Source organism: Papaver somniferum, chromosome 3 (genome assembly GCF_003573695.1).
Source record: "Papaver somniferum cultivar HN1 chromosome 3, ASM357369v1, whole genome shotgun sequence".
NCBI classification, from domain to species: domain Eukaryota; kingdom Viridiplantae; phylum Streptophyta; class Magnoliopsida; order Ranunculales; family Papaveraceae; genus Papaver; species Papaver somniferum.
In genome coordinates this window covers 162,870,781-163,014,959 of record NC_039360.1, presented here as the reverse complement: position 1 = coordinate 163,014,959, position 144,179 = coordinate 162,870,781, and the positions used below count along the sequence as shown (strand labels likewise).

Genomic DNA, 144,179 nt, shown 5'->3' with positions numbered 1-144,179 from the left:
AAAGATGCAGGAAGCAGGAAAATCCAAAGCCTCGTCAAGGGAAGCACCAAGGACAACCTCGGTCATCACCCGAAGCAAGCAGAAAGGGGACAAAGCCAAAATGACTAGTCAGAGGCAGGATACCGCGGAAATCACTTCGCCGATTAACGCTAACTCTGTTGCATCCGCGGCTCTCAGAGCAGCGGCGACAAAGTACAGTACGTCTACGGAAACCCTGAAGGCAATTCAAAGGCACCAGAACCTAATCGAGACCGAAGAGTCATCGTAGCAGCTAATGGAGACGCGGCTAGGGGAAGTAGCGCATCCGACCCGGATTATAATGACGCAGAGTCAGAATATCACGAGCAGAAGAGCGTAGGGCACCACCGCGCGATGGAAGAGCTGCGTGATGAAATGATGTCTGAGATCAGGCAGTTAAAAACTAGACAAGGAGGGGGAAGGTTAGAGGAGGTCATGAGAGAGGCTAACTCCACGCCCCTAACTCATCGCCTGGCCAACACCCATATTCCGCTGAAGTGCCCTGTCCCGAACTTTGAATGCTCTGACGGATCCAGTGATCCCGCCGCACATATTTGGTATTATAACCGCGTCTTAGCCAGATGGAGTCAGAACGACGCCGTACTCTGTAGATACTTCCCCTCAAGCCTGAAGGGATCGGCATTGTCTTGGTTTGATAATTTGCCGCCGGACTCCATCCACTCCTACGATCAACTCGCAGAAAAGTTCTTAAGAACTTACATGTACAACAAGGATGTTAACACCGGAATGGATAAGCTCTTTTCGCTGGCAATTGGCTACAAGGAAAACACGAGGGAATACACCAACAGATGGCACAAGATCTGCCAAGCCATAGGAAGTGTGGACCCAGTGGTAAGTATCAACTGCTACAAGTGGGGACTATACCGAATGAGTCCACTATTTGTTGAGATTCATGGAAGCGTGCCTAAGACAGAAGGAGATCTTTGAATAATTATTGAAAAGCACGCTCGTCTTGAAGAAATCCAGCGTGAAAACCCGAGGGCGTACCCGCAGAGGTCTCACCGTACCAATTCCGCAGAACAAAACAATGGGGTCAAAAGGAATAGCTCAGTAGAACGGCCTCACAAAGATAGGAAGGAACGAAGGGATGAACGACGAAAAGACGATCGAAAATTCGAAGATCAAGTTTACACGAAGCTCAATGCTAGCTATGCCCGGATCTTGCGAGAGATCAAAGGAAGAAAAAATTTGGAGTAGCCATGGTCTAAGGGAAAACATCCCCCTATATCCGAGAAGTCTAAAGATTACTGTGAATATCACTGCTTCAACGGACACCAGACCGAGAAATGTAAAAACCTCAAAATAATGATCCAAAAACTGATTGATGCTGGCGAACTCCAACATTACATACGAAAAGAAGTCGCCGAGGATAGATCCAAACAGACCAAGCCAGTCCAACTTCCATAGGGGAACCGCACAATCAATACCATCTCGTGTTCTGAAGCCGCAGGGCCCTCACTTACAGCACAAATAGGAAAGAGGCTACGAAAACAGTTCGAGGACCACTGCGAATTGTATAAGATTGATGGTGTAGAAGTGGAAGAGCACGAGGAGTGGATGGACTCACCTATTATCTTCGACGCTGAAGATATCGAAGAAGATATGGAAGACCATAACGACCCCCTGGTCCTAACACTACCAGTGGCTGGATGTAACCTCAAAAAGATCCTCATAGACGGGGGAAGCTCAGTAAACGTTCTATTCTACGACGCATTCAAACGAATGAAACTCCATGAAGAACATCTAATGACCTCTTATTACACCATCTACGGATTCAACGGAGCACCCACGAAGCCATTGGGAGACATCGTGTTGCAGGTTAACGCCGGGAGTGATTATCGGATGAAAGTGATTACATAAACTCAAGGTAGTGGCGGCAACTTACTACCAATATCTCAGATTCCCTACACCTGAGGGAGTGATGGAAATCAAGGGAGATCGGGTTTCTGCAAGAGAGTGCCAAGCCACTCAGGATCGTATCAATAACGAACAAGAAGAGCAGCAAAAAACCCGAAGAATTAAAAATAAAGAAGCCGCGAAAGAAAAGGCCATAGACATGTTCCTCAAGGAAACCACAGGGAGGGGTTTGACAAAGGATGATAATGTTCTAAACACAGAAACAGGTACTTCAGCAGCCAACAAAGGACATAAACATACCAAATAGCAATCAAAGAACGTCCCAGTCCTCGGAGATCCGAAGCCGGTGTTCACACCAGTAGAGCCCGTGAAAGAAATCAACATAGGAACGGAAGAAAACCCGAAGATGATCAAAATAGGGACCATAATGGACGAAAGAAGAGAAGATTCCTTAACCCAATTACTTAAATAATACGCGGATGTATTCGCCTGGAAGCTAGGAGATATGCCGGGGATTGACCCGAAAATAATCCAACACGAGCTGCGCATCAAACCAGGCACGCCACCTTTCAGGCAGAAAATAAGAAAAGTTGCACCGGAGTATCATAAGGCAGTGGAAAGAGAACTTCGGAAACTACTAGAAGCGAGGTTCATCAAAGAAGTCAAGTACCCTACATGGATCTCCAACATGGTCGTCGTTCCTAAGAAAAATGGAGGGGTTAGGATATGCATCGATTTTACTAACCTCAACAAGGCATGTCCAAAGGACAGCTATCCCCTGCCAAGCATAGATCAGCTGGTTGAAGCAGTAGAAAAAATATGAAGAGTTTTCTTTCATGGATGTATATTCTGGTTACAACCAAGTAGCCCTGGCAGAATAAGATCAACTACACACATCATTCTACACCCCACATGACCTTTATTTCTACACTAGAATGCCCTTCAGACTTCGAAACGCAGGGGCAACATACCAAAGAATGGTCGATGCTATCTTCAGGTCATGGATTGGTAGTACCTTAGAAGTCTACGTTTATGACATGCTCGTCAAAAGTAAGCTGCGCAAAGATCACCATCAGGATCTGAGAGATATCTTCGAAGCAATGAGGAAGCATCACATGAAAGTAAACCAAGAGAAATGCACCTTCGGTGTCACTTCAGGGAAATTCCTCGGATATCTGGTAACAAAAATGGGCATTGAGGTAGACCCAGCGAAGATTCAATCCATAGTAGAAATGCCATCCCCGAAGAATTTAAAAGAGGTGCAGAAGCTCAATGGGTCCATAGCATCCTTAGGCAGATTTATTGCCCGATCCTCGGACAAATGCAAACATTTTTTCAATATTATCAAAAAAGAGAGCAAGTTTGAATGGACCGCAGAATGCGAAGAAGCCTTCCAGAAAATCAAAGAACACCTGGCTTCAATTCCAATCCTGCAGAAGCCTGATCCTGATGAGGTTTTGGCATTGTACATAGCAGTGACAGAAGACGCAGTTAGCGCAGTGTTGGTCAAAACCAATACGAAGATAGAACAACATATCTATTATGTCAGTAAGACCCTCAATTCTGCGGAAAGGAACTACACGAAGATCGAACAACTTATCCTAGCATTGGTATGGGCTACGCAAAAGCTGAGAACCTACTTCCTAACTCACTTCATCCGGGTCCCATGCAAAGCACCACTGGAAGCAATCCTTAAAAGCGCAGGAAAAGTGGGCAGAATAGCCAAGTGGAACACCCACCTGGACCAATTCAACATCATTCATGAAATTCAACATTCCCGAAAATCCCAAGTTTTGGCGGATTTCTTAGCAGACCTCCCCCTGGACAACGACGAGGAGATTAAGGGAATACCAGAAGCCGAGGAAGAAAGCAAGGATCCAATGGATATCCTCGAACCCGCGAGTCAAAGACAATGGGAAGTCTTCGTCGATGGTTCCAAAAATAAGGAAGGAGCAGGAATAGGAATCGTCATCACCACCCCAACCGGAGAAAGGATCGTACAAGCAGTCAGGTTAGAATTCAAAGAGCATACTAACAACATCATTGAATACGAGGCAGTCGTACATGCCCTCCGTTTAATAATAGAGATGGGGGTAACCGATGTAAGACTGACAAGTGATTCGCAGCTTGTCATACGACAAATAGGGCTCGAGTACAATGTGTACGACGATACCCTCTCAGCTGACATGGCCTTGGTCCAAACATTGGCATCACAAATTCCGAACATCAAGTTCCGACACTTATGCAGAAGGGATCTCAGGCACGCGGATGCCCTAGCATATATATCATCCATGCTGAAGGACAAAAGCATCGAAGCTATTAAAATAACAAGGGTATACGAGCCTTCGATTGCATCACAATTCTCCTTCGCTACCAATCAAGATACAGTAGAAGAAAATATCGAAGACCAGGTAGGAGAAGACATCCATAACGATTTTGACGAAGAAGATATCCTGTCAAGAGCAAATCAAGACGAAGATTTCAGCAACGAAGATGATTGGAGAATGGTGATCCATGCGTTTCTTGAAGAAGGAACCTTACCCGGGGATCATAAACAAGCCAGGAAAATACTCTCCAAAGTAGGAAGATATGACTTTCGGGATGGAATCCTGTACAAGAAATCCTTCCTCGGACCATTACTACGCTGCTTGTCCAGGAAAGAGGGGCGTCGAATTCTAAACGACATCCATTATGGTGACGCAGGGAATCATAGCGGCATGAGATCACTAGCCGACAAAGCAAAAATGCAAGGATATTACTGGCCCATAATGATACAGGATGCCGCAAGAATGTCCCGACGATGTGAAGAATGTCAGCGTTTCTCCAAAAAGATACACGCTCCAGCAACAACGTTAAATTCTGTAGGTAGCCCGTGGCCATTTGCAAAATGGGGCATAGATATCGTCGGGCCTTTCATCGAATGATCAGGGAAAAGACGATTCTTGATAGTAGCCACGAACTACTTCAGTAAATGGGTGGAAGCTAAAGCCTTAGCCAGGATCAGAGACGTGGATGTGTTTACGTTCATATTCCAAGACATCATTTGCAGGTTCGGCATACCAGCAGAAATCGTGTCCGATAATGGTAAGCAGTTACAAGGGAAAAATATAGACATGCTCTTCGATACTTTCAAAATAAGGAAGAACAAATCCACCCCTATATACCCTCAAAGCAACGGACAAGCGGAAGCCACTAACAAGACCCTCGCCCTTATCCTCAAAAAGCAATTAGACGAACATAAGGGGCGATGGTGTGAACAGTTGCACAATGTGTTATGGGCATACAGAACAACACGAAGATCTGCCACTGGGGAATCCCCATTTCTCCTCACTTATGGAGCTGAAGCAGTCATCCCAACAGAGATCCTCATGCCAACCACAAAGACCGAAGCATGGGAGAAAAATCTCACAACAGACATGATGTTAGAGAGATTGGACGACCTGGAAGGAAGAAGGGAAGCAGCATTGCAGAAGATGGAAAATTATCAACGAAGACTAGCAAGGGAGTACAACAAAAAGGTAAACTTCGAAATTTTGTAGAGGGGCAGTATGTGCTAAGAACAATCCCACAGTATCAACGAGAAAAGAAATGGGGAAAGCTAGCACCTGGGGAGGACCTTTTATAATACACGACATTGCGGGAAACGGTTCCTACTATCTTCGCAATCTGAAAGGCGAGGTTCTCCGGCATCCTTGGAATGCTAAGTGGCAAACCGTACTACCCATAGGAGCAACGCAGCTTTGCATCTGCGTGAAGAATACCAGAAGAAGAAGGCAGCGTAACCGCTCTACATGTTTCTATCTCTGGACGAGGAGTAGCAGGCCTCAACCTATCAATCAAACAAGCTTTCTGAAATTCAAGTAAACAAAACTTATCAACAATATTGGGGAAAGTAGTTAATCTACAATCTCTCAGGGCTCCCCCATCAGTGTCCATAAGTGTAAGACCGGGGGAAGGCACCCACAGAAAGAGATACCCAACCAATCTTAAGGCAACGGGTCGACGGAATGGGTGTATGTAAATATTTTAACCCCATATCCTAGAACGTTGCCTCGGCCCCCACCGTCTGGGAATCCTCTGGCCAAGGGTTCGCCAGCGGGGTGACAGGTCTCAAGACGATCACGAAGGTACCTCCCTTCGGTATCGCACCCAAACACTTAAAACACTCTTCTTTTGTTTTTAGTGTCCTTCCTCACAATGCTTAAAATAAACAACAAACTGATATTGCAGGTATATCAAAAGAAGTCCATTTCATAAAGGTTGGTTACAAAAAGCGGCAAGGCCAATCAAGGAAAACACATCAAAAATATTCTTTTACAAAATACTAGCAAAATCTAACGGAAGGCTAATCGTGGTCTCTACTTAGATGATCGCCCCATCAGGGTTGTTCCGAAGAGTTGAAGGGACGCTCCCACCAGAGAGGGTCCCGAGGAGCCAGGCAAGGAGGCAGGTACAGGACGACGCGGATAGCTCTTGACGAGGCCATGCTCGGTCTTAAGGCCAAGCTCAATCTTCTCCAGCATCTTGTTTGTCTCCTCAGCCAATTGACACCGAGCCTTATGCATAATAACTGTCGTCCGCTGGTGGGCTTGAGATAACAACGAGATAGACGATTCACTTCTTTAGAAGCAGCACCAACGGCCTCCTCGCGGGATGCCGCCAAACTCTTAAAATGATTAGTCTGTTCTTCCTGCTGCGCTAAGGAAGATTGAGCCTTTTCAAATTTTTCATTTGCAGCGCGGAGTTGTCCCTCGAGCTCTGAAAAAGACAACACAAGGGAGTTAGCACAGAAAAACACAATCACACTCGACGAAATAGGTTATACCTTCGACACAAGCCGAAGCCTCTTCATACTCATTAACAACCGCATCTCGCGCTTCATCAAGATAGTCATATTCCTCGGATAATTTCTTATAATCTAGTTGAAGGTTGGTGAGAGTAAATTGACTGGCATCTAATTCTACCTGCTTCATCGAATCCATGTGACGAAGGTGGTTGACTTCGTTGTTTATCTCTGTTACCCCTTTGCTAAGTCTGTACATACATACTTCGAGATTCCTCTCAGACTCAGCCTGGCGGGCTATTTCAGCGCGAGACGCAGCAAGGGCTTTGCTGAGAGCCCCAACTTCGGCTCTGGCATCGTCCCTTTCTCTGGTAAGACACAGCATACTCTCCTTAATTCCCGGAAAAGGAAGGGAGCGAGTCTTTTGTAATTCCTCTTCCAGAAGATGTATTCTAGACTCCAACAACGAAGTACGCTCACAGGTTTCCCGCAGATTCTCACGTGTCCATAGCAGCGTACCATTGAACAAAGTACGGTCATGATTATACAGATTCTGCATATCAACCATCTGAACATGCCTTGCGCGCCATCCCTCAGCTCGAGCGTCCCACTGTTTGGCTTCGGTCTTAATTTTTTTGACTAGCTCTTTGATACGAGATTTTTGTCGTGCCCTTTCGTTTCGAATCCATATCAGCTCGGGGACGCCACCCACTGAAGATAGGGTGGGGAGACTCAGACAGAACAACTAAGTAGTAGAGAGGAATTACGAGGGATAAAAGATGAAGAAGAACCAAACCTGTGAAAGCTGAAACTTGGCCGCGAGTTTGCTCTAACTCAGCACAAACGGCGGCAAGCTTTAAACGAAGACCAGCCTCCGCTTCACCCAACCTTTCTTTCTCTTTAAGGCTTTCCTTCAGTTCTTCAATCTCCACCTCAGCCGCAGATAATGCGTTTTCTCTGTGACAGAGCTTACCCTCCAGCTTCAAAGATTTCACTTTAAAGAATTGATACATCACATGGTTACAATGCTCACTCCTCATCATCTACACATCAAACAGCAAACAATTATTACACCGAAGGATTCAATTGTACCGAAGAGATACGCACGAGGACTTACCTCCAAGACACGCTGCTGGGGAAAACCATATTGGTACCCATCGGCTATGGCCATCATGTCAGCAACAGAAGAGGGAGGGTCCGATACGAGGGTAGCCTCTGGAACACTCAAGCTTTTCGCCCACATCTCAGCAACACGCGCCTCGGAAGATAGTTCCATCATCCGACGGGTATAAGCATCGGAATCTTTCTCACCAGTAACCACCGGGGCAGGATGAGGAACAAATAACAGACTCTTTTTCTTGAGACAATCCATTATGGCATCCTCACCCTCAAACATCAGTGAATGAGGGAAATCCTCGGACGGCGAGTCAACCACAGACTTCCCCTATGCTGACATTGCCCCATCGGCACAAGTTTCGGCATCACCACGCGCATTGTGATCATCCGTTCCCTTATTCTGAACAGCAACATCTTCCTTACCAGAACCCCCGAGCACATCCCAATCATCATTGGGGGAAACAAAAGAAAAGTTTTCGGGAAAATCGAGGGCATCGTCAAAGAGTTCCCCTGCGGAATATATCCTGTCAAAAGAGAACTCTTGAGAAATGGTGGGGAGAGTTTCCGCAGCCTCACCAGCAGGAGAAGACATGTCCGCGATAACACTTCCGAAAGCCACCGCGGTATTATTTCTCCCTTCAACACCATCACACCCCGCACCAACCTCTTCCTAGACATCAGGAGGGGAAGTATCAGTGCGTTCTTCCCCATCAGACATGTACTCATCCTCGGCAAACTCTTCGTTCACTGGACTGGTAACTTCTTCATGAACCTCGGCCTAACCCGTCACAATGGTAGAAGACTGCTTGGGCCCAATATTTTTATTTTTCGACACCTACAAACCAATGCACGTTCCAAAAAAAGAGTTAGTTCCTCATACACATCCCGATTTTCAAAGAAAAAAGGGAAGGGGCGCGGCCAGAATCTGCAATAACCATACCTTGGCAGTTGTTGTAGTTTTGAAAGTGGTAGTAAAAGTTCTTTGCTCGGATTTGTAAAGATAATGGATTTTTAGATTTAAAAATATATATACAAAAATATTAACAATGGGTGCGAGAGGTAACCAAGACACTAGATTCCACTATTACGCAAAATTGATTGATAAATATTTCAAAACTCTATTTTTATTCTTAAGTCCTCTTTTATCTTTAATTCACTATCAATCATACAAATTCTCAAATTTTATTTGTAAACTTTAAGCATATATTATCAAGAGATTTAACCAAGTATAACCTATCAAACTGAATAACAAATAATTAAGACAATCATTCAAATAATTTAAAACTCTGCAAAAGCAGCGATTAGGTGAATTATATAATTAAATGAAATAGTTACCCATTTATGTTGCGTGAATAGCTTCCTCCATTGCCTTGGTTACGAGGGAATTATTCGCTCATCATATTGGAAAACCTCTCAAAGAATTTCATTGATGCTCAAAAGTGTTTTAAAATGAAGAGAAAGATAAGTAAATAGTATAAAACAGGATTATGCGACCCACAGAAGGCGTCCAGAATCAACGACACAGATATAGTGTTGTTGGTACAACGACTCAGTCGCGGAAAGGAGTGGAAAAGTGTCGCAATAAAGCGACAGTTTTTAACTACTTTCCTGCCTCGTCCAATGTTCTTCGTGTTCTTCAGTTCCAGCAGCAGCAGGAACTTCTTCACAGCGTCTGGTTCTTTGATTTTTACGTCTCTAACTCTCTCCCAACTCTTGACAGCCTCTTCCCAATGACCGATACTTGTATTTATAGTGTTTTGGAGCAAGAAATCCGACCATTGATTGCGTATATTTTCTCTTTAATTCGATAATTTTTTTGCTGCCCAAAAATGAGAATACTTACCATTTATAGAATTTCCACACGTTAACTCGTTCCCAAAACGCTCCAAATTAATTTCTTCATGCCTCAGAAGCTTTCCCGCACCTGCACATCACTCCATGCACAGCAGAAACACACTTGAGCTCGCTTACAGTGCGTGTTGCTCTGTTTTGGTTTGGTGAATCGAACCAGGAATTTTAGCCAAAATTGACCGATTCCGTCACCCATACTGTGTTCCTCAACCTATATCACATCTCTATACCAAAATTCAGACATTGAATCGACGTAACACTACTTCATTTGTTCGATCGAAAATTCTCCTATGCTGTGAACATTTTCCCCGCCAAAATCGATATTCAAATGAAGAAGAGGGGTGTCCCCTATCCTGTCTTGGTGTCCCCTTAGTAATTTGGGCTGAAATAGTAATTCTTGGGTTGAAATAGTAATTTTTCTGGTTTCCTCCGGGACGTTTCCGGGACATTTCTGGGATGCCTTTAGTACTTTTCTCCGGGGTGTAAATCATCACTTTTTGAGCAACTCTTTCCATACAAGGGTATTTTCTCCAAAAACACCTAAACAAACATAAAAACACCATAATGAGAACAAATGGGTACTAATAAAATACATAAAAGAGATCAAAATAGACACATAAATGCGTCTATCAAATACCCCCAAACTTATTATTTGCTAGTCCTCGAGCAAATTTTATTCTTGAAAAGAGACCGAGTTAATCTCGGGTGGGTTTATCAGAGGTGTACCCACAAAAACCAATACTCCAGACCCTGGCTATCTACGAAAAATCTTGGAAAGCACTAAAGAACCTCCTTGGTTGGCATACTTATTAATTACAGGAGGAAGTACCCTGACGCGAAATTCTAATTGTTGTATACGAGTTTGCACTCAAGCATACTAAAATTCATATAAGTGACAGAGCTCTACTAAGATAGTTTCACGATGGACATCATACTCGGAGTCAGACTAATCACATGAAAAGATTAAGAAGATGGAAAAAGAAAAATGTATATGGTTGAAAAGCGAACGGTGTTTCCCATATCTGTCTGAAGGCCTCTGCCAAGATGAACCTAACCTAAATGACTGAGATACCGGTCTGACTAATATTAACACACTGGCATATACAAGGGAACCAGTGGTCAATAACTTAAATCTAGATCCAAGCGCATGCTTCTTAGGCGACGGAAACAGGGAGAACACACGCATATTGCTATCCAAGTGTTAATACTTATTCCGATTGGTCTAACTGGTCCGGTCTTTTTTTTTTTTGATAACTCAGTCACTCTATTTCACCCTAGCAAAGGTAACAACTTGAATCGTGTGCCCCACCAAATCACTTGAAATAAAAGAAAACTAAAAATAGAAAGTGAAAAGGACTCGACGAGATATGTCGAAACTATCATGTTATTTCTAACACCTGAGCTCTGTGCTTTTATGAATAGACTCTATAGATGTTTCCATCTAGTCAAATTGGTTCCTCAGCTCCTAAAACAAAAATGTTTCCATCCACTTAGATTGGTTAGTGCTATCCTTAATAGGCGTAAATTTCTAGGCTCTGGAGTTTATTTATTGCAACTTAAAACTAACAAAAAGTTTCTTCCCCACCCCCAAACTTAAATCTAACATTGTCCTCAATGTTCTAAAGATAAAATTAAAAGCATAAACAAGGAGAAACTGTTACCACTTGAAGAAAAAGAGTTAAGGAAAGATATTACCATGTTGCATGAGATTGGGTTACCTCCCAAGAAGTCCTAAGTTTAAAGTCTTCAGCCAGACTTAGAAAAGTATTGGTCAACTCGAACCATAAAGTAACAGTCGAAATAACCGTGGGTCTTCAAAACCAAAAAGAGCTGACCATAGGAAACTGCAGTGAACCAAGAAAATGGACAAGAAAAGCATTCCCTTACCTAGTTTCCTGAAAACTATCGCTAATTGCGGTTCAGGTTCTATGAAAGGGTATAAATAGAATATTTTCATTGGTTGCGTTTCTTCATAGGTTGGATCCAAATTATTAGGTCCTAGAGTCTGGAAAAACTCAAATAAGAACTTGGAATCACAAAGTAATAACCTAAATAATTGCGGATCCTCTAAGTCAATCAGATATGACTTACAAAATTGACCACAATGAGAATAGTGGTCATTCTTAAGCAAATGTGTCGATTCTAATTTCCTAAGGCATTTAGGTTTAGTCTCACAACTTAATATTCGACACATTTGGAATATAAACGTTCCCACAGTTGGAAGAAAACTATTTGGTGGGAAAACAAAGTCAATCTGGGGATCATATCCTGGGCAAACCACATCAACCAGAGGATGGGTTTCTAACGACTGAACTTCTTCCTGGATATCATTAGGTTCGGGAAAACGAGTATGAAGGTAATCTTGTAAAATTGTCGAGGCAGAGATATCAAGTCCTAAGTGAAGGGACTTTCTGAGAGTTAAAGGTAAGGAACTATGAAGGTGATAATCACCCCCAAACTTAGAGTTTTTAGTGTCTCTAGATAGACTAGTAACAATCTCCCTAATTTCTGGATCATTAGTTTCTTGAAAATGGTCAATTGATTCTTCTAATTTATTATCAGGTAGTGCATCTTACTCATCTCTAGGGTCTATCTTCTTCTTCCAAGACTTTGTTTCTAAGTCGCTAGACTCTAAAACAGTATTTTCGAAATGAAAACCCGTTCCTCTAAACCACTATCGGCTCCGTAATCAAAGGAAAAACTACATCGTCTAAAACGGTGGTATCCCTAATCAAATCCTCGTCCTTTTGAATAGGTGAATCATAAAAATTATTTGGATTTGAACTAGAAATAATATAATCATTATAAAGCTCAATTGGATTAATAGATTCCTGATCACTATGCCTACATATTTCAGATTCTTCATTACTACTATCATCATCATAATAGTACAAAGATGATTGAACCTTATCTAAATAAGTAGTGTCTTTTATTCTAACCTCGTCCTCTAGATTGGGAAAATATTCACTATTGATATCAAGGGTAGAATTGGAAACACTATTTTGGAAATTTAGATTATTTCGAGCAGCATTAGCTAACTGTTCATTTTCTGCCTCTAAACGTGCTTGAATTTCACTGAGCGTAACACTTATACGTTCACAAGTCTCATTGAATATCTTAGACCGTTGTGTACTCTCTTCTCTTGAACTAACTGCACGTTCATACTCCCTTCGAATTTGTTGGTAGGTTTCTTCTAGAGATTGAACAGGTTTAGAAATGTCATAATCAGGACTAGTTTTTAAGTAATTTTCCAAAACGCATGACTAGTACTATAATATTCCTGATTTTCTTGCTCGTAAGACCAATTCGTGTGTGGATAGTAATTGGGCTCACTATGATATGAACCATAACCTTGAAAAGGTTGGCGTTCCCAACTACTATTCCCACCATGGTCATAAAACTGATGATGTCCATATTCAAATTCAGGTCGATACTCATTGTATTGGCTTCTATCATACCAGTTCGACATTCTTAATTGCAAGGGAATTCTACACAACACAAACAAGGCCGACTCGACTCCACCAAAACAAACCTAAATATTTCTAGCAAACAAAAAGCATGATGGCTCCACTTAGATTGTTTCTAGACCAGCTTCTATCTTTCGAAAGGGAATTCGTTGCAATTTGAGCAAACCCCTCTGGAATCAATCTGAGTCAAAGTAAGTTGAATTGAGGCGAGGGAAGCTCAGTGGAGCTTTGATACCCAAGGCCTCACCGCTATCACAAGGCGGCGCAGTCACGCATTCAACTCACAGAAACCATCATGAACTTTGAAGTGTGCTTAAAGAGCAACCAATATTTTTCGAACGAGTTTCCTATTAAGCTCGTTACCCTATCGGTCTCGTTCTATTCCAAATTTTAAAGCTTGGGTTCGCGTTAGGTTTCGTTTTCCTAAGGCGGGCAAGAAGGGAGCGGTGATGAAATCCGAACCCTTATCTTGTTTAGGCCAGGCCTTGCCCTTTACTAGGAAAATAAAGACATTCTGGTTCGTCCTCAAACAATTATCACCTTAAGGCAGACAGTAACCCGCTTGCAGGAGATTCACGGGTGTTTCGATTGGACTTACCTCCCATACCAGACGGGCGATGAACCGTTGTCGTCGACTCGGGCCACGACTCCTATGCCGTGTGCGAACCCGAGGGGCCGAGACGATATAGTAATCGTCGTCCTTCCCTGCACACAATTTATATAATAATTTTTTTTTTAATAATAATACCCTTCCGTAGGGTTAAAAAAAAACAAAGTCCAATTGTTTAAAGTCCAAAGTCCAAAAAAAATAAAAAAAAATAAAAAAAAAATTACAGTTTTCCTCACATACTCTAAAAAATTACAAATTAAAAATTAAATCCTAAAATTGTCCTTTTTTTTCTTCTCTTTTCGCTTTTCGTTTTAAGATTTTTCCTCTCCAAGTCCTTAGTTTTCACTTTGAACCTGCAAAATAAAGACAAAAAGAAACGTAAAAAGGAACAAACAATTCTAAAAAAAAAATAATAAACCTAAAAAAAAAAAATCAATCTATATACAAGTCCGCGTCGGCGGCGCCATTTTGTTGTAGTTTTTAAAGTGGTAGTAAAAGTTCGTTGCTCGGACTTGTAAAGATAATGGATTTTTAGATTTAAAAATATATATACAAAAATATTAACAATGGGTGCGATAGGTAACCAAGACACTAGATTCCACGATTACGCAAAATTGATTGATAAATATTTCAAAACTCTATTCTATTCTTAAGTCCTCTTTTATCTTTAATTCACTATCAATCATACAAATTCTCAAATTTTATTTGTAAACTTTAAGCATAGATTATCAAGAGATTTAACCAAGTATAACCTATCAAACTGAATAACAAATAATTAAGACAATCATTCAAATAATTTAAAACTCTGCAAAAGCAGCGATTAGGTGAATTATATAATTAAATGAAATAGTTACCCATTTATGTTGCGTGAATAGCTTCCTCCATTGCCTTGGTTACGAGGGAATTAGTCGCTCATCATATTGGAAAACCTCTCAAAGAATTTCATTGATGCTCAAAAGTGTTTTACAATGAAGAGAAAGATAAGTAAATAGTATAAAACAGGATTCTGCGACCCACAGAAGGCGTCCAGAATCAACGACACAGATATAGTGTTGTTGGTACAACGACTCAGTCGCGGTAAGGAGTGGAAAAGTGTCGCAATAAAGCGACAGTTTTTAACGACTTTCCTGCCTCGTCCAATGTTCTTCGTGTTCTTCAGTTCCAGCAGCACCAGGAACTTCTTCACAGCGTCTGGTTCTTTGATTTTTACGTCTCTAACTCTCTCCCAACTCTCGACAGCCTCTTCCCAATGACCGATACTTGTATTTATAGTGTTTTGGAGCAAGAAATCCGACCATTGATTGCGTATATTTTCTCTTTAATTCGATAATTTTTTTGCTGCCCAAAAATGAGAATACTTACCATTTATAGAATTTCCACACGTTAACTCGTTCCCAAAACGCTCCAAATTAGTTTCTTCATGCCTCAGAAGCTTTCCCGCATCTGCACATCACTCCATGCACAGCAGAAACACACTTGAGCTCGCTTACAGTGCGTGTTGCTCTGTTTTGGTTTGGTGAATCGAACCAGGAATTTTAGCCAAAATTGACCGATTCCGTCACCCATACTGTGTTCCTCAACCTATATCACATCTCTATACCAAAATTCAGACATTGAATCGATCTAACACTACTTCATTTGTTCGATCGAAAATTCTCCTATGCTGTGAACATTTTCCCCGCCAAAATCGATATTCAAATGAAGAAGAGGGGTGTCCCCCTATCCTGTCTTGGTGTCCCCTTAGTAATTTGGGCTGAAATAGTAATTCTTGGGTTGAAATAGTAATTTTTCTGGTTTCCTCCGGGACATTTCTGTGACGTTTCCGGGACATTTCTGGGATGCCTTTAGTACTTTTCTCCGGGGTGTAAATCATCACTTTTTGAGCAACTCTTTCCATACAAGGGTATTTTCTCCAAAAACTCCTAAACAAACATAAAAACATCATAATGAGAACAAATGGGTACTAATAAAATACATAAAAGAGATCAAAATAGACACATAAATGCGTCTATCAGCAGTAGCAGCACTCTTCGGCGGAAGCATAGCACCAGAACCTTCCTCCTCGTCTCCTTCAAAAACGTCGAGAGCATAAGGAAAGTTCATGCCTTCGAAATTTAAACGCCAGGGACAGAAATCTCCATAACGAGCAGGAGGAGATACACAAGGGCCTGCTACTCTCAGAAGGACGCCAACCGCTCGGACCGGGAATCCAACCATACGCCCAAGGGCCAACAATTTCAATAACAGTGGCGTGCCATTCATAATCATGGTCACGCTTGATCCTTTCGCGAGCGGGAAAAAGTTTTCGCTGACCCGACCCCTCGGTGCCTGGCGTCGCTCACCTCACTTAAGAGACGAATTTCGCCCCGAGGAGCAGCGAGGTTACGAAGGCTAACACTCCACGGTTTACGGTTCCTGCTATTAACATAATCCCCAAAGGAGTTGTTGAAGTTTTCAGGAGTATACCATCCCTCTCAGCGGGATTTGGAACGTAACATGTCATCGACGTCTCCCCCTTACTCCGCAGATAACATTCCCTCAGTGCACGGAGATAGTTCCCCGATAATTGCGACACGGAACGACTGTGAGTATTGGTGGAAGAGCCTTCACGACCAGCCAGCACATCATAATAAAAGGAATCACCAGACTTATACAACGGCAGCATAAGACCCGCCTCGAAGGCTCCAACCGTAGTCAACAGGTGAAACTCATCAAACTGATACTTCGAGATGAGCTCGTAAGTAATATCATCCTCAGGGTCATAGAAACGAACCTCGAAGGCTTGAAGCTCATGCTTTTCCTTGAAAACTTCAAGGTCAATATGTTTAAACGTGACTTTCTTCTTGCTGACCGAAACGCTGTGTATCACCGGGGCAGCCTCATCCTCTTCCGCGGGATCGGACGAACCAACAAAAGCTTCGGAAGCTTTTATTTTCAAAGGAGGATTCTTAGAAGATTCGGCTTTCGGCACAACACCTTTGGAGTTCTTCCTTTTGAAAGAAAGTACTGGAGGCGGCGGCAGAGGGTTCTGCACGGGCACTATAGAACGAAGAGGGGGAATATCGAAGGAGCCACCACGAGGAGGTGTCTGCGTACACCTAGAGTCATCACGAGGACGAGAAGCAGCACGGCCGGCAGCGTATCGAGACCCGGAAGGACCCTTCGATGGATCCCCTTTCCTAGGAGGAGAGGCCTTCGTCCCAGAAGAAGACGAAACTTTACTACCACGGGGATCCATTTGCGACAATTTAGAGAAGTCTCCCCCAGGTGGATATGTATCAGACTCTCTACGTGGAGGGTATATTGGTAGATTGGAAGCCGGAGTTTGATAAGGAAGCCGCGGACGGTCAGACATGGCTGCGAGGTGATACAACAAAAACATGTTAGAAGCAAACACGGGGGCATCACCAAAGATCAAAAAACCACAAAATTAGCAGTTCATCTCAACATAGCCCTAAAACCCTAAAATTAGCATACACACATGTATACCCTAAAAACCCTAAAACCCTAAACTTAAAAGTTCAATCAATACAATTGAAACAATGGCCTCCTCGACTTGAGAAGAAGAACAGGGGCAAAATAGCATACATGCATCAAAAGATGTTCTTCATCACAAACAAGGTACGACAGCAGCAGGAAATTTACAGTCAACACAATCAACACAAAACTTAAAACACCAGAAACGAAGAAAAGAAACCTTACCACCACAAACAAAATCCCAAAAGAAGACAACAAACCAGAAACAAAAAAGAAACGAGCATGATTAATACTAGGGCAGAGAATTAAATGGTTGAAGAACAAAGAATGAAGACTGACAGGGAGAATGAAATTAATTTTTCTCCTCTCCTTAATATACTCGAAAGAAAGAGAAGGAAGTTAATGGAGGAATGGGAAACGTGCCTATTAAATGAGAAGTTAATGCACGAGTAAGAAACGTACCCAAGTATCTACGAGAAGTTATTAGGAGAGAGGAAGAATATGTAACGTCTGTTTTCTTCAATGCTCCCACTAAACACTCAAGCCCGAAGAAAAGGGGCAAATTGTGTGTACGTATTTCATCATCAAACACGTGTATGTATGAAGACACGTGGAGAGCATGTGTACCAAGTCATCAAAACATGATGACACACGCCCACAGCCAAGAAGCCCATCCCGTCGACGTCAGATCTTTGCCCGAACAAATCCAAGGGCAGAAGTTAAAAGATGTACCAAAAACACGATGTACTGCGGAGCACTAAATAACTCCCGAAGAGTTACTTTATCTCATCCCCAAAAGAAGCCAAGATCAACGGTGAAGAGAAGGTTGACTGACATGGACGTGACAGGGGCAGAAGACACTTGTCTGACACGAGCATGCGTCTCAACTACCCGCATTAAACACTCTGAGCAGTATACGTGTCGATCAACCCGTGGAACGAACGAGGATGACTCTGCGTGATCAAGCAATGAACGAAGAGTTCCACGTGATGGACACAAAGCACAAGAAGATAAGGTTCCAACGGCCCACAGAAACGGGTCCCACACTCTAACCCTATAAATACCCCCTCTCCACCAAGAGAGAGGGGATCGAAAAAAAAGGAGAGAGAGGAGGAGAGAGAGGAGGATTGTGAGTGTAAGTTTATCTTTGTGCACTTCACAGACCTATGTAAACTCCAAAGTCATTCGACTACCTCTGTAATCATCTAATGCATAGTGAAACAACAACCCCGTGGATGTAGGCCTTAGTGCTGAACCACGTAAATCCCAGTCTTATTTACATTTCAGCACTTTACGTTCATTTGATACTCCACGAGTTTTACTTTTATACTACATTTTCTTTATCTTCCTCTATGTGAACGCCTCTAGTGATGATATTAGATGAGGCTATGATAAACCCGAAGGTTTTGAGCCAAGGAATCAGTACAATCATTTCATCAGTACGAGTGTGTATATAGAGTGCGAACATTGTTTGTGAACATATAGATGCCTTCGTGATTTACGTGTTCACAAACCCAATTTCCTATTTGCTATTTTTCACCGATTAAATGACGGTTACGATGTTGGGTTCAGCTCAAAATTGAGTTGCGTTTTTAGTCGAACATGATTTCAACACCCAGGTTCTATTGCAGCATTCATGTCTAATATAACAATAAATTTTGGAAGAAGAACAAAAGTAACAAATGGTCTTGAACTAATTTACTATGGTTACTCTCTTGTTCTATATCTCTTATTTTTGTTAGAGTCAGTTTTTTGCAATTTTATACATATTTTCTTGGACTAATTTACTTGGCTAAACAACCAAAAAGAACGCGTTAAATACAATGGCCGCAAGATAATGCAAGCCTAGTATGGTTTAATACAGTGGCTGCAAGATCGACAAGTCGAGCTCCTTTGCACAAGAAAGGGAAGCAAGTCACTCTAAGTTACCTTCTTAAGCATTCCATGGTCAGTGCAAGCTAATCCAAGCTGTCAATAAGTCACCCTGGTAACTCAGTTTTCCGCCGAAGGATTGTTGGATGTACTGATTTAAAAGAGATAAATCTAAACACAGCAAGCATTTGTAGCCCAACGGTTAGGATAATTGCCTTCCAAGCAATAGATCCGGATTCGACTCCCGGCAGACGCAATCAAAACTTTTTTTTCGGAAAAATGGTTATCAACATAGCTAACGAATTCTGAAGCTCCAATGTTTTAATGTAGCCGAACTCCACCATATCTTCACAATCTGCGAGACTTCTCCGAGTCCGGTCACTCTTATAAATTTCTGAAGCTAAACCCGCAGCAGCATCAAGTTCATTGACAGGTTTTGGACCGATTGGTGCACTTCATTTGCTTTCGTAGAATTAAGAAATTTGCAGTATCAAGAACCAGGATTTCATATAGAAGTGTTTCAATTTATCAGCTTCCGTGTTTTTGAAGCTCAATGACTCTTCATTGAATCACATTTTGGGACTAACCAGACTACAAAGCAGTTTGTGAAGGTTCAATAGCGTATTCCACTCAATTATCTTTACTGAAAGAGCAATATACATTAAGCTATTGCAAATGCTAAAAGCCAAAACCGCATCTACAGACAATGATATAATAGCAGAATAAAGCAAGGTGCTAGATAAACGAAACACAATATGTTATGTGTTGTTTAGTTTATGAAACAGGATATTTACTGAAAGTTGTTAGTTTTCACAATACATTCATTTAGCTGTCAGCCATATGCATTAAGAAATTGTACGAACTTAGATTGGTTCTTGACAACAACATAATGGAAGCATAAATCATGTTAGCTATCACAGATTCATAGAGAAACCAATACTAGAGTTTCCTATCCAACTACCAGTTTCTGTAGCACTAACATAGCAGTATCAAAACACAAGATGAAATTTGGATCACTACACTTATTTGTATACCGGAAAAACTCTAACTTTCATTGATTTTGCCTGTGTATATACTTATCTGACTCCCATTGCACAGTTAACAAAGAAAAATATCTTAACTCTAAATAAAAAATACAACTACAAAGTTGAACAGATTATGTTGGAAAAAGATTAAATAAAAAAAATAATTTTTTAAAGTTTTAATAAAAAATTATAATTTATTGTTTTATTTTGTGAATGAAACTTTTTAGTCCCACATCGTGGAGTTTCCAATTTTTAGTAGTTTTAAGAACTATATAAACCTTTTAGTCCCACATCGAGGAGTTTTTCTTCTTAAGTTGTATTTGTCAATTATATAAACAAATTCACTATTTTTGTAAAATCTAGGGGAAAGGGGTTACTCTATATTTTAGAGGGACCCCTAAGGGAAAATATTTTTATTGCGTTTCTTAAGAGTTCGCGATTTTCCTTAACGGTTTTTTCGGAATTGTCAAGCTCAAGTTGAGCATCTACTACATATGCTAGTAGTAGGTGTAGTAGGGTGTTTTATCCTGGAGATATCCGTCCTGTGAGGGCTATAGCATCACTCTTGAGTGTAGTCGGGCGCTAATGTCTTAAGGGCAACATGTTGAACACGTGACTCACTCTGTTTTTTCCAAAGTTTTGCCTTGTTGCTGTTGTGGAGATATGAGAAGCTCGTTTATTTCGTCAATCGATCAATTCCATTATAAAGGAGATAAGTATCAATAACTTTTGCTTATTTGATTTTTTCTTTATTTTAATTATTGCACCCAACAATCTTAAGACATTATAATTTGTAATAATCGAAAATGGTTGGTTGGTTTGTGAATCATGGATGTTAATTGTGGAGTGAAAAACAAAAACAATTTTTTGGTCAGCTGTAGAGTTTCGAGATTATCTCTTAACCTAGAAATAATTTCGATGAAGCCTTTTGACACAACGTAGTAGACATCCTGATAGTTACCCACGTAAAATTTCATAATTTTTGCAGTTGTAAAAGTATTTTTTGATATTTTACAAAACAGACAAATGTTCCTGAAAAATTCTGACGGGCAAACTTTTGTTGTTAACTAAAGTAGTTTTTTGATATGGTGGTTCAAATGAAGTTTGTAAATCTAGATATTATCTTCAAAACTCATACTTTATCTTCCGTTTCGGAACTAAGGTTTGTGAGATGTGGTGTATTAGGTGATTGAGAAATTATCGTGTCCGTGGTCAGAGTATAAACGAAGATTGTGACATGAAATTGAAAAGGAACATGGATACCAGGCGCATGTGGATGAACACAAGTCTTCCAAAGCTGACAAAGGCGGGAATATCAAACACAACTCTAACCGTAGTCTTCATAAGAAAGGTATGTTTCGTAAAACTGAATCCGACGTTACTTTAATTAAGGGTGATTGTTATGTTTGTAAAATTCCGGGCCATACGGTAGTAAAGTGTAGACAACATAAAACCTTAATAAGTAGAAAGTTAATGCTAATTTAGTTGAAACAAATTAGAACGAGTTCATTGACATGATGTCGGAAGTTATTTTAACAACCAATGTGAGAGACCAGAAGGTGGACTCTGGAGCCACCAAGAATGTTTGTTGAAACAGAGACCTGTTCACCTCCTATCAGGGGATAGGGGATGTCGAGAAACTCTTTTTGAGTAACTCATCTGCAATAGAGGTTGCATAAAAGGAAAAGGTCGGGCAGAAGCTCATATCTATAATACTCTCACATTGAATGAATTTTTCATGTTCCAAGCATATGCAAGAATCTTGTATCTTGTTCTATTGTAGATGGAAAAAGATTTAAGATATTAATTTTTCTGGAAAACTTGTTGTAACAAGGCAGTTATTTTTTAAGCAAGAGTTATAGGACTTTGGGTCTATATAAGCTTAACGGAAAAAACTGATGATGTGAACATAGTTGATTCTTGTGCTTTCTTTATGTGATTGATTGTTTTATGTGGTAAGCTTGTAACCGTAAACTTATAAGTCAATGCTTAACTGGATAGCATAGGCTGCGTACCCAAATTTAGTTTGGACTTTGAACACAAAAGTGAAATCTGTGAAGAATCAAATTTGCTTTAAAACCTTTTAGCACAAATGTTCAGAGTAATTCTAAGCCTTTAGAATTAATTCAGTTAGGCCTAGATGACATGAGTTCAACCTAAAATACTGTGGTAAAAGATGGTTTATAACTTCCGTAGATGATTGTACGAGGTACTGTCTTGTATACTTGCTTAGGGATAAGGATGATGCCTTAGAAGCCTTAAGATGTATAAACTTGAAGTTCAAAACCAATTAGAAGCCTTGAACATAACAATTGTATCCTTAAGAAGATGATAATTGTCATGTTGATTAGTTCAGGATTACCTGCGGCCTTGGGGGGAGGCAGTCTGTTAACTAGTATATCCTGAATAGAGTACCCTTAAGGATCAGATAAACTCCATATGATTTATGGAAGGTAGATGACCTTCTTATGAATGCGTCAAAGTGTGGGGGTGTTTGACTAAGTTTGCATTCTCTTCCTAAAAGAACTAGATAGAAACCAAAAATGTTGATTGTGTCTTCATATAAGGTATGCTGAGTATACTTCTACATATAGATTTTTGGTTGTGTGTTCTGATTTTTCATACTTTGGTGTGATTTTTCTGACTTTGTGTGAATACTATTACATAATCTAGGGATGCTGAGTTCTTTGAACATGTTTATTCTTAAACCTGTACCTCATTAGAGATGTGTTGTTGATCCCCTAGATTTATTTTCAAATAGTCAGAACTTATCTTAAAGGAAGATGAAGTTAAGGTTGAGCCTAAGAGAAAAAAAAATTAGACTTGAGACTTCTTATGAAGCCGACTTCATAACATGCCTAGCTTAGTCTAAGCCCTGGACTTGTAAAGAAGCCTTGATATCTACTGAAACCCCATTCTGGTAAGAAGCTTCATTTAGTGAAATGGACTCAGTCCGTCGGAACCTGACTTGGGAGGTTTATAGTTTACCTCCAGAGAGTAAGACCATGAGATGTAAATGAGTCTTTAAGAGGAAACATTAGGTATATGGAACTGTAGAAAAATATTAGGCTAAGTTGGTAGCTAAAGGCTATAAACTAAAAGAAGGTGTTTATTTCCTTGATTCTTATTCACATGTGACGAGATTTACTTACGTTGAGATGCTAATTGTTATTGCTGTCATAAACAAATTAGAGATACATCAGATGGATGTTAAGACAGCTTTTCTAAAATCGTGAATTAGATAAAGAAATTTACATAGACCAACCTGAGGACTTTGTAGTGAAAGGTTATGATGACAAAGTTTGTAAGTTGAACAAAATTTTGTATGGTTTATAAAATAAGCACGTAAACAGTGACATGGAAAATTTGATCATGTGATAATGTGTAGTGGATTTAAGTTAATGAATCTGACAAGTATATTTACAAGTAACTTGTTAAGGATGCCTGTGTGATTGTATGCTTGTATGTTGATGATATGCTTATATTTGATACAAACATAGATGTGATTAATTCCACTAAAAACATGCGCTGAATGAGAACGTTGACTTGAAAAACTTAGGCCCTGTTGATGTAATCTTAGGGATGAGGATTAGAAAATAATCTAACATATGTAGTCTTAGTCATTCTCATTATTTTGAATTTGTGCTTAAGAGATACAATCAGTGTGATTGTAAGCCTTCTTGTACTCTGTATGATTATTCTTGTAAACTCAAGAAAAAAGGGTAATGAAGTATCTTAACTTGAATACTCAAGAGTTATAGGATGTATGATGAATTTAATGAACTGTAAGAGTCCAAACATTGCCTATATTGTGAGTAAGTTAAGTAGATATAATTATAGTCCAGAGCAATAGCATTCAGATGCACTGAGTAGAGTATTATGGTACCTAAAATACTCTATTACCTTTTATTTGATTTATCAAAGGTATCTTGTTGTCCTTGAGGGACTTTGTGATGTAAACTGGATAGTTGACTCAGAGGAGTCTAAGTCTACGAATGGATATGTTTCACTCTAGCATCAGGGTTTGTTTTTGGAAGATTTACAAACAAACATATATTGCTCAATTCATTATGGAATCTGAGAGTATTGAGTTAGATAAAGCACGAGAGGGGGCCGAGTGCCTAAGATGTTTTTTAGAAGACATTCCTCTCTGGCATAGGCATGTGCCAGCTATATCTATACATTGTGTTAGCCAAGATATAATAGCTAAAGCTGAAAATAACTAATCTCAATCGGCGTTATTTCCATTGATTGGATAAAGTCCAAGGAGAATATCGCGCAATCTTTGACGAAAGGTTTATCCCAAGAGATAGTTAGAAATGCATCGAGGGGGAAGGGTCTTAAGCTCATAAATTAAACTTGCCATGAAGGATACTCAACCTTGCTGACTGGAGATCCCAAGATCAAGGTTTCGAATGAGACAACTAATTTGTGGTGGGTAAAGGTAAACACTATCAGAGAATTTTATTCTCTGTCCCTTCCCTATGGTGTAGACGTGATAGTGTGACTGCGTGTGAAGGATGACTTTTAAGAAGTCTTAATGAGTTTTATAGTTTCAATTTAAGATTGAAGTGGGGTGTAGCAGTAACACTCTTTATGGAAACTCACCTATCTGAATGAGGAAGTGGGCCGCTTCCTATGAGAATATGAGCTTTGATTCTCTAGAGCATTCTGAGAAACGGGATATGTCCAGGGCCAAATTGGACAAAACGGCACGAGCTTGGCAACAATCTTGGAGATATCACCCGTGGTTGTTATCACGAATTACATCAAATGCTAGCAGTTCAAGACATAGTTCACTGTCTCTAGCAAGTAATTCCGGTAATATCTCACTAAGCAAAGGTTCAAGACCTCATGGACACCTCTGCCTAAAATGGTATTTCCTGCGCTTTTTATGTGATTTTCGTTTTGATGGTTTTGGTATTACTGGAACTTATGACCTAAAGGTCACTAAGGGTTCACTAGTTCATGCTTTTTCACTTTGGTGAAAGATACCTATAGTCTCACCATGTGAGAACTAAAGATGAAAGCTCTCAATACTATTATGATTTATGCAATCCATAGTATTACCCTGGGGTCAACACACTTTTGTGTGAGGGAGAGGACGTAGAAATGACTAGTATGATTTCAACACTTGCACGATCAGTCTGTTTGGATCGTGAGGTTGGGATGTTGATTTACCAAGATCTATCTGTGTTTTCATGTTTTATTGAGTTTTCATTCATGTGGGGGATTGTTGGAAAACGATTAATAAAAAAAATAATTTTTTAAAGTTTTAATAAAAAATTATAATTTATTGTTTTATTTTGTGAATGAAACTTTTTAGTCTCACATCGTGGAGTTTCCAATTTTTAGTAGTTTTAAGAAACTATATAAACCTTTTAGTCCCACATCGGGGAGTTTTTCTTCTTAAGTTGTATTTGTCAATTATATAAACAAATTCACTATTTTTGTAAAGTCTAGGGGAAAGGGGTTGCTCTATATTTTATAGTAGGGGTGTAAATATTACCCGAAAAAACTCAGCCTGCCCGTACCCGCCCAAGCCCGCCTGTATCTGAAATTGCCCAAAGCCTGTTATGGCCCGTTGCGGGCTACCCGGCCTGGCCTGGATTAATTTGTTGGGCGGTCTCGGGCTTTGCGATTAATTATGATGCCCGGCCTGAAAGCCTTCTATGTGCCATTAATCATTTAATATCCTCTTAAAAAGACTTAAAAGTTACAGTTTTATAATTGTCAATTTTGTGTCAAGAAAAATAAAATATATAATTGTTTTTACTTATAATTAACCTTTTCAAAACATTAATGGTAATATATTTTCTTATTAGAAAGTTCATTGTACTCTAATTAATTATTTATTATAGTCTAAAATTAAAAATTTGTCAGTGTAATTTAAATATAAAATAATACTATCACTTACGATATGTGATGTTGGAAAGGAAAGGATATTGTATTTAATACCGTTCATTTGAAAATTTAAACTTAAAAAAAAAATTCAAAATAGTGGCATGTCCGGCCCGATCTGGCCTGCCCGTATAAAAAGCGGGCTTTGGGCGGTCTTTGGGTAGCAAATTATCTACTTGTACCCGGCCTGTCCGGCCTGAATTTGTTTACGGACTCACAAATATTAAGCCTGGCCTGCCCGGCCTGTCTTAGTTTTTGGGTCGGGCGGCCCGGCCTGCCCGTATTTACACCCCTATTTTATAGGGACCCCTAAGGGAAAATATTTTTATTGCGTTTCTTAAGAGTTCGCGATTTTCCTTAACGGTTTTTTCGGAGTTGCCAAGCTCAAGTTGAGCATCTACTACATATGCTAATAGTAGGTGTAGTAGGGTGTTTTATCCTGAAGATATCCGTCCTGTGAGGGCTATAGCATCACTCTTGAGTGTAGCCGGGCGATAATGTCTTAAGGGCAACGTGTTGAACACGTGACCCACTCTGTTTTTTCCAAAGTTTTGCCTTGTTGCTGTTGTGGAGATATGAGAAACTCGTTCGTTTCGTCAATCGATCAATTTCATTATAAAGGAGATAAGTATCAATAACTTTTGCTTATTTGATTTTTTCTTTATTTTAATTATTGCACCCAACAGATTATATGAAGATCGAACAATAGTAACTTAAAATTTATAACTCACTAAGACAATGTTGATAGCATTGGGTTCATACGAAAGTTACTTATCAATCGATTTTCAAAATCAAACTCATAAGTCAATAGAATGATATGGATACAACTTCAAATACTCAATGAAGATTACCAGTTTATAAGTTATGTATTGAGGGAGGTCATCCTCATCTAGCACCTTGTATATATAATCAAGGAATCTTGTCTTCTGAATTTTAAATGCCTCCATTGTTTTTGTATTTTTTCCCCATAATTCTTTCAATGAAACCAATGTGTTCTTGTGAGGGTATATGTCACGAATCCCATTCTTAAACTTCACAAGCCTTTTCGAGGTTGAAGTTTTAGTGTCATACATGTTGATATACCAGTAACTGCAAGTTAAAACACGATCTCTCTTGGCAATGGTTAATAATCTGCTTCCGTCAACCCTAAACTCTTTAGTCCAACCCAATGACTGATGTTCCTCTCCCTCTTTATGGTTCTTCTTTTTCAATAGCCATATGTCATAATAAACTACAACATCTAGAGAAATAGCAAAAAACAGATATCCATCCAAAACTCCTATTCTATTGCAAATAAGCCGATTGCCGTCTTGTGACAAAGGAGGTGGTGAAATACTTTCAGAAAACTTTTCCGCATCCAAATCGAAGGTAAGGATCATTTCTAGTTTATTATCCAGCCAATAAAGAAGTCCATTGGCAAAGATACCACGTTGTCGCAAAGTGTCTGCTATGAATTGAGGATTGAACTTTCCGAGATTTCTCCATCCATTGCCAGAGCCTAGAGTGTATATGAGGACTTGTATAAACTCGGTGTTGGACACATATTCCTACAACTTTGTATTCATTGGTTGAAGAAACGTAGCCAAAGCTTGTCCTCCTACAAACATACCGTTCAATACCAACACTCTTAATATCATCTTGAAGCATACCAACACTCTTACCAAAAATTTATTGTTATCTTTGGTAAGAAGAAGAAGAACCGATTGAAAATGAAGGTGTAGAAACTGAAAATCAACCACCAATTGAACCAGAAATTGAACCAACTGCATCTCGAATTCCGGAAATGAGGATAAGAAAGTAAGTTTTACAAACCCAATTTCCTATTTGCTATTTTTCACCGATTAAATGACGGTTACGATGTTGGGTTCAGCTCAAAATTGAGTTGCGTTTTTAGTCGAACATGATTTCAACACCCAGGTTCTATTGCAGCATTCATGTCTAATATAACAATAAATTTTGGAAGAAGAACAAAAGTAACAAATGGTCTTGAACTAATTTACTATGGTTACTCTCTTGTTCTATATCTCTTATTTTTGTTAGAGTCAGTTTTTTGCAATTTTATACATATTTTCTTGGACTAATTTACTTGGCTAAACAACCAAAAAGAACGCGTTAAATACAATGGCCGCAAGATAATGCAAGCCTAGTATGGTTTAATACAGTGGCTGCAAGATCGACAAGTCGAGCTCCTTTGCACAAGAAAGGAAAGCAAGTCACTCTAAGTTACCTTCTTAAGCATTCCATGGTATGTGAAAGCTAATCCAAGCTGTCAATAAGTCACCTTGTTAGAGTCAGATTTAGTATGGAATCTATTGAGTGCCACAGACTAAAAGGACAGTTCAAGCATGATATGCAGCAACACCAACAAAGTTTTTGGTACTTTTCAAGATTATTATTATATTATCACTGTAACACAGGAAGTTATAACTTAAGTCTGTAACATTTGCAATACTAGTGACATCTTTCGTCATTTATGCAGAGAAATGTAGTTTGTTACATTACCACTGTAGCAAAGAAAAGAAAAAGGAAAAAGTATATTTTGATTTAGACACTGAACAGAGCTGCATACCAGCATTCCTAACTGCGCACAATGACGGGTAGTAGCTATCTTGGGTACCAGAACATGCCTTTAATGCCATCTGGATCAGCTTCAAATCCTAGATTTCTGTAGAAATCCACAACTGCAGAAAAATAACAGGCCAGCCCTCAGGTTCACTCACACCTTTGATCCTAAAAATCTAGCTGGGGAACTTAGAACATGTAGGTTTAGGTAAACTTGGATCACATGGTAAACATATTGTAGTAGACCAAATTAATCACCACTATTAAAAAGTCCAACGAGAAGCACGATACATACCTTGACCATCTGCAAACAATGTTATGTTTCCAATATCCCTCCGCAGCAAAGCTCTTATCATCTGTTCCACAAGAGCCTTCCCAAGTCCCTGGCCCTATAAGAAAAACAAAAGCACGTTTTGACCTAATAAGAGAAACTGACATTGGCATCGAAATGCTTCATCAATACATGAGGGAACTGCATCCTAAAGGTTCCATTTTAGATAGACCTATCAGAAGTGCATAACCGTACCTGGTATTGAGGATCGACGAGGACATCCCAAATTGTGGCGTTGAAGGCATGATCTGATGTAGCACGACCAACGCCAATAAGCTCCACTTTATCATCCCCCTCTGTCAAATAACTTCGCCAATTACAATAAGATGTTCAACATTCATTCAAATAGATAGATCTCAGCTAAAACTTGTAATGAAATGACAAGTGTAAACGTTTATTCAACATAACTTAGCAGTCAGTACCTGCATCTGGAAATTTCTTTATTGAATGCAAAGTGGCAACCATGTAACTATTTTTCAAAGCTGCAGCTACTTTGGATGGTGGTCTCTTAGGCCAACCTACCTATCAATTCAACGAGAAGTTACCCATCAAAGATCAAGATAAAACAAGAGGCAACATGACAAAATTTGTGGGTTGAAAACTGAGGACTATGATCTAATATTGCTATTTGGATCTGATAAACAGAATACAAGACATATGGGTTCAATCTGATAAGTCCATTGCGTAATCTCAAATACGAATTACAAACAACGCTTGGAAAATGCTTTAACACTGTGGCAGTGAAGTGTCGAAACATCATCACCTTATCACACAATGCCTGGAGTTCATAGACACCGACACTACCACCCGAAGAGAACATAATTTGTTCGATTGTACCATCAGGTTGAATCTTGTCCACAAGAAAAACCTCCTGCTCAAATGGTTCTTCTTCATCCAGTTCGGTGTCGGAGGGTGGTGGTTCCACAACTTGTGTCGTATTGTTCTTTGAGAAACTACAACAACAAGAGTAGTATTAGAAAATTGAGACACAGACATATTGACAAACAAGTGAGAATCAATAACGTTAGCTCAAAAATCAAATGAAGGCATGAGTAAGTTGTAAATTAGTAATTACCCTGATCTGATATTCTCCCAAAAACCAGCCTTCAATGGAACAAAACCTTTAAGTTTCTTTCCTGCATCCAAAAAAAAAACAAGATTCTGGTGAATTCAATTAAATTATCCTCCACATAAATGTTTATCCTAAATTCTATCGCTCACCTCTTTGCTCAACTATTTTTCCTCCATTGAAACCATAGCTGTGAGGAAACTCCAATCTACTGTTATTATTAATAATTGAATTATTAACATCTCTGCAAGTAAATGGATGAAGAGAGCATCTGCAAAAACCAAGAAAAATAGGTTAAATTTTTTCATTTCAATTTCATTTCTGAGCTGAAAAGTGAGAGAAAGTAATTGAGAGAGTGAGTGAGCTTACAGTGAAGAAGATGAAGATGAAGTTGACGATGTTGTCGTCATTCCAGAGCTCATCATCCAGTTGCGGCTTAAGATTGAGCGACAGGCAGAGACAGAAAAATATCAGATATGTGTGGAGAACGAAGGAGATAAAGTTGACTAATTGAGTCAGTCAGCGTGGTTTTTATATTAGTCCCACATCGCTAATGCTGTTGAGTTTCTTTGACTATAAAAACCAGGCGGAGCTCGACCCTGCCAACCCGGGGGTGTGGGGATCGTTAGCAGAAGGTCCTGAACCCTGAACCATCAGCGGCGGTCCTTAAGAAAATGTGGAGGGGGGGGGCCTCCACGTGGAACCTCACGAGAGGCTTGTTGGGAGTGCTGCTGAGCAATCCGGGAGGATGCTTTAGCGGTCACTCAGTTGGTTGACTCACTACGTAGGGCTGTCAATGGATATTCGATATCCGGTATCTGTTTCCGAACATCCGGATTCTATTAGGTTAATATCCGACATAACGATACCGGTTAAGGGAGTTTCCGATACCGTTAGTATATAATTATATCATAAAATTTTCGATACCTAATACCCTTTAGGTTTACTCTTTAGCCATTTGATTACGTCTCTCCTAAGTAAATATCGGAAATTATTGAATATTAACGGAAATTATTGGAAGTTTTTTGTATCATGAGTAGATAACAGAAATTAACGGAATAATATCCGATATCCAATAGCTTATCCTTAATCTTATCGATATTGAATTTTTGAATTCCGACGGATATTATCGGATATCCGATAACCCTTAACCTTAACCTTATCGGTATTGTCAATATCCGACGAATCTTTATCCATTGACAGCCCTATCACCACGCCTCTTGGGCACCCCCACTACTTTTTTTACTTTCTAATCAATGATAGTGCCGAGCTATCAACGGTTAAACCTCAATTTTTACATTTGAACATCTACAATAGAATCTTTGAAATTGTTCGTAACCTAGCATGAAGTTGGGCATTGACCCCTTTTGAATAGCATTTTATTTGTCAATCTAGATTCATTCTCGTAATTGTTCATTCTTCATAGTCATTTTTAGACAAATGAAGCTGTGAATTTCCGTTTTTAGAACTCCTAGATTTTAGGCTAAAATTAGATATTATATGTAAATAACTAGTAAAATTCCCTCCGTCCCAAATTAGATGAGCTAGTTTTAGTTTGCACAAATCTTAATGCAAGGAGGAAAGGGGATTATATTTAAGTATCTTTTACAATTATACCCATATGAATAATAACTAGTAAAATTTAGAAATGATTTATCTCTTAAACTATATCACGGTTTTTCGTAAACTTTATAACATTGAAAAGCATTTTAAAACACCTACGCAACGAATATAAACATGGCTATCAAATTATACATATTTCTTATAGTAACAATAATCAATTTAAAATATAGTTTTAGAAATACCCCCTTGATTAGTGAGATAGCGCATCTATTTTGGGATAAAAGTTAAAACCAACTAGCTCCTCTAATTTAGGATGGAGGGAATCCTATATAGAAAATAAATAGATAAAATTAAAGATAACTATTGGATTTAGAGAACGAATTTGATAGGTTTGTTACGTGCACACTCGTTTGGCCTTTGTTTAGAACTATGCCTAATACTCGAGTACAGTTGTAAACCGAGCCAAATAGTCGAGTTAAATTTAAAACTTTGTCAGGATATTAGGCTAAGTTTAAAATCCACAAGTTTTCGAACTGCTAGGAGCTTTAAATACTGTCCAGCTTTTGGTGCAAAATTAAACAACGCGACATGTTTAAACTCAGCCTGTCAAATTTGAGAATTGCTAAATATATTTGTCATTCATTTTACCCTATGGGGCATAAATATAGCTTTATGACATATGCATTTCTGCATCAGAAGGTTTGGTTTATATTCTTCTCTTTCGGGTTTAGAATTATTGTTATTTAGTCCATATTCTTCGCCGCGAATCTGGATCAACGTTTGGAGAGACTTTCTTGTTGGAGTTATGGGAATTATGGAAAAAAATTAATTACCATTTGATGCTCATTTCATGCGTCTTATCTGTATGTATTTATGAGAGTTCGTCTGATGAGGGGTTATATTCGAAGTTTTAACCTTTGAGACGCATACAAACAATGGAAATGAGTATTTCATTTAGATTTAGTGGGGGTTACATGAGCTTTCGTATCTTTTCTTTTATCCTGTTCGAATAGGACAAACAAGGGAGAATTATGAGAACTTTGTGGACTTCTGCAAGACAATAATAGATACATTCTTCAAGCATGCTTGAACCTCAACAACTGTTTTACATTCTCTTGCCTTCGTCTGGTTTTCACTATGCACAGTATTACTGAAAAACTATTCATCAGCAAAAACCGCAACAACTACAGCAAAACTGTCAACAACACAATCAGCAGCAGCAACCTCTTTAGATCCCATGGATTATATATCTTAAGCAATATATAACAGAGGAAGCTTAATCGTCGTTTATTTTGGGTTGGCAGACGAATCCTTTTTAACTTTAGCCTCTTTTCTCAACCAGTTTTATTCTGCTTTAACATAGTGGTAGTTTGCTTTCATTTTATTACTGAAACATAGTTTGAGTTTGTAATTCATGTGTTGATTCTGTTTCCTGTCTATAGTATGTATTTAAGAGCATTAGTAAACTCCACCACCTGATAGATCAAAACGGAAAAATGGGAGATAGACAGTTAATTTTTGGGCAGCACACCTCAACATATGATCGCAATTGCATGATTAACACCTTCAATCAAGCCCATTGAATACCTTTACCATCAACTAAGCTCTTATGGACTCTTTCATGTCCATCAAAAATACAACTTTCCTTGTGGAAAGCATTGAACGGAGTCCTTCCGACCTTCTACACCATCATCTCCCCCTGATGTAACTCTGATCGGAAGATCGCTGCTCACGCTTTTCTCGTCAATTTTTCTAATTTAGATTCATGTCATATCCCTCCAACTGTAACCGATGAATCTTTGGGTATCATATACCATCTTGTAATAGCCCTTTGAGTTTTAATAAAATCCATGTTTCAAAAAAAAAAAAAAAACTCCATGATGGCGGATGCTCTAAGTAAGATCATCATCTATTCTCTGTCACAAATCATTTGTTCGTTCTCCTCGTCTATTATTAAAACCAACGGTCTCGATAATACCATTACTGGGAAGATCCACAATACTCTATCATATGGGATTCCAAATTCTATTTTTTTTTATAACTTCATACTCGAAAAAACCTTATAATTTTTTATCGAGTTCCAAAAAAAACCTCCTTTGTATCAATTTTGTTCCAACAATCCTGATGGATATCAAGTATACCACACCCCTAGCAAATGTACACAATATAACTTGAAAAGGGCACTTCAATTATTTCCAATTGGTTTTGAGTTGGACATCCACATTCTAGCATAGCTAGATCCATAAGAGAGCAAGCCCACAAGGCTATCAGTATAGAGGTCCACGATGTAGAGGCTCAAAAAGCCCTACACAAGCAGGGGCATGTTAAGGATAATATATGGTCCCACATTGACTACACCACTAATCATTATATACAATATAACTTGAAGCGTCATTCCGCTCATTGCCATTTGGTTTTGAGTTGGATGCCCAAATGTTATGATAAAGTAATTTTTCGACATAAGGTATCAATACTGTCATGTTTCACTTCACTCTTTAAGTTTGACGATTACTATTATAAGTTTGATGGTTATGGATGTGATGGACTGGAAAATATATATTTCGTATCCAACAGGTCGGATTTCAACTCACTTAGCTATCTACGACTTTCCGATATCTTTAAGTTTGACGATTACTCTTTCAGTGTGATGACTATGGATGTGATGGACCGAAAAATATATATTTCGTACCCAACATGTCGGATTTCGAATCACTTGAAAATATATGACTTTCCGATATCTTTTAGTTTGACGATTAATCTTTAAGTTTGATGATTATGGATGTGATGGACCGGAAATATATATTTTGTTTCCAACAGGTCCGATTTCGACTCACTTCGTAAGTTACGACTATCCGATACGACACTCGAGGAACCAACATTACCAACTTTCGCTGAAGAGTTTATTTTTATTCTAAAGCATCCCTCCTTTGATTTCATTTAAAATGCTTTACAAGCAGAAAAGTATAATTCTTTTATTAAGGATCATCATATTTGTCAAACTGCTGTATAGTTTTTTATATGATTACTGATCATATGAATTACCTCAATAGGTAATAATCATATCTTGTCATGTCTTTCGGGACATATGATACGAATTATTTCAATGGTAACAATCATCTCCTAAAGAGTAGAGACGAAATTTCAATATTTTATATATGTGTATATTCTGCTAATAGGGTGCATAAAGAACTAAATTTTTGGTTCATCATTATAATCTTCTCATACTTTCTGCGTATGCTTAAAAACTAAAAAATTAGTGAAGTGCTAATTCAACATAAAAAGTTTCGCTTATCAAGATATAAACTTCATAAGACTAGTGAAGTACAAGTACACAACAAACGAACATGAAAGGGTGACCTTAATTCATAAACCTTACCTCAAATATTTAAGATATTTAGAATTGAGAATGAGCTTAGTAATTGATTTGAGGCTAAATGGAATAAAGGAGTTCCCCATTAAAATCATAAAGGATTTAAATACAAAGTGGTTTGATTTCACGATCATGCAATATTTTCAAAGAATCTAGGGAAAAATCATAGTTACACTTAATTATTTATGGAGCCAGTTAACAAGTTGGGACTATAAGAGTGTTCAATAACCTGACTCAATAAATAATTAAGTATGACTCATAAATTGGCTCAATAAAACCAAAATTCATTTGTTTATCTTTTCCTTTATGGTGAACTAATTTAATTTTGAGTAAGATAGGAAATTGAGTATGCTAATTAATTAGCTCATAAAAAATGGAGATTTCCTCTCTAAAATACAATTGATATCCTCACACAAGCAAATATTGTATCCTCGCACAAGTAAAAAAAATGAGACACGTGTTTATAACTAAAATTTAGTTAATCCCGTAATAAATACATAGATGATATGAATATATTATCCGAGTGTTGTCATGATTTTCTAACTCTATTTTTTAATACTTGTATATTGACAAATTAATATACTATTAGCAAATATTTATATAAAAAAATTACATAAAAGAAATAATATAAGATTATAATATTATCATTAATAAGTTTGAGCAATATGAGAAGTTATATCTTTAATCTGCAACAGTTGTAATACAAGTAACATATTTCGTTATTTATTCAGAAAAAATGTAGCTTACATTCTTATTTTTCATTTCTTAACTGCGCAAATTTTTTGCATAATTGTGGATGTGTTAAAATTGCAGCCTGACATTTTTCATTGTCAGAGATACTGGATCATTCATTTGTTGAACTTGGTTATTTGACGTTCTCAATGGTCAAACTTGTTAGTTAATGTAATGTTAAATGAGTGTAATAGGAGTATAACTTAGTTGTTAGTATAATGAAGTGTGTAGTTGACTCAATTGAGTGGACAAGAGAAGTCCATAAGTTTTCTTCTATGGGGTCCTTTATAGACCAAGTAGAAGGAAAGAAAAATATAATGAGAAATAAAGTTATCAGGAAAGAAAAATATAGTGAGAAGAAACTAAGACTTTCCTAATTCTTCATTATCAAAATGACTCCACTGAATCATAAAGCTGAGCTGCAGTCATCGCAAAGAGAGCGATTCCAGCACCAAATGAGAAACAACTCCATGGAGCCTTGAAGTGAGTTCCCAAAGGTCCAATAGCCAAATCCTCAAGGTTTTCATTAATTTGACGTTTCTTTGGATGAAATACTTTGTGAGCTCGAGTTGCACAGAACGTACTGATAACCGTTAGTTCCATTTACCCAATTATCCAACAATCGATATCAGAGCAAGGTCAATTGAATCTGATCTAGGTTGTACGAAAAAATCAGCAAAAGAAAAAGTTTTTAGTTATTGATCTAGAAAAGAAAAAAACCATTTTTCAATTACCTTCAAATCAAATCAATGGTAAGTAATAGCAAATAAAATTTATACATTCAGTAACCATCAATACCACTTTGTCATGAAGAAAACTATGATTTTTGGGCCATCAAAATTAAGACCTTATTCATCGTCTCAAGATGTATTGGAGATTGTTAAAAATAGGTTTGATTAGGTTTGATGAAATTAAAGATACATCAATCTAACACAATAAGAAGAAGAATGCTAAAGCATCCATGTACATTCAACAAGGAGTTGGAGACCCTATTCTACCTAGAGTAATTGATTCATCCAAAGCTAAAGAAGCCTAGGATCTTCTTCAATGAAACAAGAAGGTAAGAAAATTATAATTACATTCTTATAGAAGATATTTTGAAAATTATAAAATGAAAGATGATGAAAGTTTAAAAGAGTTTTCTTCTTGAGTTGTTGAAATTGTTAATCAAATGATGATGTGCGGTGAGAAGATGGAAGAAACAAGAATTTTTGAGAAGATTTTGATTTTTTTGGTGGAAAAATTTGAACCCGTTGTGGCGGTTTTGGAGGAGATAGATAATTTATCTACATTGAAGTCATAAGAACTATGGGTTCTTTGAAGGTGTATGAACAAAGAGTGTCAAGACACTCGGAAAAATCGACTGAAAGTGCTTTGCAATCGAATTTCAACTTGAATTTAAAAATTCAGGCTTGAAGAAAAACGAATACAAGGGTGATACTGATGCATCTATAAGTTACAAAGGAAAGGAAAAACGGAAAAAGGATAAGCAAGATCCAACAACTACAAAAATAGTGATTCTTCACAAGTACCAAGATGTAATTTTTATAAGAAGAATTGTCATTTGGATAAGAATTCTTGGAACAAAGTAACACACCAATGTCACAATTGCAAGAAGTATGGACATCCGAAAAAGGATTGTACATACAAAGATGAAGAATAACCAGTAGATTCGAAGAAAAAGAAGATAAACAAAACTTGTTTTTATGCTTGTCAAAGTGCCATGGTGACTTCCAAAAGTTAATTGTGGTTTGTTGATAGTGGTTGTACAACTCATATGTCCGGTGAGAAAAGCTTGTTTTTTGATATGGACACATTCATAAATTCTTTAGTGAAGACGAAGAATGGAAACATTGTTCAAGCAAATGGAATAGGTACACTTTGTGTGCAAACAACCAATGGAGAAAAATACTTTGAAGGTGTGTTTTGGCACAAAATTTTCTTAGTGTTAGGAAAGTTGCGGATCTTGGGTACGTTGTCCGTTTTGAAGATGGATATTGTAAAATTTATGACAAGAAACACAATAATAAGAGACAAGTAATAAAGACTATAAAGATGTAGAATAATAAAGGCTTTTCTATTGTTATTCAAAAGGAAACCAATGTTGCAATGAAGATGGAAACCACTGATGAAACATGGATATGGCACAAAAGAGTCGGGCACTTGAATTTCAATAGTCTCAAGGTAGTTTCCAACAAGAACGTGGTGTAAGGGTTTCCAAATCACATCGACCACAAGGAAGGAGTATGTGAAGGTTGAACACTTCTGAAGCAACATCCAAACCATTTTAAAATTGTGTAGTATGGAGAGCAAAAGAAATTCCTGGATTAATACATACCGATATGTGTGGACCAATGAAGACGCCAACTCATGGAGGTAATAAATACTTCATTTTATTCATTGATGACTTTACTCGAATGAATTGGTTGTACTTCATGAGACAAAAATATGATGTGTTTTTTAAGAAGTTTAAATATATTGTTGAAAAACAAAATGGAAATTTCATCAAGGTTTTGAGGAACATCTACGATGACCTCAACTAATTTAGTCAGTGCTTTATCCGGTTTCTTTATTGATTCGAATCAATACTTTGAATATCGGGGCTAGTTTTCCAAATACATAGGATTCTCTGAAAAGTAAAATTTTGTAAAATAAAAGATTGCTCGGTTAGAAGGCTACAATGGCCCCGAAATAAAAGTACTTTGTTCTATTTCAACGTATGTAGTAATGGAAAAATATGGTGTTTCTTTCTGTTGTGTGTTTGCTGAACAGTTTGGGAATACATGATTATTTTTGTTCTGAACTTGCAGGTGTCATTTATGTTTGTAACTAAATTTCCTCTCAAATTGACTTGTTTTTCTTGAGCCACGCCAGATTCTCGCATTTTTTATTGGATAAGTTATCATTTTATAGTCGTAATAGCTAGTTTCTTTTTTTCTTCGAGAGTTGGTTACATTGTTGAATTTGAAGTTAATCCTAAAATTAGGGAAACATATCTCCATATATTGATTTACTTTCCAAATAAAGTGAGATTTCTTGTTACATTGTTGTCGTCAAATGATTGTGTTTTTGTATATCCTTGGTTTCTCTCTGTGAATTTTTTTCTCTTTTATTCAGTGTTTTCTGATAGCTTAATTGGGGATTTATGATTACGTTGTGTTGTGCAAGATTGCATTAAGTAGATGTACATGCCAGGTATTGGAGGATGAAAGTTTTATTCGGGGCGTATTGAACTTCTTGCATGAATTTTTTTGTTGTCAAATTGCATGTTAATCTTTTCAACTGCAGGTGCTCCCTTAATGAGTCTACGACGGATTGAAGAGAAATATTATTTAAACACCTTCAAGCTTAAGAAACTTAACGAGTTTACAACCTCAGACACTGCTTCAATTTCGTTCAATAGTGTAAGTACAAAAAATTTATTCTCGGTTTTCATTAACTCAAATTTCTCTAAATTAAAGTTATCACTTTCTTTTTCTCTTGGACTTTACAATATTTGAACTCACAATAACAAATCATATACAAGAGAAGAAGAAATAATCATATTATACAATGCTCATTTGCGAATAAAAGCAAATTCATGTTATAGGCATTGCGTTTTTAATACACAGGACACATGTTTATAACAAATTTTTGTTGATGCCATTATAAACGTATATATAGATGATATACATTCTCCAAAGGATGTCATGGTTTTTGAACTCTAGTATGTAATACTTGTATATTAAAAAATTAATATACTACTAGCAAATTAATATGGTAACAAATTATATCCATAAAGAAAACATTATATAAAGGAAACTACATCTTACTATAATAAAGAAAATGAGTCTTTTCAATGGACCGACATGAATAGACCTTGCACCTCCGTGTTTTCTTTGATTAATCAGCTGCGACTGAAAGCAATAGAAACCCTTTGTGTTTTTGTTTACTCAGCTGCGGCTAAATCTGAATGAACCCATTCATATTCTTAATTATTCGATTGAATCTTCATGAGATTTTGGTCAGTCTGAAGAATCGATGGCAATTTTCTGATTGTTCGTTCCAAAAAGCCATCGAATTCTTATTCCAAATCACATCCAAAAATCTTCGCCTCTCATAATCACCATACTCTTTCCCTAAATTAATCATAATACTCTTTGCCCAAATCAAAATTGTCATAATGATCGAACCATAGTTGCATTCAACCCAAATTTTGTAACCAAAGAAGAGATTTTTGGGTGAAAATTGTGATACTGAAATTAACAATTAAACAACACTGTGATTCCAGCTTACTGAATAGTTAGTCAATTTCATTAACCCATTAACACCCCACTCCTTCTCCACCACGCTACCAGCAAACATCACGGTCGACCTCAAAGCCCAAATTCAGTTTTCAATTTCAATTTCAATTCATAAAAATACCTAATTTTAATTCATCCCACTACTGTAAGCACCTCAATTTCTTCTGACTCTCACGGCACCACCCTTCTCCTTCAGTTTTAGGTATTGCAGTGTTTATTCGTTTGAATATTTTGAATATCAGCTGAAGGTAAAGCAGGTCAATATATGAAGTACCAAGTCCCCACAAAACATAGAAAGACATAGAAGAAATCAGAACCAATATGAGACAAACGGAGGTACAGGTTAGTTGAAATTTGCATTTTTGAATGGGATTACCTTCATGAAATGAATTTGTAAATGGTTTGAATGGGTTATCATCAGTTTCCATTAGTAAGATGAATTAAACCATTAATTATATAGATTGTCGACTAAGAGAAGAAGCATCATAATTTGTGAACTTCAGGTGCTTGCTCATTTTCCTAAGAGAAGAAACATCTTTAAAGTTCAATTTCAATTTCTCCTATGTATTTATGGTTATCGACAATGCTTTTGTAATACTGCTAAAATACTTATATTTTGCCTCTTTTTAGTAGGGGGCATCAATGAAGTCTTCATTCCCCGTCTTAGTCGTAGAATCGCAGAGCAAGCTCGAATTCAAGAGTTAGATCGAAACATCAACCGAACACAATAAAACACCATATGAGGTTAATACTTTTTCTCCGTTCAGCTCTGATACAAATGACCATATGAGATGGTCACGTCATGTTTGCTTTTGCACGGATTTAGAAATCTTATCAAATCATGTTTTCTTGGTGTGTTACACTGCCAAAACATCATTTACATTAAATTTTCGTGTTTATGCATGAACGGAATACTACAACACAGACTGTCCATCCAAGTATGATTATGGAGAGCTAATATGGGATTCTAGAGAAGTTTTCAAAAACATCTTAGGATGTCTAATTAGGATACGGTTGTTCTTTTGATTTTCGCTAAACAAGATATATACCACAAGGTAACTATGGTGGACCCAAACATTACGTCCAGTTACATTACAACACCCATCTTGCTTTTTTTTTTTTTTTTTTTTTTATAATCAGAAACTCAAGTTTATACAAGCCAAATATGATTATACATATATTACCCTCCTCCAACACAAAAGTGAAAAAAGGAAGAGGAGCATCATAATTTAAGTATGACCGAGTGCTGCTTTAGCCCCACTGGGTTATCAGCTGTTTATTATTGAGACCGAGTTACTTAATCAGCATTTGACATTATTGATACAATCAAAATTACCCATAGATTCATTCTCTTTTTCACATTGTTTTTCTTTTCTAACATTAATTAAAGGTTATTTTGACAGATTTTTTTTTGATGAAGAACGACTTGAGAATCCTCTTCTGACAGTACTCAAGGATATATAGGATCTAAGTGCTTTGTAAAACTTTGAAATTTTTTCTTTGGAAGTCTGCAACTTTGCGCCAAAATCCTATTTCTCAATGAGAGTTGCATATTGGAATGTCAGAGGCTTGAGAAGAATTCAAGCTAAATACAAAATTAGGAGTTTAGTAAATAATTTTAGTCCTTCACTATTCTGGGTTGTTGAACCAAAAGTGAAAGTTTCTGGCAGTTTTTTGAGACAAATGAAGTTACCTGGTATGAATCAGATGATAATACATAATTCAAGTGATACTTCAAAAGGGAATATATGGCTCTTTTGGCATGCATCTTTATCGACTCCTAAAGTTATATCCAGTACAAGACAATCAATTACTGTACAAGTTGGTGATGTGTTAGTTACAGGTATCCATGCTGCTTGTTTAACTATAGATAGAAGAAAGCTATGCGAAGAACTACTTTTAGTAAATGAATTGAAAATGCCTTGGTTGATCATTGGTGATTTTAATGTGGTGCTGAATATTGATGAGAAAAAAGGTGGTAGAACTCCTTTAAGAATTTCAATGCAAGACAGGAAATGTTTAAAATCATGTAACTTGATACAAGCACCAAAATCTGGTATACAATTTTCTTGGTGTAACAATAGAGTGTGCAGGATAAGAATCTTATATGATTTAGATAAAGCTTTCTTTAATTTGCAATGGTTGGAAAAGTATGAAGGGTAATGTTATAAAGTAAATGTAAGAGGAACATCTGATCATGGAGCACTGCTAGGTGGAACTGTTAATATTTCTAAACCAATGAACATTTCATTCAAGTATCAATCTGTTTGAACAACTCATCCTGGTTTTATAAAGGTTATAAGTGACTCATGGAATGAAGAATGTCATGGAAATCCAGATTTTAGTTTTGTCTACAAACTAAAAAGATTGAAAAATATATTAAGGAAGTGGAATTGGGAAGTATTTGGAGATTTGAGGATTAAGGTGCAAACCACAGAAGCAAAAGTACTTTCAGCTACTTTGGAATCAGATGCATATCCTGTGAATATTAATCTGTTGGATAAATTGGTAACTGCAAGAGGGGAACATGATTTGGCTTCACTCCAATATAATGAACTAATGAGAGCAAAAGCAAGAACTCAATGGGTTAAGGAGGGAGGAGCAAACATTGCCTTTTTTTCATTCTACTATGAGAATAATAAAAGCTCACAATAATATATATGAATTGGAAGACAATGCAGGAAATCTTATAACATATCAAGATCAAATTTCCAATATTTTAGTAGCTCATTTTCAGAAGAAGTTTGAAGAAAAGCAAGTGTCTTTTGATGAAGATCTGTTTGATGTAATTCCAAAAGTAATATATGATGAAGACAATCTTTTTCTAGATGTTGTTCCTTCTTAAGAGGAGATAAAAAAGGTAGTGTTTGGAATGAATGCAAATAGTGCTCCAAGACCAGATGGTTTCTCTGGAAGTTTCTATAAGTATGCTTGGGAGGTGGTGGGAATGGAGTTAATTGAAGCTATTCAGTACTGCCGGTTTCACAGATTTATTCCTAAAGGCTTTAATTCTAATTTCTTGTTTCTTCTTCCCAAGGTTCAAGGTGCCAAGAAGGCTAAACATTTCAGACCAATTGGGCTTGCAAATTTTAGCTTCAAAATTATTACAAGAATTATAACTGTAATTGGAAGATTGATTTCAGAGAAACAAGGGGCATTTATTAAAGGTAGGAATATTCATGAAAAAGTTGTTCTGGCATCTGAATTTGTTAATGAGCTAGATTGTAAAAGAAGAGGTGGAAATGTTGGGCTCAAGATTGATATAACACAGGCATATGATTCCTTAAGTTGGAAGTTTCTTTTTGAAGTTCTAAGAAGATTTAGATTTTCTGAGCTTGGAATTCAATGGTTGAGGAAATTTTTTGAATCAGCTAGAATTTCAGTGCTTGTAAATGGTGGTCCTTGTGGTCTTTTTGAAGTTGGAAGATGATTGAGACAAGGGTATCCCCTTTCACCAATTATTTTTGTTCTTGCTGAAGAGGTTTTAAGTAGAAACATAATTAGAATGGTGCAATAAAGAAAAATTCAACCAAATGGTTTGTAGAGGGGGTTGTCAGCCAACACATTTAATGTTTGCTGATGACATTTTCATATTCAGTAATGGAAACAGAAAATCATTGGATCATTTAATGAAGTTACTAATGAAGTATCAAGCAAACTCAGGACAAGAAGTTAATAAAACTAAGAGTAAATGTTTTGTGGGAGGAGTCACTGAAGCACATGAGATTGCTAAATTTTTACAAACGAAACTCTCTGTTTTCCCTGACAAGTACTTGGGGGTTATTTTACAGAAGGAAGAGTGAAAACTCAACAAGTATAGAGAGTAGTTGAATTAATGCAAAATATGTTATCTGGGTGGATTAGTAGAATGTTAGCATTTGCTGCAAGATTGAATCTTGTGAAACATGTGTTATGTAGTTTGCATGTATATACAATGTAGTTTATAAATGGGCAAAGACAGTAATTCAGGCATGTGAAAAGATAATCATAAATTTCTTGTGGTCTGGAGATCCATCAGTGAAGAAACTTATTACTATTAAATGGGATGAAGTTAATGCACCTGTGGAGGAAGGAGGTTTGGGATTAAGAAGACTTGAAGTAATGAATAAAGATTTGCTTATGAAATTATTGTGAAAGATAGAAAATGAAGATGAGGAATGAACCATCTTTATGAGAGCCAAATATAGGACAAGAATGGTGAGTGGATTAAATATCATAAACAATCATCAATACAGCCAGGTATAAAATGGGTAATGTCTGAGATAGATGATGGTAGCAGATGGTTAGTGGATTATGAACATAGAATATCTGTTTGGAAAGACAAATGGATTAAAGACTTTGCACTAATGGATAGACATGATGATGATCAATATGTTAAACAACATGCAGATCTAAAAGTCAAAGATTTAATTCATAATGGTCATTGGCAAATTCCAGTACCTATGTTGCAGTTCTTTGATATCAATGAACTTCCAATTCAAAAGAAGGGACATGATAAGAAGATATGGAAAAGTGATATGACTAGGAATTTTATAGTGGCTGGTGCAGCTCAAATGATAAGGAAGAAATTTGAAAAAGTGAGTTGGGAAAAACAAGTATGGCATCCTAGCATTCATCCTTATACTTCTTGCAACTTATGGAAAATTCTGAGAGGCATGTGCAACTGAGGAGTCAGTCAGGAAAAAGGTTTTTCAACTGTATCAAAGTGTTATCTCTGTGGAAATAAACAAAATACAATGGAACATATTCTTTGGTCTTGCATCTTTAGTGAAAAGATTTGGCTCAGAATAACTGGAATATTCAAATGCATATGTCCAAAGAGCTTTACAGATGTTTTTGAAGTTTCCAAAGGTAAGAGCTCTGCTATTAAAGAAGCGTGGTTTAACTGTGCATTTAACACTATGGTTGAACTTTAGTTTGCAAGAAATTCAGTGATATATGATACTGCTATACCTGATCTGGAAAAATTCAAACACAAAATAATGAAAATTACAAAGGATTGCAGGATAAGAATGAGAGGTGAAATGTGGGGAACAATGTATGATTTGCATATACTCTTATTTTTTGGTATCTCTGGAGTTCAGGCCAAATGTACAAGTGTGAAGCAATGTTTTTTCCTACTTCCAAATCTAAACCAGGTGCTAATATGTTGTGATGGAGCTTCAAAAAGCAATCCTGTTGTTGCAGGTTTAGGATTTGTTGTAAGAACAAGTTCAGGAGAATGCATTGGAGCTGCTTCAGGTGGTTTGGGTGTGACTACTAATTACTTGGCAGAAGTTATGACTTTAATTGTGGCTGGTGAATGGGCTGTTAGTAAACATCAGTTGGATTCAAATGTTGTATTAGTTGCTTTCTCAATAAATAAGCTGCCATGGAGTGTTCAAAGTAGATGGGAAATAATTATGCACCAAATTCCCTCAATTGATTTTAGGCATTCATACAGAGAAATAAACTTCTCTGCTGATAAAATGGCAAAGAAGAGAGTTGGTTTAAACAAAGGGGTTGTTCACTACTATGATACAAATCCTCAATTTCTTGGAAGTATGGAGAATGAAGAAGATTTATACTTTAGATTTACTTAGATTCTGTATTCTGAAAATTGTTCTTTTAGTTCTCATTTTTTGTACATGGGCTTTTTAGCTTGAATTTAGTGGGCCTAGTCTGCTGGGCTCATAATTGTATTTTTGAAATATATTTAGTAATAAAATTCATGATTTAGAAAAAAAATAAAAAAAAAAAGAAAAAGAACTATAATTTTGGGCATACCAAAATCTTCCAAGGCATACTGAATGAAGACAAAAAAAGGTTGTGAAATAGCAAAATCAGATAACCCCTTAACCCAAAATTTTTTTAATGGCAAATCTGCCCTTTACGTATTAGTGTTAATAATCTTGATTAGTGATTAAATATTTTGTTTAGTAATTAAAATAATTTTCAGAATTATAAGAGTTATTTAGATTAAAAATTTGAGGAAAAAAAAATCAAAGTTTTGGTTTGGTTAAGAAGTAGAGAAAGAGAAGGAGAAAGTGAGAAAATTATAATTCTTTATTCAATGGAGGATGAGGAGGGTCATCATTCATCTAAAAAACCTAGGAAAATACATATCAACTACAACAATGATCCAGAAATGGTTGATTTCTTAGATTATGAGAATGATTTTACACCCACTCAAACTCAAGCTCAAACTCAAACTCAAGATGATGATTTTTATGAGCCAAATCCTGATGATGAAGACATTGATGAGGAACCCAATGCTTCTAATACACAGGTACACTTATATCCTATACTTAATCTCACTCCTATAGCTCTCAATTATCAAAAGTTAGGTTTTTTGAATCATGGTTCGGCGAAACAGGTTGAGGTTCGGCTCACATCTATGAGCCGAATCTACCAATTGATGAACGGTTCGGCTTACTGAATCTGTTTACTGCATGCGCCGAACCTATAATTTCCAATTCCAACCCTTTTGCTAGACACTAGTTCGGCTTATATGAAAGTTTCATAGTAAGCCGAACAACATCCTGAATAGCCCGGAATAGAATCATTACTAATTCGGCTTATATATCCAAAATTGTATGTGCCGAACATAATTTTTTAATTTCTGGGTTGAAATATTGTTACTGGTTCGACACATATGGAGAATATCATATCAGCCGAAGCCTCTTATGTTCAAGGTTCGGCACATAATATGATTATCGTCTGAGCCGAACATGAATTTGTTAATTTTTGGGTTAAAATATTGTTCGTGGTTCAACACATATTGAGGATATCGTATAAGCCGAAACCTGTAAATGTTTATAGTTCGGCACATAATGTGATTATCGAATGCGCCGAACCTTGTTATTATATTCCCTTTCTAGTGTGTAACCTTGTGATATTCTTTGTAGATCGTGCTTGGACCCATGGAAAATCAACCTGATCCAGTAGACATAATTCACGAGGATACCAAGGATCACTTCCAAAATGATTTGGTATGGTTCGGTGTTCGGCTTAAAAATATAAGCCGAATCCACTAAATTGATGAACAATTCGGCTAACTGTTATTGTTAACGTTATACGCCGAACCTTCATTTTCCAACTTCCAACCTAGTTGCAAGATCCTAGTTCGGCTTATATTAAAGTCTAATAACAAGCCGAACTTATATTCGGCTAACTGAATTAGATCTTATCTTCAACTTCAAGAGAATGAAAAGACAAACACAACGCAAAAAGAATGAGGTCATTCCGACGTCGGACGAAAAAGTTATGGACAAAACAAGATCGAAAAACTTGAGTATGCAAAGAGAAGGTTCGGCTGATAACTCAACAACACGAGCTAGCCGAACCTAGAGCCTGCAAATCAATATTTTCGAAGTGTTTACAGAGAGAGGTTCGGCTTGAAAGTGATCTAATCGAGTCAGCCGAACCTGACAACCACCTGGGGTAAATTTCACTTCTCAGGTTCGGCCGGGAAGGTTTGCAAGGTATTAGCCGAACCTGGCACTGTTCTGGGACGTATTCAATACACATTTTGGGGTTCGGCTAAAAATTAACATTTACGGTTTAGCCGAACTGTTCATAGACACTTTTAGGGAGAAATTTCAAGAACAGTTCGGCTCAAAACTCAACTCAATTATCAGCCGAACCCGCTACTGTAACCTTCAAAAAACCTAAGTTTTTAGCAATTTAACCCATTCAATCCATGAAAAAAAACAAATAAAAGACTGGGTTTGTAGGGAATACCTTATTATCCTCATTTTAGTATTTGGAGCTTCAAATGGTTGAATTTCCGATTCAATTTCCGGTTCAATTATAGTTTTTACACCTTCATCTTCAATTGGTTCTTCTTCTTTAATTCATGGATTGGAAGAGGATTTAGAACACCTGACGTTCGCTTTTTTCTTTGTACGATCCATTATATAGTTCAATTTAACCGATGATCGAATTTTCACGAATCGATAATTAATTACAGTGATGAAAAAAAAATCTGAGAGAAAATAAAGGAGGTTTAGCTAGAGGAAGAAGAAGAGATGTTTAGGATAGTTTATTTTTTGATTTTAAGTTCAAGGGTATATAGGTAATTGAACTACCCAATAGACACCCCTTATAAGATCACCTAGGATGGGAAAACTATTTTGTATGCCTTGAAAGTTTTTGGTATGCCTAAAATCATAGTTGAAGAAAAATGGTACCCCTGTTACCAATGTCTTTAGCACATACTCTCTATTCCGGAAACCATCTTGGTTCACTGAGTCCGTTGTTGACTCACCATGCCTCTTGGGCACCCCCTTCCGTTTTTTCTAATCTCTTGAACCATGCCTTAAATGGTTCCCCTCTCGGCCAACCCCCATTACATAACTTATTTTCTTCTCCTCCTCCAAGAGAGTTGAAATTTTAGGGCAAGAAAAGGAAAAAAAATTGAGCTGATGTTGATTTCTCTCATCACTCCAACTTGATTTCTTGATTCGAAATTGTTATTGAAGAGGAGATAGAAATGGCAAATCACGGCAGACGAATTGCGGAAGCTGTTTTTCAAACAAGAGTGGTAAGATCATCTTCTCTCTCACAAATCATGTCCTCCTCATCATCTACTGTTAAACCCAATCTTCTTAATAACATCATTACTAGGACGAGTCACTCTTCATCATCATCATCATCTGTGAATCCAATTTCTAAATTGCCTTTCCATGAATACATATTCAATAAAAACTCAGTACCATCCAAATTGCCTTCGACTAAAACAATCTTGTCTGAAATGTTCCTTAAAAAACACTCTACTCAACAATTAGGGTTTCATCACAGAAAGCTGGTTAATAATAATGGGGTTGGGGTTCCATTAGGTTTGGGTAATAACACTAGGCGGTTCATGTCTATCAAATCTGGTGGTGGTAATAGTGCGAATAAGGTCAATCTCACCAAGTCATTAGCTGGTAAGCCAATGAATTTGTTAAGGTCCACGATTGTGAGCTCTCGAGAAGCTGTTGGTCTTCATGTTGAGGCATTCTGGAGAAGGAATTATCTCTGGATACTTGGTGCTGGTGCTTTTGGACTTTGCCTTATTCTCTGGAGAGTTATGTTTGGGATTGCAGATACTTTTATTGGTTTCTCTGAAGGAATGGCTAAGTATGGATTTCTTGCTCTTTCCTCTGCCATGGTTGCTTTCCTTGTGAGTAATTCTTCCCCCATTACTCTTGTTAATACTGATTCATGCTTGCTGTTGTTGCCTACAGTTGTGGAGAATGCTTATAATTGCCTTCAGTTGTGGAGAATGCTTATAATTTGCTTGAATTTAGAGGGCAAGATGCTTGTAGCTTTAAGGGTGAATTACAAAATGGAGAATTCTGTAGAGTTAGGAAGATATAAATGTTGTGATAGTGAGACAAATTTATGAACGACATTTGGCAAATAGGTTCACAACATCATATGATTAATCTGCATTCTTAATTTACCGGCATTGTTATATCTGGGAGTCCCTGTAATAAGCCTCCTTACTTTTAGATTGTTGCGAAGGCATACGTTCACTTGATAATAATGCCTGGTATTTTCCCATCTGAAGTCAAAAGAGGTGACTTACACCTCTTGGGCTTGGTTTGTTACTTTTTGGGTTATGGTAATCTTCAAACCACTTCTCTAGGCGTGTGTGAGGGGAATAAATCCTCTTGAATGCTTTCATAAGTGCCTCTAAGATCAAACTGTAGAGTGTAGATGTATATGCTATGTAAATACAAGTGTCAAGTGTGAAGAGAAGATAGAAAAAGTGGAGGATCGGATCCGGAGGTTACTACAGTTTTAAGAGAAGTCAAAATACTGAAACTAGTTGGTTTGATTTAGTATGTTTAAGTGAGGCTAATTGATAACTTGTAAATTTCACATACTTTCTAGAGTTGGCTTTAGTTTGGTAGCATTTTGTGTAAGAAATATGAGGCAATGCCTTGAGGCCATATTGAGGCAATGTTTCCCACGAAAAACTCCTCGCCTCGGCTGTTTTTTAAGACCTTGGATGATCCGATGGTTAGAACTTAGAATATATAATTCACCTTTTCATAGTTGATGCAAAAGGAAGACTAAATGTTATGAATTTGAGTCCTCTGTATCTGTATCCTTGATCGATACAGAGTATCATTTACCCAATTTACCGTAAGTAATTTTTTGGTTGATTCAGTTACTTCCTCCTTCCTGGATGTTGCTTTATCCCAGTCTTGCTTGTAAACCTTGTGCTGGTAGGTTGAATCTGGTGTTGTGATTCATACTGTAGCATCAACTAATATACAAATATCTACAGAGTTGGAACTGACAGTCTGAATAAAAATCCTACTCAAGCATACTGGCATCATCCCGAGTTGTTGCTCAGATTTTTGATGAATTAATAGTGTTGCAGGATAGGAGTCTGTTGAGTCAACAGGGGAGTAGAATTATGATGACTGACCTGAATTGGAGCACTTGTTAATGTGCTAACTAGGTACATGCAAAGGCATAGATAACTAGGTACACGCAGTTGGGTTCGAAGACATAAAATGATGAGCTGCCGCAGTTTCTGATTTTTTTGACGTGATTCCAAGTATGCTTCTTTCCTTGTGAGCATTTGTTGTGATATCTTTGTAGAATGATTTATTATTTTCTGTTGATTATAGGGTCTCTATGTGCGTTCAAGATTCACCATAAATCCTGATGCGGTATATAGGATAGCAATGAGGAAGCTGAACACATCTGCAGGAATCCTTGAGGTCATGGGTGCCCCATTGTCAGGCACTGATGTGAGAGCATATGTGATGTCATCAGGTGGGCTTAGGTTGAAGAGCTTCAAGCCTAAGATTGGCGGCAAGAGGTGTTTCCTCATTTTCCCTATACGAGGCTCGGAAAGAAAGGGTCTTGTAAGTGTTGAAGTCAAGAAGAAAAATGGCCAGGTTTGTGCCGTTCCCTTTCTCTACATAGTTATTGACAAACTAATCTCTTTATACATATTTATGTACACCACATAACAGGCTCAGAAACAAACCTACCCACTGTTTGTTAAGTAAGGTACTACGGAGTAGTAAATTTGATGGATCCCTCTCTCTCTTTTTTGCTCTGGAAATCTTTGTATCCACAAGTAGAGGACCAGATCCTCAAAATGTGACAAATACAGAGAGGTAGTTACTTTAGGCGTGGTCAGCTGAATGAATAATTAAGGATCTGTGTCAGAATGTATTAATGCTTGTTTATTAAGTAATAGTGTTATAGTCACAAGTTGGGGGTGGGGGGGTTTGAACCGTGATCAAATGAACGTCTCACAACAACACCTAGCCAGAGAGAGATGGATAGTAGTATAGTAACGAAAAAAGTAGTATTATAAAGAGTAGTATCTATCTTTTCGGCTGCTGTGCTACTACTAATTTTCAGCTATTATACTACTATCTATCTGTTTAGAAGTTATTTCTGTTGTCTTCCTCGTCCTGTGTTGACTATGTTATTCCGGTCAATTTAATCCCTTTGCTGTAAGTGCTGACATTGATGATGATGGTCCATACCTCATAACAGGGGAAGAGGGTTAGGATAATCTTTGGTTCCTATGTTAGTGAGCTGAATTGGGTGTTGTTTTCATTGTGAAATGTGCAGTATGACATGAAGCTGCTAGCAGTTGACGTTCCCATGAGCACAGGACCTGATCAACGTTTTTTCTTGATCGGTGACGAAGAAGAGTATAAGGTAGGGGGTGGTTTGATATCTGAACTTAGAGATCCCATAGTGAAAGCTATGGCAGCGACTAAAGAGTTTGAGGAACTTGACGAAAAGGAAGAGGAAGAGGATGAAGAGCGGGAACTGGAGGAAGCAGAAAGGGAACTGGAGGAGGCAGAAAGAAAAAACCGTGAGGAGATTGAGCAATTGGAGAAAAGGTAGAGTAAGTAGAGTTTATACATACATACTGTTTTGTTGTGTCTTCTTGTTACTTTGTTTGTGTGTGTTCCCCATCTATCTGTTCCTTCCTGGGGGGGTTCTTTTTCATTTGACACTTGGAGCAAAAATACACCCAAGGCTATTTCTGTTTTTTTGGAAGTGGTAGTGATGATGGAAGATACCAAACAAACACGCGTCGGTTCTGCTTCTTGGTGAGATATTATTAAAGAGGTTTTGGCAGCTGGTTTGGTTCCAATTGAATAAAACAGCAGGCTACATACATGTTCCTAGGAAATCTTTTTAGACACCGGAAATAGCTTTATGAATGTGTTTGTTATGTTATTATTCCTTGTTCATTAGTTTTGTTTTTCTTTGTTATACTCCACTAGTCCACTTGGGGTGTGTGAGAAGTAAGAAGAGGGTGGGGAAATGCATCCCGAATACTGAGGAGTATTTTGTTATTAAGCTGGTTTGCTTATTTGAGAAGAAAGTTTGTTTGTTACGTAGGGAGGGTGTAATCGAGATGGATCCTTGTGCGCTGGGAATCTTTGTAGTATAATACACACAACACAAGTAGAGGACCAGATCCTCAAAATGTGACAACAGTACTCTATAGATTTAACTTTAGGTGGTAGTATGTGTGGAAAGAATAGAATAGAAAAGAATAATTAGGGATATGGGTTACTTAGAATGTGTAAATGTTTGTTTAGTATTGATTAAAAGTGTTAACAGTAGTATTATAGTGACAAAGTGGTGGGTGAAATGAATGTTCCACAGCAATTCCTAGATATTCCTGGTCCTGGTCCTAGCTAGAGGGAGATGGATAGATGGAGTGTTACTGTTAATCCTCTTATTACTAAACTGTAGACTACTACTACACCACCAGCAAGCCAACTAGCCAGCAAGAGAGTCAAAGTTTGGAGTGGATCGGGATCAGCAATGGAAGAGGTTGGAGGAGGAGTAATGAAGGGAGGGCAGTGATCTTCTTCTTTCCTTGCTCGTGCCTGTGTTGACTATGTGAGTCGGGTCAATACAATCCAATCCAATCCAATCCCTGCGAAGTGTAAATGCTGATGGGGATGAAAAATGGTCCATCCTACTACAGCCCCCACCATACCATGAGACTTGTTGGATGAGTTGAACATCGTGAAATCAAAAGAAATAGAAATGAAACGGACCCTACCCAGCATCATCTGTAATTTACAAACAAAATGAAAAGAGACAAAGAATAAGTACCAAAGGTTATCATCACAACCTTTGTAGATTCTACTTCTTCTTCTTTCACTCTAGTGCAGATCTCTCTCTTCTTCTCCTTGACTAGTTAGTTAGTTGTCCAGTCTTGATTTAATTGATTATTGATTATTACTGGTGGTGGTATTCTTCATTTAATATTTGGTTTGGTTAATTAAAGTGAAGCCTTTACAAAAGTGAATTTAATAACATCACCACATAAAAGATAGATTTATTTAAATTAATTAACAACAACCAGAAAGAGAAGAAGAAGATTTGTTCTCTCTCTCTCTCTCTTTCTTCCTGAATTCTTCTTCTACTAGAGTATTGTGGAAGAAGAAGAAGAAGAAGAAGAGGAAAATATCAAACTCTATTTTTCAACTCTCTGATTATACTAACTACATTGTCCGTCTCTCTGTCTATGCTTCTTCATTAGTCAAATGGTATGGTGGTGGAGGATAATTCATCATCAATTTCGTAAATTCTGATCACCATTTTCATTATCAATTCATCACCATCATGAATCAGAGGAGGGTGGGGATCTCCTCTTTGATGTCTTCTACTTCTACTAGAGGACAACATCACCGTACTAGTACTCCAATTACTACAGATGAGAATTTGGATCTCTTCTCTAGGAATCCACGGATCTTCAATTCCTATTCTTCTCATGAATCTGACTCCTCAACCTCAGCAGCAGCAGCTGGTACTCACTCACTTATTCTTTAAAGTAACTTGTGATCCAACTCAACTGATTGATTACTTTGCATTTGCAGCAGCAGTTTCTATGAAATTGGGAAGACTTTCAGTTGCTTCTGTCAAATTATCATCTCGCGATGATCTTTTCAACAACAACAACAACCATGATGATGGCGAAGCAGGAAAACACGATTATGATTGGTAATTTAATTTAAGAATCCAACTCCTCTTTTTCATTACATTTCTCTGTGTGTAGTAAATCTTGGAATCGCAAAATCTGTAGTCTTTCCTTAATTTAGAGATCTGAATTACAGACAGAGTATCCCCAGATTTCTATGATTTTCATTCTCCAATGTCCAAATACACTGGATGGATAGACTGGTCCCATCATTTGCTACTTAAATGATTACTAATTTTGTAATAGGCTTCTCACCCCTCCGGGGACTCCTCTTGTTTCTTCTTCCGATGCCAATGAGCCTCCATCAGCTCCCAGAAGAACAGCATCAGTTAGATCAGCCTCTACCACCAAGCCTTCAAGGGTACTTTTTTCTTTCTCTTCTTTTACTCAATCTTTACCATTCCCATTTATCTGCATTTCCCTCCCAATTGGAACACCTTTTAAACTATCTCTGCATAATAAATACTGTTAGTGAACCTTGCAACCTCTGGTTTCTGGTTTTATTCCAAGTCTTAACCAGCACTATCCCCAATTTTCCTTTGTTTCAGCTTTCAGTGGCACAACCAGAGAACATCTCACGACACACTAGAAGTAGTTCAGTCACTCGCTCATCAATCTCTACAACATCTTTTTCCGCCAATAAATCCTCTGGGTCGATCCTCAACACCAGCTCGCAGTCCGTCACGTCTATCTCTAGACCTTCCCGTTCATCCTTGCCGCCGTCTTCAGCAAGACCTTCCCCTCCGACATCTAGACCATCTACACCAGGTGCTCGACCATCAACCCCTTCCAGATCCAGAACAATCACAACAACCACTACTGTTGCAAAACCCCAAACCCCACAAAATTCAAGACCCTCAACTCCAACTTCAAGGACGCAAATCTCTACAAATTCAAATACTATAGCAGCTCGGTCAAATTCCCGTCCTTCAACTCCCACTCGTCGAAACGCAGCACCAGGTCCGCCACAAGTTAGAGGCCGTTCAGCCTCTGTAGGACCACCACTAACTAATAGCCGGAGCTCGTCAGTGGCATCTCGTGGAAGCTCACCTGCACCACGCACCCGAACCATGCATCAACCCATTGTACCACCCGATTTTCCTCTTGACACCCCACCAAACCTACGGACAACAATGCCAGACCGTCCGGTTTCTGCTGGTAGGTCCAGACCAGGTACTGGTCTTGCTGCTAGTAGAAAGGTGGAAGCATCAGGACCGGTGAGTCCGAATCCGAACCCGCTACGGAGGCAATCGGCGTCACCCGTAACCACAAGAGGAAGACTTTCAGAACCTTCCACAAGAGGAAGATCCCAAGTGAATGTGAATGCAGTGGATAATCAGAAGGTGTCACCAAGCTCGGATGCAGCTACTCGGAGGCCTTTGAAACCTGCCACGTCAATGGATAGTACTGGATTTGGAAGGACAATCTCAAAGAAATCAATTGATATGGCACTCAGACATATGGTATGTACACTTCAACAAATTGTCAATACAATTTTTTTTTGTTTTTCTGCTTTCTTGCTGATTCTCTTTCCTTATTTCTGCAATGTTATAGGATATTCGCACTGGTTCTACAGGGGGTGGTCGCAGTCTCTCAGGCATATCTGTTTTCCCTCAGAGTGTGAGGCCTGGCATGGCTAAAGGTGGAGTAGGTCTCCAGCGCGGTACTCGTGTATTAGATTCTTATCCTCCACGTTCCACTAGCAGCAACAATGGTAGAACACCTGGCCATTCTAACGCACCGTCCATGTCAGACAATGGGAGTGTATCTTGCCTTGATATGTCTCAGGATGGGGAAACAGAAGAAATCGCCAGTCGCTTTACTGGAAAACTTAGTGAACCTGATATCTACGACAGCTCTAGATACGAAATGCTTCTGCTGAAAGAAGACCTTAAGAACACAAATTGGCTTCAGACCATGGATGACAAATCTGATTTATTTGAGCATCAACCTCTTCCAGAACCATTCGACCCTTTATAGATTTTTATGTTCCTCCAGATACTTTTGTTAATGTTTTCTTCTGTAACCCTTTATAAATTGGTCTTTTTCATTTTTCCTTGGTGCGGGAAGAATTTCTCATTCGTCCCTTTCAAAAATACGAGTCTCAAGATTGTTCTGTTTCCAGGAGTGTAAGTACTAATTGTGTGCTCTAACAGTGAAAAGTAAAATAATTAAAAAAAAAAAAATGATCCGATAATGAATTTCTGGCTTCTCTATATGATGTTTAGAATGCAGCTTCTACAATAGAAATGCCAGCGACATTGCAGCTTAAAGGTGCTAAATTCAGCCACCCAATGTTCTGTTTTCATTTTGTTCCATGATTTGCGATATGGCCCTCCTAAATATAGTCTTAGCTGATACAAAACATGAGGATTTCCCCCAAAAATTGCTCCATCTCCTGAGAAGAGGAAGAGGAGATCTCTGCATTTTGGTTTGGGAGGTTTGTCGCATGGGAGGCAGGGGATTGTGAGGATTTTCTTCTTGTTTGTTTGTTGCAGTTTTTCAAGAGAAGAAGCTTGAAAATAAAAGTGAATGGCGGATCCATCTACCTCCAAACCATCATCGAACAACAGGAATATACCGGTCATCACACCTCATTATCCTCCCCCAGACCCTCCGGAATGTGATGACGGTGGTGCCAAGAGCCATGCAAACAAGAAACCTTCAGGTTTGTCGTCGAAATTATCCATAAAGCCTTCACGTCGAGTTTCCTTCTCTGAAACCGATACATGTTATGAGTACTCTCCTCCAAACAAAAGTGGCATGAGTCGGTGTTACCACCGATCATCAGCGTCAAGTGTCAAGAATAGCCATTGTGGTTTACGTGGATGCAGTCGATTTCTTCCGTGTTCCTCGCCGTCATCTCGTTGCTGCATCTGTTGTTTGTGGACGTGCATTATATTGTTGTGTTTATTCTTCATCGTGGCAGTAGCATTTGCTCTATTTTTGATATATTTCCAACCACGGTTGCCGGTTTTCCGTATCGAGAGGCTTGATTTCTCAACATTAAATATCACCGATGCATCATCTTCGTTATCGCAGCAGAAATATCTCCTGTCTACAGATATCGAATTATCGATTGTAGCTTCCAACGTAAACGAGAAGATAGATTTTTCATACAGTTCTCTTATGGTTTACGTGTCATCTGGAAATGTAACATTGGGTAATGGCGAGGTACCAGGATTCTTTCAGCTGGCTACAGCGTACAGCGGCCACAGCAACCTGACAACGCCAACAAAGACGGTGTTGAACATTCGGGCAGGTGTGTCTCAATCTGCAGTGGACGTTGAGGAGGGCGAAAGGTTAAGAACAAATTTATTAGAAAGCAGCGACGATAACAAGACCATAATGATGACAAATTTGGATGTGATCTTAAGCGGCACTATAAAATTCAACTTCAGGTCATCGTCGTCAGGAAGCAGTGTTGGTAGTAGTAGTGCAGGCAATGAAATTGCAGAGTCTGAAGCCGTAGCGACGTCGAAATTTCCAGTATCGGTGTTGTGTAAGAATATTGACATGTCAAGGTTTGCTGGTGGTGATAAGCCCCACTGCAAAGTTGAATTGTTCACTTTCCAGGTAACAAATACGCCTAATGTATTTTGATACACATCAATTTTCAACTGCGGCGGCAAATCTGCGTGCTTACAATGAGCAGAGCGGCATATGCAACTTTGCGAAAATGGATGGATGATTGGAGGATATATGCATGACTAGCTGATGAGGCCAATGGGCAACTCTTTTCATTTTTGTTATCCTGCAAATTATAATCTCCCAAAATTTAACTAGTTGTTGTATATAAATACATATATTCACCACGTGAGGCGATTGAGAGATGCAATGTTTTGCTTGATTCTTACCGGCTTATAATTAGCTTGCATCTAGTGTTGTGCTAGCTATTACCTTGATGCGCATGTGCATCGATCAGATTGAATTGCCATGGAGAAGAGCACACATATATGGGTGTGCACAGTTTCGCCTGTGAAAAGTGCGTATGCAATTGAAAAGATGAAAGAATACCTCGAAATGAACCTTATAACTAACTATAACAATTTCGGTTCCCATATATGTACTACTGTAAAACCAGCAAATTTGTTTTGCAACAAAATGATTAATTGGCGTTAAGCAGCAGGTAATTCTAATGCATCCGCAATTACCAATAGAGATGAGTTGGGAGTAGTTTTTGGAGGATGTAGAAACTAATGGAGGTATGCATTTGCAAAGACTCCAACCTTGTCTCAAAGTTACTACTACTACTTGTTAGATTTACCGAGTAGTAATTTGTAACTGTCTGCTATAAGCGTATGAGTCACCTCCGTTTTAGTTCTTGTCTGTTTACTACTATGATATTCTTTTAGGGTTTGGTTTACTTTTCTCTTGTAATGAGAGCTACTTAAGTCATCCTTTGTTCTGCCGCCTAGGTTAACTCTTATCTATTCAATACAACTTATCATCCATATATCTGTCCTCAACATTTATTATTGATCAATCATTTTCAACAAAGAAAATTTTTTGTTTGGTCCTAAGAGCGTCCACAGTGGTGCGAGTATAACCAAAGACCAAAGACTAAAAAAAAAGATCAAATTTGGGTTTAGTCCGTCATGTGGCGTAGTGGGAAAAGAGTATATTTGGTCGTGCGTTGATAAATATTACGCTTGGGATCAGGCGTTGGTAAAGATAACGCCCGAATGGGGCGTTGGTAAAGATAACGCGCGAGTGGGGCGTTGGTATAGTATACGCTTCAGAAACAAAAAAAAAAAAAAAAAGTGGGGCGGAGGTATAAAGCCCGCCCCATGTAAGTTTTGAAAATTTGTGAAAGTGGGGCGTTAAGTATATCAACGCCCCGTTTCATGCGTACATTATATTAACGCCCCATCGGGCGTACATTATATCAACGCCCCGTTTCAGGCGTACATTATATCAACGCCCCGTTTCATGCGTACATTATATCAACGCCCGATGAATGGCGGAGATTATATCAACGCCCGATGTGTAGCGGAGATTATATCAACGCCCGACTATATTTGGATTTGGTCCTGATCCCAGATCAAATTTGGTCTGGATTTTACTCTTTGATCAAATTTTGATCGATGGTCCGTCCCACTACGCCAGCCCACTCGACTGAAAATTTGGGTTTACTCGTCCATTGCAGTTGCTCTATACCCATAAGGTTATTTATAGCAGGGTCTAACTAGATTTTACTCTTATTCTAAGGTCCAAAGTTATTTTAAAACATGAAAATGACTAATATACCCCACTGTTTAAGTACGTGTGAAATAACATACTTCTACCAAATCGGGATTTTATTTATCTGGAGATCCAAATTTAATTAAAACATATAAAGGACCATAGATTTGAGTACATATCTGCTACACTATTTACAAATTTGAGTACATATCTGCCACACTGCTTACAAATATGAGTACATATCTGCTACACTACTTAGGAATCTGAGTACTCCTCAATTCACTTTACTTTATTGCAGCACCAGCACCTCTGCAGTCAACCATTCACCACTGCCTTCAGCTCCATCTTCTCAGTAATCTTCTATCTTGCTGCATCACAATCTTCTTAGCTTAAACCACAACTGCAACAGCTACATCAACACCATTGTCATTTCAATTCAGCTGCAACACAGACTTGTTCTTCTTCCCTGTTTAAACAGCACTACCATCTTCATAAACCCATTGAGACGAACATCTCATCCACTGATTTTGTTCACAGTAATCACCACCTACAATTCCTCCTCTATCTCATCTGTATCTTCAGTTTACATCAGCAACCCAACCTTCTATGTTCCTCCAAATCCATTTGCAGCACACCTTCTTTCAAACACACATCACAACCAATTTGTAACTTCATCAAGACCACCACCAATTTCACAAGCTTGCAAATCTGAACCAACAACAACTCCTGTTCCTATCATTCAAAATCTGTAATTTCTTGCAATAAGTTCTGAACTGCAACTCCAGATCATCTCCATATCCAATTCCAGTACTGAATCAAACGTAACAAAGAGCATCTATTTCAGTATTTCATATACGTACTGAATCAAACATAACAAGGAGCACTTCCTATCAGTATGTGATATATGTACTGAAGATTCATGAACTACAAATCAACAGTATGACAACAACAGGTGACAGATCTATGAAAAATAAGAGAATCGAAAGACATATTACAGTATTTCACATAAGTACTGAAGGGTAAGACTAAAAAAGGAGCAAAAACACAGCAAATAGCTCCTATCAGTATTATACATACATACTCATGGATCGAACCAAAAAAATTGGAAAAACTTCAAATAAAACAAAATTAGAAGAGTTTTGTATCAGTACGCCATACATGTACTGTCAATTCATACACGAAAAACAACTGTAACAAACCTAAAAACCATAAAAGCGTCAATCAAATCGATTTGATTATCAGAATACAATCAAAAAAACAAATCAAATGAAGAAAAACCGAACAAAATAATCAAACAAGATGATTAGAAAGCATACCTGGAAATAGAAAACAAATATTCTCCTCGTAAATCATAACGATGCACCATCTTGTTCTTCTTCATTCAAAATAAGCTAGGTTTCTGTCAATACAGGATATACGTACTGTTGTTTCATACAAAAAAAACAAATCTAAAAACAACAAAATGGAACTAGTATGATCAAATCTAATAACGAAATGAACCAAAAACGTGATTATTCATCTAGATCTAGTAAATAATCAAGAAATCAAACATGGAGATCAAAATCTTAATCAAACACCACAACGATTAGACCAAAAAAAACAGTTTGTATCAGTATGCCACATATGTACTGCTGATTCATGAACTAAAAAATAATTGTATGTAAATAATCTATCAAAATAGCATAATCGAGAGAGTCTTATTTCAGTATCGAAGATATATACTTATGAATCAAACAACAACAAGTGATAAAACTAAGAACAAGACAGAATCAAAAGCAATTTGTACCAGTATGCAACATATGTACTGTTGGATAATACCCCTGAAACAACAAACAAGCACGATTTTGATAAATAAAGAAGCGAAAACAACAAGATAATCAAATCGAAAGTTCAAATATGTTAAAAACATCATAATCTAACCAAAAAATTGAATAATTACAATCAAGATTCATAAAAAACAAGCCAAAACAAAAATAAACGCAAAAAACAAACAAAAAACGAAACAATAAAGTGAAAACGTAATCAAAAAAACAAATCAAAAGAAGAAAAACCGAACAAAATAATCAAACAAGATGATTAGAAAGCATACCTGGAAACAGAAATCAAATATTCTCCTCGTAAATCATAACGATGCACCATCTTGTTCTTCTTCTTCTTCTTCTTAAAAGTAGACTAGGTTTCTGTCAGTACGGGATATACGTACTGTTGGTTCATACACAACAATCAGCTGCATGTCAAAAATAATTAATGAATCCGTGAAAAACAGTATTGAAACACTTCTATTTCAATATTCCATATATGTACTTCTGAATCAAATAAAAAAAGGTCTTCAAAACTAGGTTTCTGTCAGTACTGCAGATACGTACTGTTGGTTCATACACAAAAATAAACCGAAACACATCTAAAACCAACAAAATGAAACTGATATGATCAGATCTAGTGAAGAAATTGACAAAAAACATGATTATCCATATAGATCTGAACTATTTTTTAATAAAATAAAATAAACAATCAAACAAGGAGATCAAAACATAATCAAACATCCATTAAACGATTAATATTAGAAGCCCTAAAATAAACATTACTAGATAAAAATTGATTATAAAAAAAAAAACTAGACTAACATCAACAATAAGAAAATCAACCTATATATCTTGCAAAAATCTTCATCGGAGGAGTTCTTCTATAATATACAAAACGATAGCTTTGGGATCGAATTGGCGACTCAATTAACGAAATCAAAAAGATCTCCAACGTGAAAGCTTCTTTGGAGCAAAACCAAAAATTGAAAGAGAAGGTGACGATAAGAACCAGGAGATTAAATATCTAGAGGTGGAAGGTTAATTTGTGAATTTCGAAATTACGCATTACCGGTCCCGCACGTGTACCGGATCAGGGGATAAAATTTTTGGTCCAATTTTCTCTTTTTCCTTTTATTATGGACCTCTGGTTACTGGACTTTAATGGGTGGACCTGCCATTAACTAAGACTACCATAATAGTACCTATTGGTAATTCCTACTTTCAACAATGGTATCTCTGCTTACATCATTAAATACCACTGTTCTTAGAGCATCCACAGTGGGCGAGTATAACCAAAAATTTGGGATGAGATCCTAACACAGTGGGACGGAGTAAAGATCAAATCCCAACCAAAGATCAAATTCCAGACCAAATATGGTCGCGACCAAATCCCAAATTCTAATATAGTCGGGCGTAAATTTAAAGTACGCTTGTTGCTGGGCGTAAATTTAAAGTACGCTTGTTAACGGGCGGAGATTTAAATTACGCCCGATGAAATTTTAATTAAATAAAAAAAAAAAAAGAATGAGGCGGACTTTTAAAGTCCGCCTGATGAAATTTTAACAAAAAAAAAATGGGGCGGACTTTTAAAGTCCGCCTGACGAAATTTTAATCATGTACCGTTGCGTCACAACACGGACTAAACCCAAATTTTGGTCTTTTTTTTGATCTTTGATCTTTGGTTTTGATCGCACCAAAGCAGTTGCTCTTAGAGTACTAAAAAAAAAACAAAAACAAAATAATAATAATTATTATGGTTGTGATGACTCAAAATATCATTCTGCACTCCAATTTGACTCCAAACTCTGCCTTTGCCAAATTTCCGTAACTGAATAAAAGTCATACACGGTGTCCCAAAAAGAATGAATTTTTTGAGAAAAATCTGAATCTTGACCGGAAATCTTACAAAGATTTTTCTTTTGAAGACACAGGATCCCATAGGCCATAGATTGAGGCAGGGGTACAAAAACAAGTGCCTATTAAACCACGCGCACTTTCTTTCTCATAGAGATGGACACAAATGTGAGCTGGCTACCGGTCCAATCCAAAAGGCATTGGTGTTTGGTCGTGTCATTTCCTTTTAATCAACTTTTTTCCTTTTCGGAGAGAGAGAATAAAGAGACAACGAGAAATCCACGAACATAAATAAACTTTAAGATAAAGGAGGAATCCCCTAATTTATTTGATTTGATTTTGATTTTGATTTTATTGGATATATGATGAAGAAGATTAAACAACAACAACAACATTTGGTGATGGTAGGGTGAAGCTTTAGAGATCAGATCAGTTTTATGCTGCTGCTGATCATCATCACTCTTCCAATATTACATTTCTATTTCTGTCCAGGTAGGTATCCTATTTTCTATATCCAGATTTTATTGTTTCCATTCTGTTTTTTCCCTTCAGATTTCAGGTGATTTCTTGTTATTTCTTCTTCAAATTTGTATGTCTTATCCGCAGCATGTTCTCGTTGTGATTATCATATTTTGGTTTTAGGTTTAATTGTTTGTGTTAATCAAATGAAACTAATAGGAAAACATGATTCATGCCATATCTCAGTTATTACTTGAATTCGAGACAAAATTCAGGAAAAAAACTGATTACCATGGGAAATTTTAATTTTTCTACTTATTTGCAATTCACTACCAAAAACTTATATGCCGAGCCCAATTTTACTGATTTATGTCTATTAATCTACAGGGAACTCACTGCTGCCTTTACAATCCACAAAGTCTTGTCACTCTAAGATTGTTATGGGAAATTCTTGTGCTAGCAAGGTAAACCATTGCATCTCCCATTTGTCTCTAAACCATATCTTTCCTAACTTATGTCTGCTTTGGATGCACTTCTAATTGCATTTCCCACTTTTACGGTTTCAATATTATCTCTTCATTGTAATTACCGGTCTCTATATTCTTCAAATAAGGATATCATGTCCTGCTTCTTTTCAAAGGCTCTGTAGAGATTGTGTTAGCACTATGTATACAACATAACAACCCCACCCCATGACACTCTGGCTAGTATATTAAGTGTCTTCAATAAATGCAATTGGTTACAGCTTTCTTTTCTACTCTTCAGATATAAATCTACATGACACATTTCTGGGTAGGTCCACATTTTCTATTTCCGTTTTTGTTGGATGTTCTCATGCCCTAATCACCTCAGAAGATTTGCCCAGTAGTTGTAGATCATTTGTATCCAAGCCTCCCACTTACTCTAGTTAGGGAAACATTTAAGATGTTCCAGGTACTATGTTTTTGAACTATGACTGACATGAAACACGGTTGCCCACCATCTCAAATTTCATTTGGGTTTTCCCAAGAAGCATCAAAGCTTCATTTCTGAAAATAGTTCTAGAAGCCCTGTTTAATCTACCCTCTTTCTCTGTATTCAACCAAATTGGTTTCGTATAGGCAGTGTTGTGGGTTTGTTGAACCTAGAGACTTGGTACATGATGTGGCTCTATGAGAAATCAAAGTTTGGTTTTACAGCACATATTCATTTTGTTAAACCCTTCATTTTGTATTAATATAAAGGCATTGCCCCTACATTGTACTTGCAGTCTCGTGATGACGACGAGGATTCTTACCATCATAAGGTAAACTTTGCTAGTGGGAATGTGCATCTTATAACTACCCAAGAACGCTGGGAAGAGAAATTGGCTGAAGCAAAAAGGGATAGCAAGATTGTAAGTATTCTTTGAGTTGTTTACTTGTTTTTGCTTAAGAAAGAGACGGATGGAAATGTTAGATAACAAAGTAACTTAAACATCTTAGTTGTGAGGCTTCATTGTCATATATTCCAGACCTAGTGTTGCACATTCAGTTGTGGCAGTTACACTGGCTTGTGGTATTCACAACAGAATTCTGTGATAGATTTCTCTCGGGATTTTGATAAATTGTCTACGAAGTTGCAGTTCGTCTCTATATATTCAGTAATGATCCTCAGCTGTTGAACTCCTTGTGCTTCGATTTGCTTAGAAATTACATATTTGTTTGGCTGTTCAACAGATTGTTGCAAACTTTAGTGCGTCGTGGTGTGGTCCGTGTAGAATGCTTGCTCCTCTCTTTGGCGAGCTGTCTGAGAAATATCCTACTCTTATGTTCCTCACCGTAGATGTTGATGATTTACCTGTACGTATTACTGCATTGTTACATTTTTTTGGCTTTCCTAACGTAATAGTGTGGTCTCTTTCCTTCAAATTCCCCGAAATTTATTCGGCGGTGCTGGGTTGCAGGAGCTTAGTTCTTCATTGGATATCCGAGCTACTCCGACTTTCTTTTTTCTCAAAGATGGGCAGCAGATCGATAAGCTTGTTGGAGCTAACAAACTAGAGCTTCTAAAGAAGATTCCAGCTGCTGCTGATTCTGCAAAAGAAAGCTGATAATTTCTTTTTCTTGTGTGGCATGCTTGCTTTCTGCCCGGAAACATAGAGATAGGGGAGGTAATAAAGTTACTAGTGTATGGTTGGTGGATGGCCTTTAGCTGCTGCGATGAATGTGAGTGGCCATATCTTTAGCGTTTTTTTAGAAATGTAAAACGCACTACTAGAACCAAGTTTTTGCACGTTTGTAATGTCCCACTCAGATGTACAGGTAAAAAATTATCTAACGAAAATCTTCAGTTTCCATATCAGTGTAAATTTTCCCAGTGACCAAATGTCTTCTCAGTGACTTGAAGTTCTCATACTTCGGTGGAAAGCCAAAAGTCCATAATCCCAACACCCGTAAACACTTGTGTCGTCAAATGACATTGGTACAGTGAATTGGTAGAACAACGGTGAACGGCATTTGATAACCCAAACCCAGTGAAACAAGCTGCAGCTCAAACTTCATGGCATAACATTGTTGGGTGTAAACTTCGTCATTCCAAACTCCTGAAGCTAACTAACATGAACATCACAAGACTAATAAAGAATTGAAATTGACTTTGTAAAAAGTCAGTAAAGGGAGTTAAATGATTTCTTATTTCCTAGTTACTTTACTATCAAACTAATCACACATTCATTTTGATATAAGCAGCTTAATCAATAGAACATTGGCTACAAAAACATAAAAAATTGAACCACTCTACATCATTGAATCTTCTTCTCAGATTTTAAAAGAATTTTCTTTGATTTCTCTCCAGCTTAAAAGGGAGAAAACAAACATTTCTGTAGGAATAGAATATTGCACATGTATTATATGCGAGTAAGGAATAATTAGATGTGTGCAAAGAGCGTCGCATACACTCAGATGTGATAACGAATTGAATGATGTCGACCTAATCATGAATAAAGTGTGAAGAACTGTGCGAAGTTTATAAGGTCTGCGAAAATAGCCAATGTACGTGTGCGATAATATCGCACAAAGATTCCGAAAGTAAAGGATCTCTTAGCTGTCATCCATTATATAATATCATATATAAAAAGTAGTTGGTCTATAGAGAAGGGGGTTCTTTAGAAGGACTTTGATCAAGAAATTAGGAGAGAGAAAAATTGTAAAGTGAGAAAGAGTAAACCTGAATTTCCAATTACCTTGTAATTGTTCTTGTGATTTTAATAAATAAAAAGATGATTTACATTGAGGCTGGTTAATTACTAGTAGATTCTTATATTTGTGTGGTTGTGAGATTTCTTGCAACTACATTTGGCGCTAGAAAACATGGAAGAGTGATAAATCCTGGTGGTGAATTTGTTTAAAAGTTCAATCTCAGAAAAACAAGAGTGATGGCGAGAATAAGATCAGTTATTCAACCAATGGTGGCGAGAAGGAGTACAAGAATTGCTGAGAGAAGAAGAGAAGAAATTCCAAATCAACCAGGGATGGGAGAAGAGAATATTCAAGGAAACGAAGATCCAATTGGAACTCAACGTACACAAGAACAAAACAATCCTATTGATTGTGATAGAGTAATCCTACATACTTCATAAACTGATTCAACTGAAGAACAAGAGAAAAGAACTGTAGCAATGGGAATGATAGAAGGAGATGACAATAATATGACAATCGCAGAATTGAGACAAAGATTGATCGCAGAAAGACATAGAGAAGATGAAATACGTGCGAACCTGATACGACAAAATGATGATTTTAGAGAAGAGAATCTTAGATCAAGAAGTACAACCAGTACAAGATCGAGATCAAGAAACAGTAGAAGTTTATCAAGACAAAGTCGATCTAACCAAGGACATACTCGAAGAGAACAAAATCTAGGAGTTATTGACGAAAACCTGCAGTTAGATGACAATTCACAAGAACATGATTGATATGAGCAACCACGAGAACATCATCATAGAAGAGAAAATCAAAGAATTGACAGGAATCAAAATGCTGGAGAACGTCATCACATCCTTCACGAGCGAGGTAATAATGCGGAGCATGATCCAGAACAAGGGAGAGTTTTATTACATGGTAGAGAAATGTTACGAGATCAGTATGCACATGAAGACGAAGAGAAAAGAAATAATGAACTTCATGAACGTGAACGAGCTGAAAGAGAAAGACGCAGACGAAGAAGAGAAGAAACTGAAGAAAGAGAGATACATGAAGCCATGCGGTAAAGTAGTCATGAGAATAGGTTAAGACAAGCAAGATTAAAAAGACCTATGCAATACGATTTAGATCAATCTATGAGTGAAGAAATTCTTAAAGAAATGGCAGAATTACGAGAAATGATAGTTGTGCAAAAAAATAGTGGAAGAAGACCGTTAGAAGAAGCCGTAGAAGAAGCTGGAAAAATACCTTTCGCAAGGAACACACAAACTGCAATAATACCTTCTAAGTGTACTTTACCTATATTTACTCATATTTTTGATGGAACTACGTGTGCAATACAACACGTAAAAGCTTATAGCAGATCTTTACTACAATGGGAAGGGAATGATACAGTATTGTGTAAATATTTCCCAGCCATCTTAACTGGAGAAGCATTGCAATGGTTTGAGGGGTTGCCTGTGGGAACTATAAGATCTTTTCATCATCTACAAAACATATTTTTGGGGCAATATATCAGCAATAACATGTCAAGACCAGGAATTGAAACAACATTTGGCCTTCGCAGAAGGATTAATGAGAGTCTGCGACATTTAACAACACGTTGGAGAACTATGTGTAGTGAAATGGGAAGACGAGTAGATGAACGAAATCTTATATTGTCTTTTATCAATGCTCTTTTCCCTACAGACTTATTGTACACACAAATCTTCAGGATAAAAGATATCATAACTATGTCAGAATTGCGTGAATTTTAAGAAGAATATATATCTTTAGAAGAAAAGCAAAGAGATATGAAATCTTATCCAGTTGCGATGAACCATGCGAGTGGGAATGCAGTTGCGAGTACATCTCAAGGAAGTAGGGGAAAGAAAAATGGTGGAGAAAGAACAAAAGTTAGTAGCCATGAGAAGCGCAAATCAAGAAGAGTTTGAAAGAGAATACAACGAAAAACAACTTCAAAATAGGGGAGGCAATAATAAAATTCAAAGAATGGATAACCAACAAGAAAATTATGGAGGTCAACAACAGCAACAACCATATTATAATAAGAAATAAGGAAACCAAAAGATAGTTTGGGAACAAATAAAACTTCCGCCATTGAATACAACAATAGAGAAAGTATGGGAAGTTGTTATTTTAATGGAAGATATCCAGAGCCCTTTAATTTGGGAAATGAGCCACCATCAGGTAGAAGAAGTAAGGATTTCTGTGCGTATCATCACTTTCATGGGCACACAAACGCATAACTGTAGAAATGTTAGAAAGATTATACTACAAATGATAGAACAAGGAAAATTAAATCACTTCTTATCACAACAACAACATAATTTACCACCACCACCACTTGGAGGAAACACATACAATGCAAAGAAAGGAAAAAACACATATGTGATTGAAGTGGATGCAAAAGCCAAGAATTTATATTGCAATTCAATTATTCACTCTTTCAAAAACATCGAAGACTTTCATGATAATATCTTAAGCCGAGTGGATGCGAGAGATAATGAAGGACAAGAGATACTTAACCTTGCGAAGATATCGCCATTAAAATATTGGAAAAAACAAGTCGTTTCATTTCTCTGAAGAGACACCAAGAGGAGGAGAATCACATGAGAGTCCATTAGTGGTAAAACTTGGCATTAATCCCAAAGCAAAATTAGAAGACGATGATAAGGAGGAAGAAGATGATGCAAACGTATGGGCAATTGACATAATACTTATAGATCCAGGAAGTTCGGTTGACATCCTCTTTTATCACACATATAAGACCATGGGAGGAAAAGATAACAAACTAATTCCGTCCACTTATAATATTTATGGATTCAACGGTTCTGCTAATAAGCCTAAAGGAGAGGTGACAATGCGAATTCCTTTGAAGAATCTATCTACAAAAATCACATTCTGCGTTATTGATGTAGAGTCCCCTTACAATGCTTTGATTGGAAGACCATGGCTTCACGGTATTTTGGGGGTAGCTTCGACATTTCATCAATGCATAAAATTTCCACTACCTCAAGGAATTGGAATGATAAGGGGTGATCCAAATGTGGGAAAAAATTGCCAAGAAATTGATGTGGACAAATGCGAAGAAAGAGAGAATAAGCGAAGAAACTGGAAGAAACATGTTAAAGACAATCAAAGAAGTGAAAGGCTAATGGTGGACGTGGTGTCTAGAGTTGAAACATCTGAAAAGAATGATACTGAGGCAGAATCTTCCGAGAACGCTCGCACCAAGAAACATAGGAAGACTACATCTTAAAGGAGAATATGGAGATAAAAATATGTCTAATTGTGCGGTTGTTCGCACACTATGGAGAAACTATGTGAATTAATTTCCTATGAAGAAGTTGTAAACTCAAGAATATCACACAAGCTACGCAGATGATTAAGCAATTGAAGAATAAATAATTGTTTCTTTTATGAGTAATAAAAATTCAATGTACTGAGAGTTGCATAACTCAAAAGTAACGATAGAAAGAGAAAACTTTACAACTTCATGATGGTATAATTCCATGAAAGAGATCATAATAAGATTGAAGATTCCCTTCTTATCAAGAGATTCTCTTATATACTAAGAGACATAAATAAGATCTTGACAAAAGGCATCAGAGATTAAGACTCCAATTGGGGAGCCTAGCTATGCGATTGTGGCGTGCACCCTAGTTCTCATATATGCAAGAGGCAAAAAGTAAGACCTAAAGCACGTCACAATTCACAAGCTAGTTAAGCATGACTCAAGGGAAAGCCATACCAACCTTGGAAATTGAGTCATGGAGATTTGGGGTGAGAGAAAATGAAAAAGCCCATCCGGGAGAGATGCCTAAGTCGAAAGATTGAGGATCTCTCCCAAGGAGTGCAGCACTCGACCAAGGCGCCGAGGTACACGGTTTAGTCAAGAGTGCGAGGGGCGTTGGAGCCTACTTTACCACTCTTGACAAGTCTTGGCTATGATGCTCTCGATCCGAAGATACCCCACTTAGGGTGCAGTCTCGTAACCATAAACCTTATCGGTGGAGGGAAAAGAGGCTGCGAAATCAACTGGTTGTTGTATTACCGGATGGGAGGAGCCAACCTTAACCCGGTAGAGGTAAGCCTCCTTGAAGGGGCAACTAGGGGGGCGATAAGGACAACACCTTCCATTAGGGAGCTGAATTGTGTCAAAGACGTAAATGTCATGAGGCTTTCTACTCACGGGAGTATTAAGGCTTATCGCATTTACGCACGAGAAAACCTGAAGAGGTGATAATACAAGAATAAGTTAAGACTAGATCAATGGGTCGATATAGTAAAATGTAGAGACGTCCTGCAATTTCGTCGCACAACAAAATGTAACAGGAAAAATAAGACCTTTACTTAGGAAGGCACAATAAGATCTAAAGAGATAAAGACAATATATTTCTCTGATTACATGTTTGTTTTGCAGAATAAAGTAATTTCTCACATCTGATCTCATATTTCCAGAAAAGTGTTGCGAAGAAGGACAACTGTGATCTTAATTGCATGTGTAAAGTAATGACTGAGGCACGCGAAATGCATTTGATCATGAGTATATCATTTGGTGACAAGTTAACAGAGGAAAGAATGGGAATGCAAACATTAAAAAATGTTACTTGCCCCATATGATAAACTCATATAAGAAAGATTGGTATTCTAATAAGTACAAATCTAAAAATGAAGTGAAGAAAGTGATTAATATATTTAAGAAGTATAACATATGTTCAAGAAGAACACTAAAAGGAAACTATTCAAGAAGACATAAAGATTTACAAGAAGAAGAATCTACAATAGATAAAAGTAATCAGTCATTGTGTGGATTATCTTCGTTGTTCTGATTATCATTAGAACCATCATTGTTGCTTCGTTCAACACAGAGTTATGGATTTCATCTTCTTCTTCTTCGTACTCTTCATACTCCGCTTCACTATCAGTAATATCAGGAATTTCCTCGTTAGGAGAAACATCAACGAATTCGTACTTCGAAAGAGGAATATTATTTTTTTCGCAGACTATCTTGACTGCAGCATCACGAGCGCGAATAGCATCCTTATTATTGTTTGAAACGGTGACGATATAATTTCTCTTGATCCTTCGATATTTGGAATCATGGGCAGTAAACTCGAATTCAATTTTTCAAGTTGTTTCTTTGACTCTTCGATATCCCCAAGTTGTTTCTTCTCCTTCTCTGGGAAACATAAAGATATGCTAGAGTTAAAAGAGGATAATCCTATTCAGAAAGGACAAATATAAAAGAGCGACAAATGACCTTCATTGTTGAACATAATATCTCTAATCAAGGCAGAATGTTCAGATTCAAGGCTCATATTCACAGCTAAACCTTCTCTAGCGTTGCTTAAGACTCTAGCAGCCCAATCAAATTCAGCATCGCTTTTTATAAGAAGTTGAGATCCAATCAATTTTTCTCGCTCCATCAATTCATTCTTCTCTTTAATGGCAAGATCCCGATCTATTTGAACTTGGAGAATAGTTCCTTGGAATTCTTTCAAAGCTTTCGCACCCTTGAGAACGAATTTATCTTTCTCATTATTAAGGGAATTAACTTTTGCTTCTAGAACTTTAATCTTAGATTTGGATTCTAGGAAACGATGCTTATAACCGTTACAAGTGGTCAAAACACTTCTGTGGTCAATACTAAGAAGGTGGTATTCTGATCTGAGTTTCTCAAGAGTTAGGGAATTTATTATATCTTCAGAAAGGTTGTTTAAGGAAGAATTGAGATAGTTAAGGAGGGTATTGATGTGATTTGTAGATAGTGGTAAAAGTGGTTTGATTCTCAGACTTGTGAAGGATATTAACTAGACTTAAATTCTAATATTAAAATAAATAAAAAACTCACTAAATTTTTTAGCAAACTCAATCAAAGATGATATCAATATTAAAAGAAACACTGAGGCTAAGATTCCACTATTTTCCAAGTTCAAAGTGATTAAACCAATACTTATATTTATGCAATTTTCTTGTTTAATTTGATTCTAAAATATTGCAACAAGTAGATTTTCAAAAGTAATAATTGTAAATACCAAGTATGAAGCATCAAAAGTCTTAAAACTAAGCATACTCCACCAAAATAGGCCACAATCACTCAAATAAAAATCATATTCAATAATAGTTCAAGGCAAATAATCATAATTATTGCAAATAAAAAGATAAAATAGAATATACCACTTTTTGTTGGAAAAATAGCTTCCTCTATCGCCTCAGCAATGGGGTTTAGCTCCTCATATTAATCATGATCTCAAAATATGTGTTTGTTGCTCAAAAGATGATTAAAAGAGTGAAAAGTAATAACACAGACTGTTTGCAACAGTGTATTGGTGTTGCAAAACAGCTGTTACAATGGAATGTTAAAAACTGTTGAAAAACTGTTGCTTTGTCGCTGATTTTAAGACCCTAGAATAGACTGCCTGCACAGCTTAATGTTCTTCAGCTGTTAAACAACGACACTGTTCTGCGACTGTTTGTGCGTCAATGTTCTTCGCGTTCTTCTTCTTCAGCAGCAGCAGCAGCAGAAACAGAGTTTGGTAAAGCTCTGATTTCTTCTTCTCTGGCTCTCCTTAGGTTCCCAAACTCTCGACACCTCTTCTATATGACCCAAGACATCTATTTATATCAAAAATACCGATTAAATCTCTCCCAAATCTTCCAAAATCTCTTTCCTTCTCTTCACGGCCAAGTTGCGGCAATTTCTTGTTTTAATTTCTACGCGTTTCTGAGCTTTCCTTTTTATTCTAAACTTCTTAGATAGATACAAACTTTGGGAAGGTTTACACACTTTAATCTCTCTAAAATTCCCTAAAACAGGTCACACACGTGACTTTCCATATTTTCTGTTGTGAGAAAAATCCGTCGATTGAGCCCAGTCTAATCGATTTAAACACCCATATCAGATTCCTAGACCCATAAGGAGTCTATCCTATGAAAATCAGAGGTTTAATCGACCTCAAACTCCTCCAAATCACGATTGCCAAAAAATGTTCTTCACTGCACCTTTTTTCCCGCCAAAACCTTTTTTGAAATGTTGAAGATGGTTGCCCCTTATCCAGGTAGGGGTGCGATTAGCAACTGCCTGGAAATGGGATGCCCCTTAGTAATTAGGTTACCCCTTATCCAAAGTGAGAGTCCGAATAGCAAATGTCCTCCGGGTGCTTTCCGACAACTTTTCGAGCCAATTTTTTCCAAAAATGTTATTAGCCAAAAATACCTACAAATAAATAAAACACCATAATAAGTACAAAAATGAGCCCTAACAATATATAGAATCGAGACAAATCGGACACAAAAATGTGTCTATCAAATACCCCCAAACCTATTATTTGCTAGTCCTCGAGCAAAAATAAAATAGAAATAAAATCCTAACTCACTGTCGCAGGCATCGTCGATTGCATTTAGCGTATGCAATAAGCCTTTAAACCCTAGGTGTCCCTAGTGGCGGAGTGTTGTCTCCGGAGGGCTTACCAGAGGTATACCCACAAAACCTTTATACTCCAGACCCTAGCTATCTACACAGAACCTTGGAAGGCACTAAAGAATCTCCTTGGTTGGCATACTTATTGACTACAGGAGGAAGTACCCTGATGCGAAATTCCAATTGTTGTACACGAGTTTGCACTCAAGCATACTAAAATTCATATGAAGTGACAGAGCTCTACTCAGATAGTCGCACTATGGACATCAATATCCGGAGTCAAAACTAATCACATGGATAGATCAAGAAGATGGATATAGAAAAACATAGATGGTTTTGATGTTTACTAGGTGAACGGTGTTTCTCATATCTGTCTGAAGGCCTCCGCCAAAATGAACCTATCCTAATGGACTGAGATACTAGTCTGACTAATATCAACACACTGGCATATACAAGGGTACCAGTGGTCGATAATCCTAACTCTAGGTCAACACAACTGGCATATACAAGGGTTCCAGTGGTCGACTTTATTGAATTTATTCCAGTTGGTCTGATGGTCTGGTCTTTTCTTTTTTTTTTTTTTTTTTTTGTATCTCAATCACTCTAATTCACCCTAGCATTGGTAACAACTTGAATCGTGAGCCCCACCTAATCACTTAGAGAAACATAGTTTAAAAACAAAACAAAATAAAAACAGAAGTGAAAAGGACTCAACGAGATATGGTGAAACTATCATGTTATTTCTAACACCTGAGCTCTGTGCTTTTATGAATAGACTCTTTAGATGTTGCCATCTAGTCAGATTGGTTCCTCAACTCCTACAACCAAAATGCTTCCATCCACTTAGATTGGTTAGTGCCATCCTTAATAGGGATAAATTTCTAGGCTCTGGAGTTTATTTATTGCAACGAAAAGGTAACAAAAAGTTCTACCCCACCCCCAAACTTAAATCTAACATTGTCCTCAATGTTTCTAATCAAAGAAAGTACCAAAAATATAAGTAACATGAGGAAATAGTAAAGAGAGAAGTCGGAAAGATAGTACCTGGGTGAAGTGTAACCAAAAACCTACAAAAATATTATACAACATACAAAATCGCCTCGATGGTCAATCAAGGTAAACAGGGTCCTCCAGAGGGACCTCCTCAACATCACCTGTAGGAAAAGGCTCTAAAAAGGGCTTCAATCGCTGACCGTTAACCTTCGAAGAACTACTACCATCTGGTGTCTCAATCTCAACACGCCATGAGGAAAAACAGTACGGACCACAAAAGGACCGGTCCACCGAGAGCGCAACTTCCCGGGGAATAGATGCAAACGAGTGTCATAAGAAGAACTTTTTGACCTGGAGAAAATGACTTTCGTAAAATATTCCTATCATGCACAAGTTTCATTTTGTTCTTATACTCCTTAGCACTATCGTATGCATCTCTACGAATCTCGTCCAACTCATTGAGCTGGAGCTTTCTTTGAGCTCCTGCCTTGTCAAGTGAAAAGTTTAAGTTCTTAATCCCAATAGGCTCGATGCTCTAACTCAACAGGCAGGTGACATGCCTTGCCAAACACTAAACGATAAGGTGACATTCCAATGGGTGTCTTAAACGCAGTACGGTAAGCCCATAAGGCATCAGTAAGCCTCGACGACCAGTCTTTCCTATTTGGATTAACTGTTTTCTCTAGAATACGTTTAATTTCCCTATTGGAAACCTCTACCTGACCACTAGTCTGAGGGTGATATGGGGTTGCTACTTTATGGGTAATACCGTATTGTTTCATTAAAAGAAAACGGTCTATTACAAAAGTGTGAACCTCCATCACTAATTATAGCTCGCGGCGTACCAAAACGTGTAAGTATATTCTCTTTCAAAAACTGGACTACGACCCTGTGGTCATTCGTTTACACGGAACCGCCTCAACCCACTTAGACACATAGTCTACACGACAAGTATGTAAAGATAACCAAACGAAATAGGAAATGGACCCATAAAATCAATGCCCCACACATCAAAGACCTCAATCACTAAAATAGGGTTCAAAGGCATCATATTTCTACGGGAAATGGTTCCTAACTTCTGGCAACGCTCACAAGAAACACAATGACTATGGGAATCTTTAAACAACGAAGGCCAGTAAAATCCACACTGCAAAATCTTAGCAGCAGTCTTCTTAGCACTAAAATGACCCCCACATGCATGTTCATGACAAAAGGAGATAATACTAGACTGGTCACTCTCAGATACACATCTCCTAATAATCTGGTCCGGACAATACTTAAACAGATAAGGATCGTCCCAAAAGAAATGCTTAACCTCGGCTAAAAACCTAGAACGATCTTGCTTACCCCAATGTTGAGGGGTTCGACCAGTAACAAGATAATTCACTATATTTGCATACCAAGGTGATTGGGAAACAGAGAACAATTGTTCATCAGGAAAGCTATCCCTTATAGGAAGGGAATCACTAGGGGAACTAACAACTAGCCTAGACAAGTGGTCTGCTACTACATTTTCTGCACCCTTTTTGTCTCTAATGTCTGGGGAAAATTCCTGTAACAATAGGATCCATCTAATCAATCTAGGTTTGGTATCCTTCTTAGATAAAAGGTATTTCAAAGCAGCATGATCTGTATAGATTATGATCTTAGAACCTAATAGGTAGGACCTAAACTTATCCAAGGCAAACACGATGGCTAAAAGTTCCTTCTCGGTAGTTGTGTAGTTCATTTGGGCATCATTCAGAGTTTTGCTAGCATAATAAATCACATGAAGTAATTTGTTTTCTCGTTGTCCTAAAACGACGCCTATAGCATAATCTGAAGAATCACACATAATCTCAAAGGGTAGGTTCCAGTTAGGTGCCTGGACTATCGGGGCAGTAGTGAGTAAAGTTTTAAGCTTCTCAAAAGCCTCTAAACAAGCATCATCAAAGACAAACTTAACATCTTTTGCAAGCAAATTGCAAAGAGGTCTAGAAATCAAGCTAAAATCCTTAATGAATCGACGGTAAAAACCTGCATGCCCTAGGAATGACCTAATATCTTTTACGGTTTTTGGGACCTGTAAAGTCTTAATAAGGTCAACTTTGGCTTTGTCTACCTCTATACCCTTTGAAGAGACGATGTGCCCTAATACAATTCCTGATTTAACCATGAAATGGCATTTTTCCCAATTAAGCACTAAATTTTTTTCCTTACACCTAGTCAACACTAATGTCAAATGATGCAAGCACTCATCGAAAGATGAACCAAACACTGAAAAATCATCCATAAAGACCTCTAAGAACCGTTCTACCATATCAGAAAATATGCTCATCATACAACGCTGAAAAGTTGCAGGGGCATTACATAGCCCGAAAGGCATGCGTCTATACGCAAAGGTACCAAAGGGACAGGTAAAAGTGGTTTTCTCTTGGTCTTCTGGGGCAATAACGATCTGATTATAACCGGAGTAGCCATCTAAGAAGCAATAGTGACTATGTCCAGCTAATCGCTCTAGCATTTGGTCGATAAAAGGAAGGGGAAAGTGATCCTTCCTTGTGACCTTGTTCAATTTCCTATAGTCAATACACACACGCCCGTGGTCACTCGGGTTGGGATTAATTCATTATTATCATTCTGGACTACAGTGATACCTGATTTCTTGGGGACAACCTGAACAGGGCTGACCCACTTACTGTCTGAAATTGGGTAAATAATACCCGCATCTAACAACTTAAGCACCTCTTTTCGAACTACCTCTTTCATGTTAGGGTTCAGTCGACGTTGCATCTCCCTAGAAGGTTTGGAGTCTTCCTCTAAATGAATCTGATGCATACACACAGTAGGACTTATACCCTTAATGTCTGCTATAGTCCACCCTAAAGCTTCCTTATTGTCTTGAAGTACATTTACTAGCCTACTTTCCTGATCACTATCCAAATTGGAAGCTACAATCACAGGTAAAGTCTCAGATGGGCCTAAAAACACATACTTTAGAGTATCGGGTAGTGGTTTAAGGTCCAACTTTGGGGGCTCTTCTAAAGAAGGAATTAGGGTAGTCTCAGAAACTGGTAACGGTTCGAACCTAGCTTTCCATCTATCAGTGTCTAACACAGGGGTAGAATCTAATAGAGCATTCACCTGTTCAATAGTGCTATCGTCGTCAAAATCTAAACCAAAATGGGATAGACAACTTTCTAATGGGTCTTCAGACAAGATGTTTGGTAATGACTCCTGAACTAAGGCTTCTATCATGTTCACCTCCTCAACACATGTGTCATCTAGCTCATGAGGTTGCTTACTGACATTAAAAATGTTCATCTCCATAGTCATATTACCAAAAGATAAACTCATCACACCATTTCGACAGTTAATGATTGCATTATACGTAGCTAAAAATGGGCGACCTAAAATCACAGGTATATGGTTCTCTGGGTCAGGGACATGTTGGGTATCTAGGACCACGAAATCCACTGGATAAATAAACTTGTCGACCTCAATAAGAACATCCTCGATAACACCTCGAGGGATTTTAACAGACCTATCAGCTAACTGCAGTGTCATCTGAGTAGGTTTCATTTCACCAAGTCCTAGTTGTAGGTATACATGGAATGGAAGTAAGTTCACACTGGCTCCTAAGTCAATTAAAGCTTTTTCTACCCGGAAGCTACCTATTGTGCAAGCAATGGTAGGAGAACCTGGGTCTTTGTACTTTGGAGTTGTGGTGTTCTGAATGATTGAACTTACTTGACTAGCTAAAAAGGCTTTCTTATGGGCGCTAAGTTTGCGCTTTCGCTACACATATCCTTAAGGAACTTGGCATAAGAAGGAATTTTCCTAATTTCATCTAATAAGGTAAGGTTTATGGTAACTTGCTTAAAAACCTCCACTATGTCATTAAAGTTTGATTCCTTCTTTGTTGAATGGATGTCTTTTTTATGGTTAGGCCATACAACTCTTTTGTTCAAATACAAAATATGGACTTCAACACTCAAGAATTCTGGGTAGATTTCAAAGATTTACCTCCAGAGCTCTTTGAAGAAGAAACAATGTACAAATTTGCAAAAATCTTGGGTGAAGTCATAGCTCTCGACCCTGAAGATGGAAATCCAGTGGACTCAAATGCTATAAGTGCTAATATAAAGATCAATGTTAAAACTCCTTTAATCAGAGGGCTCCTAACTGAGAATGGTGCTGTCTACACTCAATGGATTCCTTTTTATTACCAAAAACATCCAGGAAACCTTTGTCCAGCTTGTTTTGTTCTACACCATGATGAAAATGAGTGTGAAAGGAAAGTAAACTTTGTCAGAGCTCTAGCCGACAAAGCTCTCTTCAAATTTGGACAAACCAATTTTTCCATTCAAGATGTTATGACAATGAATCCAAAGTATGGAGATGGCTCGCTGATAAGCATGTATATGCTACATTTTATACCCATATTTATATTAGCTATGATACAATATTTTAGTTACTAATACTATTTTAGTGCTTTTGTAGAAAGTACAAGTGAATTCGATCATCCAACGAATAAACAGCAAAATGTGAGACTTAATGGTGTTTGCGACGAAAATGGAAAAATGTGGTTGGCCTGGTACTTCCATATATCAGCAACCACAATGATGAAATGGCGTTGGCTTGGTATTTCCATGTATTAGCAACCACAATGATCAATTATGCTGGCTTGGTATTTCTATATATCAGCAACACTTATTATGCTGGCCTGGTATTTCCATGTATCAGCAGCCGGGTTGGCCTGGTATTTCCATGTATGAGCAACCACAATGATCAATTATGCTGGCTTGGTATTTCTATATATCAGCAACACTTATTATGCTGGCCTGGTATTTCCATGTATCAGCAGCCGGGTTGGCTTGGTATTTCCATGTATCAGCAACCACAATTATGAAATGGGGTTGGCCTGGTATTTCCATATATCAGCAACCACAATGATGAAATGAGGTTGGCCTGGTATTTCCATATATCAGCAACCACAATGAAAAAAATGACAAAATATAGCTAGCTAGCATGGTATCTCCATATACGTCAGCAGCATGAAATTGTTTCATAGGCGAGGCACAAACGCAACAAAGGAATTGAAATCAAAATGGGGTTGGCATATGCACACTGAAAATGAGAAGTATTTTATCTTTCTTACTTTATCACAAATATATTCCACCGGAAAAGATAATTTATTTGTCATGTGAAGAATTAATTGAAGAATATTTACACGTGAGATTATTTTGGAAATAAAATAATTCTTTCTTCATTTGGGAGATTTTGGAAATAAGGAGAGTTTATTATTTCATTGGAAGAACGAGGTGGCAATGCTATTTGGGGAAAGATACTGATAATGACATCAACTTGCATGCAAGATATTTTCATAGAATAATTTATTTGATTCTTTGATTAATGAAATAAAAGAAAGGGAAGGTTATAAGAAGGGGTGTGGACTATTTGAGAGAGGCACCCGGCCACAGTGTCGCAACAAAAAAAAGGAGTTTGAGTTTTGTTTTCATTTTTCCATTTTGTTTTTGGCTTTTGAGAAAGCCATGGCTAACTAGAGCCATGTAGGGTTTAGATAGGAGCCAATTTATTTATATGAACTCTATGATGATATTTCTAATAATGATTTGATTGAATAGTGATTTTCTCTTCATATAGCTTGGCGTTTAATTGCTCATGTGATTTTCTTGATTATTTATGCTTTTCAATTGATATTTCGTGCTTTGATAAAATCATTGACGTGATATGCTTTAGGATTGATAGGTAATGCTTTAGAATCACTATCCATGAAGCGAAGGAGATTACAGCGGAGAAACTATATATTATAATTTAATATACCATCTTCCGAGACATGAGATTGGGTTCGATATTTGTCTTGAGTAATAAATAGAGACTAGTAGAGTTTTATATGATTGAATTGGTGGAAATCGAAGTCCCTAATAACCCTTTCATTTTCTTGGTTACGTCTTATTTATTTTTATTTCATCTTGTTTGAATTTCTGAAAAATCCTTAAAAAATCATCTTGTTGATTATTCAGTTTTGGTATTAGTTGGTAGAGTATTTTCACACTCGTCGTGGGAATGACCTGTACTTGCCGTTGTTCTACTAGTTATACACTGTGCACTTGCAGTATATTATTGTAGGTTTCCCAACCTACCAAGTTTTTGGCGCCGCTGCCGGGGAGTGGTTGCATAATACTCTCTGATTGATATCTTGCACATAGTTGTTTTTTTTTATTTTTTTTTATTTTTCTGTACATAATTTTTTTCTTTTAGTTTTCTTTTAGTTCTTTTTACGCAATTTGCTTGGAATTTTCCAGGTACCTTAGTTTGAAGTGCTACCAGCGAAAAGATGCACTCGCAAAGCTTTTGTAAGAGCCACTTGGAAGATCCACTAGAGGTTTGCTTAGCTCATTTTGGGTATGATTTTGATGATGATGATGATAATGTTATATGTGAAGTCAATGCCTTATTAGACTCCACACCACTGCTAGACACTAATAAATGGAAACCCAAACTAGAACCTCTAATTTTGTCAGAGTCTCGACTAGTTCTATTGGACGAGAAAGCTCCGACCTTGACCCTTAAGTCATTAAGTTCTGAATTTTTTTGTCTTGATGATATTGATAATGAAACCGCTTTAAATGATAATGGGTCTGTGAGTCGTGATATTATTGCTCCGTTGAGCTATTGTTCCGCGGATGAATTTGAACCAATATTAGATGCAGAAATCATTTCAGCTGATTTAGAACCTGATTTAGAGAGTGCTCTGCGAATAGAAATTGTCAAACAATCTGAACCTATTGCTTATGGGAGTGATGTAATTTTCACTTACAATTTTCTAGTGGGAATGAATTTAAACATCTTTCTGGAGGTTTATAGTATTTGCAGGTGCATATTTTCAGCTGACCGGATTAGTTGGGATGATCCTCAACTTTTTAGACTCTATATATATGATTGGATGTCTACTTTGGGGTACCAACCTCACCTTGTTTGAGAGTACATTCTATTGGCAAGTTGGGAAACAAATACATTTCGGTTCATGGGAGTCAACCAATCAGATTTGTTCCCTCTACTCTATCTCTTATTTTTATTGTTTATTTTTGTATTTCCCATTTTAATTTCTACGTTGGGTGACTCAATTACATTGAGGACAATGTGATGTTTAAGTGTGGGGGAGTGGGTAATTATCCATATTTTTGCAGGTTTTCACTTTTCATAGAAATAAAAAAAATAAAATAAAAAAAATAAATCAATTGCATAATATCTCTGTTTTGCTCGAGGACTAGGAAAATATAAGTGTGGGGGTGTTGATAAGCATGTATATGCTATATTTTATACCCATATTTATATTAGATATGATACAATATTTTAGTTACTAATAGTATTTTACTGCTTTTGTAGAAAGTACAAGTGAATTCGATCATCAAACGAATAAACAACAAAATGTGAGACTTAATGGTATTTGCGACGAAAATGGAAAAATGTGGTTGGCCTGGTACTTCCATATATCAGCAACCACAATGATGAAATGTGGTTGGCCTGGTATTTCCATGTATCCACAACTACAATGATCAATTATGCTGGCTTGGTATTTCTATATATAAGCAACACTTATTATGCTGGCCTGGTATTTCCATGTATCAGCAGCCGGGTTGGCCTGGTATTTCCATGTATCAGCAACCACAATTATGAAATGGAGTTGGCCTGGTATTTCCATATATCAGCAACCACAATGATGAAATGAGGTTGGCCTGGTATTTCCATATATCAGCAACTACAATGAAAAAAATGAAAAAATGTAGCTGGCCTGGTATCTCCATATATATCAGCAGCATGAAATTGTTTCATAGGCGAGGCACAAACGCAACAAAGAAATTGAAATCAAAATGGGGTTGGCACGTGCAAACTGAAAATGAGAAGTATTTTATCTTTCTTACTTTATCACAAATATATTCCATCGGGAAAGATAATTTATTTGCCATGTGAAGAATTAATTGAAGAATATTTACACGTGAGATTATTTTGGAAATAAAATAATTCTTTCTTCATTTGGGAGATTTTGGAAATAAGGAGACTTTATTATTTCATTGGAAGAACGAGGTGGCAATACTGTTTGGGGAAAGATACTGATAATGACATCAACTTGCATGCAAGATATTTTCATAGAATAATTTATTTTGATTCTTTGATTAGTGAAATAAAAGAAAGGGAAGGTTATAAGAAGGGGTGTCGACTATTTGAGAGGGGCACCCGGCCATAGTGCCGCAATAAAAAAAAAAGAGTTTGGAGTTTTGTTTTCATTTTTCCATTTTGTTTTTGGCTTTTGAGAAATCCATGGCTAACTAGAGCCATGTATGACTTAGATAGAAGCCAATTTATTTATGTGAACTCTATGATGATATTTCTAATAATGATTTGATTGAATAGTGATTTTCTCTTCATATAGCTTGGCGTTTAATTGCTCATGTGATTTTCTTGATTATTTATGCTTTTCAATCGATATTTCGTGCTTTGATAAAATCATTGACGTGATATGCTTTAGGATTGATAGGTAATGATTTAGAATCACTACCCATGAAGCGAAGGAGATTACAGCGGAGAAACTATATATTATAATTTAATATACCATCTTCCGAGACATGAGATTGGGTTCGATATTTGTCTTGAGTAATAAATAGAGATTAGTAGAGTTTTATATGATTGAATTGGTGGAAATCGAAGACCCTAATAACCCTTTCAGTTTCTTGGTTACGTCTTTGTTATTTTTATTTCATCTTGTTTGAATTTCTGAAAAATCCTTAAAAAATCATCTTGTTGATTATTCAGTTTTGGTATTAGTTGGTAGAGTATTTTCACACTCCTCGTGGGAATGACCTGTACTTGTCGTTGTTCTACTAGTTAGACACTGTGCACTTGCAGTATATTATTGTAGGTTTCCCAACCTACCATTCGCCAATCACCATCAACAGGAAGATATCCAAGAAGAAAGTTGTTGCAGGAAACAAAGTCATTCCAAAGACCTTCATATGGATATCATGTCATTGCTGTGTTCACTGAGGAGGTTGGCAGTCATTCTGAGAAGGGTGAAGGTTCTAATCAGAGAAGAGGTAAAAGAGTTATAGAAAATGTTTCAAGGGCTATCAATTTTGACAATCCAATTTATATGGATGCTGACAGTCAAGCTGAGAATAGTGTGTACCAGAATGTTCAAAATTTTCAAGAGCTGAACCATGGAATTGGAGGGGACATGGACCATCACTGCAATGCCATTATTGAGTACCATCATCAAGCAGGGCAAGAAGATCAGGTAATCATTCTCTTTTTCTCTCATTTTACTCTGCAAGCTCAAGCTTTCCATTTAAATCAATTTCTGCAAATCTTTTAAATTCATAGTTTTTATCTTCTCCCAGTTAACTACCTAGATAAATTTTTTGCTCAAATGAAAATTGTAGCTTGGAATTGCCAAGGCATTGGCCAGAAAGATACTAGAGACCATCTAAGACATTGCATTCAAAATAACGACCCATATATTGTTTTCATTTCAGAAACTAAAACAAATAGTAAAAAAGCTAACTCTTTCATAAGATATTTTGGTTTTCCTAACTATTGGTCACAGTCATCTATTGGTTTTTCTGGTGGCATTGCTCTTCTCTGGAAAGATGGCATGGGAGTTCAGTTAATATATGAACAGAGAAATTATATACAAGTTATGGTAACTGCTGGTCCTCAAAATTCTCAATGGTTTCTAACCTTCCTGTATGGAAGTCCAAGATATCAAGAAAAAAAGGAGTTATGGGAGTCAATAACAAAAAGAAGCCAGAACATGCAGATTCCGAGGATGTTAATAGGGGATCTAAACATCACAATAAATCCTCAAGAGATGAACTCAAAGGCAAATAATGGGAAATCAAGCATCAACAAACAAATCCAAGACTGGCTTCTTCAGACTGACTTATTGGAAGTAAAATTCTCAGGGTATCCATATACTTGGAGCAATCATAGACAGAATGACAATTTGGTGGAGGCAAAGTTAGACAGAGCAATGGAAAATACAAGATGGCATGATACCTTTCTTGTATCAAAAACCTACAATCTCACTGCTTTTGGCTCAGATCATACTCCCATACTAATGAACACAAACCCAGCAGAAAAAAACTTCAAAAAACCATTCAGGGTCTATGAAAAATGGATTCAACAAGATTCATGTAAAGAAGTCATTGAAAAAGCTTGGAACCAAACACAACAAGGATCTGCTGCTTACCAAACTGTCACAAAGCTGAAAGTCACTAAGAAAGAAGTCAAGAAATGGAATTTTAAGTCTTTGGCAATGTTCATCATCACATCAAGGAGGTGGAGAAGAAAATTCAAGAAGCTCAAGCTACTCAAGGTCTCAACAACAACAACACTATGGAGAATCTAAAACAAGAACTCAGACATTGGTACAAAATGGACTCTGACATGAAATACCAAAATTCATGGGAGAATTTGTTGAAAAAAGAAAGCAGAAATACCAAGTACTTTCACTCAAGAGCCAACTATAGGAGAAGAATAAACCATATTGATTCTCTCAAAGATGACATGGGTCTGTGGCATTCAAATAGACAAGAAATAGAGCAACTCCTCAACAACCATTTCAGTTCAATTACTACTTCATCAAATCCACAAAGAGATGAAGAAATACTATTCCTCATCATCCCATGTATAAATGAAGAAGACAATGCAAGATTAACAAAAGTATCAGACATAGAGGAAATCAAAAGTACTGTCTTTCAAATCAAACCTTGGGCTGCACCAGGACCAGATGGATTTCAAGCTGGATTTTACCAACAATGCTGGAACATAGTAGGTAATGACATTTTCCTTACGACACAAAGTTTTTTCAGAAATGGCTACCTCCTAAAAGAGCTCAATTATACCTTTCAAATACTCATACCAAAAGTTGAATGACCTCAAACCCCATCATATTACAGACCCATTAACATGTGCAACATAAATTACAAAATAATCTCAAAACTCCTTGCCAAGAGACTCAAACCTATTCTAGAAAAAATTGTATCCCCATTTCACGTAGCCTATGTCCCAAATAGATACATCACAGATAACACAATAATTACACATGAAATTGTGGATCACATGAAGACGAGTAGAAATAAATTTGGAGAAGTTGGTATCAAGTTGGATATGTCGAAAGCCTTCGACAGAATTGAATGAAAATTCTTAATGGATATAATGAAGCAACTGGGTTTCTGCAACAAATGGTGCCAAATGATCAACCAGTGTGTTGTAACAACTTCAGTGTATGTTCTTTTCAATGGCTCTTCTTGTCAACCTTTCACTCCAACAAGAGGATTACGCCAGGGTGATCTAATATCTCCATACTTATTCATTCTGTGCATGGAAGGATTCTCCAGAATGTTATGCAAAGCTGAAAGCACAAAGAAAATTCAAGGAATTAAACCAAGCAAATACAACCCAAGCATTAATCATCTGCTATTTGCAAATGATTGCCTTCTATTTTGCAAATGCAAAGATCAAGAGATAAGGCACCTGTTGTACATCATCAACAAATTCAGTGTTGCATCTGTACAAGTTATAAATTTCAACAAATCAAGTGTATTCTTCAACAAGCACATGCAACCTCAAAGAGCTCACCATCTTACAAATTTACTTCAAATGAAGACAACGGGGTTGAATGAAAAATATCTTGGATTACCCCTCTTCCTAGGTAAAAACAAAAGGGAGAGCTTCAAGCCAATAGAAGAAAAAGTGCAAAGCAGGTTAAGTACTTGGCAAGGTAAAATCATTAACCAAGCTGGAAGATCAACTCAAGTGAAGTCTGTGCTAGGTACCATGGCTAACTACCAAGTGAGTTTCTTTAAAATGCCAAAACATGTAACTGAGTCCATTGATAGAATTCAAAGAAGATACTGGTGGAGAGTTGACAACAAGAAAGGAATGAGTCCAATCTCATGGGGTTCTGTGTGCAAACCAAAAAGATTGGGTGGTATGGGATTCAAAAATACCACAAAATATAATGATGTTATAATTACAAAGCTGGCTTGGAGGATGATTACAGCTGAAAACTCTCTTTGTGCTAGAATTCTGAAGGCTAAGTACTTCCACAACAAACACCCTTTGTGTGATGAAATTACAACACAAGGCTCATGGATATGGAAGAGTATTTACAAAGGACTGTAGATTGTTAAGAAGTATTATGTGAGGTCTGTTGGAGATGGAGCCAAAATAAAAATTGGAAACATGAATGGATTCCAAACATCAATCATACACAGCTCACTAATGCTTCACAACACTATGGAGAGAATGATACTGTTCAGAGTTTAATCCATCCAGAATCCAAACAGTGGGATATCTAAAGTATAAACCAGAAATCCAGTCATACTGAGAGCATAAAAATTCAAGAAATAAGAATCCCAACAAATGCAAGAGACATCATAAACTGGAGCTTAACAAGAAATGTACTTTCACTGTCAAATCCACTTATAAAGCTTTGGTGCAAGAAGTCAATGGAGACAACATAAACAGTGAAGCACAAAAACTCTGGCTGAAGATATGGCACCTAAAGCTTCCCTATAAGCTCAATTTTTTTTCCTGTGGAGATGCTTAAAAGACATATTGCAAACAAGAACCAAAGTGGGCAGATACATCCCAATGGAAGATTATTCTTGTCCATTCTGCAAACAAGTTCCATAAAATGATGTTCATCTCTTCCTATATTGTGACATGGCCCAAGTTATTTGGTTTACCATCCTTCCAGAAGCAATGCACTCTTTTCATCACTTCAAGTCCCTGCAACATTGGATCAAAAGCTGGAGCCAAGAACAAAGCAGCATCTCTTTTAAAAAAGAGAAAGGTATCCTTTTAGCTACAATGATTATGTGGCAAATATGGAAGTTTAGATGTCTAACTGTTTTTGAGGGGGAAAATTCTCATACCAACAGCATTATCATAAGCATTAGAAATTTCTGCACTAAGCATAACATTCTAGGTAGAGAGAATGATAATACTAGAAGACATCAGGCCAAAATAACTAAGAAAAAATGGGAAAAACCTCCCCAAAACTGGTTGAAGTTAAACTTTGATGCAACTTTTGACAAGCATTCTAAAACTTGTGGTATTGGTCTAATTCTAAGATACTGTGCAGGACAATTTCTGGAGGCCATGGTGAAAGTGATAAATGCTAGAGATGCTGAACAAGAGGAAGGACTAGCACTTCTAGAAGCAGTGGAGTGGATAAAGAGTAGAAGTTTGAGTAAAGTTATCATTGAAGGTGATTGTAAAACTGTCATTGAAGCTGTGACTTCAAATTTTGGTAACTTCAATTGGCAGGATCATAATCTCCTTTCGGATATTACTAGGATAGTAAAATCTATCAGTATTATTAGGTGTGTTTTCTTTCCTATGGCAGGTAATGAAGCGGCTGATGGCTTAGCCAAATATGCCAAGAAATATCAATGTAATCAAGTTTGGAATGAGAACCCACTAAGATGCATCCACTCAATTATTGAGTTGGATAAATCCGTGTAACTTTCTTTTCTAGTAATGAATTTGCTTTTATGATAAAAAAGAAAACATAATAAGTTATAAAAGACCAAGGTGATACTAGTTGAGCTATAAAAACACTAGCCATATTATTTGGGACACACAAAAACTATATCATGTAAAATTGATACAAAAACTCCATTTCAAAGTAAAATGATTTAAATTTAGTTTTTATTAATTTTTATAATCCCTATCCTACCCTTCACTATATATATCCTTATCGATCCATCTTCTCCACTCGTTTAATATTTAATTTCTTCTTTCTTCTCTCCACCACCACCAGCTGCTCCTCCGACCGCAGTACCACCACCAAGCCACTGTCACTTCAAGATCTGTCATGATCATATCGGCTCTTCCTCTAGCACCTCCTCCTCCTTCTCTCAGACCGTCGTACCCGTTATCAATTTCTGATCCTCCATCAACGCCAGATTCTCCTCCTCTTCGTCCTCCTTCCTCACCAGCGCCACTTACACCTTCTCCAACTCCAATACAATCAAATCTCACTTCTAAACTACCTCCACCATCACCGCCTCCAATTTTACGACCTTCAATTAGTTCTGGTATGATTGATTTTGGTTGATTTTTTAATTTATACTGATTTTGTTCGATTGGTATTTAATCTCTCAATGAAAATCTTAATTTGATCAGATCCAGTTTGTTTTTGAAAAATTTAGCGATTTTTCTTTTAAATTCTCAGAGATTGTTATCCCATCGATTGGATGGAATTTTGCTCCTAACAAATGATTTAGATCTTCTTACCATTAAATCGAATTGAAATTTCTGAAAGGATACAAAAGGGAAGGGTATCTCTTCCAAGGATAAATTTAGGGGGAACTCATTTGGAATGTGGCAGAAATGATTCGTAGAAATTGGGAGTTGGGTTTTATTATCGCAAACATAATCTGGGATCAGAAGATTATGAAGATAAAACACAAAACTGCAAGAGTAAAAAGGTGGAATTCAAGACGTTCAAGATGGTAAGAAGCTTATTTTCTTTAAATTTTGGAACTTTATGATTATGACCGACATGAAAATTTTACATTTGAGGTATAACTTGCTTAGTTCATTAACAAAATGTTAAAGTTCCGACACTTTTTTTTTTGTTAATAGATAACAAAATGTTGATTCGTTTTTTTCTTCTTAGGTTAAGCTTATCATGTTTGTGCACATGATTTGGTTTGTTTCTGTCCGTTTTTTGTGTTTCTTGATTAGTACCAATGATGGTTCTGAATATACTATGAGTTAACAGCTGTGGAGGCAACTTAGAATTGAGGTACCACTTACTGGGTAACAACGAAAAAAGGAAAGCAAAAAACAACATTCTTACCCGATAAGTTGATCCTGCTCACCAATTAAACTTTCACAAACGAGTTGAATTTAGTGCAGCTTCTGTCTCTTTAATGAGACTAAAGTATATTACATTGTTGTATGCTGCTACAGTTGTATTTCTTAGGCGTTAACTAATATACTTTTATTCAGGATATTTTGTTGGCCGTACGACAGCTCTTTTAGTGGCTCTTGTTTTGATTATAAATGCGAGAAAGCTTGTACATAAGGAAGGAAACATGTTTGCACTTTATAGACCTTTTCTCCCTTTCTTCTCCAATTCTTTCAATTATTCACTCTAACCTGTATCGTTTTTTTACTGTATAAGCTCCTTTATTGAATTCCTCATCCAGTTTTGTGAAATGCCTAATGCAGTTAGGTCTCCAAGTTCGTTAACAACGTGGTGGTTGGTGGTATTAGTGCTCTTTGTATGGCTGCACTTAATGAGTGCTTTGATTGCATCCAGCTAATACTGGATATTGCGCAAGCACTACGCATAATCGCATTACAGGTACAAAAATATACACTATCGCATTACAGGTACAAAATTATAAACACTATATAGCTAATTAGGACATATGCTTCAAAAGAAAGAAAAAAAAGCTAATTATATAGTTCATGAATTTAATAGGAATAGAAATCCAGGCCAATATATAATTCATGAATTTCGATTACAATGAATCATTTAATTATCATCTTGACTTTTATAATCTTTTCTAGGTACACAACAAGTCCACATATGTTCATTGGAGATACTGAAAATGAATTTGCACGAAACCAATTTTGATATCATCGGTTTTTTTCTTCGTTTTGCTGAAACCTATATTGGTTTCATCTAATTTTTGGTAATTTTTTTTTAATTTATGTCAATGAAACCAATCTTGTTTGGTCATATAATATTTTTTTCTTCTTCTGTTGAAACAGGTGGTGGTCGGCGACGGTGGGGCTGGTGGTCCGTAGCGGAGGTGGTAATCTTGGGATGGAAATATATACACCATCACAATAGTTTTTAGAAAACATTTTTAGCCCAGAAATTGTAGGAAAAGGAAAATTAAAACGCTCAAGAGGAAATTTATGATGAAACCAATTTCAGTTTCATCTAAATTTGGTGAAACCGATTTTGGTTTCATGTAACTTTTCCTTAATTTTTTTGAAATTTTTCGGTGAAACCAATATTGTTGGTGATAAATAGTATTTTATTGAAACAAGCATTTATTTCATCTGCGTCTGATCAATATTTTTTGAGGTTTTATTGACGAAACTAAACTTTTCTAAGTGATTTTTTTTGTTGAAACAATTTTGATTTCATCTGATTTGTTTTTTATTTTCTATGAAACCAGTTTTGATTTCATCAATATTTCATTAATGATACATAGATGGATTGTTTTCTGATGAAACCAAACAGTTTTTTGATGAAATCAGTTTTGGTTTCATCAAAATTTTAGTTACGCAAGTAATGATATTGGCAGTTGTGGTGCTACTGGGGTGGTAATGGCGGTGGTGTTGTTGACATCGGTGGTGGTTGGCGTTGGTGGTGGCTAGTGGTGGTTGGATTTGTTCGAAGCGGCGACGGTGGTGGTTTTATGAATATTTGGTGGTGGTGGGTGGTGGATGACGTTACCATAAGTTGCTGGTTGGTGGTGGCGGTGTTATGTGAGCTGGTCGACGGCATTGGCGGTGGTCCGCGATAATGGTGGTCGGCATTGGCGATGGTAGAGTCAATTCCTAACTTAAGCAGAAGTATGAGAAGAAGGTGTAGGAAGAGGACGCAGAGAAAAAATGCGGGGATACCTTAATGCTTTGGAATTTCCTTTTAGAAAGGAAGAAGATTATAGAGTCAATTCCTACCTTCTGGTCAACTGCGGTTGGTGTAATCTATCCTTCACCCATTATTCATTTTTTGTCTAAGATTTGGCTTCTTGGTCCCCAGTTTACATGTTAATTGTAGTGCCTTACTGACATGTATATGCCTGTTTGGCTTGCAATTTTATCATTTGCAGTTTCTGGGTTTACATTCGCTTCAAAACACTTGACTGAAGAAGACAAGAAGGTTTGACTATGATACGTGAACTGAAATTTATAACCCTATATGATTATGTTTCATGATATTCCCTTTAATACATGTGATGATTTCCCCGATTTATATATGTCGAGGGATTAGTTGTTGAAACCTGACATTCTAATCTGTGAATGTTTGACACTAACATTATGATTTCATCTTATTTTTATAATGAAACCAAAATCGGTCAAAATCGGTTTCATCTAATTTTTGGTCGGTGGTGGTGGACGGTTGTGGTGCTGGTGGCGGTGCGGCAGGTGGTGCTGGATTTGGTCGGTAGTGGTCAACGACGTTGGTTGATAGTGGTGTTGCTTTTTGGTGGCGGTGGCTGTCGCGGTGGCGAAATGGTGCTGCTGGTGCGGTGGTGGTGGTCGCGGTGGACGGCGGCAGTGGAGCGGTGGCGGTGGTGATGGTGGTGGTGACGGTCGGCGTTGGTGTGGCGGTGGTGGTGGTGGGGACGGTGGTGGGCGGCGGCGGTGGTGTGGCAGCGGTGGAGGTGCGGTGACGGTCGTCGGAGGTGGTGGCGGGGTGGTCCGAGGTGTGGTTGGCGGCGATGGTGGTCGGAGCTTTGGTTGGCGGCGATGGTGGTCAGTGGTGGGTGGCACGATGACGATGGTGGTGGAGGTGCAGTGTTGGTGGTTGGCGGCGATGGTGGTGGCACGATGTGTGCTGTTGGTGGTGGAAATTATAAAATTAAAGGTGGGGTTGATTTTTATTTTTGTTGGGATGATTTAAATTAAAAGGGTAATATAAATAATTTATGTTAAATGGGGTTTTTGTGAAAAATTTTTTTGTTGGAGTTTGTGTGCATGGATAGTGACACCTCTGGTGTTGTACCTGGCGGACTACGAAAATAAATAAATATGGGATCCTTAAAAAAAGCCTCGTGTGAATGGATCCTTAAAAAAAGCAACCATGTCTGGGAGGACCATATGGGAAACTAAAAACAGGAAAAGTGGGGAACACAAAAACTCAGGTTTGAATTTTCGTTTCCGAAAAGGAAAAAAACAAACATCGAAAACTTTCCCCGCGAGAAGCACGATACATTCCTTTTTTGGTTCCCCGAGCCGCCTGAGTAAACCCTAAAACCTCTTCCTTCCTTTCCACCTCTTCAACTCATATACGGACCCATGCAAGTACTCGCGAGAGTTTCCTCATTCAATCCCTTTTCCACATTCTTTTCTCATTCAGTTCCAGTTTGTACTAATCTCTATAACCCCCAAAAGTATTTCAAGAAGCGTAGTTTGAGGTGCCTCTATAAACCTTGATTGATATTATTCAAACAATAACAATCACATTACTCTTATAGGAACTTTTGGTCGATTACACTGATTTTCTTATTTCTTCTCAGCTGTTTGATGCCAGTTTCTCCAACTGTTCGAACAATGGCGCTTAAATTCGAGGTATAATCTCTGTTAAGAAATTAAATAGAGAATGTTAATACATTGATGCATATATCTTAGGTTTAATGTTAAGAGAATTTAGTAATTGGTCTCATGCACTAGATTATGAGAATGTTTTTAAATTACATTGTATGAAGCCATTTATTTGATTGTGTTTGTGCACATGATGTAACTGAAACATTATATTTTGGGGCACTCGATGGAAATTGATTGTTAGTTTTCATCTATGAGCTACATATTGATGAGTAATGGGTGCATCAAGTTTGTTTTTATTGCTCATTTGATTGTTTTTCTGTGCATGACATATGAATTTCTTACATGAAGGTTTTGGGTCGGTGTAATCGTGCTCGTGCATCCAAACTTACGCTTCCACACTTTGAGTGTCAGACGCCTCTATTTATGCCTGTTGGAACACAAGGTTAGTTTTTGAATTATTGGGTTGCAATTATTAAATTCTGGTATTTTCTGATATGCAAACATATGGTTGCTTGGAACGGAGCAGCACTAGTAACCATCAACAACTAAGTAAGACGGGTAATAGAATTTGTCATGCCTAATCAGTTTATCAACAAATCAAAAGCAGCACCATGACTCATAGCTACTGGCAGTAGGACTAGTATCCTTTTATAAATATCTTACTCTTAGCCCCTTTCAGGATCTGTACTTCAGTTTAGTAAAATAGTTCACTAGAAAATTTGGTTATTTTTTCTCTGCTCCGCATCTCCTTATTTATATTTGGAAATGTGTGGAGGCTATGATTAATGAAATGGCAGGTCATCATATAAATTTGTAATCTTTCACATGAATTCAATGGTCAGATAAATTTGGAGTATAAGATTAGCTGCTATATGATTTAGTTGAGATGGTTGGTCATTTTAGTTTCTTAGTGGAAACACCTGGTTGTCAATGTATAGTTATTCAACAAAGTTACTTGTTAACAGGCACAATAAAGGGTTTAACGACTAGCCAACTCGAAGATATCGGCTGTCATATAATACTTGGAAATACCTACCATTTGGAACTTCGTCCTGGTTCAGAGTTGATTGATGAACTTGGAGGCCTGCACAATTTTATGAACTGGCCAAGAGCACTACTTACGGACTCCGGTGGCTTTCAAATGGTTAGTTAGCATTGTTTGTTTACTTTCTGTGCTCCTTGACTTTCATGAATTATCATCCATTTCTTCTTAGTAATCTTTAGTCGTCATCTCGTTAGCGGTCTACTAGAAGTAGTTACTGTAGTATTTTTTTTCTTCAATAAAACCATTGTTTCCCTCCTCGTATGGTTCTCCTAAATATATTATAGTTCATTTTCTCGATCACCTATACACAGAAAAAAGCCTGAGCCCGTAAGTTGTTATTGATCCCAATGAGGTAATCACAAACAGAGTCTCTTTTGACTATGGATGACCCTTCTAGAATTCTTTGGTACGAAAGCAGAATTTATTTTTAGATTATCAAAATTTCCACTGAATGCTTCTGTATGCCCATCCAGGTCTCTCTGTTGCATTTAGCTGACATCACTGAGAAGGGTGTGACGTTTCAGGTTTGTTTAGCTCAGTTCTGTTTTAATTTTTGATTTGATTCAATTTATATCAGTCAGTTGGTTTATAATTCCCACACATAGTTTTAAGTTTTAACCATTGAATGCTGTAAAACTTTACCCAAGTACAGAAGGTATTTCACTATTTTGTGTACCGCCATAGACACGAATCATCAGCAACAGGATTCTAGAAAGAAATGATCGTCAGCAACAGGATTCTACAAAGAAATGAACATGTAACACAAAATATTCCTACTCACTGCTACACATGTGGTGTTGAGATTATTAGTCCCACATTGTCCGGGCAATCTAAATCCTGCGGTTTATAATCTTTTGAGCCTCTCCACTCATTGCCAATTGGTTTTGAGTTGGATGCCCGCAGACTTTAATATGGTATCAGAGCAGGCTGTTTGTGTCGAGTCAGTTGACCTCACCTTTATTCAGCTCATTGCCAATCGGTCATAACATGCACTTTAATCTTTTGACCTCACCTTTATGACCTCACTTTAATATGGTCATAACATTGCCAATTGGTATCAGAGCAGGCTGTTTGTGTCGAGTCAGGCTGTTTAAATCCTACAGTTTATAATCCTTTGGGCCTCTCCACTCATTGCCAATCGGTTTTGAGTTGGATGCCCGCAGACTTTAATATGTGGCATGTGCGTGGAATTAGGGAATGTGCTCTTAAATGCTTTAGTCATCCACCTTCTCAAGTGTCTCTGATATGTTGATGTAAAATGAGCCCTTCAGTTTTGATTTTCTTATTTATGGGTCGAATTTTGATTTTCTTATTTATGGGTCAAAAGAGGCCTATCTTGCTTAATTTTAGTAGTAGCACGGATATAATAGTAGCTACCACTGTTCTGTTCATATTTGTAACTCCTGGTTCATTTCTCTTATCTTCAGTCACCTGTCGATGGAAAGCCAATGCTCTTAACACCTGAAGAATCAATACAAATCCAAGTGGGTTTTCTTGTGCTCTAACTTTGAATCATCTCCCTATCTTTGTTATTGTTATTCTGTAGCTGCACTGTTTCACTTAGAATTCAAAGATGCATGTTATGCTAGGCCCTTCATTATCGGAGCCTTATCATAGGTTTTGGGGAACACATTATAACTCGTGGATGGTAAACTAGTGAATGTTGGATCTGGGACTCTCTCTATTAGTGGGAATAGCTGCCTTGGTTCCTACTTTTAGGATAATTAATTCTTATTGAGTAGCTGATCTCTGACATAAAGAAATATATTGACTTAGCAATGCAATTAAGCTTCTTCTGTGATCTGTTATGTTCTTAGCTGCTTCCTCCAAATGTATAACTTTTATCTCTTATTCCAACAATTTCTACAGAATAGAATTGGAGCAGATATCATTATGGCCCTTGACGATGTTGTCAAAACCACTGTTACTGGTCCACGAGTTGAAGAAGCTATGTATCGCACCATACGTTGGATAGACAGATGTATAGCTGGTAAGCAGTCAAATAGGAATCTTTTTTACCTCTGTTTGATGCCATGTTGAGGTGGAGAATTTAATTATTTTATTTCATACCAAGTCTTTATATTCCAGGGTTTTTTTTTTGTCTCTTATTGCCTTTGTTCCTGCTGTATTTCTTAAGTCATTTCTCTCCTGCAGCAATTGCTTATTATTAACGTAACAGCTATGTACTCATTTAGAGATACTGCAGCTAATTAGATCCCTTGTTCACCTCCTCTAGTGAAAGATTCTTCATTTATTTTTCTTATTCCCCGTTCATCAACAATCAATATTGAATATTGATACTTGTGTTGGCAAGACGCATACCAATTTTAATTCATTTATTAATAACAGCTCACAGGAGACCAGATGAGCAAAATTTGTTTGGTATAGTACAAGGAGGTTTGGATCCAGATCTCAGGTGACATAGACAATAGTTCTTTGCTTTTTCTAGAATTTCTTGTGAATGTCTCTCTGTTGTACACAAGCACACATGGAGAATTCTTTTGTTCAATCTGTAACTTCAAATTGCTGTTTTTTTCTAGGGATATATGCGTTAAAGAACTGGTCAAGCGCAATTTACCTGGGTATGTCATACTACATTACTACTCTTGCAATGGTTACCAATGGATGTACAAACCTATTTCCACCTGTGTGAGCAATCGACATAACAATGAGACTACTCAAAGATGTATTAAAGGCTTGGTGGTTAATATAATTTGTACCCATTCAATCTGCCTGACGTACTTCGGAAACACAGACACCATGATACTCAGTTCTTGTACACCTCACCTGATAAGGGCGCTCAGTTTTATTCTCATACCTCACACCTGCCCTGTCCCCAATGCTGCTATTCTTTCAATTGGCGCTTCAGAATTCTATTCCATATGTGAATTATTCATGAAAAATGCAGACCAAGTTTGTAATCAACAACCCCATCTATCAAGGGACTTCATTCTGTTGGCAACTTAGTTTTTTCTCTGTTTAACCATATAGTTTAAACCAATGATATTGCGTAGTATGGCAGGAATCGCAGGATCTAGGTCGCATACTAGTCAATTGCCTGTTATGTGGGAGTCTGTTGCTTCAAGTTACTTTTGAAACATATGTGTACACAACTACCCAAAATTGATTGGCTGTGCAGTGCTTCCCTTGAAACTTCAATTTGCAAATGTCCCATCAATTAAAAGACTCGAGCAAGTTAATTAACTTAGTTTACTTTTGTGATAGCTATGCTATTGGTGGTCTTTCAGGCGGCGAAGAAAAAGATTCATTTTGGCGTGTTGTGGCTCAGTGCACTGCAGCTTTGCCCGATGATAAACCCCGATATGTTATGGTAAAAAATGAGTATATGTTCCATATGTGAAGGACATGCACCAATAGGATTGTTCGAGTGATTCATAACTTTCTACCTTTGTTACCCAGCTATGTTGAGACTTCTTAATCTATTCTATATGCATATTATTTTCAGGGTGTTGGATATCCTCTTGATATTGTTGTGTGCAGCGCATTAGGTGCCGACATGTTTGACTGTGTATATCCAACGCGTACGGCTCGTTTTGGAACAGCTCTTGTACCCGAGGTAGGTATTTTAACATTCATGTTGAGGAATAAAACTACGAATTCTCCCTTTTTAAGTATGTGTATGCGTATGTCAATTGTATACAAGTATGATGAAAGAGTTGCACATGCTAGGCTGATGTCGAAATGGTGATAGATTCTGATCAAGATACTAGATGTTGTCGAAATGAACATAAATACTCCATCTTTCCCTTGATCTACCCAAAATTTAGTATATGATGTAGGTTTGGGATATTTACACCAAAATAATCGAGACACCTCTTCTTTGCTGAAAGAATCACCTGCTCCTTTAAATCTGTTGCATCTTCATGTCCTCATACACCTCAACAAAATGGCATGGGAGAGAGGAATATTAGGCATATTACAGAGGTTGTCAACACCATCTTACTTCAAGCTTGCTTACCTACGCAGTTCTGGTTTGATTCATTCCTTACATCAACAGAACTCCTTCCAAGCTGCTTCAGTTTATAACTCCATTTAATATGAACGACTAGAGGATCCGCCATCAGTTTTTGGTGACTAGTTTTAGTATAGTAATTGTTCTTGTTGAGACCAGAAGAAGAAGAGGATCTGCCATCACTATGTAATGGTGTGGGTTCCATGATTGTCTTCTTTGTTTTTCAACTAAGCTCAACCAAGTCTTTTAAGGCATTTCTGTGTGTTTTTCGAAAAGATGGAGATGTGAATACTGGTGTAGTTAATAAGCAAAGATGATGGGTCGAGTATAGTTGGTGATTTTCTGCTGCAATCTGATTTCTGTTGATATTTTATTTTGTCCTACTTTCTTGACTTAAAACCATGAGGAGATATTATCAATAGTAAATGTTATATACATGATAGGTTATCAATTATTGAGAATGAGATTGAACAAAAGTCGTTAAAATGTAACTCCATGTCCATCAACTTGTACTTCCAAGTGACATTTCTTTCTCAATTAAACTTCTTGTCACAGGGGTTGCTTAAATTAAAGCACAAAGTAATGGCCAGTGATATGCGTCCCATCGATCCAGAATGCACCTGTATGGTATGGTTCCATCTTCTTTGACAACTGAAGTGTTAATAACTTAATGTTTGCATATTTCAGCTCTACTGTGTTATCATTGTAGGTCTGCAAGAAGTATACAAGAGCTTATATTCATTCTCTTGTTACAAAAGATGCTATGGGATCTCAGCTTGTATCATATCACAATTTGTCTTACATGATGAGGGTAAAAATCACTTAGCTTAATTACTACTGGTGCCATGATCTTTGGTATTTTATTCTAAATTCTAACTCGTTGAATGCTTTGGGTGACAGCTTAGCAGGGACCTACACATGTCCATAATTAAAGGATGCTTCCCAGAGTGTGTACTCAAACCATCTGATTTTATTTGATTAGAGTTTTATATCTTTCCCGTGACTGATAGTCTTCCTTATTTTGGTTTTGCAATTCATGCAGGTTTGTTTGTGGCTTTCTGAAGAAGATGGTATTCCTCTCACTCAAATGTGTTTTAGCTGCATCTGGTTTCGTTTTACTTTTACTTTTTCTCGTCTTTTTTTTATTACCGTTCAAATTGATGACTAGATGTGTCATAACTAGTCAGGGTAGTTTCTTTTAACACGTGGATACACACATGATAACCATTCATGCTTTCTTCCTAGAATAACATCATTCTAGTTTCAAGTCCCAGCTGAAGTTGGTTTCAACTCAAGTTTTCGCGCCACCATTTTTTGCTTCAAACAAAGCGAACTGTAAGTTTCCTTCCCCTTTGATGTATTATCTGACCCAATTATTTTCTAACTCTTGCAGTTCCCCAAAGGTGATATTCCAGAATGGGTCTGCGATGCTATGGAGGTTGCCTGTATCGACATCTCTACTTGCTGTTTTCCGTCCAAGGATTAAGTCTACACAGATACAAGTAATACTACCAGTATACAAACAGAATGTTTGGCCTCACAACTGATGTTCATTTGGTCGACAGAAAGAAGAAAATAGTCATCAATTAGAATTAGCTACAGGGCAGCATCAATTTTGTTCCACAGCTGCTGCTTGAATAGCACAACTATACACTCCTATTAGAAATTTTGTGAATACATGAAGGCTCTCTAATTTTGTACCTAGTATGTTGTTTAAACCAGGATAGGCTTAGTTAGGGCATGTCTTATATTTCTGAATTTGTGAGAACATACTAACGCACACTTAGTGTTCCCACAAAGAGGATAGGACAATTTAAAATTCCCACAAAAGAGGAATGGACAATGGAATCATCTCATTTCTTGTACCACAACTCCTATTCTTGAGTGCTATGATTCGTGATCTTTACTTGAGAAGACCGTTGAGATGGCTAGCTCAAAGTTTTGGGATCATATTCGTGATCATTTCTATCACCCGCTTTTGTCATTCTTACTACCACTTTTTTCGTGTTACAAATTATATCCTGGTTTAAGTCAAAATCATTTTACGGATGCCACTTTTATTTTGTTGCTGACGGAAGGAAAATTATATTAAGGCTTAATGGCGCGTCTGAAAAGTGAGAAAGGGATTCTATCCCAGAATCCTACTACTAAAGAATATAGAGAGGGAATCCCAAATCTGCCACCTCCCCATGGGTTTTGAATTCTCCTACTTTTTGAGAATCCTAATCCGCTCCAAACATAGGAGTATTTCCAGAAAACTGATTCCATTCCCCAACCAAACACGCTAAAGGTCATCAAAGAGATGAAAAGAGAGAACACACAGAATAGAATTTGCTGAAGGTCATCGAAGAGATGGAAATGCCAACAACAGCGTCTCAGTTATAGAAATGCAAGATAGGCCCATATATTGTGCTTGTCAGTGTTTGCAAAAACCCATTGAAAACCAACGCTATCTAGAAAATAATGCCAAAGATCCTGATTTCAGTGCAGTGTAAAAATAAGTAGCTCTGAGTTTCCTGTTCTGTATTTACAGAAAAGACTCGTACTATTCTGTGCTTCCCAGCTCTGAGCAGGAAATCTAAAGTAGGTGCACCATTGTGGCAAAGTGTCCAGACCAGAAGAAAAAAACACTTCTAGAGAGGTGCACCATTGTGGTTTTCAAGAGAAAAGTTAATTATTTGTTGATTCAAGTAAAATCAAGCAATTGAGAAACTGCAAATATCCAATAAAATGTCAAGCACCACCTAGTTACAGAATTCACAGAATCAGCAAATTGCAACATCTTTCCTTTTAATCATCAAGAAGTAAACTATTTATTCACACACTACTACATAAAGAGATTGGAGTGATCCATTAAACACCAGCATATTCAGCTTTAAAATTAGAGAGATTTCCAATAATTGTAACAGATCAGAGATTGAGCAATTGCAAAGAAATAAGCAAGCTTCCATTAATGGCAAACATCTCTTCAATAATTTACAATATCATCAGTGAAAAGAATTTCTTTTAGAAGGAAAAAGAATCAATGCAGTGGATTAGTAATCTCAGATATTCATAATTAAATGAAACGACGGCAACTTATTTGAGCACAAATATTTGTCTGATACCGCTTACCTGCCGTATAAGTACTATAGTTTGATTCATCTCACTGGAAAAATACGCAGCTGGGGCTTCCTTAGATCACGAGTTGAAGCACATTATCCTTGTCAGATTTATCAGAAGAGGTTACTGCTCAGTACCACTAATGAGATTGTTAAGCCGACCGTTAAATTCAAAGTTGTATACATGGCCCATTTTTTTCCGTTTTGTCTCCAAATATCTCTGGTAATTGGGGTCAACAACGGAACTCTGCCCACAAGGGCCACAACTGACAAACCATAACCTTTAAGCCCAACATACTTAGTTGGATTATTCGTCATCAACTTCATTGAGTGTACACCAACATCTCGTAATATCTGCAAATAATTAAAGGTATAAATGCAAATGCCTTAACTTATTAATCTTGCAAAGCAAATGAATTGTTGGAAGATATTTCTATCTCTATTGCAAAAACAAGGAAGAAAGACTGGCGCTTTCATGTAACGGTTACTTCATTAACGTGTTGGGAATAGTAGATGCTTTTGCGAAACAATACTCCATTAACTGAGTTGGGAATATCATTTAGGCCTTGTTGTGAAGTATGATATTTCATATTTCACATCAAATTTCTCAAGGCCTTTAATTTCCCAATTTATTTTTTAGAAACGCTTTACTTATTCGATCACTTTCTAGATGTCAGATTTTGTGGCTTCTCCAAATTTGTTTCAAGATAATAATGCCTATCCCAAGTTTCCCTTTTTTCGCTTCGCTTTTTCTATATTCTGGCTCTCATATTGTCATATATAATTTCTCGCCAACTTAGCTAGCTTAATCAAAGTTTGAACAAAACAAGTACCTGCGCGCCAATGCCGTATTCTCGTCCTCATTTGCCTCTACTGTGTCCCGCCCATCATCCTGCAAGTTGTACGCACGAAGCTTGTGGCCAAGACCAATTCCCCTTCCTTGGTGTCCACGGAGATACACCAACACACCCTTTCCAGCTGCCTCAATTTGCTTCATGGCAAGTGCAAGACAGTCACATCTTGCCGACCCAAATATGTCTCCTGTAAGGCACTCGGAGTGTACCCTCACAAGAATGTTTTCACCATCCCCAATATCACCCTGTTTACAACACACAACATTTTGTAACAGCTTCATCTAAATTTCCAAGTCATGCTAGATGACAACTTAATTGACATATTGACATGACATGCATTTCTAGAAGTTTGAACAACATGGTTCAATAATTTTGATAGAATGTTCTGTTTTAGGATCTATGGAGTACAGTTTTGTTGTCTAACGTGACACGTCAGGATGGGGGTCACAAAATTATACTGGTCTTGGTAGCTAGAATGTAACAATTTCAGTTTGTATCATTACGCTCAATGTAGCTCATGTGAACTCTCAGAATGAATGAAGTGTCCCGGTCTCCCATTAACTAGAGAGAAGATGAGATTGTTGTTACTCATCAACACATTGACTTTACCAGGAGGACACACTTTTTACCTTTCTTAATGAATGTCACAACCACAATTTCATTACAAACACGTCTCATCTTGGGCCAACTTACTTGCTTATAATTTTTCAACTATCCTGATATATTTGTTTCTTTCGGAGGGAAAAAAAAGTTCTACTTCAAGGGGATAAACAATAGACCCTTCACAGACAAGAACACCTAATAATAAGGATATGTGACTCCTCCTACCATTATCTTTAGGCTTCATTGTGATGAAAAAAATCAAACAAACAGAAAATACAAATAAATAAAAGTACCAAAGCAGAGTTCTGAAATTCAAGATTTCGCTTACTTTCACCATGGCTATATGCTCAATTCCATCTAGCATTGACTTGTAACAGTAGGTCCCCACATGGTGGGTATACGTGCCACAGAGGACCGCTCGACCAGTTTATCTGATTTCCTTCTATATCTATAAAATTTCACAAGAATTATAAATCTCAGCAAAACTGGTTTAGGAGTCAAATTTGAAGACTAAAGACACTTGCCAAATGCCTACGAGAATGACACAAATACCACTGATATTCCAAGAGTGATCAATTAAACACATGAGACTCTTTACCGGATTAAATCAGCAATCGAAATAATTTTCAGCTGGGAAAATTCACGAAGCTTTGGCAATCTTGCCATGGAACCATCGTCATCAACGATCTCACAGAGAACCGCAACAGGGTCAAACCCGGCCAAGACTGCAAGATCAACAGATGCTTCTGTGTGCACATATTTCATCATCAAACACGTGTATATAGGAAGATACGTGGAGAGCATTCGGACAAAGTCATCAAAGCATGATGACACACGCCCATAGCCAAGAAGCTCATCCCGTCAACGTGGGATCTTCGCCCGAACAATCTAAGGGCAGAAGTTAAAAGATGTACCAGTAACACGATGTACTGCAGAGCACCAAAATACTCCCAAAGAGTTACTTTATCTCATCCCCAAAAGAAGCCAAGATCAACGGTGGAGAGAAGGTGTACTGACATGGACGTGACAGGGGCAGAAGACACTTGCCTGACACGAGCAGGCGCCTCAACTACCCGCATTAAACACTCTGAGCAGCATACGTGTCGATCAACCCGTGGAACGAACGAGGATGACTCTGCGTGATGAAGTAATGAACGAAGACCCCCGCGTGATGGACACAAAACACAAGAAGATAATGTTCCAACGGTCCTCAGCAATGGGTCCCACACTCTAACCTTATAAATACCCCCTCTCTACCAAGAGTGAGGGGATCGGAAAAATCAGGAAGAGAAGGAGAGAGAGATTACGAGTGTAAGTTAGCCCTTTATAATACACAGACCTATGTAAACCCCAAAGTCACTCGACTATCTTTGTAACCATCAAGTACATAGTGAAACAACAACCCCGTGGATGTAGGCCTAAGTGCTGAACCACGTAAATCCCAGTCTTATTTACATTTCAGCACTTTATTTTCTGCCTAGCGCTCCATGAGTTTTACTTTTATGCTTCGTTTTCTTTATCTTCCCCTGCGTAAACGCCACTCGCGATGTTCTTAGATGAGGCTATGATAAACCCGAAGGTTTTGGGCCAAGGAATCAATACCATTGTATTATCAGCGCGAGTCTGTACCTAGGGTGCGAACATTGTTTGTGAACATTTAGACCCCTTCGTGATTTACGTGTTCACAGCTTTAGTATGCCCTGCTCTTTTGAGAACACCTCCATCCCTATACCTCAAAGGGAAAATATGCCCTGGACGGTTCAAATCCTCGGGTTTAGAATCTCTTGATGCAAGAGTCAAGATTGTCTTTGCTCTATCTTGAGCAGACACCCCCGTGGTTGTACCATGTTTTGCATCCTAAAACCCCCCTTTATAATCAATATGAGATTGAAAGATAATAATTTTAGAAGAATAGAAGATTAAACACATAAACAATTGAAGCAAGAAAAGTCACAGCAAAACAATATATAAATGCAACACAAATTTTGGGTGATTCACCCAAATCGAGGATTAAATCTAGGATCATGTTTGCAGAGATTGCAATGGCTTGGAATATAGATGACAATTAAGGGTTTCTCCTTACCTTGCACCACTTTTTGCAAGGAGAAGATAGTACGTAGCTTGTATATGGATTGTAGAGGAATTTAACAAATTACTTTTAGTTGAATTAAGAAGGAAAATAACATACCACTGTTACTGTGAATGCCGTACAAAGTTTCTCCTCGTTCTCCTTTGTCTGGACCATTAAAGGTAGCTGTAACCTATCCAAGTATTCTCCTTGCATGATGACACACACAATTCCAGTTCCATGCTTTACAATAAACGCCATGGTTTCAGGAGTTGCTAATTCTGCTGCCATTATTAGATCTCCTTCATTTTTTCTGTCTTCGTCATCCACAACAATGACCATCTGCAATATAGACCCAAAGGAAGAATTGAATTAAACAACAGACAGCTTGATCATGCTACATCATACCCAGTTCCGAGCTGTGGATACAACTTTCACTAATTTTGGATAAGAGTGAGAGAGAGAGCCAAGGAGAGAACAAACCTTGCCTTGACGAATATCTTCAATGGCCTCATCAACGGAAGCGAATCCACCCGTTGGCGTATCCCAATCAGGCTCATCCTTGTCCATAAAGAAATCATCAGTTGTAAGAATCATATCTGCTGCCAGTGTCTCAAATGCACCTGATAATTTAGCATGTTCATCCCCCGAAACAACTGCAACTCTAAGTCTACTGCCACCTTCGCGTGAATTACTCAATCTAATCATGGAAAAACTTGACGTGTTTGCATTTGCTCCAAACGAGTTATCGCATCTTAGCCCATTGAACCAGTTAAAATATTTCTTCCCTCTTCATAACACAAAAAAAAAGGTAGTCAGATCAGTCCGCACGTTATCAATTAAAACATCCATAAAAATCTACAAATATGTTGCTGCCAGCAGAATGCTCTTCATAAGTAAACACACCAAAACATGTGGGAAATTAGAACCAGTTATCGGATGTTAATCAATCCGTTGGTTATTCTTATTCCATAAAATCATATAAATAGAGTTACAGGAAAATCTGGGAGACTTTATTGCATATCGTATATTCTCCCAGATAAATAAGGTAACAGAAATATATTGTCTATTACACCCCCTTAGTCATAACGGGAGAGGAGCACACGTTAAGACTAGAACGAAAACGAACAAACAATACTCGAGGAAGGCCCTTGGTGAAGATGTCTGCATATTGACTGTCAGAAGGAACGTGCAAAACATGAATCTCACCGATACGTACACGCTCTCGTACAAAATGAATATCAATCTCCACATGTTTAGTGCGTTGGTGCTGGACAGGATCCCCTGACATGTAAATAGCACTAGTGTTATCACAGTAGACAATTGTGGCACGACGTAGAGGGATGTGGAGCTCGAGAAGTAAGTTGCGTAACCAAGTAGTTTCAGCAACGGTATTGGCAACTCCTCGGTATTCGGCTTCCGCACTAGAACGAGATACAGTGGCTTGTCGTTTGGACGACCAAGAAATTAGGTTGTCCCCAAGAAAGATGCAGTAGCCAGATGTCGACCGACGAGAGTCCGGGCAACCCGCCCAGTCAGCATCAGAGTATGCAGTCAAGCCCGTGATAGGGGAAGCGGAGAGAAATAAGCCGTGATCAAGAGTGCCTTGAAGATACCTGAGAATGCGCTTAATAGCTTGCATGTGTATCTCCCTGGGATCATGCATAAATAAACAAACCTGCTGCACGGCATATGAAATATCAGGGCGGGTGAACGTCAGGTATTGAAGAGCCCCTGCCAAGCTTCTGTATAAAGTCGGATCCTCGAGTGGAGGGCCAGATGTAGTACTGAGCTTCGGTTGTGTATCAACAGGAGTAGTGACTGGGTTGCAGTTCGTCATTGATGCACGAGCAATAATATCTTGTGCATATGAGGACTGTGATAGAAATAATCCTGAATCTGAGCGAGTCACAGTAATACCCAGAAATTGATGTAACGCGCCAAGGTCAGTCATAGCAAATTCACATTTCATCAACCCAATGAAACGCTCTAAAAGTGCATCATTAGAAGCGGTTAAGACAATATCATCCACATATAATAATAAGTATGCAGTGTCCGAACCAGAGTGATAGACAAAAAGTGACGGATCACAAACACTTCCACGAAAACCGCAACCAGTAATAAATTGTGCAAACCTTTGAAACCATGCTCGAGGGGCTTGTTTAAGGCCATAAAGAGACCTACGGAGGCGACAAACATAATCAGGATGAGCGGAATCAACAAAACCTGGTGGTTGATGCATAATACTGTTTCATCAGCCAGATCACCGTGAAGAAAGGCATTTTTGACGTCTAGTTGACGAATGCCCCAAGAACGAGATGTTGCGATACTGAGTACAGTGCGTATAGTCGCTGGTTTAACAACCGGACTAAACGTCTCAAAACAATCAACTCCAACCTGTTGAGATTTGCCATTGGCCACTAGTCGAGCCTTGTAACGTTGCAAAGTTCCGTCAGCGTGAAACTTGTGACGGAAAAGCCACATTGACCGAATGATATGAGCGTTACTAGGGCGAGGAACCAGCTCCCAAGTGTTGGTCATAATCATAGCATTATATTCGTTCTTCATGGCAGCATTCCAGTTTGGGTCCCTAAGTGCATAAAGATGAGAACGGGGAAGAGGGGAAATGGGAATTGTGGATTGGACATGAAGATTGAGTTTTTGGATGGGACGGAAGATGCCCCGGGAGGCCCTGGTGGTTGGACGGGATGCCGCTCGAAGCTGTGGGCAGGAAGGTGTGGCTTGGTGAAGTGGGCTGGAAGAGGTAGGCACAGAGATGGGCTGAGTTTGTGAGGTTGTTGGGCTGTCGAGGGAGATGGGTGTATAGAAGTGGCAGAGGAGAAGTGGGTTGAGTGGAAATGGGCTGAGTAGAAGTGGGCTGAGTAGAAGTGGAAGTGGGCTGGGTGGAAATGGGCTGAGAGGGATAAGCTAGCCTGCGGTGTGGAGGAGTGTACAAGGTCGAAGGAGATGGGCCTTGTTCAGGAGGTGGAGCGGAGCTGGGCGTGGGTACAGGCTCAACGAATTTGAATGCACAGGTGATGGATAGGTGGAGGAATCCAGGAATGAATAGAGAGGATGGGTTTGTGGGTCGTGAGTATGGGAGGAGCTTGGACAAGAGGAAATAGAGAAGGGAAATACGTTCTCATCAAACGTGACATGTCTCGAAATAATTATTTTGTTTGTGGAAATGTCAAGACAACGATAACCACGATGATTGGGTGGAAAACCAAGAAAAACACACCTAGTGGAGCGAGGAGCAAGTTTGTGTGGTGTGGTGGAGGAGAGATTAGGGTAGCAAAGACAACCAAAAATGCGAAGATGAGTATATGTGGGTTGGCGTCTATATAAGATGGACATTGGGGATTGGAAATTGAGGATCTAGTAGGAAGAATGTTGTGGAGGTAGACAGCCATAAGGAGAGAATAAACCCAATATTTGGGAGGAACGGAGGCATGAGACATTAGAGTACGAGTGATATCATTGATTCGGCGAATCATGCGTTCAGCCTTACCATTTTGAGATGATGTGTGAGGACACGAGAAGCGAAAAACCATGCCATTTTTACTAGAAAAGTTGTGAAAGTGAATTGTCAAATTCGCGACCCATGTCGCATTGGAATGATTTAATTTGGCGTTCGAATTGAGTTTGAACAAAAGATTGGAATTCCAAAAATTTGGTGAAGACTTGGGATTTTAATTTTAGTGGAAAAACCCATAAATAATTGGTGAAATCATCCAGAAATAGAAGATAATAACGAAATCCCGTATCGATATTCAACGGAGACGTCCATAAATCACTATGAATAATATCAAAAGGAGCAATACTAGTAGACTGAGAGTCATAAAAGGGAAGACGAACATGTTTGCTAATTTGACAAGAGTGACAAAGATTTGGAGAATTATCCTTATTACATTGAATAAAAGATTTTGTGCGTAAAGTATCGAGGACAGCTTTGCCAGGGTGGCCGAGGCGACTATGCCAAACGGTAGGTGAGCATACGGCAAGAGAATATTGATGAGGTGGTGGCGAAAAAGAGGATTGCACGGCGGAGGTGGTGATGGGATAGAGCTCCCCAGAACTATCACATCGGAGAATAGTCTTCCTCGAACTCAAGTCCTTCACAGAAAAACCATAAGGATCAAATTCAACAGACACATGATTATCAGTGGTAAATTTTCGAACAGAGATTAAGTTTTTGATGATGGAAGGGACGACAAGGGTGTCGTTGAGGTGAAGGGTGTGAGTTGGAAGATTTATGTACTTAGAGCCACTAGCAGTTACCGGAATGCTATTGCCATTTCCCACCAAGATAGAACGAACATTACTAGAATTAAAAACTTTTTGTAATGTACCTGGATCCGAGGTAATGTGAGAGGTTGCTCCGGTGTCCATATAGAAATCATCATCAGGTGTCCGAATACTCATAGAGCTGTAGGCTTCGGCGATATCTGACGGTTGTAGGTAGTCTGTGGTCGGAGCAATGTAGGCTTGCGGTGATCGGCCGGCAGTAGGATGGCGACCACGACCTCGTCCTCTACCACGGTTCTGGCGACCTCGTCCGCGGCTGGCAGGTGAAGCAGCATTCCAGGGAGAAGCCCAGTAGGGAGTAGCCGGATATGGGCCAGGTGCAGCAACGTTCCAGGGAGTAGCCGGATAAGCCCAGTGTGGGTAAGGGGGAAATGGGCTTGCTGGGTTGGGCAGTAGTGGGCTTCTGTTTGATTCAGTAGGGAGCTGCGGTTGAGAAAACGCTGGGCCTGTTGGATTTGGAAGCAACGGCGCTGTGCGATCCAGACTTTGTTGATGACGCTGTGCAACAACAGGAAGATGATGGGAGGTGTGCGGTGTTCCGGCAGCAAGGGCAGCATGAGTATTTGATGTAGATTGATGTTCACGGCGAATCTCTTCAGTGCGTAGTTGAGATCGAGCAGTGTCAAACGATGGCATCGATTGTTGAATGAAGGAGGCAACAGTATTATATTCCTCCGGAAGTCCATTGACGGACTGGATAACTAGTCGTTTTTCATCCATTGGAAACTCGAGGTCACTCAATCGACTGGAGAGTGCCTGTAGCTTATCACAATAATCATCAACGTTGTTACAGTCAATAAATCTTAGATTGACAAACTTACTTTCAAGGCTGGCAGCGCGGTTTCCTTTGTTGTCTTGGAAGAGACGTTTGAGATGATCCCACAAATCCTTCGCAGTTTTTCCAGTTTTGAGAACAGTCAGCATCAGATCTTTGGTCATGGTGGAGAACATCCATTGACGGCATAGGGCGTCAAGCTGTAGGATGGTGGCATCGTCAAGATCTGGTGTGGGGGAAGAACTGTCTATAAGAAAAAGGAGGTTGTGCGCTTGAAGATGAAGTTGAAATAGGAGAACCCATGAAGAGTATTCGTCTTGTTTGATATCTAGTGTAACAGGGATCAAAACTTTGATGTTGGAAACGGCGAAAGCCGGATGTAAGGTGTTTTTATTACTCGGTAAGGATCGATTGTTTGCCATTGATGATTATTGGTGATTATCGGATGTTAATCAATCCGTTGGTTATTCTTATTCCATAAAATCATATAAATAGAGTTACAGGAAAATCTGGGAGACTTTATTGCATATCGTATATTCTCCCAGATAAATAAGGTAACAGAAATATATTGTCTATTACCAGTGTTACTCACATATAGAAAAACAAAACAGTTGCAACCACAATTTCAAATTGTTACGTAAACATAGAGCACCCAAAAGTAAGCATCTTCGATTTACTTAAGGAAGGTCTTCGCGCTAGATTAGATACAGGAGGCTCCATCAATTTCACAATGAAAAGGCACTTACGTAAGCTAGTTGCAAACTCTTATGGAACTACATATTATCTCTATTCATCTAAGATTAAAATGAAATTTTACCAGCAACCACAATATACAAACTCTAATACTAAATATGGGTGATTCAAAAAGGAACCTAACAGAATTTTACATATCCTCACCCAAATTTAACGTTTAGTTACTTCGGAGTTGGAGCGTCCACACTTTTTCCGACGCATTTTCTGAGGTTTCACCGAAGAGCGTTTGGAATTTAAACGAGAGAGCAATTTGATTAACGCTCGGATAGTGAACACTTGAATTCACGGTAATTGTGAACCGGATACGCGTCAAGAAAATACGCAAGAAACCAGATATTATTGTCGTTTAGGAGTACTGTTTTATGATTAAACTGTTAAAAGCATGAGCCATGACATTTGAAATGTTAGTGTTTTTCATTATGTTAGAACGTCTCAACGACGGGCCAAAAAATTCCTAGGTGGAAGTCTTCATGAGACCTTTATTTATAAGAGAAGTTAAAAAATAAGGTCTCTCCTCGTCATTTAACCCCTCACCATTCTGTAATAAACAACCCTTTATGGCCATTACTCCTAGATTGGGAACCCCTGCTGAAAATGAAACTGCGAGAAAATTAGACCTTTTTCATTTTATTTGGCAATTAAAATAAATACTCTCTCAACTACTGGAGATACTCTTATATTAAAAAACCAAACAATTACGATAATGTTAATTACTGTTTTTGTATTTATTATGATTTCTTCTTGTCTGGCTCTCCTTAGGTTCCCAAACTCTCGACACCTCTTCTATATGATCTAAGACATCTATTTATATCAAAAATACCGATTAAATCTCTCCCAAATCTTCCAAAATCTCTTTCTTCTCTTCACGGCCAAGTTGCGGCAATTTCTTATTTTAGAATTTTTACGCGTTTCTGAGCTTTCCTTTTTATTCTAATCTCTTCCTTAGATAGATAAAAATCTTTGGGAAAGTTTACAGCACTTTAATCTATCTAAAATTCCCTAAAACATGTCACACACGTGACTTTCCATATTTTATGTTGTGAGAAAAGTCCGTCGATTAAGCCCAGTCTAATCGATTTAAACACCGATATCAGATTCCTAGACCCATAAGGAGTCTATCCTATGAAAATCAGAGGTTTAATCGACCTCAAACTCCTCCAAATCACGATTGCCAAAACTGTTCTTCACTGCACCTATTTTCCCGCCAAAACCTGGTTTTTGAAATGTTGAAGATGGTTGCCCCTTATCCAGGGTAGGGGTGCGATTAGCAACTGCCTGGAAATGGGATGTCCCTTAGTAATTAGGTTACCCCTTATCCAAAGTGAGTGTCCGAATAACAAATGTCCTCCGGGTGCTTTCCGACAACTTTCGAGCCAATTTTTTCCAAAAATGTTTATTGGCCAAAAATACCTACAAATAAATAAAACACCATAATAAGTACAAAAATGAGCCCTAACAATATATAGGATCGAGACAAATCGGACACAAAAATGTGTCTATCAGGTATCATCATCAATTGGATGATGGACAAAGCGAGAAACAGAGAAGTTGCTTCATCAGAAAGACGATAGATTTCTGCAAGAATATATAATTAAAAGAAAATAAAAGGAGAATGAATAAGGCAAAGCATAAATATATAAGAGAAAAATTGACCAGCTAGCTGATCAAACCTTTTGCAAAGCTCTGAAATTTTATTCGCATAAGTAGAAACTTCAGTTTCAAGTTTAGATTGAAGAAATTTGAGTCTCCTTTGGTAATCTGAAGGTACCACGTATGATATGCGGGCATCTGCGAAAATTGGGGTTCTTGTTAGGATGCGAAGATTAAAATTTTATTAGAAAAATTACAAAGGGACAAAAATTACCAGAGAATCCAAAGCAAATTGAAAACTGGGATCCAATAAAGTTGAAGCCCTGCGAACTGATGGATCATCTAGACAAGGAGCATCACAAATCTTCGAAACCATATCAAAGCTATGACGTAATTCGTCATACCCATAGTTGCCATCGAATTGGCAAAAAAAGAAGAAAGATGACCCATAGACTAATTAATTGAATCTTTGATAGGAAAAGAATCATCATCAGATTCAGAATTTGAAGCGGAATCATAAAATATTCTACGTCTTTTGGAAAGATTAGAAGGGGAAGATGAACTATGGGATCTGGTAGCTTTGGTTTTGGTTCCACCTTTGACTTTAACGTTTGAAATCTCCATCTACGCGAATGGTACAGATGAGCAACAGAGGCAACAATATATTGTTAAAATAAGAGAGAGAATGTTTCTCGCCTCTTCATTCTGCGAAGATGTCGCATCAGTTGATTTATTAGCTCGCTTAACTGGTCTTTTTCCCTTAACGATCTAAAAAAAAAGATATAGGTGAAGAAAAAGATATTCATGCGAAGATAATATACATGTTTCTCTTCCTCGGATAAAATGAGCTCCCAAAGATGATAATTGGAAAATTCTTCAGGAAATGGGAGATCAGAATGATCAACAGCTCTACCAGATACGTAAGGGCCCGTTAAAATGACAAGACAGTTTACCCAAACATTATCATTAGATCTACGAGCAGTATGGTTGGAATTGTCATTCCAGTCAACATCTCGCATGATCTTCTCATTCTTAGTATAAGTATCCTGTCTTCTTATGCGAATAGCCTATCTAGTAGATTCTTTCTTCATAAGACCCACATAATAGTGCTTAAATAAATTATCGAGAGAATATTTAACAGGGTCAATCGGTTTGTCACGATGCAGTATATTTCGTACTTCATAGGCATAAGAAGTTCCTAAACCAGCTGCGCGACGAGCATATTCAGGAATTATCCTAATAGCATCACCACTCAGCTGAAAAATACCCCGTGCGAATCGTTTATCAGCTAAAATTTCATAAAATAAAGGAATACTGGGATCATATAATGGGACAAGAAGACCAGTTAAAAGTTGTTCCAAAGAAACGATAATTCTTTGATTTGTCCATTTTTCGGAGTTAATCAGATCAAGAGTGAGTTTGGGTGAGTAATTAGATCCAGAAGGAAGAGAAAATGAATATCATCTTGCGCTGAGTTGATCCTTCAAAATTTTAAAATATGCTTCATTTTTCTTAGCAATTGGTGTCATTAGAAGAATGGGAATGGTAAGAGCTTGAAGGAGAATTTAATATGATCAAGTAAAGATTAGATCAAATAATAGAGAAGGAAGATGAGAAAACGCAAAGGTTTTTAATAACGTAAAGATTTTTAATGAAAGATTGTAAAAAAAAAAAAAAAAAAAGAAGTAGCAGCATAAGAAGAAAAAAGAAGTAAAAAAGAGAAGAGGACGAAGTAAATAATGATAAAAAAGAAATTACTCTCGAAAATCGAGGAATTTACCTCATTATGCGAAGGAATGATTGGATAGAAAAGAGCGGTTCGAAAGACGTGTCAAATGGTGTGTGATCGAGAAGACAAGCGTAAAAAGGAAGAGTTGAATCTGATATTTTTCGGCAAGGTGGAATTTGAAAAGATAAGCATGTGCGATAAGACAAATTGAAGATTTCTCATTTCGCTCATCAAGTAGGATTTGAGAACGAAACGAGAAGAGGCAAAATGTAGGAATAGAATATCGCACATGTGAGTAAGGAATAACAAGATGTGTGCAAAGAGCGTCGCATACACTCAGATGTGATAACGAATTGAATGATGTCGACCTAATCATGAATAAAGTGTGAAGAACTGTGCGAAGTTTATAAGGTCTGCGAAAATAACCAATGTACGTGTGCGATAATATTGCAAAAGGGTTCCGAAAATAAAGGATCTCTTAGCTGTCATCCATTATGTAATATCCTATATAAAGAGTAGTTGGTGTATAGAGAAGGGGGGTTCTTTAGAGCAAGGGTTATGGAGTGAGGGTTCTCATTCAATATGAATGAGTCTCACTTGATTTGATCTAATTAGGTGCTACTATGGAGTGAGAACACCCACTCATTCATCAAAAATCATTCATACACTCATTGGAAGGAATGAATGGGCGAAAGTGGACACTAAGCGGTTGAAAATCAGCCTCTTGGGAAAAAAACACGTTAAACGGTTAAAGATCTTCCTCTGAAGCATTTTTTTAGCTTTTTTATTTATTTAAAACTCTAAAAATGGGTCCCATACTAGTTTTCTTAATTAAAAACCCTAAATATGTCTAAAACGGCCAAAGAAAGGCCGCCCAAGTGATTTTCTTTTTAAAGCGGCTAATGATTAGCCTCTTAGTCTCTTTTCTACTCCTTCCGTAATGCAACAAACACTTCCTCACCCGGTCTCTTACTGGATTTGGTAGTGAATGAGTGAAAAACACACTCATTTCATAGCCCTTGCTCTTAGAAGGACTTTGGTCAAGAAATTAGGAGAAAGAAAGATTGCAAAGTAAAAAAAAGAGTAAACCTGAATTTCCCATCACCTTGTAATTGCTCTTGTGAATTTAATAAATAAAAAGACGATTTACTTTGAGGCTGGTTAATTACCAGTAGATTCTTATATCCGTGATTTCTTGCAACTACGATTTCTTTATCCAAACCCATTAAACAAAGATTACTAAGCAACCAATGACATGCAGGAAACAGATACTGACGATTCAAATTCGTCGAATCAGAAACAGAATGATTCAGAATTTCTTCTGATCAAAACTCAGAAGAAGTAAAAAAAAGGTTGTAGAGATGAAAACATGAACCATTTAATAATACAAACCGCATAATATATAAACCAGAGCATTAATCAGTTCAGCTCCAATACTTGAACTTTAACCAGCAACAAGAAAGATAAGATAAGCAGCAATTAAGGATTAACGTACTTAATTAATTAGAAGTAGTAATTATTATTACATGCTTTAAAATTAAAATGAAGGAACAATACCATAACCAGAATCAATCACAAAACCCCCCGAAGAAGGATTATTAGAATGATACATTCTTTCCATTTGATTATCAGCTTCGATCTCAGTTTCAGTTCGTTTCGCAAACCTACCTTTAATTCTTGGTCTTGTTTCGGCATACGCTTTTCTCGATGCATATCGGATTGTTTTCTCAAATTTACGGTTCTTTCGTTTCTCTCTGTATCTTAAAACTCTAGCTTCTCGATCTAAACCAGTTAATTGAGTTACAACTACTGCATTTTCAACTCCATTACTAACAGTATTTGTATCAATCATTCCATTACTAGTAGACATAACACCATGATGATGGTCGATAATCATACCGTTGTTCCTCGAAAATGGGTTTGATATGTCTGTCATTGAGTTGCAGTTTGAAGAATCCGGCACAACTCCGACTTCAGATGACGATACCTACACAATAATTAACTAACAATAAACAACATGTACTAGTTGTAATCCCATTCAAAAAATAAATTCAGATCTGAAACTTTAAACTTACACTGTGACTAACAGATTGAGTGTTGAAGCTGTAAGCAGGTTTAGGTTTAGAGAAATCGAATTCGTAGCAGTGATTCTCTGAATAATTAAAGGAAGCAGCAGGATGATTCTGAATTGGATTAGTTGCAACAGGAACAACAGAATCAGAACCAGCAGAACCATTCTGATTATGATGTTGATGTTGATTCTGAAACTGTTTCTCCCCACCAATATCAGGATAATCAAGATCAAGATACGAATCAACATCAGAGAACAAATAATCAACTCCTCCAACTCCAATTCCAGATTTCAACATCAGATCTGGTACAGCTTCCACCACAACACCTAACTTAGACGACGGAGGGTTCTGGAACAACCAAGAAGCATCATCATCACCACCCTTATGATGAACAGTAGTCTTGACATCAACAACATCATCTTCATCTTCCTCAACAACTTCATTCGGCTGTCCCTTAACAAAATGATCAGGAACAAGCAAGAAATTCAAATCGGAACTAATTTTATTATTACCCGCGGAAGCTGCCGCTGAAATAGCCGATTCGAAAAACGGAACAACCGGAACACGCTCGTGTCGACGTGCTAACGGATTAGCTGAATGAATATCTGCATCACAAGTCACACAGAGCGAAGCTGCATCAGCTTTACAAGTAACAGAAGCTGGAGCTGATTCGCAAACCTCACACATCCATACTCTTTCGTGCCTTGATGCTAATTTGTTAGCTGAATGAATGTTTGAATCGCAAGTCATACATAGAAAAGCTGAATCTGCTCTGCAAAACAACAAAGCTGTTGCTGATTTACATGAATCGCATAGTTTGGTGTTCATACTCCAATTTCCACCTCCTGCTGATCTTCTGGTTTCAACTTGAATCCCCATTGATTTTTCTAATTTTTTTCAATTTTGTAGAAGCTTGAGTTTGTGATAATTCAATTTCTCCAAGTATAAATGAGTAGTCTTGTATCCATCCAATCTAGATAGGTGACGAGTCTTAACTGGACACGTGGATGGCTTCGTAGCCATATAAAACATTTAATTAATTTAAAAATGTGATATTACTCTGAATAGTAGTAGTAGGAGTAGCTGTACCCTTAACTGCGGGGACCCACTTTGAGATTTTCACTGTCTAATTGTTTTGTCTTGTTCCCATTATTTATTTCCGATGATAATCGATCGGACAGGATAATGTAAACAACTCTTTCCTTGTTTCTCCGAATGGCTAGCTAGGTATGGGGAACTAAATGGTTTATATGAGCATGCAAGCATGGTGCTTCTTTCCCTGGTTTAGTGGTCATAATGATGTTAAGAGCCAGGGTAGTAGCAGACTGCCCGGAGGTGCTAGGCAAATTTATAAAGCCGTGAGAACTTAGAACCGAAACCCATTTTCCATTAGGAAGTAACGGGTCTGGGTAGGAGACAATAACTCCCAATTATAGGTCATAGTTTTTATGCCGGTCTGACCAAATCTTGCACAACCCTTAGACAAAGGCAAATTTATATAAACATACCCATAAAATTTGTTGAATAGGAAAACTTCAATCACGGGATTTTTGGCTCAACTGAGTCAAAAATATGCGAGTCAGTTCCATGACTCAAGGATATTTTGTTACCCGATTCAAATGGATCCGAGTTCGAGGTTGAGTCAGATCTGACTCAAAGTAAAAAACAAGCAGTCTGACTGCTGATTCGGCGCGAGTCAGGGGTTGACTCAAACCCAGATGCCGAGTCAACTACAAACAAATAAGGTGTTAGTCTATATCCTTGCAAGAACTCGAAGGCATTTGAAGCTCATCGTGGTTGTGTTTTCAGAACATTTTTATATTTATAGCACGTTTGGATACACATCTTGAAATAACTTTTCGATTTTTAGAAGTCAAAAAGCAAGAAATAGTTTGGGTATAAAATTGCAGAACCATTTCTACAAACAGAAAAATCAGTTTTTTGTGAAACAAAATGTTTTTACTTTTAATTTATGCTATTGACTTCTACTTATGAATTCTGCTTCTAGTATCCAGACGCGTTATTTGGATTTTTAGTCAAGCCAAAACTTACCACAGTGATTGCTCTTATACCCAATTTTATTTTCATTCTATCGGTTATCTTGCTTGTATTTGATTACTAATCAAACCATCCCGTGAAGCTTTTTACCTCCTCCCCCATCATTTTCTTTTGATCCATCATCACAATTATCACTTTTTAGAAGTACTTGTAGCTGGAAAACTCGATAATAACTTTTCATAAGTAGTAGTAGTACTGAATCACAGATTGCATTGACGATGGATGATCGACCTCTTTCGTAGAAGAAAAAGTTAAAAAGGGCAGAGTGCCAAACATCATTCTTGGTCAAGTTTAGCACGGTTTGGGTGTAAGATTCTGTACAGACTAGTTGGCAGACCTAAACGTAATAATGTATTTATGAGAAGAAAGAAGAAGGACCAAGACCAACTATTGGGTTCATGTACCAATCAATCATCGATTTACAGGCATGGGGGTATGGGTGTCAAATTGTTCACCCACCCTCTATAGTCGCATCGCATCGCATCATTTCCCAACTTGACACTGGAAGGCTGGACCCTTTGATATGCCTAGCCCCAAAAATGTTAAGGGGGACACAAAGTCATCGCTTTCGTTCTCCATTGATGATTTGATATGTGGTATGAAATATGAATTTGTGTAAAAATGGTTTATTGATGTGAATTTACAAGTGATCGATGCTAGTTTGGATTGGATTGGGCCTCGTATTATTGAAAAAGTGGTCGACCAAATTTCATCCTAGTTGAGACTAACCTCAAAATCTATAAAAAAAAACTTGCATATTGAAAACGTGTTATCCCTTTTTGATTTCTTTGTCAATGTCTTACAAAATTGTTAAGACCCAACGGAAAGTCCTACGATTTGCCCAGAGGTGTTTCCCTTTAAAGTTTTGTGAGGCTGTTCATCGATGATGATATTCCAGCACAAAGTTCAGAGAGTCAACCATTGGACTTATGGACACAGGTATATCGATCAATATTTCGATACGTTACAAATTGTTCCTGTCCTCCAAAAGAAATGTTGCAGTTGGATTGTGGAGTTAGAAATCAAAGCCAAAGAACAAAATTGCAAAATTGAGCAAGCCCTTACCCCATTACAACTTGAAAGACTTTTTAACAGATATAATAGAGTTTTTTTATCAGATATTATTATTGTGTTTTTCAACACAGGATTCAGTACAGACAGAGTCTGTTATATACAGACACAATTAAGACTTGACAGTCTGTTAATACAGCTGTGACAGTTATAGGACTTGTGTGAAACACACACTCACAAACTGACTCATATGCTAACTATATCGGAGTTAGTTGTATCTGAATCCATACAACCCCCTCAAGATGATACTTATGTAAATAGAGAAGCTTGCTTGTCAATGAAAGGAAAACAGGATGAACTAAGCCCTTCGTAAACAAGTCAGCCAACTGTTCTGAAGAAGTAACATAGCTGACCTTCAATAAACCAGAACTAACCAATTCTTTTATGAAATGATAATCAATTTCTATATGTTTAGTTATGGCATGAAAAACTGGATTTGTAGCTAGGTTGTTGGCTGAAATATTGTCACATTTAAGACTAAAAGGAGTATTGATTGACACACCTAGCTCTCCAAGTAAGAAAGATATCCAGACCACCTCAGCTGCAGTAATAGCCAATGCTTTATATTCAGCTTCTTCTGAAGATTTGGAGATAGTAGGCTGCTTTTTGGAGGACCAAGATACTAGAGAAGATACCAAAAATACACACATGCCTGAAGTTGATCTTCTGGTATCAGGACATCCTGCCCAGTCAGAGTCACTAAATGCACTGATAGAAGTAATGTCACCTGCAGAGAGAAGAACACCATAACCCAGAGTGTCTTTCAAGTACCTCAAAATTCTCTTAGCAAGCAAGAGATGTTCATCTGTAGGAGACTGCATGAACTGTGCAACATAGTTGACAGTGAAACTTGTATCTGGCCTTGTCATTATAAGATACTGTAAGCCTCCCACTAGACTTCTGTACATAGTAACATCAGCTAATGGCACACCAGTAGAAACAAATAGTCTAGGACCCTTTGCAACTAGAGTCTTAGAAGGATTGCAATCAATTAGATCATACTTTTGTAACAACTCAATAATGTACTTCTGCTGAGTTAATAAAAGTTGTTGAGAGTTATTCAGAAAGCTAGCTTCTATGCCCATAAAATAGTGGAGAGTACCATGATCCTTGACTGGATAAATCTGCATGAGAATCTGATCACACGGAACATTAGATGAACAAGCCAAAATGATATCATCTACATATAGTAAGATAACAGTCATAAAATCTCCATGTTGATAGATGAACATTGAATAATCAAAAGAAGACCTCAAAAACCCAAAATATGTTAAGGATCCACATAATGAATCAAACCATGCTCTGGGAGCCTATTTAAGACCATACAGACTTCTCTTGAGCTTGTAAACATAATCAGGATGTTCAGCATCTTCAAAACCCTTTGGTTGCACCATATAGACATCCTCCTCAAGAAATACATGGAGAAAAGCATTACTAATGTCCAACTCTCTTATAGACCAATTTCTTGTGAGTGCAATGATTAGAATAACCCTAACTGTTGTAGCTTTTACTATAGGACTAAAAGTCTCGAAATAGTCCATTCCATCCAGCTGATTATAACCCACAAGCCTAGCTTTAAACTTGTCTATAGTTCCATCAACTTTCAACTATTAACCTTGTAAACCCACTTGTTACCCAATACATTGTAACTTGGATCATTAGGAACTAAATCTCATGTATCATTCTCTTTTAAAGTTGTATTCTCTTCTCTCATAGCATTCTTCCATTGTGGAATTTTGATAGCATTTTTGAAAGACTTTGGCTCAGACAATGAAGTAATCTCAGCAGCAAAAGCAGAATAAACTGGATATTTAGCTACACAATGAGATACAAAATCAGAAGCTAACTGTTTGGGCTTTGAGACACCAGTCTTGGACCTTGTAACTATAGGAGAAGAAGAAGTAGTTGAAGTAATAGTTGTATCATATGAAGAGACCCTTTATGAAGTATCATGAAGAATTGCAAAGGCATCTTGAGAATTATTATCAGAACCAATAATTGTAGAAGTACAAGAATGTGAATCAAAAGGGAAACAAGTCTCATCAAAATTCACATGAACTGAGATATAAATATTCTTAGTCTGTAGATCATAACATTTATAGCCTTTATGAATTGGGCTATATCCTAAGAAGACACACTTTGTACTCTTAGCACTAAGTTTATCAGCTCTATATGGTTCTAAATTTGGGTAACAACAGCATCCAAAGACTCTAAATAAAGAGTAATCAGGCAATGTATTAAAGAGCACTTCATAAGGAGATTGGAAATGAAGTACCTTAGTTAGAAGCCTGTTGATTATGTATGATGTTGTTAAGAATGAATCATCCCAAAAAGATTTTGGTAAAGATGCTTGAAAAGATAATGTATTACCCATCTCTATGATGTGTCTATGCTTTCTTTCAGCTAGACCATTTTGTTGATGTAGATGAGGACAAGAAACTCTATAAACTATCCCAGATTTATCAATAAATTATTTGAACTGCCCTTTTACTAATACCAGTGCACCATCACATTGGAAAAATTTGATTGAAGCAGATAGAATATTCTCAGTAGTAGTCTTAAAATGCTGAAAACAGGCTAAACTTTCTGTTCTGCACTTGAGTGGATATATCCAGTGATATCTGGAGTAATCATCAACGAACAATATATAGTACTTGAATCCCAAAGATGAAGTAGTTGGTGCTGGCCCCCAGATGTCACAATGAATTAAATGTAGAGGTGTGCTGGTAGTTCTTTTGAATAAGGAGAATGAAAGTTTGTGATTTTTGCCCATCTGACAAGCTTCACAAGACACTCAGCTGTTGAATCAAGTTGAATTGATGAAGTGGAAGCAATTTTGTTGAGAACTGAAGTAGAAGTATGACCCAATCTCCTATGCCAAAGTGCATTACTAGTCTTTGAAGTGAATGCAGTAAGTGCGGTAGTTGTAGTTAGAGCAAATGAAGTAATGCCCTCCATAGGATATAAATTGTTCTTGATATTTCCTTCAGCCAAAACCCTTCTTGTTCTAACATATTTTATTTCACAACCCCATTCAAAAAATTCCACAGACACTTTGTTATCCTCTGTGAACTTTGCTATGGATAATAAATTCTGCTTGATAATAGGCACATATGAAAAATCATCTAAATGAAATTGACTTGTATTTGTATCAAGAACTACATTGCCTGTTTTTTCAATGGGTAGCAAAGTATCATCACCCAACATTACCTTATCAGAACCAGAATAATTCTGTATTAACAAATGAGCATCCTTTGTTAATGATTAGTGGCACCTGAATCCTTTGTTAATGATTTAAATTAAAACCAACCATAAGAATGAATATTTCAAACTAACAGCATTCATTAAGTTGTGCCATCTGACCGGCAATATGTATGTCATTGCAACGGCCCAATGGTGCCAAAGAAGCCCATTATGGCTTGTTGTATCTTGGACCAAGATCTCTTGTCCTTGTATGATGATGATGCCACTAATGTAAATTAATTAATTTATTTATAGTTGGAAGAATCAAAATATGGTATAGATGCTAAATTGATCCGTATTTAAAATTTGGAAAACGCGTACATGGTCCGTCTTTGCAGTTCATTATGCCTTAAAAGGAGAATCACGACACCGACTCCCCTCACCAACTTTCACATGGGCTGGATGTCGCCACTACCAGACTTTAGTTGACCTATTTAAATGCATTCTAATCTAAAGTCTATCTAGATAAAAGTTGCAGCAGCAGCAGCAGATTTCATGCCGTGGTTAGCTTTCCTGCTTTTCCAGTGTCTCTCTACGGACATGTTGATGCTTATCCAGTAAATAAAAAATGACTTGGACAAAATTATTCGGATTAACTCTGCACTTTATGATACAGATGATGATTTTGGTTGCTGCCGGCAACGAAATCTGACAGACACGATGAGAAAAAATATATATGTATAATCAACTAGTAACAAATTTCAGTACAATTTCTTTGTGGGAAGTTATAAAATAAACAAGTTACAAATAAATATCACGTAATGTAAGAAATCTCAATGTCCGACTTTAAACAACTTACATGTAACCGCGCAGTCCGTTTCTGGTAGGATGCTGCTTTGGGTTGGGCCGTTGATCACTCAAGTTTTAGCAAGAGATGCCTTGTCGTCAGCAGTAAAAGAGTATTATTGTAAGCCACCCCTTGCTTATCCTGCTGCTCCCGTTGGTTAACGGCCTTTTGGGTTCATGATCTGTGAGAAAACAGCACTAGGAGTCAAGCCATCCGAATCTTCACTAGCAACGCTCTGACCACCGATGCTCATGCTTGTCGTATTTACGCTACTCGATGTGTCTCCAGACTTCAAATCATTTGGATCTTTCTTATAGTTTGGTTGGCCATCAGTCATGCTCAAGTCTTCCACTTTCACTAGCCCATTCTCTTCAGCACTCTCCTGCAGCTGCAATGCAAACTCAAGGTTCCAGAGAACATCACCCATCGACGGCCGGTTTGCTCCTATATCGTCCAAACACTTCTCAGCTGTCTCTGTAAACTTCTTAAGACACTCTGGTGCAATCTTCCCTTTCAAAAACGGGTCCACGATTTGATCAATGATTCCCTTCTTGCAGCAGTGTATGGCCCATTCAGACAAGCAAACTTGCTCCTTGGCTAGAGATGGATTCAGTGCCGGTCTTGCACACAGTACCTCAAACAGTACAACACCGAACGAATAGACGTCCGATTTCTCTGTCAGTTGCTGCCTCCTGAAGTACTCGGGATCCAAGTACCCAAAACTACCCTTCACAACTGTGCTGACATGAGTGTGATCCAGTGCTGGCCCTGTCTTTGACAACCCGAAATCAGAAACCTTTGCGACCCATTTCTCATCCAACAGAATGTTTGTTGTCTTCACATCTCGGTGGATGATGGTGTGTTTCGCACCAGTATGCAGGTAATGTAAACCACGAGCAGACCCAATGCAGATCTCGAGCCTTTGTTTCCACGAGAGCGAAGGGTTTTGAGTCTTGTAAAGGTGCTCTCGAAGGGTTCCGTGTGCCATGTGGTCATACACGAGGATCATTTCAGAGTTGTCCTCGCAGTAACCGATTAGAGAGACAAGATGTCTATGTCTGAGCTTAGAGAGCATCTCAATCTCTGTTTGGAACTCATTTACACCTTGATCTGACAGTGGATTTCCTCGCTTGATTGCAACTTTAGTGGTTCCGCCATCGATTTCACCCGCATAAACTTTGCCAAAACCACCAACTCCGATGATTAGACCTTCATTGAAGTTCTTGGTAGCAGCTTTAATTTCAGCGAATGAGAAGTGACGACAGAGGTTCGAGGCAGGAACTGAAGAAGCATAGCTTTTGCCCGTGGCACTTGTCTTTGCAGAACCTCCAGAATGTGAATTGCTATATTGTGAAAGTGGAAGCCACCCTGACGGCCCGTCGCCAGCACTAGACTCTTTTCCTTTCCCTTTCCCATCCCCTTGGCGTCGCCTGCGCCTTCCCACCAGAAACAAAATTAAGCAAGCAAGACACGAGATTGCAGCAACACCACCTATAACACCTCCAGCAATGGCTCCAGTTTGGTTATTTGACTTTCCCGAAGATCTAGCTGAAGCAGGATCAATGGTTTCCTGTTTAGGCAAGGGAATCGGATTAGGTCCAGCGAGGCTTCCATTGGTGATGTTAACTTTGAATATCTCCACTCCATTTAAGATGGCATCATAATAGTTGGACTTGGATGCCGTGTTTGGATGCAGTGCAAGCCACATATCCTGTTGAGCACCATTTCCCTGTGGAACGAAAACGACATAATCCTTGTACACAGGAACTCTATTCTTCCCTGCCCAACCAACAACGTCCGCGGCATCCTCAGCAGTTTGATTATTGATGAAGATTTGAAAAACCCTCTGATTAATTTTGGTCATAGTCGCTTGGATCTCACAGAAATGAAGCCTAACCAAGTAGTAAAACCCTGGATCGATTGAGAAAATCCAGGTGAGATTGTAATTCTGGTTGATGTGCAGATCAGGGCCCATTGTTCTAGCAGTGGCATAGACATCTTTAGGCGCAACATAATCCGGCATCCCTGGTGGGTAGTCAATTGTAGCATTAGGACTAATCGTATCAGTGACACCGAAGCCTGCTCCGAAGATGTAAGGAGAATCATCGGACCAAGAACGCAACAAGCCTGCATCTTTGGTTGGAGAAATGTAGTTTCCACCTACATTGAGACGGAAGACATTCTCGAGTGCAGTACTGTTATCAATGCTGAAAGGAGACGACTCTCCCATGATGAAGGCACTAGTACCGTCGTTGCTGTAAATATCAGGCATGGAGACGACCTGGATCCCATTGACGAAAGCATATGATGATTTGGAGGTGGGAGATGGTGTGAAGGTTATGTTCAACCTCTCGTTGTCATCCGTCACTGGGATTGAAAATTCCTTGACAATGAACGCAAAATTGAGGGCTTGGCTAGTTTGAGAAGCACTGAAGTTATTAAGCAGTGTATACGGACCAGCAGTGACAGAAAACAGGGAATCGGAAGCGTTGAGACCGGAATAGGAAGCAGGGTAAAAGTATAGCCGGACGAATTTCCGACCGGATGAGACCGGGAAAGTGTAGGTGAATTCAGAGCGGAATACACGAGCAGTCATGAATGGGATTTCAGGAACTGAGGGGTCTTGAGTGGAAGCAGGGGATTTTAGTGATGATGATGTGGATGGTGCGAATTTAGAACCAATGTCGGTAGTCCATTCTAGACCATCGGGATCTTTATCATCTCCGGTGGCACCGCAGTTTATAAGAAGCTTATCAGTGGATGCATACGATGATGATGGTGTAGTAGTAGTAGTAGTTTGAGCAGAGGTGGAATTGGTTGAAAAGAAGAAGATTGCGGTGCAGAAGATGAAGACATTAAATGCATTTGTGTTTGGAGAAGAAGAAGAAGACTTGTTCTTCTTCTCCTTGTAATTAGTAGTATTGTGATGATCCATGGAGTTAAAATTACTAAATGGAACCATTCAGCACCTAATTAATTATCTAATATGTATCCAGAAAACAGAAATTTATGTGACTAGAGAAGGAGATGAAGAATCATAAGAAAAGAAATCTGAAAACATATAAATGGATCTTACCAACAAGGAGCTTCTTGAGTTGATGAGAAAAATGTATATCTGGTGATGAGAAGTATGATGTCAAGTGGTGAGATCTGTGTGCTCTCCACCAGCCTCAGCTAATGGCTTGGTTTGGGTTTGAGATGATGAAGTGAAAAAGGAAGAAAAGGGAAAGAGGAAGACAGTGATGAGTGAGAGAGAACATTAGACAGTTGTATTAAGCACCTTTGCACATGGGGAAGAGAAGAGGTGGATAAAGAAACAAAACCACCACCACCACTCAGTTATTGTTTTTTTAAGTACAAATAAGTCATGGGATGGGGGCAAATTTCCTCATATTCATTCAGACATACGTTGACTGTCAACTCAAAACCAAAGGTCATGTTGTGTTGACAAACAGATCATATCACTGTTTTCTTTTTATCGTGACAATGGTGTTGCTATACCATACGCGTGAACATGTGTTGGATGGTTACAGTGCGGTTGGATTGCGCAAGCAACACTGCTTTTACTTTCCCGGAAACTGAAGTTAAAAACTAAAGTTTTTTTGTCTATAATACCAAAAACAAAAGTCAAAAGCGGAATTATCTTGTTTTATAGCGTGTTTGGATACCGGAAACGGATATCATAAGTTGAATTATTTTGCTTCACAAAAAACTGATTTTTTGTTTTTAGAAGTCATTCTGATTTCTTTTTTTTTGCCAAACTGACTTCTGATTTTTTGCCACACTTCCTTGCAAATCTAGCGGTCGAGCAATAAAAACGCTATTAAGAATAGCGTTGAAAGCCAATATGAATAGCGCCACAAAAACGCCATTATGAATAGCGCTTGACCACGTCAACGGTCCGAACGCCAAAACTCTCTATTTCGGAATTAAGGGCATAGATTTCCCACATGATCATGTCTATCAATTTCTTAAGAACAACATTCCCGGAGCTTCAATCCCGCGATCATACCGATGATGAAGCTTGAGAAAGAAAAGTTATTTTAAGTTATATCAATCCATGTAATTTTAAGTTATTTCAATCCATATTTAAGTTATTCCAATCCATGTAATTTTAAGTTATGTTAGTCAATGAAATTCGGTTCAAGTAATCTTATTGGTTCAAATTAGCTAAATTTAAATATTTAATTCCAAATTATTATTTATTTTTTTTCGAAGATTTTGTTTTTGAATTTTTTATAAACAAAAAACATTAAGACATTAACATCAAAAACAGAAAATTCATTCATGTGGTGTGAGAAGGGTGTAACTAAATAAATTTTGGATGAAGCTATTCACAATAGCGCTAAATGCTGTTCTTAATAGCGCCTACCAAAGCTATTAAAAATGGCGCTGAACGCGGTTCTTAATAGCGCTTGACTTACGCTATTCACAATAGCGTTCAACGCTATTCTCAATAGCGTTTTTTATTTTCTACTGCGCTATTCTGTACAGCGTTTTGCGTTATTCTGATTGGCACTCAAATGGATTCCACGCAAAGTACAACGAAACTTTGGAACCCTGCTTGGATTTTTCATGAAAAACACCAATTTAGAAGCCACTAGATTTGGAATAGCATGGATTCCACCCTAAGACTTGCTCAAACTGACGAGCGTTCCAAGTGCCAAATGCTAGAAGAGCGAGTAGACAAAATGATGTACACGTGTGAGATTAGGTATTCAGTATCTGTCGTGTTACTTACTTCAGCTCCGTAATTCATTTCATTGACAGTTCGACACGAAATCGCAAGAAAAATGAAACAGCTGTTGAGGTTGAATGAATGAATGAATACCAAAAACGATGAGAAGCTCCATTTCAATATCTTCATTACAATCCATTGTTTTGTTCGGGAACCAGGGGAGCCGAAAGAGAGTGCAATCAGTACTTTCAATTTCTCTACATAGGCATGAATATGAATCATACGATCACTCCTACTCCTGCCACCACCAGCATCAGCTGCCATACGCAGCAGGATGAAAACAAGACAAGGTAGGAAAATAGATTTTTTTTTTTTCCTGTCTTCTCTGTTTTGAGCCTTGATTGATATATATATATATATATATATATTTGTGCTGGAGAATAAAAAAATAATAATAATAGAGTAGTGGTGATATTTTTCTTTTCCGATGATGATATTTGTTTGATACTTGGCCTCCTCTGTAAGTAAAAGAAATTAAATATCTTTCGGGCCGGATTTTTTTGATTGTTTTTCTTCAAAGTAATGCATGAAATGAATACTTAGTAACTCGGCCTAAAGTACATATATTCCTTGCTCATTCTCTACTACTCTGACTATAGCTTTATAAAGCATTTACAAATGTTACTATACGTATGAATTGGCAATTGCGGCTACTTCACACTTGAGTAACCCCTCTTATTGCTTATTCATTTTCCTTCATCTCTTAGCTTGCTTCCAATTTTTCTTTTCAGTTTCATGTCGATGGCTATAGCATGTATATATGTGGCAGTTAGAATAGAATAACAAATTAAGTTGATGCAAGCTTAAAACACAGTTTTCTTTGCTTCAAAGCCAGACACTTACTTAATTACCACTCATCATATGTCTCCACAAATCAGAGTGTTTTGAGAGTGGATATATGTACCTAGCTAGCAAGTCCAGTTGGTTTAACAACAATTGAGCAAACATGATCAATAATACTCAGAGGAGGAAACCCAAATTACTTGGTTATAAAACAAAAATGTCCACAGTTCATCTCTCAGTAATAATGACAATCTTTTGGTTATCGTTTGTTATTGGAAAATCATCCAGCAATTCGATTAGTACTAACGGTGTTGATATTGGTCTTAGTGTTCCTGACGTAGTGGTTGCAACTGATCAGCATTTCGGAGGAGGAGCACCAGCGTCGGTCCAGAGTAGTACTACCAATTATCTCTCATCGTCTTCTTCTGACGAAGATTATGGTTTAGAAGATGGTGATTTTGATGATCTGCTGGGGAGTGACCAGGAGTGGGAGATGGTGTCTAGGAAAGGAAATCAGTTTGTAATTATGCCTACTTCGACATCGAAGCAACAGGATACCGTTAGGCCTTTCTATGTGAATGGGTTCAATACATACTGGTTGATGCTATTTGCAGCGGACGATTCAACCAAAGGTAAAGTGAGTCAAATCTTTCAAGAAGCCTCCTCCGTGGGACTCACTGTCTGTAGGACTTGGGGGTTTAATGATGGTGGATGGAGAGCCCTTCAAAAATCACCTGGAGTCTACGACCAAGACATTTTCAAGGTACATGCTAAACATACGTGATTACATATACTACTGCAAACATGTTTTCGTATGTATATTCCTTTAACTGCCATGTGATTGCACAGGCACTGGATTTTGTATTGAGTGAAGCGAAGAAGTATAAGATCAGGCTTGTAATGTCATTAGTCAATAACTGGGAATCCTATGGCGGCAAATCCCAATATGTGAAATGGGGCAAGGAGTTTGCTGGTCTTACTAATCTCACTTCAGACGACGATTTCTTCACGCACCCAACTCTCAGAACTTACTATAAGGATCATGTCAAGGCAAGCAATTCAACTCTTTTTTTTTTTTTTTTTTTTCGACTAATTGTAATTCCTGGTTGCTTCTTTTTTAAAGCTTTTTGTATTGGTGGCTGCCTTGTGCTATATGTGTATCTGCAGACACTTCTTAATCGAGTGAACACGTTTACGAATGTGACATACAAGAATGATCCTACAATTTTTGCTTGGGAATTGATGAACGAGGCTAGGTGCCCATCTGATCCATCCGGAGATACATTGCAGGTAATTATTGAGTTTAGTTAATATGATAAGAGCTGAAATTCTAAATATTTGTATGTTGTGTGCTCATGGTTTCAATTTTGTTGCCAAATCTAAAGGCATGGATACAAGAAATGGCAATGCACGTTAAATCCATCGATCTGAACCACCTTCTGGAAATTGGAGTGGAAGGATTTTATGGCCCTTCGACGCCAGACAGAGTTCAACTCAATCCAAACAAGGTAGCCCAACAAGTAGGAACTGACTTTATCCGGAACCACCAGGCTCTGGGTATTGATTTTGCTTCGGTTCACATGTATGCAGACTCCTGGTAAGTACATTTATATATGCACATAGGTATGGCATTGCTTGACCAATTCGTGCACTCCTGATTGTTTAACTGAAATTGTTCAACTCCACAGGATTTCCCCATCGGTTTCAAATGCACACATAAAATTTGTGACGTCGTGGATGAAGTCTCACATTGAAGATGCTGAGAAGAAGCTTGGTGGGATGCCCGTAATATTTTCCGAGTTTGGAGTATCGGTGAGGGACGGCGGATACAATGCATCGTTCAGAGACACGTTGATTAGCACAGTGTACAAAACGATATTGGATTCAACAAAGAAAGGAGGGAGCGGAGCTGGAAGTCTGCTGTGGCAGATCTTCCCAGAGGATACTGAATACATGAATGATGGATACGCAATTGTTCTATCAAAGTCTCCGGCGACATCAAACATTATTTCTCTTCATTCCACTAGGCTTATGCTCTTCAACTCTCGCTGCTCTTGGAGGTGCCACTGGGTTTGCAGCAAGAAGAAAAATGCGTTGCCATCTGTAGCCGTAGACGACCAGTAGTAGAATTGATTTTCTTGTCGTACATTATCACATATAAATTACTCTGTGCGTGTAAGTAATTACATATAGATATAAATTTGTAATCGTAGTTTGGGCACTTTTGGTTCTCTTTATAAACTGTGGAGATTCTTCGAAGCTGAAGCCCGAAAGCAAAATGACGCAAAATAGCGTAGCCGCTGAATTAAAGAAAACTTGGACTCACATGAACTTGTAGAACGGGTCTTATTTTTGTTTAGCAAAGACGATCAAGTCAATTGACTAGTTGGCTTAAACAGCTATCGGTAATAAAGAAACTCTGAAACCAACTGGGAATTGCCCGGCCCGGTTAGTCAGAGGATGAACTCTCACTCTTGACGTCAAAAAACAAACTAACTCTATTAGCGGAAATAGTATGTAGAAATTACTAATCCCAAAGTTATTGGGCAATGTTTTAAAACGCGGACCGAACTGGCCGATCCAACCAACGAACCATCCGGACTGGGTGAATAGTGACCAATAACTATCCTAAAAAACCGGTGAATCAAGTAAACCGGCTGGTTGAACCTGTGAACTACTTGAACCGGCTGGTTTTACAACGGTTCAAACCTTATACAATTCTTATTGTTTTAAAAAAGTTGTGTCTATTCAGGATTTAACTAGTGACCTCCACCTTATAACACAAAACTATTGAGCCCCATATTTTGATATGAAATTAATCCATAATCATTAATTACATAAATATAACTCACTTAGTTTAATAAATCCCAATTCAAATCACACAACCAAAATTATCATCTAAGTTAGTCAAGTCTTTAACCCAACTGACCCAGTGGTTGAACCACCGGTTGAAACTGATTAACCCAACCCGGTAACTTTACTGGTGTAATATCCAGGTTTGGGTTTTAAAGCATTGCCTACTCCTAGGAGGTCCAATTCAGGATGGCTATTTAGGTCATACCAAATAATTTCGGGACATATGTATTTATAACTCTATCCTATGGATGTTAATAAGGGGTGGCCTATTGATAGTGAAAGTTACTATAATACCTTTAAATCAGCAGAATTATATTAATACTCTTTATTGGTACATAAGAAAGAGACACCCTAGGAAGAGGAGGGAGCCTTAACCCATACAACTATCTTTATGCAAAACGGAGGGGACTTGTTATAACTCTATCTTATGGATGTTTATAAAGGATGTCCCATTGATAGTTAAAATTACTATAATATCTTTAAATCAGTAGAATTATATTAATACTCTTTGTTGGTACATAAGAAAGGGACGCCCTAGGAAGAGGAGGGTTCCCTAACCCATATAACTATCTTAATGCAAAAAAGAGGGGATTTGTAGCCTAACCCAACCCTTAAAGGCGTTGGGCCACCCCAAGTCTTAGGTCCAAAAGGAAGATAACTTAACTTTTGGTCAAATTATAACTACTACTTTGCCCCTACAAATAATCAATCCGTTCGAACATTTTCAAACATTTAACTCATGTCAACACTCAATCTTTTCTTCAACTTTTTCCACTAAATTTTTTTCTCTTGAAATATCTCATAAGACTGTCTTACTTTTTTATAAAACCAAATTTGTGGCTGCTGTAAATAAGATATGTTTTAATTTTATAAAAATGGTAAAAATGAAAGAATTGTGCAAGTTTATGAGATTTATCCGGGAAAATGTTATACTAAAAGACAAAGAAAATCTTCAGTTTTGAAAGTTGACAACCTACGTCCCGAAAACAAAGAAAAAACATTTCACGAGCATGTTGAATGGAAGAAGTGGCAGTAATATTAATTAATGAAAATATTTAGACCTTAAGTTAGACTTCCATTTTATATACTTATTACATTTAGACTTCCACACAAAGAAAGTTGATTTCATACCTCAGCCGTAACATCAAACTACAATGGATTAAAACAAATAAAATGGATTAAACCCAGGATCATACAACCTAGAAAGTTCATAGTATTCGAAATGCTTAAACTTTCTTCCATTTTCTTCAACAAATTGGACTTATGCCATGGCGTTCTGAATAATAGATAAACAACAAGTTAATATATGATTTTAATTAAACTAGGATGGAATTGTTCAAAATGAAGAAAAAGTTATGAGGATACTCACTAGTTCTTCGTTGGACAATCCAGGATTACCATCTTGAACCATCCCCAAAACTTATGTATAACTTCTAACATACTTATTGATGAATGAAAATCAAGTTTAAGGCTCTTATTGGTTCTTAAATTTTTATTGTGAAACGCTTCAACCACTGACACACGCTTTCCTATAAATACTGGCTGGTCATATTTCTCCTTACAATATGTAGCCAACAACGAATAAGAGCAACATCTTCTCTGTTACATAACTATTTATAATTAGAAGAAATGATCCATTTATTACACCTGAGTATATCTTCAAAGAAAGTGTCACATTTATATAGAAATTAAGCAAATCACATGTAGTTTTTCCTTCAATATAATCAGTAGCTTATGACGTTGAGCGGATCGTTAATTCAATTATTAGTAATCCCATATTCCTACTAAATTTACAAGCATATTGCAACTTTATTCTTCTTGCTGCTAATATATCTAATTTTCCAATTTCTAAAATTATCAAAAACAAGCAAAGTTTTCTCAGGAATATTGCAATTCATCAAGAATACCATATTTATATATTTTGTATTTTCTAAAAACATGAATATAATTTCATTTTTTTTTACCGATGCACGTCATGCAAGGATGATACTGAAGCTTCCTATGACGTGTTTGGTAAAATAACTTAGTTAGGCACCCGATATTTGCAATTTTAACGGGGTGAAATGTTTGCGACTTATATTCTAAGCATGCACTTAGTAGTATGATATTGTTACCAAATTTTCTAAGATTTGAAATTAACGTATGTTCGGTACTATAGTGCATCTATATATGCTTTAATTTAATTGTCGATGATGTTTCGAAACTCGTGTGCCTTTAGCAGGTGTTACCATGGCAAAGATGACGAAGAGAAAGCCAATCGCAAAAACAAATAAGATAAAGAGGAATTCAAACGGAACTGAAAAGAAGACAAGGAACAATGGACAACGGAAGAAGAATATGTCTTTATCAAAGGTATCACCAAACATAAAATAGGGTCAGTCGCGGGTATAATATCAAGGAAGAACCTTTATTCAGTGGAATTCTTGATGGCTTCTCTCATTTCAATATAAAGAAGGACTGTGGAAAAGGTTGTGTTGGCGAGAAAAGATGTTGTAGAAGAAGCTGGATCTGAACTGGTGCAAGATTAAAAGATTACACAATTAGGTCTATCTAATGTTATACATTGTGCTAAGAAATTTATTAGGCCCATTTTCTTCTTCTTCGCTAATCCATTTTGCTTAAGTTGTTTTCTTATCTAATTTATTGCATTAAATAAAAAATCAAAATTGAAAATAAATCGAAAATCATTTCAAAAAAAAATTAAAAAAGAAAAAGAAAATCAAAACAATACAACAGGATATGAACAGATTTGATATTGTGAAACTAGAAACCAAAATAGATACTCAGATCTACAAGAATAATCACTTACCTAATGATTTTTGGTCATTGCAGCCGCAGCCCTCGGCGCTTCTGCCGCCGCTTGCATAAAAACAAAAAAAAACAATCAAATTAACAACTTACACAATTCCACACTATGGTTCCAAGTTTCAATGGACTTGGAAATAACTTTTCTAAAAACAAAACTACACTTGATGATTCAGCTGACCAACCAATTTGCCTCACCTATCTCGTTGTTTCTCTAACCGCAGTTTAGATATGGTATCTTCAAGTTCTTCTTGGAGCTTCTTCCCCTCGAAAACTTGAATTTCAACATTGGCCACTTGGTCTTCCAAGTCATCTGCCATATTCTCCAAATCTGGGACCCAACAGAAAGAAAAATCATCCATATTAGACTTGTCATTGTGTGTATTTGAGCGACCAATCCATAAATAACTCATTGTAATTCCAACATAAATGAGTAGTAATTCCAAATACTACTCATTGTTGCAGCCAGTGTTTTAGAAAGCGTAAAGCGCTATTAAAAAGCGTAAACTTGTGTCAAGTAGCGAGTTTACGGTAAAACCAGCTGATTGGTAGCAATCAAGTGCAGCAACTTTACCTGCAACCTGTGATGGGTAACACCTAGCTGTTGTTGCAGTATCTTTATTACTTGGCTTGAAGAAGAATAAGTTTCCTGCAAAAGAGGGAATTGAGATTCTTACAAAGTCAGAGAATTAAAATGAATACCCCGAGAATACAATAACAAACCTCAAGAGTTGCTGAAACTGCTGATAACTTGTCCAAATCTTTGGTTGATTTTCTTGTAATTTTTTGGTACTTGACAACTCCGGCTGTCAGTCTCGTAACTTCCGCCACTTGGAAGTCATGATCTTCTCTGACCTTATGTATCTCTTTACTTAAACTCCCAGCTTCTGCAAATAAGGAATCTTTCTGCTTCACGACATCATCTTGGTCCCTATGATAATAAATATAGATTGATTAGAACAAAAGAGTTATTACATCTTGGTCCCTCTGATCTTGCTGAGTTTAAGCCTCCAACCTATCAAAACTGCTTAGGTTTTTGATTTTGCTGATTGGTTTTCCTTGGTCCCAAGGGATTCAGTAACCTTTTTTCTATGATTCTCCATTCATTCTGTGCAATAGTGTTAGTTCATCATCGAGTGTATGATAAACATGTTTTCAAACTAAAAGCATAAACTATATATATTTAAGAAATGTTTTCAAACTTAATTTTTTTTCAAACTTAAATTAAAATGTTATATTGCCAAAAATAAAGCAAAAAATCTTATACATGGTATAAGGTTAGTTTAAAATCTTTTTATGGACTTTGACTATAATCTCTGTAATAAAATAAATAGATGGAACATGACTACATGTTAAAATGTTTACGAATCTCATGGATAGTAAGTAACTATAGGAAAATGATACCTACTATTTTAGTTCGCTGCAAGTGTTATGATTCCAAACTTAAACATCAAACATGACCATTTTCTTTTCCCAGAACCCGTTGGATTATATCGTTTGGTGTCTTCTGATGATACGTTGTAACGAATATATTAGATGGTAAAGATTAGTCATAGTTTCTCTTGGTTTTTAAAATTAGACAATCTTTCTCAACTTATAACCATAAATTTATCAATTCTTTAATGCTCTTTTATATTTTTGTCAACTATACAACTATCTTTATGGGTATGTCACTTGAAGAAATGATGAAACAAAAAGATTTCGATCGTCTATCACCCTTTTTATGAAAAAAATGTTTTTCTTGCCCCGATATTCTAGCGATAGAGAATGGAGATCATGACAGTAAACTTGTAACCGACACATGTACCCTCAACTTTTCAATCGACCGCAGTTATAATTTTATAATGCTAGTGATTTTATGGTAGATATTATATCTAGTAACTTCTAACTCAAAACATATTTTAGACGTACCACAACTTCATATACGATCAAATATTTTATATTGACTTTGTTATTTGGTATTTGGATTTTTCGACTTTCAGTTATCTACTACAACACCATTCAAATCTTTTTTTAAATATACATTCACAGCATTCTAGTTGTCCACTTAAATTAGCTCTTGTATGAATATTTTACTAATCGATCAAAGTAGAAATAATATAAACGGTTCGATAGTATAAGGTGTTACAATCCAAAATCAGAATTTAGAGGGGAAAGTTATTACTATAAATATACTAAAGAACAAAAAGATAACACAATGCAGGGGCATAAAAAATAATCTGTTTCAAACTCTATTATGAGCAAATTTGCTTTTTTCTTCAAAGTTTTGGACCTAAATGAGTTTTATCATCAATAACTGTAAACGTAATTTGGTATAGGTTCTCACGGGTTAAGCCTAGAAAAAGCACTACGGTAGCATATAGCTATAACTTACATGGAACCCAAAATTTGGGGATACTCTCACAAATTTGGGGATACTTTAAAAAAAAACACATTATAAAGTAATTTGAAAAACCTCTGATCCAAAAAAAAAACTTGATTATTCCTAGATTAGCATTTAGTATCCCCCGAGTGTAGTGTTAACTGTTATTACACAGTGTCCAAACAAAAATATAATCTATACCACGAGGTCAAGTACTCTCACATTCTAATATCACACTCCAAGTAGTCAACCTTCCAAAAATTGAACCTTTATGATTTTTTTTTTTGATCCGATTTTCTGTTTAAGAGTAAATAAACCATTAACATTAACATCTTTGATTCCTCGTAAGTCCGCATCTACAGGAAACTCAAACATTGCCGTTGTTACATTATGCAAAATCAGATCATTTTTATTCTTACTATAACCTTCAGTTACAATCCATCTGGCGTTCTTTTCACATGATTTTGTTACTAACGAAACTTGTATCCGTTTGCAATTTGGTAGTGGTTGATTAACGATGAACACATAAGAGTTATCCACTTAGGTCATACCCACATACCGCCCTCACCTTCCATGATTTTCTTTATTGCATTGGTGCACCATTCGGTATTGCATTGGTGTACCAATCGATAATACATTGTTACGGAAGAAGAGGAAAAGAAGAGAGGTGCAGTCAGCAAGTGAGGAGTGAAGACACCAAATAATTTAGGTTTTTAGTTTTCTTTTTAGTTTTGGTGTACCAGTCGATACTACACTGTTACGGAAGAGGAAAATAAGAGAGGTGCAGTCAGCAATCGAGGAGTGAAGACACCAAATAATTTAGGTTTTTAGTTTTCTTTTTAGTTTTGATGTACCAGTCGATACTACATTGTTATGAAATAAGAGGAAAAGAAGAGAGGTGCAGTCAGCAATTGAGGAGTGAAGACACCAAATAATTTAGGTTTTTAGTTTTTATTAGGGTAACTATTGATATCTCATCATTGGAAAAAAATATCCCTTGGCCAAAATATAGTCTTATATATATGTGAGTGTTCCCCAAATTTGTGGTGATATCCCCTAATTTTGGGTTTCTTAAATATAACGAAAGACAACTACTATGAGGCTTCGCCAGACTTTAATGTGGCGAATTCTCTTGGATTAGCTAAAGAGTGTAACAACTTTTAAGCTAAGTGATGTCTCACGAAATCTGAGTTTTTGTTATGAAAATTTGCTTTATAGAAACTTAATATCCCCTTTTATGGTCCAAAGGGAAACTTAGTTTCGGTGGATTTTTGGAAACTCGATTTTCATGTTATTAGGCTAAGCAACTCTCATAGTGAGGCGCAACTGAACCCTCATTTCGCTTGGCTACATTTAAGCTATAGAGAAACACCCAACCATGACACTTGGCCTAATATAAGAACGATTTCTTAGGGATACTCCCTTTTTGTGGGGGGACTACTATGGGTGGATAGTGGAAGTAAAGTTGGGTCACCCCTTATCCTAATTTTTTATTAATACCAAAAAAGCCCTTGAAACTCAAATTAGTGTTAATGTAATGATTTCTTAGTGTTAGTGTAATAATTAGTTAGTGATTAGTGAGTTAATAATATGATAGGTTTGTTAGAATCAAAATTATTGTGAGAAAGAAGAAGAAGAAGAAGAAGAAGAAGATGAACAAAGAACCCAAAAAAATCTTCCCAAAACTCAATGTGACGAACCAAATGATGGATTTTATCAACCACAACCAGAAGATGAAGTTATGGGTATTCATGTATTGCTCAGATTTAGTCAATGTAGCTTGAATTATGCAAAAAATGGAAAAATCGAAAATTTCAGGAAGAAATTTCGGCTAGGTCAAAGTGGTTCGGTTACCTAACCTTCCTTGCGAAGTAACCAAATTGTTCTTTATGTAGAGTTCGGTTACTTAGTTCAGAAGACGCAGGTAACCGAACTCCATTTTAATGGAGGTTTTTCAGCTTTAATGGAGTTTTTGCTTTCAGAGAAACGTTCGGCTAGGAAAAAAAGTTGCGACGTAACCGAATTAAAAGTTCGGCTAGGAAAAAAAATCGATGTAACCGAACTCAATATATAGGTTTTCATAGAAAACTTCGGTTAGGAGAAAAAAATTGCGACGTAACCGAACTAATATTTGAGTCTACAGAGAGTATTCGGCAAGTTATCTATAATTTGCGAGCTAACCGAACTAATAGTTCGGTAAACTTTTAAATTTTCTAGATAACCGAACAAATCTCCTTAACCTGCCAGTGTATTACAGAGAGTAGTTCGGCTACCAGAGTAATTTTACCATTGCCGAACTAAAATTTGAGCCTACAGAGAGTATTTCGGCAAGTTATCTATAATTTCCGAGCTAACCGAACTAATAGTTCGGTGAACGTTTAAATTTTCTAGATAACCGAACAAATCTCCTTAACCTGCCAGTATATTACAGCTAACTGTTTCAGTCTACAGAGTTCGGTAATGAATGAAAATGTTGCGAGGGAACCGAACTGAGACTTCGACAATCTGGTATAGTTTTATCAGGTCACCGAACAAGCAGTTCGATGGCTAGTATTTTATCACAGGTTACCGAACTCCATACTGTATTACAAAATTTCAGTCTTATAACATTGAAAACACAAACCCAATAAAAATTGAAAACAAAAACAAGGTTCTAAAACAAATATGAAAGTGTTATACATACCAAACTACGAAATCCTTAAGTAATTGTTTAAAAAACACAAACACACCAAATTAAATCATACGAAATCCATAAGTAAGATGTTTTTTGAAACCAAAAGCATACGAAATCACTAACGACCACTTTTACGACCCCTCTTGCTACCTCCTTGTTTACCACGAGTTTTGGGACGAACTTCCTCGTCACTTGGGGTTTCGTCTCCTCCACCGGTTTCGTCTACAGCGCGACTTGAACCTTCACCTTGTTGTCGACCCCTCTTTAATTGCCTAGACCTACTTGGCTCCACCGTTCTTTTAGTTATGAGACCCTCCCACTGCTTGTAGTAGGCGGTTTGTTCCTTAGTCTCCATCGGCTCTCCACTTTTGATTTTATCCATCCACTTCTTCAACAATTTCGAACGCTTCAACACCTAATTCAAATTTTAGGAACTAGTAAATATTTTTCCAATAGTTTGAAATAACCGAATAGTATAAGAGAAAGAAATTTTCTTACCACATTATCCCATAACCTTTTAGCTTCTTCTCCACAAATAGGCACCTCCTTCGGACCTCTCTTAGCCTCCTATCTTTTGCCTTCGCCGCATCAGTCTTAGCTTGTTGTTCTTTATTAATCACAAAACGATGAATAATTTCTTCATAAAACTCCATATAAGCTTCATCACATGCAGTTACATCTCCTTCACAAGGTACAAAATCACCTTGTGTTACGTGGTAGGTAGTAAATGCATTCAAATGTGCTACCACAGGGGTTGGTACATGTTTTGGCTCAAAATACTTCTCGGAGTTCTTTATTCCTTCAACCGGCAAAGTGAAATTTTCATGCTCCACGTCGGGATCCATTTGGACGCAACAAACTTGTCTTAGTATTCTCCTTGGATTATATATTGCGTAGCCGTTAGGATGCCAAATTGGACCATAGTAAGGCGCGACTTGAGAGAAAGCAATCACTTCATCTACAGAGGCATCATGGGGTACGCCGTATGGGTGAAATACGACATCGTTCACCGTAAGTTCATCCAATCTCTCCCTCAACGAAATCAACTGCTCTTCTTTATACTTCTTTTGTGCATCCAAAAAAAGCCACTTTCCTGTTGTAGGTTGGCCATAGGGATAAGGTTTCTTTTCTGAACCCAATCCCAATGAAGGGAAGTGGTCGTAAATCCAAACCTACAAAAATATCCAGGTACATGAAAATTGAATTGGAAGCAGAAAAATTTAGTGAATAATTTGCTAATTGACAATGTAGAAAAACTCACCTGAACAAGAGTTAAGTAACCTCCAATTTGATTACACTTAATCCTCGACCCTTTGTTCATCTCTTCTAAAATAAAAGCAAGCACACATGTGGTGCAAGAGTAATTGTTCATCTCATCGAGATTCTCCAAAAGTTGTAGATAATGTGCATCCACCCTATTTCCATATGTGTGGGGGAAAATGACAGTTCCTAGCATATATAACCAATAAGCGGTGACATGATGCCTAAGGGTCTCCCCGTCCATCACCAACTTTCCTTTCGCCACCTTATTTTTGGTATCTGAAAATGCTGCCTTCAACTTAACCAACTTGAATTTCTTCAACTTCTTCTTCGATGTTCCATTTGCCTCATATGGATTATTCTCATCGCCTTTTTTAGGGGACCTCACAGAACGACTAAACTCACATTGAGACTTTCTTGCATCCCATCCTAGATATTTTTGAGCCAATGCTTCAAGAGCTTCATAACTCATCGAGGGGTTGTAGCCTTCTCGAAGACATTACCTTCCAATGGTAAGCCGGTGATATTATGGCAATTACCGGGAGTAATTCCCATCTCGCCGAATGGAAGATGCATTGTATATGTCTCGGGATAATGCCTCTCGATAAATGCGGATACGGCAACAGCGTCAAATTCCACATGTGCTAACTCAATAGCTCGGTATAACACACATTGTATAACCTTAGCTTGAAACTCGGCACACTCCAAAGAAAGATTCCATTTGGATGCCTTTTGACGTTTAATAAGACGGACTACATCCTTATGATCCTACGAAAAGAACATAACACTATTAATACTTGACGAAACATGTCCAAATTTGTTTCTTATGTTTTGTGAGTTAACCAATTTTTTTAACGTTTTGTTAGTTAATAATGAACTTAAAGGATACCCTTGTCGCATAGTCTTAGCATCCCATGAGTGTTTGTATCCAAACAATGTTGCCCCTCCATCATTTGGAGCACCATAAGTTGGCTCCACTGGATCCAAACATAAATTAGCAGGGGGAATGTGTGAGTATCTTTTGCTAGGCGTCTTCGGCTTCCTTTTCTCGACGACAGGAACAATTTCTTGCTCCTCTTTTTCCTCCTCTTCCTCCTATTCATCCTCTTCCTCCTCTCCATCGTCTTCCTCCTCTTCGTCGTCTTCCTCCTATTGTCTTTCTCCTTCTTTGCCGGATCCTAGTTCTGCTTCCTCTAAATTTTCCACATCTTCTTTTTGTTGTTCAACCTCTTCATTTCCTTCATCTTCTTCCTCCTCTTCATTCACTTCTTCATCATCATCATCTTCTCTTTGTTGTTCAACTTCCGGTAACAAGCCCCCTCCATGTGTTAGCAATTGTGGTACCACGCTTTCAGAAATCTAAATGCTTTCCTCCGCGAGGGGTGGGAGTTTTCAAATCCTCACCTACTTGTTGTCTCAATCTTTTTCCTTTGTTCCTAATGAACAAAAACCAAAGTATTAACTACATAAGAGAACATTGTGTTATCAAATGAAATAGGAAATACAACTAAAGAATAAAGTAAACACAGCATCAACAGACTATAGTTCGGTTATCTGAAAAAAATGCGAGGAAACCGAACTAAATATTTCAACAGTTCGGTTACCAAAAAAGCTAACGAGAAAACCGAACTCATTCTTAACTTTTGAAAAATTGTGTTCGGTTACGAGAGTTTTTTATGCGAGCACACCGAACAAACTATTTCAAAAGTTCGGTTACCCAGTGAAATTATCGACAAAACCGAACTACTTCTTTCAAAGGAAAAATTGAGTTTGGTTACGAGAATTTATTTTACGAGCATACCGAACAAACTATTTCAACAGTTCGGTTACCCAGTGAAATTATCGACAAAAGAGAACTCATTCTTTCAAAGGAAAAATAGAGTTCGGTTACGAGAATTTTTTTTGCGAGCATACCGAACAAACTATTTCAACAGTTCGGTTACCCAGTGAAATTATCGACAAAACCGAACTCATTCTTTCAAAGGAAAAATAGAGTTCGGTTACGAGAATTTGTTTTGCGAGCATACCGAACTGTTCTTATTTTGTAAGTTCGGTAAACAGATATTGGCCTAAGAGTTGCGAGCACACCGAATGGTTCTTATTTTGGAAGTTCGGTTGCCAATTCTAGGGTTACAAAAAAAATTCTCCTAACCGAAATATCTATTGTAACTGCCATTTTCAATGGGTTTTGATGATTTCTAATCGATTTGTTCAACAAATAACGCATTGAAAAGAATGGGTATGAAGGAAAGTACCCGCGGATTTGCATTTCACTTGAAACAGACTTCTTGGTTGTTGTTGATTGATTTATTCTGCCTCTAAAGGGTTCTTCAAGTGGTTTTTGAATTAGCAATTCTTTAGGAAGATTCACTATATGTGGGAGTCCCGGACTCAATCCTGGAAGTCTTGGTGTTTGCTTGGCACGCATTGCTTATAAAGATGGATTAATTGATGATGAATTTTTTTCGAATCGACGGTTAACGTTGGTGTTTTTGTTTGAAAAAAAAGAGGAAAAGAAGAGAAGAAGAAGAATAAAATAAATAATCAGTTTTGAAACTGATTTTAAGGTTTAATTAGTGGATAATGAGTTAGATTAGTGGGTTATTAGGATTAGTTATAACCTTAATTAGAACAAGGATAGATTAGTCTACCCTAATATTTTAGGACACCCCTTATAATGTAGGGTGGACATTTTTATCACATAGTAGTCCCCCATCATTTTTGACTAGTCCCAAAAAACCGTTCTAATATAAGTAGTGAATTACCAATCAAGCCCAACTACAATTATTGCAAAGCCCAAATAAATATGCATAATCTTTTTGGAAACTTTTCTAGCACGGTATTCTACTTCCGCCACTATATAAATTATTACACAGATTCTTGTGTAACCACCGTATAAATTTGGTTTGGACTTGATTAAGAACCATTTTTTTTGGGACCATGGTTTTGTTGGGGACCATGTTCCTATTAGGCCACCCACCCTACAATGATAAGGGATGTCCTAATAATAATCCTACTTAGCAAGTTTACTAATTTGCCCTTAATCTAATTAACATTAATCCTAATACTAACCCTATCATTAACCCTAATCTAAAAAAAAATATTCGATTTCAAACTCGTCTTCCTCTTCCCCTCTTCTTCTTCTTCTTCATTTCAAACTCGTCTTCATCATCTATTCATAAATTTTTCTCGACAAACCCATTCATTTTAATTTGTTTTTCATCGATTCAATTGAATAGAAATCATCAAAATAGGCTTGAAATGGTAGTTACAGTGTTGAGTTCGGTTAGAACGTGTTTTCTATTTTTCCTAGGTTCCTAACCGAACTCACTGAACTGAAGAACACGAAGAACAGTTCGGTTCTATATGATTCAGAACTTCCTAACCGAACTGTAGAGTTCGGTTGTTTCGCATAGAAATTGTAAAATTTCCATGTAACCGAACTGTAGGGTTAAAAAAATAGAAAGAATTTTTTTTATGTAACCGAACCTTACTCTTATTCCTAGTATTTTGAGTACTGTAAGCACCGAACTATGACCACTGAGTTCGGTTCGATCGCAAACTTTTAAAAACCTCCATGTAACCGAACTGTAGGGTTAAAAACACAGAAAG

General features: G+C 37.6%; 11 protein-coding genes and 1 pseudogene across 15 annotated transcripts; 8 read left to right on the top strand and 4 right to left on the bottom strand.

Moving 5' to 3' along the window:
* Positions 1 to 27,972: 27,972 nt before the first annotated feature.
* LOC113357903 (serotonin N-acetyltransferase 1, chloroplastic-like) lies at positions 27,973 to 30,489 on the bottom strand. 2 transcript variants are annotated; one of them, XM_026601396.1, is made up of 9 exons: positions 30,330 to 30,489; positions 30,113 to 30,231; positions 29,967 to 30,027; positions 29,655 to 29,844; positions 29,314 to 29,413; positions 29,087 to 29,187; positions 28,856 to 28,949; positions 28,568 to 28,679; positions 27,973 to 28,264 (listed from the first exon to the last, which is right to left on the bottom strand). In XM_026601396.1, exons 1-8 carry the CDS (start codon positions 30,383 to 30,385, stop codon positions 28,603 to 28,605), a joined length of 798 nt encoding a protein of 265 aa, XP_026457181.1. In that variant the 5' UTR covers positions 30,386 to 30,489; the 3' UTR covers positions 27,973 to 28,264; positions 28,568 to 28,602. The 2 variants fall into 2 exon arrangements, with proteins under 2 accessions (XP_026457181.1, XP_026457180.1); XM_026601395.1 differs by lacking the exon at positions 27,973 to 28,264 and having other exon boundaries at positions 28,350 to 28,679.
* Positions 30,490 to 48,245: 17,756 nt separating this feature from the next.
* Positions 48,246 to 52,265, top strand: LOC113357902. The gene is made up of 3 exons (XM_026601394.1): positions 48,246 to 49,053; positions 50,519 to 50,791; positions 51,483 to 52,265. The coding sequence occupies exons 1-3, from the start codon at positions 48,382 to 48,384 to the stop codon at positions 51,762 to 51,764; spliced, it is 1,227 nt and encodes a 408-aa protein (XP_026457179.1). The 5' UTR covers positions 48,246 to 48,381; the 3' UTR covers positions 51,765 to 52,265.
* Positions 52,266 to 53,019: 754 nt separating this feature from the next.
* Positions 53,020 to 56,081, top strand: LOC113357901 (sialidase-like). Of its 2 annotated transcripts, none has more exons than XM_026601392.1 (5): positions 53,020 to 53,694; positions 53,768 to 53,888; positions 54,112 to 54,226; positions 54,414 to 55,328; positions 55,420 to 56,081. In XM_026601392.1, the coding sequence occupies exons 1-5, from the start codon at positions 53,511 to 53,513 to the stop codon at positions 55,843 to 55,845; spliced, it is 1,761 nt and encodes a 586-aa protein (XP_026457177.1). In that variant the 5' UTR covers positions 53,020 to 53,510; the 3' UTR covers positions 55,846 to 56,081. The 2 variants fall into 2 exon arrangements, with proteins under 2 accessions (XP_026457177.1, XP_026457176.1); XM_026601391.1 differs by having other exon boundaries at positions 53,027 to 53,694; positions 53,765 to 53,888.
* Positions 56,082 to 56,251: 170 nt separating this feature from the next.
* On the top strand, positions 56,252 to 57,998 carry LOC113357900. Its single transcript, XM_026601390.1, has one exon. The coding sequence runs from the start codon at positions 56,398 to 56,400 to the stop codon at positions 57,466 to 57,468; it is 1,071 nt and encodes a 356-aa protein (XP_026457175.1). The 5' UTR covers positions 56,252 to 56,397; the 3' UTR covers positions 57,469 to 57,998.
* A 4,948-nt stretch (positions 57,999 to 62,946) lies between these two features.
* LOC113357898 (thioredoxin H4-1-like) lies at positions 62,947 to 65,493 on the top strand. The gene is made up of 5 exons (XM_026601389.1): positions 62,947 to 63,197; positions 63,552 to 63,628; positions 64,414 to 64,539; positions 64,862 to 64,984; positions 65,089 to 65,493. The coding sequence occupies exons 1-5, from the start codon at positions 63,143 to 63,145 to the stop codon at positions 65,233 to 65,235; spliced, it is 528 nt and encodes a 175-aa protein (XP_026457174.1). The 5' UTR covers positions 62,947 to 63,142; the 3' UTR covers positions 65,236 to 65,493.
* Positions 65,494 to 87,623: 22,130 nt separating this feature from the next.
* LOC113360273 lies at positions 87,624 to 88,280 on the top strand. The gene is made up of 2 exons (XM_026603799.1): positions 87,624 to 88,065; positions 88,162 to 88,280. The coding sequence occupies exons 1-2, from the start codon at positions 87,624 to 87,626 to the stop codon at positions 88,278 to 88,280; spliced, it is 561 nt and encodes a 186-aa protein (XP_026459584.1).
* Positions 88,281 to 88,541: 261 nt separating this feature from the next.
* LOC113357897 (queuine tRNA-ribosyltransferase catalytic subunit 1-like) lies at positions 88,542 to 99,944 on the top strand. Of its 3 annotated transcripts, none has more exons than XM_026601387.1 (16): positions 88,542 to 88,855; positions 93,032 to 93,083; positions 93,408 to 93,501; positions 94,025 to 94,203; positions 94,578 to 94,628; positions 95,532 to 95,588; positions 95,974 to 96,094; positions 96,454 to 96,520; positions 96,645 to 96,686; positions 97,330 to 97,435; positions 97,571 to 97,681; positions 98,633 to 98,704; positions 98,787 to 98,888; positions 98,978 to 99,024; positions 99,120 to 99,147; positions 99,471 to 99,942. In XM_026601387.1, exons 2-16 carry the CDS (start codon positions 93,039 to 93,041, stop codon positions 99,561 to 99,563), a joined length of 1,215 nt encoding a protein of 404 aa, XP_026457172.1. In that variant the 5' UTR covers positions 88,542 to 88,855; positions 93,032 to 93,038; the 3' UTR covers positions 99,564 to 99,942. The 3 variants fall into 3 exon arrangements, with proteins under 3 accessions (XP_026457172.1, XP_026457173.1, XP_026457171.1); XM_026601388.1 differs by lacking the exon at positions 88,542 to 88,855 and adding an exon at positions 92,153 to 92,379; XM_026601386.1 differs by lacking the exon at positions 88,542 to 88,855 and adding an exon at positions 92,716 to 92,929 and having other exon boundaries at positions 99,471 to 99,944.
* LOC113360272 (CASP-like protein 4A1) lies at positions 88,633 to 91,677 on the top strand. Its single transcript, XM_026603798.1, has 4 exons — positions 88,633 to 88,855; positions 89,775 to 89,842; positions 90,001 to 90,132; positions 91,570 to 91,677. The coding sequence occupies exons 1-4, from the start codon at positions 88,633 to 88,635 to the stop codon at positions 91,675 to 91,677; spliced, it is 531 nt and encodes a 176-aa protein (XP_026459583.1).
* A 1,275-nt stretch (positions 99,945 to 101,219) lies between the features above and the next one.
* Positions 101,220 to 105,487, bottom strand: LOC113361840 (annotated as a pseudogene).
* Positions 105,488 to 115,214: 9,727 nt separating this feature from the next.
* LOC113357896 (zinc finger protein CONSTANS-LIKE 4-like) lies at positions 115,215 to 116,866 on the bottom strand. The gene is made up of 2 exons (XM_026601385.1): positions 115,934 to 116,866; positions 115,215 to 115,845 (listed from the first exon to the last, which is right to left on the bottom strand). Exons 1-2 carry the CDS (start codon positions 116,807 to 116,809, stop codon positions 115,396 to 115,398), a joined length of 1,326 nt encoding a protein of 441 aa, XP_026457170.1. The 5' UTR covers positions 116,810 to 116,866; the 3' UTR covers positions 115,215 to 115,395.
* Positions 116,867 to 122,893: 6,027 nt separating this feature from the next.
* On the bottom strand, positions 122,894 to 126,771 carry LOC113357895 (receptor-like protein kinase FERONIA). Its single transcript, XM_026601384.1, has one exon. The coding sequence runs from the start codon at positions 126,049 to 126,051 to the stop codon at positions 123,247 to 123,249; it is 2,805 nt and encodes a 934-aa protein (XP_026457169.1). The 5' UTR covers positions 126,052 to 126,771; the 3' UTR covers positions 122,894 to 123,246.
* Positions 126,772 to 128,623: 1,852 nt separating this feature from the next.
* Positions 128,624 to 130,869, top strand: LOC113357894 (mannan endo-1,4-beta-mannosidase 6-like). The gene is made up of 5 exons (XM_026601383.1): positions 128,624 to 129,373; positions 129,460 to 129,660; positions 129,778 to 129,900; positions 129,996 to 130,207; positions 130,299 to 130,869. The coding sequence occupies exons 1-5, from the start codon at positions 128,774 to 128,776 to the stop codon at positions 130,732 to 130,734; spliced, it is 1,572 nt and encodes a 523-aa protein (XP_026457168.1). The 5' UTR covers positions 128,624 to 128,773; the 3' UTR covers positions 130,735 to 130,869.
* The last annotated feature ends 13,310 nt before the right edge of the window (positions 130,870 to 144,179 follow it).

Bases quoted from the DNA above. Each gene is read 5' to 3' on its own strand.
- LOC113357903 (XM_026601396.1), bottom strand. From the start codon at position 30,385: ATGATGAGCTCTGGAATGACGACAACATCGTCAACTTCATCTTCATCT. The intron at 30,028-30,112 runs GTGAGCGATAGA...TTTTGGATGCAG, and splicing joins AAAAATAGTTGAGCAAAGAG to GAAAGAAACTTAAAGGTTTT. The intron at 29,845-29,966 runs GTAATTACTAAT...TTGTTGTTGTAG, and splicing joins TGGGAGAATATCAGATCAGG to TTTCTCAAAGAACAATACGA.
- LOC113357902 (XM_026601394.1), top strand. From the start codon at position 48,382: ATGGCAAATCACGGCAGACGAATTGCGGAAGCTGTTTTTCAAACAAGA. The intron at 49,054-50,518 runs GTGAGTAATTCT...TGTTGATTATAG, and splicing joins CTGCCATGGTTGCTTTCCTT to GGTCTCTATGTGCGTTCAAG. The intron at 50,792-51,482 runs GTTTGTGCCGTT...TGAAATGTGCAG, and splicing joins TCAAGAAGAAAAATGGCCAG to TATGACATGAAGCTGCTAGC.
- LOC113357901 (XM_026601391.1), top strand. From the start codon at position 53,511: ATGAATCAGAGGAGGGTGGGGATCTCCTCTTTGATGTCTTCTACTTCT. The intron at 53,695-53,764 runs GTACTCACTCAC...TTGCATTTGCAG, and splicing joins AACCTCAGCAGCAGCAGCTG to CAGCAGTTTCTATGAAATTG. The intron at 55,329-55,419 runs GTATGTACACTT...GCAATGTTATAG, and splicing joins ATATGGCACTCAGACATATG to GATATTCGCACTGGTTCTAC.
- LOC113357900 (XM_026601390.1), top strand. From the start codon at position 56,398: ATGGCGGATCCATCTACCTCCAAACCATCATCGAACAACAGGAATATA.
- LOC113357898 (XM_026601389.1), top strand. From the start codon at position 63,143: ATGCTGCTGCTGATCATCATCACTCTTCCAATATTACATTTCTATTTC. The intron at 63,629-64,413 runs GTAAACCATTGC...TTGTACTTGCAG, and splicing joins GAAATTCTTGTGCTAGCAAG to TCTCGTGATGACGACGAGGA. The intron at 64,985-65,088 runs GTACGTATTACT...GCTGGGTTGCAG, and splicing joins TAGATGTTGATGATTTACCT to GAGCTTAGTTCTTCATTGGA.
- LOC113360273 (XM_026603799.1), top strand. From the start codon at position 87,624: ATGATTATGTGGCAAATATGGAAGTTTAGATGTCTAACTGTTTTTGAG. The intron at 88,066-88,161 runs GTAACTTCAATT...TTCCTATGGCAG, and splicing joins AGCTGTGACTTCAAATTTTG to GTAATGAAGCGGCTGATGGC.
- LOC113360272 (XM_026603798.1), top strand. From the start codon at position 88,633: ATGATCATATCGGCTCTTCCTCTAGCACCTCCTCCTCCTTCTCTCAGA. The intron at 88,856-89,774 runs GTATGATTGATT...ACTTTTATTCAG, and splicing joins ACGACCTTCAATTAGTTCTG to GATATTTTGTTGGCCGTACG. The intron at 90,133-91,569 runs GTACAAAAATAT...TGTTAATTGTAG, and splicing joins TACGCATAATCGCATTACAG to TGCCTTACTGACATGTATAT.
- LOC113357897 (XM_026601386.1), top strand. From the start codon at position 92,811: ATGCAAGTACTCGCGAGAGTTTCCTCATTCAATCCCTTTTCCACATTC. The intron at 94,204-94,577 runs GTTAGTTAGCAT...ATGCCCATCCAG, and splicing joins ACTCCGGTGGCTTTCAAATG to GTCTCTCTGTTGCATTTAGC. The intron at 97,436-97,570 runs GTAAAAAATGAG...TATTATTTTCAG, and splicing joins ATAAACCCCGATATGTTATG to GGTGTTGGATATCCTCTTGA.
- LOC113357896 (XM_026601385.1), bottom strand. From the start codon at position 116,809: ATGGGGATTCAAGTTGAAACCAGAAGATCAGCAGGAGGTGGAAATTGG. The intron at 115,846-115,933 runs GTAAGTTTAAAG...ATTATTGTGTAG, and splicing joins CTCAATCTGTTAGTCACAGT to GTATCGTCATCTGAAGTCGG.
- LOC113357895 (XM_026601384.1), bottom strand. From the start codon at position 126,051: ATGGTTCCATTTAGTAATTTTAACTCCATGGATCATCACAATACTACT.
- LOC113357894 (XM_026601383.1), top strand. From the start codon at position 128,774: ATGATCAATAATACTCAGAGGAGGAAACCCAAATTACTTGGTTATAAA. The intron at 129,374-129,459 runs GTACATGCTAAA...GTGATTGCACAG, and splicing joins ACGACCAAGACATTTTCAAG to GCACTGGATTTTGTATTGAG. The intron at 129,661-129,777 runs GCAAGCAATTCA...GTGTATCTGCAG, and splicing joins ACTATAAGGATCATGTCAAG to ACACTTCTTAATCGAGTGAA.